The sequence below is a fragment of the Doryrhamphus excisus genome, linkage group LG18, assembly GCF_037039965.1.
Source record: "Doryrhamphus excisus strain RoL-2023G ecotype Guam linkage group LG18, RoL_Dexc_Guam_v1.1, whole genome shotgun sequence".
In the NCBI taxonomy this organism is placed as follows: Eukaryota; Metazoa; Chordata; class Actinopteri; order Syngnathiformes; family Syngnathidae; genus Doryrhamphus; species Doryrhamphus excisus.
The window spans coordinates 2892070-3014995 of NC_136374.1; the positions used below are offsets into that span (position 1 = coordinate 2892070).

The 122926-nt window shown below is 36.9% G+C and overlaps 11 protein-coding genes across 14 annotated transcripts in view; 6 read left to right on the forward strand and 5 right to left on the reverse strand.

Annotated features, from left to right (window-relative positions):
* Positions 1 to 1825, forward strand: part of LOC131106205 (von Willebrand factor A domain-containing protein 1-like) — an 8010-nt gene extending 6185 nt beyond the window's left edge. The window contains exon 5 of one of the 2 annotated variants that reach the window (XM_078798510.1): positions 1201 to 1825. In XM_078798510.1, the coding sequence (XP_078654636.1) occupies positions 1201 to 1478 (278 nt within the window). In that variant the 3' untranslated portion in view covers positions 1479 to 1825. The remainder of the gene's footprint in view (positions 1 to 1200) is intronic. The other variant, XM_058055058.2, reaches the window with a different exon arrangement.
* Positions 1826 to 4250: 2425 nt separating this feature from the next.
* Positions 4251 to 9822, forward strand: ora3.1 (olfactory receptor class A related 3, tandem duplicate 1). Its single transcript, XM_058055000.2, has 4 exons — positions 4251 to 4520; positions 4589 to 4852; positions 7032 to 7277; positions 9197 to 9822. Exons 1-4 carry the CDS (start codon positions 4251 to 4253, stop codon positions 9407 to 9409), a joined length of 993 nt encoding a protein of 330 aa, XP_057910983.2. The 3' UTR covers positions 9410 to 9822.
* A 954-nt stretch (positions 9823 to 10776) lies between these two features.
* Positions 10777 to 12539, reverse strand: ora4 (olfactory receptor class A related 4). Its single transcript, XM_058055824.2, has 2 exons — positions 12108 to 12539; positions 10777 to 12042 (listed from the first exon to the last, which is right to left on the reverse strand). Exons 1-2 carry the CDS (start codon positions 12192 to 12194, stop codon positions 11059 to 11061), a joined length of 1071 nt encoding a protein of 356 aa, XP_057911807.2. The 5' UTR covers positions 12195 to 12539; the 3' UTR covers positions 10777 to 11058.
* A 6845-nt stretch (positions 12540 to 19384) lies between these two features.
* fndc10 (fibronectin type III domain containing 10) lies at positions 19385 to 22460 on the forward strand. Its single transcript, XM_058055041.2, has one exon. The coding sequence runs from the start codon at positions 19505 to 19507 to the stop codon at positions 20300 to 20302; it is 798 nt and encodes a 265-aa protein (XP_057911024.2). The 5' UTR covers positions 19385 to 19504; the 3' UTR covers positions 20303 to 22460.
* A 295-nt stretch (positions 22461 to 22755) lies between these two features.
* Positions 22756 to 28122, forward strand: ssu72 (SSU72 homolog, RNA polymerase II CTD phosphatase). Of its 2 annotated transcripts, none has more exons than XM_058054849.2 (5): positions 22756 to 23036; positions 23656 to 23799; positions 25035 to 25174; positions 25259 to 25377; positions 27369 to 28122. In XM_058054849.2, exons 1-5 carry the CDS (start codon positions 22957 to 22959, stop codon positions 27468 to 27470), a joined length of 585 nt encoding a protein of 194 aa, XP_057910832.1. In that variant the 5' UTR covers positions 22756 to 22956; the 3' UTR covers positions 27471 to 28122. The 2 variants fall into 2 exon arrangements, with proteins under 2 accessions (XP_057910832.1, XP_078654629.1); XM_078798503.1 differs by lacking the exons at positions 22756 to 23036; positions 23656 to 23799 and adding exons at positions 23850 to 24483; positions 24567 to 24962.
* Positions 28123 to 30051: 1929 nt separating this feature from the next.
* On the reverse strand, positions 30052 to 42082 carry atad3 (ATPase family AAA domain containing 3). Its single transcript, XM_058054892.2, has 16 exons — positions 41768 to 42082; positions 40589 to 40665; positions 40238 to 40339; positions 40098 to 40157; positions 39915 to 39984; positions 39683 to 39848; positions 36146 to 36215; positions 35891 to 36046; positions 35777 to 35833; positions 35572 to 35697; positions 35370 to 35494; positions 33835 to 33886; positions 33667 to 33737; positions 33419 to 33586; positions 33226 to 33334; positions 30052 to 30614 (listed from the first exon to the last, which is right to left on the reverse strand). Exons 1-16 carry the CDS (start codon positions 41955 to 41957, stop codon positions 30228 to 30230), a joined length of 1986 nt encoding a protein of 661 aa, XP_057910875.2. The 5' UTR covers positions 41958 to 42082; the 3' UTR covers positions 30052 to 30227.
* A 605-nt stretch (positions 42083 to 42687) lies between these two features.
* Positions 42688 to 47041, reverse strand: mrpl20 (mitochondrial ribosomal protein L20). The gene is made up of 4 exons (XM_058054653.2): positions 46843 to 47041; positions 46597 to 46707; positions 43298 to 43375; positions 42688 to 43194 (listed from the first exon to the last, which is right to left on the reverse strand). Exons 1-4 carry the CDS (start codon positions 46927 to 46929, stop codon positions 43021 to 43023), a joined length of 450 nt encoding a protein of 149 aa, XP_057910636.2. The 5' UTR covers positions 46930 to 47041; the 3' UTR covers positions 42688 to 43020.
* Positions 47042 to 47283: 242 nt separating this feature from the next.
* Positions 47284 to 54179, forward strand: sdhb (succinate dehydrogenase complex, subunit B, iron sulfur (Ip)). The gene is made up of 8 exons (XM_058054649.2): positions 47284 to 47434; positions 47714 to 47847; positions 49293 to 49378; positions 49445 to 49581; positions 51408 to 51524; positions 51624 to 51725; positions 51796 to 51918; positions 53765 to 54179. Exons 1-8 carry the CDS (start codon positions 47363 to 47365, stop codon positions 53843 to 53845), a joined length of 852 nt encoding a protein of 283 aa, XP_057910632.2. The 5' UTR covers positions 47284 to 47362; the 3' UTR covers positions 53846 to 54179.
* A 480-nt stretch (positions 54180 to 54659) lies between these two features.
* Positions 54660 to 65345, forward strand: mfap2 (microfibril associated protein 2). The gene is made up of 10 exons (XM_058054651.2): positions 54660 to 54870; positions 54957 to 55121; positions 57335 to 57398; positions 57584 to 57631; positions 59034 to 59060; positions 60741 to 60818; positions 60899 to 60940; positions 61015 to 61102; positions 64731 to 64804; positions 64892 to 65345. The coding sequence occupies exons 3-10, from the start codon at positions 57368 to 57370 to the stop codon at positions 64996 to 64998; spliced, it is 495 nt and encodes a 164-aa protein (XP_057910634.1). The 5' UTR covers positions 54660 to 54870; positions 54957 to 55121; positions 57335 to 57367; the 3' UTR covers positions 64999 to 65345.
* Positions 65346 to 66310: 965 nt separating this feature from the next.
* On the reverse strand, positions 66311 to 103409 carry crocc (ciliary rootlet coiled-coil, rootletin). Of its 2 annotated transcripts, XM_058054647.2 has the most exons (38): positions 103275 to 103403; positions 99664 to 99972; positions 99406 to 99532; positions 99186 to 99331; positions 93709 to 93900; positions 92465 to 92548; positions 92288 to 92379; positions 92049 to 92214; positions 91872 to 91978; positions 90326 to 90553; positions 90163 to 90253; positions 88545 to 88631; positions 88229 to 88435; positions 87766 to 87965; positions 86594 to 86776; positions 86352 to 86496; positions 86117 to 86263; positions 85829 to 86059; positions 83365 to 83558; positions 83165 to 83292; positions 82133 to 82302; positions 80759 to 80938; positions 80544 to 80678; positions 79238 to 79381; positions 78919 to 79157; positions 78681 to 78840; positions 78446 to 78613; positions 75949 to 76366; positions 75708 to 75877; positions 75520 to 75640; positions 75295 to 75458; positions 72428 to 72643; positions 70796 to 71020; positions 70574 to 70723; positions 70295 to 70495; positions 70093 to 70224; positions 68305 to 68478; positions 66311 to 67921 (listed from the first exon to the last, which is right to left on the reverse strand). In XM_058054647.2, the coding sequence occupies exons 2-38, from the start codon at positions 99730 to 99732 to the stop codon at positions 67835 to 67837; spliced, it is 6078 nt and encodes a 2025-aa protein (XP_057910630.2). In that variant the 5' UTR covers positions 99733 to 99972; positions 103275 to 103403; the 3' UTR covers positions 66311 to 67834. The 2 variants fall into 2 exon arrangements, with proteins under 2 accessions (XP_057910630.2, XP_057910631.2); XM_058054648.2 differs by lacking the exon at positions 99664 to 99972 and having other exon boundaries at positions 103275 to 103409.
* Positions 103410 to 104571: 1162 nt separating this feature from the next.
* necap2 (NECAP endocytosis associated 2) lies at positions 104572 to 118401 on the reverse strand. Its single transcript, XM_058054650.2, has 8 exons — positions 118226 to 118401; positions 115727 to 115827; positions 112802 to 112906; positions 110513 to 110594; positions 108852 to 108960; positions 106764 to 106911; positions 105395 to 105479; positions 104572 to 105317 (listed from the first exon to the last, which is right to left on the reverse strand). The coding sequence occupies exons 1-8, from the start codon at positions 118318 to 118320 to the stop codon at positions 105272 to 105274; spliced, it is 771 nt and encodes a 256-aa protein (XP_057910633.2). The 5' UTR covers positions 118321 to 118401; the 3' UTR covers positions 104572 to 105271.
* Positions 118402 to 122926: the final 4525 nt, after the last annotated feature.

Here is a 122926-nt window from a genome sequence, read left to right on the forward strand (position 1 = left end):
TAATTATACATTCAGATTAATTGCATTTTTAGTTTAAGTTTAAGATTAATTCATTTTTTTCAATGACTTTTTTGGCAGATTATGATGCAAAAATAACAAAGTTGATTTCACTTGATTAAAATTAGTCAATGAATTAATTATACATTCAGATTAATTGCATTTTTAGTTTAAGTTTAAGATTAATTCATTTTTTCAATTACTTTTTGGCAGATTATGATGCAAAAAAACAAAGTTGACTTCACTTGATTAAAATTAGTCAATGAATTAATTATACATTCAGATTAATTGCATTTTTAGTTTAAGTTTAAGATGAATTCATTTTTTTCAATGACTTTTTTGGCAGATTATGATGCAAAAAAAAACAAAGTTGACTTCAATTGATTAAAATTAGTCAATTAATTAATTATACATTCAGATTAATTGCATTTTTAGTTTAAGTTTAAGATTAATTAATTTTTTTCAATGATTTATTTGGCAGATTATGCTGCAAAAATAACAAAGTTGACTTCACTTGATTAAAATTAGTCAATGAATTAATTACACATTCAGATTAATTGCATTTTTAGTTTAAGTTTAAGATGAATTCATTTTTTTCAATTACTTTTTTGGCAGATTATGATGCAAAAAAACCAAAGTTGATTTCACTTGATTAAAATTAGTCAATGAATTAATTATACATTCAGATTAATTGCATTTTTAGTTTAAGTTTAAGATGAATTCATTTTTTTCAATGACTTTTTGGCAGATTATGCTGTAAAAAAACAAAGTTGACTTCACTTGATTAAAATTAGTCAATGAATTAATTATACATTCAGATTAATTGCATTTTTAGTTTAAGTTTAAGATTAATTATTTTTTTCAATGACTTTTTTGGCAGATTATGATGCAAAAAAAACAAAGTTGACTTCACTTGATTAAAATTGGTCAATGAATTAATTATACATTCAGATTAATTGCATTTTTAGATTAAGATTAATTCATTTTTTCAAAGACTTTTTTGGCAGATTATGAATTTAAAAAAAAGTTCAGTTCACATAATTGAAGTGCAAAAAAATCAGTTCCACAAATTCCATGTTTAAAAATTTTTTGCTCGTAAAGAAAGAAATTAATATTCATAGTTCACAGTTGTCCCACGACTTGAGTATCGCCTCTTCAGTCAGCCTTTGCACAGTTTTTGGAATAACTTGTATCATTTGCAAGCAGCAGCAGCAGCTCCTCCTGCCCTCGCCGACCTTCAGCTGACCCCATTGGAGCATGAGGAGGTGCAGGCGGAGTGGAAGGCCCGTCAGCAGGACGTGAGAGGCTACTGGCTGAACTGGGAAAGGGGCGGCGCCATCTCTTCCGCGTACCTGCCCCCGTCCTCTCGTTCCACACGACTGGCACACCTCGCCCCGAGCAGCCGAGTGTGTGTGTCTCCAGTGTACCAGTGGGGTCGAGGAGAGGGCGTATGCTGCAACACAGAAAAGGTACACGGTTAGCAGAACCCCATAGCGTCCTTCTTCTATTGTCGTGGGTTCGGTTGGTCACTTTGACCGGCGGGAAAAGCGTGAACGTAAAAAGAAAAGCACATTTGTTTCACATGTTTGCACATGTTGACATTTGCACAATTCAACATGCCTGAAAAGGAGTAGGAAGAGCATGATCTTATTTCCCTACCTTTTCTCCATGTTTCAGCTATTACCACATTTTTAACAATACTTACAATAATTTATGTGTTTATATATTGTCATTAAAAAGTTATATAGTTTATTTAGGTGTGTTATTGCAGTATATTATATTATGTATAAAATAATATTACACGTTTGTAGTGATGAAGGAAGAGAAAGTCTTGAAAATAATTAAATAAAAATCTGAAGAAATAATGACTATTCATTAATTCATCCCAGCTGTCTTCACATGAGAGGCGGGGTACACCCTGGACTGGCGGCCAGCCAATCACAGGGCACATATAGACAAACAACCATTCACACTCACATTCATACCTATGGACAATTTGGAGTCGCTAATTAACCTAGCATGTTTTTTTTTGGAATGTGGGAGGAAACCGGAGTACCCGGAGAAAACCCACGCATGCACGGGGAGAACATGCAAACTCCACACAGAGATGGCCGAGGGTGGAATTGAACTCGTGTCTCCTAGGTGCAGCCAAAGAATGACTAATGTTTGCTCATTTATTGCTCTGGCGTTTGGTTGATTGTGGCGCCATCTGGTGGCTGCTAAGTGCAACTGGAAGCCTTTTTTTACGAATACTGTATATATGGATGGAAGCCTGGTTATTGAACTGTACTCGGCACCAGTAACTCCATTGGGTCCGAGGATGGTCCCGTGTCTTGACGGACATCCTACGGCTCACATTTTTTAGGGGGTCTGCTACTTGAACAAATATAGCAAATGTATTTTTATATAGGTTTTGTAAATGCATCATATTCTGACTTTAATCCCGTAATATTTTTCCCAACTAATCTTTTTAAAATTAAATTTAGTTTGTTTATCATTTTACAACTTTAAAGTATTTTTTTTATTAATATTTCAACCCTATGTTATTAAAATGACAACTGTTTTCCTAATAATAATATTATAATAATAATAATATAATACAGTTTATTCTCACCAAATTGGAACTTTCCCCCATTACAATAATTTTTTTCTTAATATTTTGACATTGTTTTTGGTTTTCAGCAGTTGTTTTCTGTTTTTTTATTAATTGATTTTTATTATGTATTTATTATAATAATAATAATATTAATATTATATAATAATAATTATTATATAGTAATAATTCTACAATAATTATTATAATAATTATTATTATTTCATAATTATAATAATTTTATATATAATAATATATTATTTTTGTTGATTAATTTATTCTATATCTATATTTTGTTCCCCTAATTATGACTTTATTCCAACAGTATTTTGACTTTATCCTCATAACATTATAACTTTTCTACAACCAAATTTTCCAAAAATTTTTGTTTGTTTTTCATAATATTTCAACATAAAAGAAATATATATATTTTTTTAACATTTCAAAAATGACATTATTTTTCCTCATTGATATCTAAATATTATGACTTTTTCACTTAATATTTTGACTTTATTCTTGTTATATTATTGCTGAGTTTTTTCTTTGTTGCTTTTGTTAGATTTTTTTTTTTTAGGTTTTCTTGTTACATTTTTTCAGAATCTGCCACGTGCTGATACAAAAACGGCTGCAATCCGCACTTTGGATACCCACTACTAAAATGACATAATTTTTCCTCATTAATATCTGAATATTATGACTTTTTCACTTAATAGTTTGACTTTATTCTTGTTATATTATTGCTGAGTTTTGTCTTTGTTGCTTTTGATTTTTTTTTTTAGGTTTTCTTGTTAAATTTTTTCAGAATCTGCCACGTGCCGATATTTTCCTCATTAATATCTGAATATTATGACTTTTTCACTTAATATTTTGACTTTATTCTTGTTATATTATTGCAGAGTTTTTTCTTTGTTGCTTTTGTTAGATTTTTTTTTTTAGGTTTTCTTGTTACAATTTTTTCAGAATCTGCCACGTGCCGATATTTTCCTCATTAATATCTGAATATTATGACTTTTTCACTTAATATTTTGACTTTATTCTTGTTATATTATTGCTGAGTTTTTTTCTTTGTTGCTTTTGTTAGATTTTTTTTTAGCTTTTCTTGTTACATTTTTTCAGAATCTGCCACGTGCCGATATTTTCCTCATTAATATCTGAATATTATGACTTTTTCACTTAATATTTTGACTTTATTCTTGTTATATTATTGCAGAGTTTTTTCTTTGTTGCTTTTGTTAGATTTTTTTTTGTAGTTTTTCTTGTTAAATTTTTTCAGAATCTGCCACGTGCCAAAACAAAAACGGCTTTGTTCGCCCATCATGAAGTGCAAAGTATAAATTATTTTTTTAATTTTTGGTCTTTTATTAATAGTGTGTGCTGCTAAATCTTTTTGCTGACGTGCTTTTTCTTCCAAGTTGCGCATGAAGCATTTCATTGGGAGAAGCTGATTAATCACTTGTGGTTCATGATTAGCATGCAGTTGAGCTCCCTTGAGGAAGAATATACTGTCACCTCCTAAGTAGGATTTTTTTGTTTGTTGGTGCCCTGGTAGCACGACAACTACATCGTTCTTGCAGGAATTACAGGAATATCCGTTTTGAATCCACGTTTTAAACACCATGCAGGGATGAAGCTTTGGTAAAAACGGAATTACTGTAAAACGATGGAAACCTACATGGAGGAGGACATGGAGCTGGTAGGGATGGGGCTTCGTATCTCCGTGTCCCCTGTCCAAATAGCTTTTTATATTCTGCTGGTGATGCTGGGAATCCTGGGTAACGCCATTGTGATCGGAGTGATCGGTAAAAGCGTGTACGTGGAACGCGGCCGAGGCCGTAACTCGGACATCATCATCATCAACATGGCTTTGTCTAATCTGCTGGTGTCGGTGATGAGGAACACGCTACTCGTCATCTCAGACATGGGTCTAGAGGTAAGAGCACTTAGGAGTTTTTCCGTGTTTTGGTTCCATTATGGAAATGTGTGCCGTGTCATTCCCAGTTGTATTCGTCCAAAGAGTGGTGTCAGTTCCTCATGGGCGTGTGGGTGTGGCTGCGCTCGGTCAACGTGTGGTCAACGCTCTTCCTCAGTGCTTTCCACCTTCAGACATTAAGGCGAGTGGCGCCGACTATCGCCGCACTTCGAGGGCCCCGTGGTGCCCCGAGTGTTCTTCTGCTGAACCTGGCTTTCATCTGGCTGCTCAACTTTGTTTACTCCATTCCTGCGTACATCTTCTCCACCAATGGCAACGTCAACAGCACAGAGGTGAGACCTCCGTTCTTATTTGTCTTATTTTAGACAAACAACCATTCACACTCACATTCATACCTATGGACAATTTGGAGTGGCTAATTAACCTAGCATGTTTTTGGAATGTGGGAGGAAACCGGTTTGCAGACTATGGAAGAGAAAGAAAAAACATGATATATGCATATCTAATACAAAAAAATTATTTAAAAAAATACCAATAAAAATTATTAATTAATTTAGCAATACTAATAATAATAATAACATAAATAATACTCAAAATTAAATTAAATTAAATTAAATTAAATTAAATTAAATTAAATTAAATTAAATTAAATTAAATTAAATTAAATTAAATTAAATTAAATTAAATTAAATTAAATTAAATTAAATTAAATGTATTTTATTTTATTTTATTTTATTTTATTTTATTTTATTTTATTTTATTTTATTTTATTTTATTTTATTTTATTTTATTTTATTTTATTTTATTTTATTTTATTTTATTTTATTTTATTTTATTTTATTTTATTTTATTTTATTTTATTTTATTTTATTTTATTTTATTTTATTTTATACAAACAACCATTCACACTCACATTCATACCTATGGACAATTTGGAGTGGCTAATTAACCTAGCATGTTTTTGGAATGTGGGAGGAAACCGGTTTGCAGACTATGGAAGAGAAAGAAAAAACATGATATATGCATATCTAATACAAAAAATTATAAAAAAAATACCAATAAAATTATTAATTAATTTAGCAATACTAATAATAATAATAACATAAATAATACTCAAATGCAATTAAATTGCATTAAATTAAATTAAATTAAATTAAATTAAATTAAATTAAATTAAATTAAATTAAATTAAATTAAATTAAATTAAATTAAATTAAATTAAATTAAATTAAATTAAATTAAATTAAATTAAATTAAATTAAATTAAATGTATTTATTTTATTTTATTTTATTTTATTTTATTTTATTTTATTTTATTTTATTTTATTTTATTTTATTTTATTTTATTTTATTTTATTTTATTTTATTTTATTTTATTTTATTTTATTTTATTTTATTTTATTTTATTTTATTTTATTTTATTTTATTTTATTTTCATTCATTCATTCATTTATTTTCTACCGCTTTTTCCTCACGAGGGTTGCGGGGGTGCTGGAGCCTATCCCAGCTGTCTTTCGGGCGAGAGGCGGGGTACACCCTGGACTGGTGGCCAGCCAATCACAGGGCACATATAGACAAACAACCATTCACACTCACATTCATACCTATGGACAATTTGGAGTCGCTAATTAATTAAGCTAGCATGTTTTTGGAATGTGGGAGGAAACTGGTTTGCAGACTATGGAAGAGAAAGAAAAAACATGATATATGCATATCTTATACAAAACTATTATAAAAAAATACCAATAAAAATTATTAATTAAGAGTAGTAAATACCCCATAGTTGTTTTGAATTGTTTTTTATTAATATTGATGAAAATGAAATGAAATTGATTAATATGTTTTTATTCATAAATAACTTAAATAATAATAATAACATAATAACATAAATAATACTCAAATGCAATATTAAATTTTATTTTATTTTATTTTATTTTATTTTATTTTATTTTATTTTATTTTATTTTATTTTATTTTATTTTATTTTATTTTATTTTATTTTATTTTATTTTATTTTATTTTATTTTATTTTATTTTATTTTATTTTATTTTATTTTATTGTCATTCATTCATTTATTTTCCACCTCTTTTTCCTCACGAGGGTTGCGGGGGTGCTGGAGCTTATCCCAGCTGTCTTTCAGGCAAGAGGCGGTGTACACTCTGAAAAATATAGAAATTAAAAATATTTTTTCTACACACCCTAATGACATTATTTCAATATCAAGGCACAAATGCTGAAAAAATAGTGGCATCTGGTGTATGAATTTAAAAAATAATAATAAAAAATAAGTTGTCAAAATTAATATCTCGACATAAATGGTTATATTTGTTTATGTAAAGATAAAACACGGCTCAAAATTGGCATTTTTTTTAAACAAATGTGTCATTTTAGGCTACAGGAAAATGAACGAAAAATAAAGTTAAAAAGAAAAACAGCACCATCTAGTGGATCCGCAGTGACACTGTCCCACTTTTACCACTGAGCTTCCCGGACTCCGTCTCCAATTCCAGACCTTAATGCTGGTGAGCAGCACGACACGCCCCCTGCTGGGCTGCGTGTGGAACTTCCCGTCTTCCTTCAGCGGCCTGTCCTACGCCACCACCTCCATGGTGATCCACGAGACCATCCCCATCATCCTGATGGCCCTCACCAACCTGGGCTCCCTGTACACACTCTACACACACGGCAGGGTTCGCACGTCGATGCAGGACGCCCCCGTCATCAAGAGAGTGCCGGCTGAGAGACGAGCGGCCAAGGTAACGAATATTATTTTAATAGTTAATAATAGTTACAAAACAGACAATGAAGACATGGCATGTCCCACATGAGGAAAAAGGTCTCCTCCCATTCCATGTGGAAGTGGTACGTTTTTGGCTTCATAAGTTCCATCCACGGACGCTAACTACCGAGCGCAGGCTTCACAGCTAGGAGACCAGGGTTCAATTCCACCCTCGGCCATCTCTGTGTGGAGTTTGCATGGTTTCCTCCCACATTCCAAAAACATGCTAGGTTAATTAGCGACTCCAAATTGTCTATAGGTATGAATGTGAGTGTGAATGGTTGTTTGTCTATATGTGCCCTGTGATTGGCTGGCCACCAGTCCAGGGTGTACCCTGCCTCTCGCCCGAAGACAGCTGGGATAGGCTCCAGCACCCCCCCTCGCGACCCTCATGAGGATAAGCAGTAGAAAATGAATGAAAGTTCCATTCATCCATTTTAAATGCCGCTTATCCTCACTAGTGTCGCGGGTGTATGCTGGAGCCTATCCCAGCTGACTTTGGGGGAGAGGTGGGGTACACCCTGGACTGGTGGCCAGCCAATCACAGGGCACATATAGACGGCATGGCCCCACCCACCTGACATATCCACCCATTTACTGATAGCATGTATAGCATGCATAGCATGCATAGCATGTATAGCATGTTTAGCATGTATAGCATGCATAGCATGCTTAGCATGTATAGCATGTTTAGCATGTATAGCATGTTTAGCATGTATAGCACATATAGCTCGTTTAGCATGTATAGCATGTTTAGCATGTATAGCATGCTTAGCATGTATAGCATGTTTTGCATGTATAGCATGTATAGCATGTATAGCATGTATAGCATATATAGCATGTTTAGCATGTATAGCATGTTTAGCATGTATAGCACATTTAGCACGTATAGCATGTATAGCATGTTTAGCATTTATAGTATATTTAGCATGTTTAGCATTTATAGCATGTATAGCATGTTTAGCATGTATAGCACGTTTAGCACGTATAGCATGTATAGCATGTTTAGCATTTATAGTATATTTAGCATGTTTAGCATTTATAGCATGTATAGCATGTTTAGCATGTATAGCATATATAGCATGTTTAGCACGTATATCATGTATAGCATGTATAGTATGTTTAGCATGTAAAGCATGTATAGCATGTTTAGCATGTATAGCATGTATAGCATGTTAGCATGTATAGCATGTTTAGCATGTATAGCATGTTTAGCATATATAGCATGTATAGCATGTTTTGCATGTATAGCATGTATAGCATGTATAGCACATATAGCATGTATAGCATTTTTAGCAGGTTTAGCATGTATAACATGTTTAGCATGTATAGCATGTATAGCATATTTAGCATGTATAGCATGTATAGCATGTATAGCATGTTTAGCATGTATAGCATGTTTAGCATGTATAGCATGTTTAGCAGGTTTAGCATGTTTAGCATGTATAGCATGTATAGCATGTTTAGCACATAGAGCACATAGAGCACATAGAGCACATAGAGCACATAGAGCACGTATAGCACGTATAGCATGTTTAGCATGTATAGCATGTTTAGCAGGTTTAGCATGTTTAGCATGTATAGCATGTTTAGCATGTATAGCATGTTTAGCATGTATAGCATGTTTAGCAGGTTTAGCATGTATAGCATGTTTAGCATGTATAGCATGTTTAGCAGGTTTAGCATGTTTAGCATGTATAGCATGTATAGCATGTTTAGCATGTATAGCATGTATAGCATGTTTAGCAGGTTTAGCATGTATAGCATGTTTAGCATGTATAGCATGTTTAGCAGGTTTAGCATGTTTAGCATGTATAGCACGTATAGCATGTTTAGCATGTATAGCACGTATAGCCCCATTCTTATAGCTTGAATCCCTGGGATGTTCCTGTGCAGGTGATCCTCGCCCTCATCATGCTCTTCATCGTGTCATGGGGCACCAGCATCATCTCCGTCAACTACTTCAACTACAACCGCGGCTCCTCGGCAGAGTTCCTCCTGGTCATCGCTCGCTTTGCCAACATCATCTTCATCGCCATGTCACCCATGGTGCTGGCGGTGGGCCACCGCCGCCTGCGATCCTTCATTAAGTCCGTGCTCTCTCACTGATGGAGAACCGCAGGTGCGCCCCCGACCCGCATGGTGCCAATCATTGGCCACCAGAGTTGTTTAGATTATTTGACGTAGCTGGAGAGGAATGCCAATACTTGGACGGTACTACGAGTATAAAAATACGATTCATTGATAAATAGAATTCCGCTCAGTACATTTCAGTCCAAACTGAGCTTTTGGAATTTTTGTAGCGCTTGTCTTGGCTCTGGGATTGGGTGTACCTAATATTGTGGCCTCACAACACATATAGTCGGCATAGTGTTTTTTTCTTTGCATTGAAAAGTGCAGCAGCATGTTATTATTATTCATTACCGCTAATTGTTGTGAATATTAATCCTTATTATGATTATTATAGGTTACCTATATTGTACCTATTAATATTAGACATATTTCAGTAGGAACTGTCATTTCTGATGTTTGGCAAAATAAAATAAAGTAAATTAAAATTAAAATTAAAATTAAAATTAAAATTAAAATTAAAATTAAAATTAAAATTAAAATTAAAATTAAAATTAAAATTAAAATTAAAATTAAAATTAAAATTAAAATTAAATTAAATTAAATTAAATTAAATTATCTCATCTCATCTCTGTGTGGAGTTTGCATGTTCTCCCCGTGCATGCGTGGGTTTTCTCCGAGTACTCCGGTTTCCTCCCACATTCCAAAAACATGCTAGGTTAATTAGCCACTCCAAATTGTCCATAGGTATGAATGTGAGTGTGAATGGTTGTTTGTCTATATGTGCCCTGTGATTGGCTGGCCACCAGTCCAGGGTGTACCCCGACTCTCGTCCGAAAGACAGCTGGGATAGGCTAAAATAAAATAAAATAAAATAAAATAAAATAAAATAAAATAAAATAAAATAAAATAAAATAAAATAAAATAAAATAAAATAAAATAAAATAAAATAAAATAAAATAAAATAAAATAAAATAAAATAAAATAAAATAAAATAAAATAAAATAAAATAAAATAAAATAAAATAAAATAAAATAAAATAAAATGGCGGCACGGTGGTCGAGTGGTTAGCATGCAGACCTCACAGCTAGGAGACCAGGGTTAAATTCCACCCTCTGCCATCTCTGTGTGGAGTTTGCATTTTATTTTATTTTATTTTATTTTATTTTATTTTATTTTATTTTATTTTATTTTATTTTATTTTATTTTATTTTATTTTATTTTATTTTATTTTATTTTATTTATATTGCATTTGAGTATTATTTGTTATTATATGTTATTATTATTATTTAAGTTATTTATGAATAAAAAGATATTATTAATCAATTTAATTTCATTTCCATCAATATTAATAAAAAAACAATTCAAAACAACTATAGGGTATTTGACTACCCTTAATTAATAATTTTTATTGGTATTTTTATATATTTTTTAATATTAGAGATGCTTAAATCAGGTTTTTTCTTTCTCTTCCATAGTCTGCAAACCAGTCAAGACTGAAGCAACAGTGCCCCTGCTGGTTGTAGCCAAGTAGCGCACTGCATGTTGCCTCAATTGCTTCCAACAAGCTGGCATAATTGACTCTGAAAACACTCATTTTGACCAATATTTGCTTTTTTGCATGATAATGACTTAAAATCGATGTGTTTAAAAGTGCAATCATACTTGATCCATCAAATGAGAACGCTCTAACTCTTTCTTCCGTGTTTGTGATTCCTCTGCTTGTCAACGACAAAAAACGTTTGTTTGTCCTTCTTCCCTTCAGCCTGCGGTGACTTTGTGTCCGCACGGCGCCGTTGAAGAACTTTGGACCAGCCCATGACCATGCCCACGATCCTCTTCCTCAGTTTGCCGTGCCCCAGGGCCACCACCATGGGACAGAAGCCCACAAACAGCGAGGCGGAGAAGTGGGCCACGGTCAGCAGGCCCTCGGCGTGGTGCCCTCCGTCGTGGTTGTAGTAGGTCACGGCGGCCACCTGCAGCACCCAGCAGACCACAAAGAGCGACACCATGAGCAAGATGACGTGAGCCGCTTTGCGTTCGGTGGACGCGTGCTTGTCCAGCTCGCCGTGTTCCCCGGCCGCCGCCACCGCTCTGATGTGCTTGACCAGGGAACGCAGGGTGGCTAAGTTGGTGCACACCATCAGCACCAGGGGCAGAACCTCGTTGAGAGCCAGCGAAGCCGAGGCGAACGCTGCCCCCTGCTGACTGGAAGGGAACTCCCAAACGCACCCCAGCAGAGGCCGTGTGGTGCAGCTGATGACCATGAGTTCCACTGTGGCGTTACCGTGGACATGGGTGCTGTAGACCAGAGCCGGGGTAGCGAAAGCCAGATTGGCGCCCCACACCACGCCCAAAACCATCCACACTCGACGCCTCTCCCGCTGCTGGGCCTGAGGTCCGGAGTTGACGTGCTGCCGACGGAGCGTGGTGCAGTGGAAGATGCTGAGCGTCAGCGTCACCCAGCAGCCCACCGCTCGCCACCACACCCACAGCAGCATGAAGACCCGACACCAACCCGGGGACAGACTCACATCCAAGCCCAAGTCCGAGACAAATATGGGCACGGTGCGGAACAGCGAGGTGAGAAGGTTAGCCAACGACAGATGCACCAAGATCGTATCCGAGGGGGGGAGTCTCCTCGATGGACTTTGGGTGGAAGCCTGCACCACCTGTGAGCAAGACCAGAATGAGGATCAGGACCAGCACTCACCTCAACATGACTTGTTTGTCTCACCACATAGATGACCAGGATGTTTCCCAGAATGCCACAAAAGACCAGCAACCCAAATAGAATAGCGTCGACGGTGAGGGCGGCCGACATGGCCTCACGTGCATGGCGCCATTGTTGGCTCGCTGTATTCCCTCATGGAGTCCGACGGTGTCCTTTTATACGCACACGCCACCCGTCATCCTCGCTGACGAGCCTCAAGGTTCATTACTTTTGGCAAAGGTAGACATTTTCCATCGTCTCGCTCTGCTTCACTCATCACTTTGAGTTACAGTCGCATCGTTTGTGGCGCCACCTATGGGTTGTGGTTAAGATGTTTTGGAAGACATGCAAGCATACAGTACAGAATGTAGTACAGATATGATGACTGATAGGGATGTCACAAGATCTCCAAAGATTGGTAATGGTAATGGTTTTATTTCATTTGAACGTTGTTTGTTTTTCATAATAATCCAACATTTTTATTTTTATTTTATTTTATTTTATTTTATTTTATTTTATTTTATTTTATTTTATTTTATTTTATTTTATTTTATTTTATTTTATTTTATTTTATTTTTATTTTTATTTTTATTTTTATTTTTATTTTTATTTTTATTTTTATTTTTATTTTTTTATTCAGAATCTGCCATGTGCCAATACAAAAACGGCTGCGATCCGCACTTTGGACACCTGTGACTTATGGTAATGGTAATGGTTTTATTTAATTTGAACATTGTTTGTTTTTCATAATATTCCAACATAAAAGAAATATTTTTTTTAACATTTCAACTTTAAACTGCTAAAATGACATAATTTTTCCTCATTAATATCTGAATATTATGACTTTTTCACTTAATATTTTGACTTTATTCTTGTTATATTATTGCTGAGTTTTGTCTTTGTTGCTTTTGTTAGATTTTTTTTTAGGTTTTCTTGTTTTTAATTTTTTTATTTTTATTTTTATTTTTATTTTTATTTTTATTTTTATTTTTATTTTTATTTTTATTTTTATTTTTATTTTTATTTTTATTTTTATTTTTATTTTTATTTTTATTTTTATTTTTATTTTTATTTTTATTTTTATTTTTATTTATTTTTATTTTTATTTTTATTTTTATTTTTATTTTTTTATTCAGAATCTGCCACGTGCCAATACAAAAACAGCTGTGATCCGCACTTTGGACACCCGTGACTTATGGTAATGGTAATGGTAATGGTTTTATTTCATTTGAACATGCATCAGATTACAATTGAGTGCATCCCATAATCAGTTCACAGTTCCACATGTCCAAAAGGAGTAGGAAGAAGCAAAGCTTTTATTTTTATTTTTATTTTTATTTTTATTTTTATTTTTATTTTTATTTTTATTTTTATTTTTATTTTTATTTTTATTTTTATTTTTATTTTTATTTTTATTTTTATTTTTATTTTTATTTTTATTTTTATTTTTATTTTTATTTTTATTTTTATTTTTATTTTTATTTTTATTTTTATTTTTATTTTTTTATTCAGAATCTGCCATGTGCCAATACAAAAACGGCTGCGATCCGCACTTTGGACACCTGTGACTTATGGTAATGGTAATGGTTTTATTTAATTTGAACATTGTTTGTTTTTCATAATATTCCAACATAAAAGAAATATTTTTTTTTAACATTTCAACTTTAAACTGCTAAAATGACATAATTTTTCTTCATTAATATCTGAATATTATGATTTTTCACTTAATAGTTTGACTTTATTCTTGTTATATTATTGCTGAGTTTTGTCTTTGTTGCTTTTGTTAGATTTTTTTTTTAGGTTTTCTTGTTTTTAATTTTTTCAGAATCTGCCACGTGCCGATACAAAAACAGCTGCGATCCGCACTTTGGACACCCGTGACTTATGGTAATGGTAATGGTTTTATTTCATTTGAACATTGTTTGTTTTTCATAATATTCCAACATAAAAGAAATATATATTTTTTTAACATTTCAACTTTAAACTGCTAAAATGCCATAATTTTTCCTCATTAATATCTGAATATTATGATTTTTCATTTGAACATGCATCAGATTACAATTGAGTGCATCCCACAATCAGTTCCCAGTTCCACATGTCCGAAAGGAGTATGAAGAAGCAAAGCTTTTATTTATTTTTATTTTTATTTTTATTTTTATTTTTATTTTTATTTTTATTTTTATTTTTATTTTTATTTTTATTTTTATTTTTATTTTTATTTTTATTTTTATTTTTATTTTTATTTTTATTTTTATTTTTATTTTTATTTTTATTTTTATTTTTATTTTATTTTTATTTTTATTTTTTTAATAATGCACCTCGTACCGAAGTACGAGGGTGCTGGAGCCTATCCCATCTGTCTTCAGGCGAGAGGCGGGGTACACCCTGCACTGGTCGCCAGCCAATCACAGGGGCACATGCAACAAGCTAGCCTTGAATTTATTTCTTTTCTACTTACAAAGCTAAAACTTACCACTTCCACACAGAATGGCAGAAGTCTATGACTTCACGCAGTGTTAAGGTAATGTCATGGAAGCTAAAGTCTCATTGTTTTGTATCATTACTGCCGCCTAGTGACCAGAATACTACATATTGCTTGTATTTCTACATGTTTTCCACATATTTCTACATATATATTCCTCCTTATTTAGTTGCTTTCGAGTCCAATTAGTTCCTATTTTTTTTTAATGGTTAATATCTCCCTGAAGACGCAGCTCGTGCACATCTCCCATGTGACCCGCCATGTTGCTGAGGAGTAGTTTTCCTTTTATTGGTCAGCAATTCCTCCTGTCGTCTCCTGGTGCTAATTGTTGCTGCCTTTTAACACGTATGTCTCTAGGGATCAGCTTAAAATAATAATAGCCCCTGTGTGTGCTGTACTGGTTAGAGGAGTGGTCTCAAACATGCGGCCCGTGGGCCAAATGTGGCCCGCAGGACACTAGTGTGAGGCCCCCGCCTTGATATGAAAGTTTAATGTTAGTGCGGCCCGCGCAAGTTTGATATGGATGCTGTATGGTATCATGTACCCAGAAAAAATTATTACGTTTGATTAATGTTCATGTTAAAGGTTAAATAACTGTTAATAGTTATCCTCCCTATCCGTGTGGAAGTGGTAAGTTTTTGGCTATTTAAGTTGAAAGGAAATAACTTGAAGGCTACCGTTTAGGTCGCTAGCTCTCTAGTTTGCGAGTTAGCATGTGTCTCAAGACCCTGCAGTTGCGCAATATGTTGTAAATAAAAAGAGTATAAATGTGACTATAGTCGTGTTTTGTCATGTCTACAGGGCTCTAATAATGCTTTGTTCATTTTAATCTGAAAAAAATCATTTGTCTACCCACCAACTATATGTGATTTCTTAAGTTTTTATTATTATTATTATATTTATTTATTACTGATTGATTGATTTTCTTTATTCTTGATTTGTTTATTTATTTTTCATCTTATTTTGTGTAGAAAAATAAAAAGTAAGATATTTGAGAACAGTGGAATGTTTTATCAGAACTTTTCTTGTAGAAAATCGGAACCAAAGCACTGAAAAAGTTTGTATATTTTTCTGTTTTTAATAAATGCGTTTGTTTTTTTTTGGAAAACCTGATGCGGCCCAGCCTTGCCCAGACCCTAGCTCCAGTGGCCCCCCAGGTAAATTGAGTTTGAGACCCCTGGGTTAGAGGTTGGTGACACCACAAAGTTTGGTATCCATCCAATATCAAGAGAATCCAGGGCCTGTATCGTTGATATCGACACTTTTTACTTGGATTTTTTATTCATTCATTCATTTTCTACCGCTTTTTTTCACAAGGGTCGTGGGGGTGCTGGAGCCTATCCCAGTCGTCTTCTGGACTGGTGGCCAGCCAATCACAGGGCACATATAGACAAACAACCATTCACACTCACATTCATACCTATGGACAATTTGGAGTCGCTAATTAACCTAGCATGTTTTTGGAATGTGGGAGGAAACCGGAGTACCCGGAGAAAACCCACACATGCACACATGGAGAACATGTAAACTCTACACAGAGATGACCGAGGGGAAAGACAAAATAAGAAGCCAAAAAGTTACCACTTCCACACAAAATAGGAGGAGAACTCATTCATTCATTCATTTTCTACCGCTTATCCTCACGTGGGTCGCAAGGGGTGTTGGGGCCTATCCCAGCTGTCTTCGGTGCGAGAGGCGGGGTACACCCTGGACTGGTGGCCAGCCAATCACAGGGCACATATAGACAAACAACCATTCACACTCACATTCATACCTATGGACAATTTGGAGTCGCTAATTAACCTAGCATGTTTTTGGAATGTGGGAGGAAACCGGAGTACCCGAAGAAAACCCACACATGCACGGGGAGAACATGCAAACTCCACACAAAGATGGCCGAGGGTGGGGAAAGACAAAATAAGAAGCCAAAAAGTTACCACTTCCACACAAAATAGGAGGAGAACTCATTCATTCATTCATTTTCTACTGCTTATCCTCACAAGGGTCGCGAGGGGTGCTGGAGCCTATCCCAGCTGTCTTCGGTGCGAGAGGCGGGGTACACCCTGGACTTGTGGCCAGCCAATCACAGGGCACATATAGACAAACAACCATTCACACTCACATTCATACCTATGGACAATTTGGAGTGGCTAATAAACCTAGCATGTTTTTGGAATGCGGGAGGAAACCGGAGTACCCGGAGAAAACCCACACATGCACACATGGAGAACATGCAAACTCCACACAGAGATAGCCGAGGGTGGAATCGAACCCTGGTCTCCTAGCTGTGAGGTCTGTGCGCTAACCACTCGACCGCCTACGTGGATTTTTTTTAAAAAAATGATATTTGCCTTAATTGTGATTATACTGTACCAATGGTATACACTGTGGTATCGCTATACCTATGAGTATCAATTCAGTATCCAATTTTTTTGTGTTAAAAATTGACACAAATGAATACATGTGATATTTTATTCATGGGACTGCTCATGTAAAATGTGTTTGACTCATAAGAGAAAAGAATCATTTGCATGTTCACACTTATAAGGCAGCCACCCCCGGCCAGTCTGTGTCTCATTCATCCTCACATTCTAGTATTACACCACACCACACTTCTCCACTGCATCCACACAGGGCTTGGATCGCTTCCGAGGAAAGAATTTGGAGCTGGGAAAGGTGTCGATACGTGACGACTCCTTGCCAAAATGGGCACGTTGCCACTTTTCGTGAAGACCAGTGTTGGCCCAGAACTGGTCTGGGAAACATTAGCATTGCCAGGACGAGTTTGGGGGAGACATCCGCCAAGTAGTGCATCAACAGTGACTTAACCCCCACTTGGGGCCACTTAACCCTTAGATGCATTAGCGGGTCAAAAATGACCCGGTCAGGTTGAAATATCTTAGTAATGAAATTTTTTTATCATTTCATATTCCAGGTATTCCTCAAAAAATGTTGTTGATATCATGCCATTCACATTTTTAACTTATCTTTTATACATTTTAAGAAATTGTAGTTTTTGTGTTACTACCCCAACCTTCCATAAGTGGGTCAAAAATGACCCGGTCAGGTTGTTTTCTTGAAATATCTTTGTAATGAAAAATTGTTATCATTTCATATTCCAGGTATTCCTCAAAAAACATGTTTTTGATATCATGCCATTCAAATTTTAACTTGTGTTTTATAAATTTTAAGAAATTGTAGTTTTTGTGTTACTACCCCAACCTTCCATAAGTGGGTCAAAAATGACCCGGTCAGGTTGTTTTCTTGAAATATCTTCATAATGAAAAAAAATTATCATTTCATATTCCAGGTATTCCTCAAAAAACATGTTTCTGATATCATGCCGTTCACATTTTTAACTTATCTTTTATACATTTTAAGAAATTGTAGTTTTTGTGTTACTACCCCAACCTTCCATAAGTGGGTCAAAAATGACCCGGTCAGGTTGTTTTCTTGAAATATCTTTGTAATTAATTTATTTAATCATTTCATATTCCAGGTATTCCTCAAAAAACATGTTTGTGATATCATGCCATTCACATTTTTAACTTATCTTTTATACATTTTAAGAAATTGTAGTTTTTGTGTTACTACCCCAACCTTCCATAAGTGGGTCAAAAATGACCCGGTCAGGTTGTTTTCTTGAAATATCTTCATAATGAAAATTTTTCATCATTTCATATTCCAGGTATTCCTAAAAAAACATGTTTTTGATATCATGCCATTCACATTTTTAACTTACCTTTATGCAACACACAATGGATCCTCATATTTTCTATTGTTGTACGGGGTCATTTTCTTTTTCAAAGATGTAAAAAAGTGAAAAATTAAGATGTTTCTAACATGAAATCATTCTTGTGTGGTCTTAAATATAATACTAAATATCATATAAGTGATTATTCTTTACCAAAATGGCAAAATTGGCATAAAAAGGCATTGATTCTAGTATGGGTGATTTTTGACCCACTTAGGGAAGAGTGTATGGAGGACCAAAACTGCCAAAATAATAAATAAATAAATAAAAGTGGAAATAAAAACAAAAATGAAAAAAAAATCAAAAAATTAAATACTAAAAAATAAATATAAATGGAAATAAAAACAAAAATATATATACATAAATAAATAAATAAAAGCAAAAATAAATACAAAAATAAAAAACAAGATTCAAAAATTAAAAAAAAATATTTTTGTTTTTATTTCCATTTATATTTATTTTTTTGTATTTAATTTTTTAAATTTTTTATTTTTGTTTTTATTTCCACTTTTATTTCATTAGTTATTTATTATTTTGGCAGTTTTGGTCCTCCATACGAGTGTAGGGTCCAGTCACTCGGGCATCTAAGGGTTAAGAGTTTGGCTTCTCAAAACATTATGTATTGAAAAGAGTCAGGAGAGGAACAACCAAGAAGAATATAAACAATATAATAATATATAAATATAACCATGTATTTGTACAAAACATCAAAAACAGATATGTCTGAAAATAGACACAAATAGAACTGAACATATAGCTATGGTATTGGCAGTTATCGTTATTTGGATCGATCCGCCCACTTCTCGTGCTTGTGTGAGCCCGTGACTCACCTTACGCTGAATGTTTATCAAGCACAACAATTTGCACGCGAGCACAGTGCGGCGCGAGCCCTCTCGTGCGCACGCACGCACGCCCACGTGGGATATCAAAGCTCTTACGTCAAGCCCGACAGGAAGACGACGGCAGACGCCACACTGGCGCCGCTACCGAGGAAGTAAGTGACGATTTCGCGTTAGATGTGTTTTAAAATGATTGATTGTGTCGCTTTTTTCAAAGTGCGGCTTGTGAACGCGCTTGCCTCCTCGTCCTCGTCCTCGTCCTCGTCCTCGTCCTCCTCTTCCGCCAGCATGCTGAAGCTGATGGTATTTATGGCCGCCATCAGCACGCTATAAAGTGGAGGGCAGGATGAGCAGCCGGCTGCAGCGGCCGTCGGTGCTCGCCTTGGCGGCACTCCTGCTCTGCACATCGCAGGATAGGACTCACGGCAGCAGCTCCGGCGGGGAGGATTCTGGGATGCGGGGCACGTGGCGCCATGGCAACAGCAGCCTTGAAGGCGCAACGTCCAGCTTCTTCAACAGCAGCCTAAACGACGAGTCCACTGTGATGTCAGAACAGTCGCCGCCGCTGTGCGCCTACCAGGTGATGGAGGGCGGCATCGGCGGCCCCCTCTGCTTTCGACGTACGCTCCCGGGTTATACGTGTCATAAGGCAGACTGCAGGTCAGCCGTGTCTTCAGGGAGCCTGGCGGCGAACATCCTTCTCAACGGCAGCGTGCTGCTACAGTGGAGCCAAGACGGGTTGTCACGTGGTCGAACGCCATCTAGTCTTTTCGCCGGGCGCCGCCACCGACGTGGAGGCTACGAGTTGAGCTGCTGGTGGAATGGCAGCTACACACAGTTTGAGTGCGCCGGGGTCCATCTGGGCGCCGGGTGCAGGGACTTCCTGTTGAGCGAGCTGCACGAGAACATCCCCTACCGCATCTGCTTGAGGGCGCAGGCCCGGAGAGTCGAACGCGGGGACTGCGTGGAGTTCGTACTGCCGCCGTCCGGGATGCAGGATATCGTCATCGCTATGACAACGGTCGGGGGCGCCATTTGCGTGATGTTGGTCATCATCTGCTTGCTGGTGGCGTACATCACCGAGAACATCATGAGCCCCTCCACGCAGCACCGATACTCCTACCGCACGCACTCGCGACACTGAGGGTCACCTCAAACATTTGCACCGCCGCCACCGGCCGTCCATGCCATACCACCATTGTCCACTTATCACCGCATCAGCTACTGCAGGGGTGTCCAAAATGCGGCTTTGGGTCATTTTTGGCCTGGAGCTCCTTCTTATTGTCCCTTGACATATTTTCCAAATATACTCTATTATTAATTAGATGTATTTGTGGATATTACACTAATAAGTCACCTATAAAGCTAACAGATATTTTGTTCGGCTAGCTTCACTTTAATTGACACAAGCTTTTCTTCCTTGTCACTCACACGCACAGAAGTGGTGTTGCGAGTTCACAAACAACACAGTTACACGTTATGATGCTAATTTTAAGATCATTTTTCAGCAGTTATTTTTCTTTTTGTATATTATTATGAGCCATATTGTACTGAGCAGCCAGGACAGAGGGCGTGGCTCAATTTTTATTCATATGATTTTATTATTACATGATGCTGCATTATTATGCTAATAACTATTTGTTTCGTCTAAGATCATTTTTCAGCAGCTATTATTTTTCTTTTTGTATTTTTTTTAATTATGAGCCATATTGTACTGAGCAGCCAGGACAGAGGGCGTGGCTCAATTTTTATTCATATGATTTTATTATTACATGATGCTGCATTATTATGCTAATAACTATTTTTTTCATCTAAGATCATTTTTCAGCAGCTATTATTTTTCTTTTTGTATCTTTTTTTATTATGAGCCATATTGTACTGAGCAGCCAGGACAGCGGGCGTGGCTCAATTTTTATTCATATGATTTTATTATTACATGATGTCGGATTATCATGCTGATAACTATTTGTTTTGTCTAAGATCATTTTTCAGCAGCTATTATTTTTCTCTTTGTATTTTTTTTATTATGAGCCATATTGTACTGAGCAGCCAGGACAGAGGGCGTGGCTCAATTTTTATTCATATGATTTTATTATTACATGATGCTGCATTATTATGCTAATAACTATTTGTTTCGTCTAAGATCATTTTTCAGCAGCTATTATTTTTCTTTTTGTATTTTTTTTATTATGAGCCATATTGTACTGAGCAGCCAGGACAGAGGGCGTGGCTCAAATTGTTTTCATATGATTTTATGATTACATGATGTTGCATTATCATGCTAATAACTGTTTGTTTCGTCTAAGATAATTTTTCAGCAGCTATTATTTTTCTTTTTGTATTTTTTTTATTATGAGCCATATTGTACTGAGCAGCCAGGACAGAGGGCGTGGCTCAATTTTTATTCATATGATTTTATTATTACATGATGCTGCATTATTATGCTAATAACTATTTTTTTCATCTAAGATCATTTTTCAGCAGCTATTATTTTTCTTTTTGTATCTTTTTTTATTATGAGCCATATTGTACTGAGCAGCCAGGACAGAGGGCGTGGCTCAAATTTTTTTCATATGATTTTATGATTACATGATGTTGCATTATCATGCTAATAACTATTTGTTTCGTCTAAGATCATTTTTCAGCAGCTATTATTTTTCTTTCTGTATTTTTTTTATTATGAGCCATATTGTACTGAGCAGCCAGGACAGAGGGCGTGGCTCAATTTTTATTAATATAATTTTATGATTATATGATGTTGGATTATCATGCTAATAAGTATTTGTTTCAGCTACAAGGTGAAGCTAAGATAGCTTACTACATATTGACCTGCATTGGATTGACTTTTAGCTTCTTTAAAAGTACAAAACGTGTATAAGTGCATTCCTCACCCCTGCTCTATGGTTTTTATCACATTTCTCCTCCTTTTGAGGATGTCTTTCAAGGCATTTCCCCCAAAGAATCTAGCTAACACTATCATTTCCACTCCATCTGTGTTGCATTCAAGTGTCATCCGTAATGGAGTGCGTTCGTTTCTACACCGGCAGCATTATACAGCAATAGAATTAACAAAATGCTTTGGAGTACATCCCCATTAGCTGATGTTTGCTTAGTGTGCTAGCCTTCTAAGTGTCCACATTAATTGTGTCCTCGATGTAAAGACACTCCAGCCAATCACAGACGTCCATGTGACTAATGTACCACTTTGTGAAGGGCAATACAATCTTTAAATACTGTACCAAACACCGTGAACTACAATACCTTTGTGTCCTTCTGTCAGACAATAAAGTATCCTCAGATTATTTCTGTTCTGATGCTTTTTGTGCGCATGAGAGCGTGGCCGTGTGTTTAACTTGACACGTACAAAACAACACAAAAAAATAAATAAATCAGGAAATTTGAAAAAAACATTTCACACCATTACATATAAAGTTTTCAAAAATAATAAAGTACTTAAAAATAATTTTAGGCCCATACCATGTGTATTTAATCTTTTAACTCGTTAATACTTGTATTGCAAATGTATGGCTGACGTCGCATAGGCATTGCACCACGTGACTCCACCCACCTCTGACGTCACGGTGATAAGTACTTTTCTCAGCACGAGCTTCCGCCATTTTAACTTCCTGCTTTTCAAAGGAGGAGAGAAATCACTCGAACAGTACTCGAAGCGCTTGACCGTTTAGTGTAACATAGGGGGTGATTTTGTTTCTATTTTTTTCTGACAGGGGAAACAAACAAACGACTCCGAGTGGTTTCCAACCGTTCGAGTAGTTTACTTTCAGCCGGAGAGTCGCAATGCCGAGCCACCCGCTGCGAGTAGCGGTTGTGTGCTCGAGCAACCAGAACCGCAGTATGGAAGCGCACAATATCCTCAGGTAAAGAGGGGCCAGCCGGGGAAAAGAAGACGACCAAACGACGACGACGACAAGAACGAAAATGTGCCTTTATTGAGTTGCGTTGGTTACCAGTCGCCGACATGGCAGATTTGCCGGGCCTCCGCAGTCCCAACAATGGACTCTTCTTTGAGTGCAGTGTCACGCCGGCTGTTGAGCTCTCCTTTCAGAAGCTTTTTATTTTGAAAGCGCAAAATACCTACACACTTTCATTCTCAATTGAGACGGGTTAAATAGCCGGGCAAATTGTTTTTATTTTTTATTAGCAGCCATTTTGCTAGCGCTCCCCCTAGGTGGAAAAGTTCCGGAAGGAGGTAACTGCAGGCTGGCGGCATTTCATGACGTAACAACACAATGCTGCCCCCTGTGGTCACTCCCATTTTAACACTTTGTAGTCTAGTGTAGTTTTTTTAAATCTTGTTTGTAGGCGTCTCAATAGGGTTGCAGTGACAGGCAGCTGAAATAAAATCAAGATGTAATTATTTTATCTATATGTTGGTATTGGAGACAGGATTTGACAGTTTTGCTATTTCTGTTACTTGCAAACTCTTTGGAGAAATGGTAACTAATTTCCACACTTGTGCTTATTCCTCTCTTGCAGTAAACGTGGATTTGACGTGCGCTCATTTGGGACTGGCACTCATGTGAAGCTTCCTGGACCTGCCCCAGACAAGCCGAATGTGTACGACTTCAAAACAACATATGAACAGATGTACAACGACTTGGTCCGCAAGGACAAGGAACTGTATCCCCATCTCTCACACACACACACACTGACACAAGCGGGATAAGTATAAACATATACATGCATATTATACATATACACAAGCAAGGTGGATGCTGATGGGTAAATGCCATGCCAGGATCCTATTTATTTTTTGGGTATTTAATGACATGTTTCAAAATGCTAGTTGTGTTGAAGTAAGTGGCAGACAATTAAAATAATGGCGATGTTTCAGAAAGGAGTGACCGAGAGTCCAATCTATTCCGTTTCTGACAGCAATCTAAGTGTGATAGTCATTAAAACAGGCAACAAAATGGAGCTAACGGGAACATGTTGCCAGGTGCTAATGAGTTTGCTTAAGGTATTTAATGAGAGAAGGTAAAGCGTAGTTATTTTTTGCCAATAACCAAGATTAATTAATCAAGAAAAATATATCAAATTGCACGTCATAATGCATGTGTAGGAAATAAGATTTTAAATAGAAATGTGTGTGGTTGCACATGGGTGATTTTAATATTTTTAAATTTTGACTTTGTCCATTTCTATCATAGACAATGAGAATTAGCATTTTTCACACATAATTACAAAGCTACATACTTTGTATGCATACTTCAAAATACTAATCAGATGCAACATTGGGTATATATGCATGCTCCAATACATTAATTATTATGATTTATGAATTTGAGACAAAAATGCATGTACCTTCTAAAGTGTCTACTGTATAATTCCCCAAAGTACACTAGAAATTAAATCTATTAATTGAATTTGAGACAAAATGCATGTACCTTCTAAAGTGATTACTGTATAATTCCCCAAAGTACACTAGAAATTAAATCTATTGTCTAAATTTGTGGTTTCACCACAGAGATGGCTTTTAATGCAAAAACTTCTTCATCCCCAAATTTTGAAAGACTTAATAGTCCACATAGAATAGCAGTAACATTGAGAATGCAACCTAGAATTGACTTCATAGTTCTAAAAATACACTTAATTTGTACCTTTTTTGTCAATGGACTTTGCTCATTCATCCTCTACTATTGCATGTTCCCGAGGGCTACCACTAGAGGGTGCTGCAGCTCACTTCACGCTGCCTGCAGAGCTGTGTCTGCTGTCATTTCAGGCCCAAGCATCCAAACATGGAACACAAAACAACACCAGAACGCACCGGTTTTCGTACACCGGTACATTCCTAGTGTGGCTTGGCTTTGCTGTACCACCGTCACATGTTCCTTGACAGCACCCGCCCTCCACAGATACACACAGAATGGAATCCTACACATGCTTGACCGCAACAAGCGAATCAAGTCCAACCCGGAGCGCTTCCAGAAGTGCAAGGAGAAGTTTGACCTGGTCATCACCTGCGAGGAGCGCGTCTATGACCAAGTGCTGGAGGGTGAGCGAGGCCTTCCTGTGTCGTTTTTGTGTATGCGTGTGTCTTTGTGGCTCACTGTTTTTTCTTCCTCCCCCCCCTCGCCAGATCTCAACTCAAGGGAGCAGGAGACCCTTCAACCCGTACACGTCATCAACGTAGACATTCAGGACAACCACGAGGAAGCGACGCTGGGCGCCTTCCTCATCTGTGAGCTGTGTCAATGTGTGAGTGTCAGCTAGACGCAGCGCCCCGCACCGCACAGGTCTCCGCCGCCTGTACTTTTTATTAGGTACACCCGCACCATCAAGCAATCCAAGGGCCGCATGAAGGGATCACAATTTGCAACAATGTCACACAATGACAATTGTTTGTGGTTTGTCAACTGCTGTAGAAAAGCCCAGATCATGTGACCGGAAATGCATTTGTGGCGCCCCCTGTGGCTGCCGCTCCAAATGCTTGGGAAGACGTGCTAGCGGGCATCCTCAAAGGTTTCTAATGATTTGATAATCAGCGTTTTGCTTAATGGCGGCGATGGTGGTCATTTGTTGACATTCAGACACTTCCAAAATATGTATTTATTAGGGGGCGCATTTTCACCGTTAAGGACCCACGCCATGTCGCCATTTTTTCTACGTGAGTGTATCTAACCACTGCTACACGGCCGCCAGTGAAAGTGTTTTGTTAGTAATATATGTTACAGATAATCCATTTGTGACATTTTCATCTATAATAAACATATTGTTAAATTAAGACATTTTTGTCGGTGTCAATCAAACCTGAGCGTTGCGGTCTTGGCGTAAGGCTGGTGCAGGTGTATCTAATGAGGCGTCCGGTTAATATGGCGCTCCAAGGCGGTAAATGAAATGCTGATGTTCGGCGGCGTGTCTAAAGCGGGGGCGTCCAAACTTTTTCCACTGAAAACTCCTGGGATGCAAGGACCGCTTTGATATTAATTATTAATAGAATCATTCATTTTCTACCGCTTATCCTCAATAATAGGGTCGGGGGGGGGGGGGTGCTGGAGCCCAATAGAAATAATTTTTCTTTTTTTTTCTTAATGTTTGTAAATGGTATTTTTGTTTTAGTATATTTGTATAACTTTTCCCCAACTAAATCTTTTACAAAATGCATTTTTCTTTAATATTTACATTTTTTTAATTCTTGTAAAATTACAGGGTTCTTACAACAAAAAATAACTATTTTTTTCTTTTCATATTTTTACTTTATTGTAAAATTACTGCTGAATTTACTATTATATTTTTTTTATTATGTATTTGGATATTTTTAGAATCTGAAGGGGGGGGGGTGCTGGAGCCCAATAGAAATAATTATTCATTTTTTTTCTTAATGTTTGTAAATGGTATTTTTGTTATAGTATAAATATTTTTATGACTTTCCCCAACTAAATCTTTTACAAAATGCATTTTTCTTTAATATTTAAAATTTTTTAATTCTTGTAAAATTACAGGGTTCTTACAACAAAAATAACTATTTTTTTCTCTTCATATTTTTACTTTATTGTAAAATTACTGCTGATTTTACTATTATATTTTTATTATGTATTTGGATATTTTTAGAATCTGAAAGGGGGGGTGCTGGAGCCCAATAGAAATAATTATTCATTTTTTTCTCAATGTTTGTAAATGGTATTTTTGTTATAGTTTAAATATTTTTGTGACTTTTCCCCAACTAAATCTTAAAAAAAAATGCATTTTCTTTAATAATTAAATTTTTTTAAATTCTTGTAAAATTGCAGGGTTCTTACAACAAATAACTTTTTTTCTCTTCATATTTTTACTTTATTGTAAAATTACTGCTGAATTTACTATAATATTTTTATTATGTATTTGGATATTTTTAGAATCTGAAGGGGGGGGTGCTGGAGCCCAATAGAAATAATTATTCATTTTTTTTCTTAATGTTTGTGTATGGTATTTTTGTTATAGTATGACTATTTGTGTAACTTTTCCCCAACAAAATCTTTAAAAAATGCATTTTTCTTTAATATTTACATTTTTTTTAATTCTTGTAAAATTGCAGGGTTCTTACAACATAAAAATTAAAATTTTTTTCGCTTCATATTTTTTCTTTATTGTAAAATTACTGCTGAATTTACCATTATTATGTTTTTATTTGGATATTTTTAGAATCTGAAGTAATTATTTAAAAAATTCCGAACCTAACAATGAGGCTGTTTTTTTTTTAAATTTTGCAGATCCAACACACGGACGACATGGAGAATGAAATAGATGAGCTGCTGCAAGAGTTTGAGGACAAGAGCAACAGGCCTTTCCTTCACACGGTCTGCTTCTACTGACCTGACCTGCAATAAGTACACACACACACACACACACACACACACACACACACACACACACACACAGTCGCTCATGCACGTCCGCATGACGCGCACACGTAGAGCTTTGTGTCAGGACCTGGCTGGGGTGTGAAGCGCCACCAGCGCAGCGGTGCGGCTCACCTCAATGCAGAGCGCCCACTTTGCTGCCGCCCCCCCTTCGCCTTTTACTCCTCCGCCTCCTCAAGGTTAAACCACGCCCCTCTCAGGGAGCGCCGTGACATCACGCCCAGTCCCAACATTTGACGCTCTGATTTGCTCCAGTGCATCGTAATTACGCTCATTTTTTTTGTGATCTCTAGTGGTGATTGCTATTTTTAGTGGGCTCCTGCATTTCTGTAAATGTTTTATTGAGCCATGCAGGATGAACAATGAACTGAAAGAAATGTTTTGTGTTGTGGATTTATGTTTTAAAAAAAAAAAAAAAAGTGGAGCTGATCAATAAGCAAACCTCAACGTCCTCTTGAGTGCATTTTGATATTCAAACATGGATGATGCTGTTTTTTCAGGGCGTACCTTTTTTTTTGTAAATGTCCTTATATAAGAAAATGATGCATTGTCAGCTCAGAGTGCCTGATTTGTACATGGGAATCTACTAAAGGAATCTAACAATTCTTGGTGGCTCCGTTGTTTGCGTAGGATCCTGGTCACGTGACCATGAGCCGTTTGTGCTCATCTAAAATCGAAACCTAGTAAGTCCCATTCGGAAGGGAAAACGCTGAGGTTGTTGGATCATTCCGTCATCATTCCATGTATTTTCATCCCCATCGCGGTGCCTGCATTTCAGCGTTTAATCGTTTATTTCCATTTTATTATTTTGATTTCAGCATAACCGCCACAAACGTTGCTTTCAATGACCAATAAGAGTTCAAAACATCACTATACGGCTCAGGGGTGTCCAAACTTTCCAGATGAATGGAATTTTTGTCTGATATGCCAATATATGCCTATATTAGTGTTTTCTTTTTTTGCTGTTTTTTATTTTCCAACTACTACAAATTTGAGAATATTTGTACTTGTATTTGTTATTTTGGCTATATATTTTTTATTTTATATTTCAACTATATAATGCTAAAACATTTTATTTTACAAGATTATTATCATTATTATTAATTAATATTATTTATATTATAATTATTAATAATTAAATATATTTAGAATAATTATATTATATAAATTATATTATATATTATATGAATTATAATTATTCTTATTATAATATTATTAATAATATAATATTCTTGTAAAACCGCTACTATAAGTTAACTTTAATTCTCATCAAATTACATTTTTTTTGTAAAACTGCTACTTTTTAGGATACTTTTTAGTCAATAAGTTGACTTAAATTCTCATCAAATTACAGCTGTTTTTTTACATTTCTGGAGTTTTTGTTGTAATTCAATAATTTCAACATTTTGACTTTCTCATAACTTTCCGCAACCTCATTTTCCAAAAAAATACAAATTAGTTCTGACATTTAAAAAAAGTCAATTTCAACTATATACTGCTAAAACCTTTTATTTTACAAGATTATTATTAATTTTTTATTAATGATTATTATTTATATTATAATTATTATTATTATATTATTAATTATTCATATATTATTCTTGTAAAACCGCTACTTGTTAGGATACTTTTTAGTAAATAAGTTGACTTTAATTCTCAGGAAATTACATTTTTTTTTTTACATTTCTGGAGTTTTTGTTGTAATTCAATGATTTCAACATTTTGACTTTCTCATAACTTTCCGCAACCTCATTTTCCAAAAAAATACAAATTAGTTCTGACATAAAAAAAATGTCAATTTCAACTATATACTGCTAAAACATTTTATTTTACAAGATTATTAATTTTTTATTAATATTATTTATATTATAATTATTATTAATATATTATTATTCTTTTAAAACCGCTACTTGTTAGGATACTTTTTAGTAAATAAGTTGACTTTAATTCTCATCAAATTACATTTTTTTTTTACATTTCTGGAGTTTTTGTTGTAATTCAATGATTTCAACATTTTGACTCTCATAACTTTCCGCAACCTAATTTTCAACAAATTAATTTTAACAAATTAGTTCTGACATTAAAAAAAAAGTCAATTTCAACTATATACTGCTAAAACATTTTATTTTACAAGATTATTTTTTATGAATATTGTTTATATTATAATATTCATCATTCATTTTCAACCGCTTATATTAATTATTAATATATTATTCTTGTAAAACCGCTACTAGTTAGGATACTTTTTAGTAAATAAGTTGACTTTAATTCTCATCAAATTACATTTTTTTTACATTTCTGGAGTTTTTGTTGTAATTAAATAATCAACATTTTGACTCATAACTTTTGGCAACCTAATTAAAAAAAAAAATACAAATTAATTCTGACATTTAAAAAAAAAAGTCAACAAATTTTGCTTGTAATATTTAGATTTTGTTCTTGGAAAACTTGTAGTTTTCTTGTAAAATGTTTTTCTAATTGGACTACTTTGGCCACCCGTGATGTAGGTGATGAAACACATGAACAGTTCAAGTGCTTATAAAAAAGGTGAGTTTAATCATTCTTCTCTCCATTGTGCATATTTTTTAATGAGGTTACAGACAGGCAGGTTAGACTCCTCCCACAACACAAATTAATTAGCCAGTCAAGAGAGACCCAACATGTCTACGACACATTCAAGATTCTTCATTCACATCTTTCATCTAAGACTCAAACTGGAGTTCCATCTTTTGGAGGAGAGCCGGTCTTGTCTTCTGTGTCCATGAGGCCTTCACTGCCAGGACCAGGCTGGTCTAAACCAGTTGTGACCGGGGAAGAGCTTTGAGGCTGTGCTGTCCTCTGGTCGGGTAGACTTTGACCTTGGAGGAACGGCGTGATCAGATCCCGGGCCTGAGGCGTCCCGCCGAGTGGCAGATTAAATCCCATTTTACCGCCGACGGCGCCCCCCGCTGGCGGGGGCGTGAGGGTCTTGGTCTGAGCCTCCTCTTCGGCACGCAGCCAGTCCATCTTCTGCTGGTGCTGCTTCACGGCGTCGTCCACGCGGGCATCGATCATGGCTTCCGTCAGAACGCCGTCCTCGGAGGAATAAGCCGCTGCCTGTGATGACACGTCGGGGAGGTCATCAGACGGGGTTTGGTTTTTTTTGTTTACTTTCAACTGGATATTGCTAATTTCCCAAGTGCCCTGAACACAGCATGGTTTGTCAGTACCAAGACTTACCGTTCATCAAATCATTGCAAAGAATTAGTGCCACAGAAGAAAAATATTAGGAGAAAAAAGTTTGGATATTAAGGAATAATTTAAAAAAATGTAATTGTCATTAAAATCACAAATGGCTTGCTTATAAAATGAATTCATAGAAACTACTATATTATCTTATATTAAATTAACTTAATTTTTTATTGTGTGATTTATAGTAATTCTTTGTATACATATATCATTTGAAATTATTCAATTGAAAAACCTGACTAGTAAATTTTATTAAATTTTTCACATATATAATTTTAAATTATTCAATTGAAAAAACTGAGTTTTCACATATATAATTTTAAATTATTCAATTGAAAAATCTGACGTAAATTATTTTATTAATTTTTTCACATATATAATTTTGAATTATTCAATTGAAAAACCTGACTTAAATTATTTTATAAAATTTTTCACATATATAATTTAAAATTATTAAATTGAAAAACATGACTAGTAAATTATTTTTACATTTTTCACATATATAATTTAAAATTATTCAATTGAAAAACCTGACTAGTAAATTATTTAATTAAACTTTCACATAAATCAAATATATAATTTTAAATTATTCAATTGAAAAACTGACTGGTAAATTATGTTATTAAATTTTTACATATATAATTTTAAATTATTCAATTGAAAAACTGACTGGTAAATTATGTTATTAAATTTTCACATATATAATTTTAAATTATTCAATTGAAAAAACTGACTGGTAAATTATAAAATTTTTCACATATATAATTTTAAATTATTCAATTGAAAAACCTGACGTAAATTATTTTATTAATTTTTTCACATATATAATTTTGAATTATTCAATTGAAAAACCTGACTTAAATTATTTTATAAAATTTTTCACATATATAATTTAAAATTATTAAATTGAAAAACATGACTAGTAAATTATTTTTACATTTTTCACATATATAATTTTAAATTATTCAATTGAAAAACCTGACTAGTAAATTATTTTATTAAATTTTCACATAAATCACATATATAATTTTAAATTATTCAATTGAAAAACTGACTGGTAAATTATGTTATTAAATTTTTACATATATAATTTTAAATTATTCAATTGAAAAACTGACTGGTAAATTATGTTATTAAATTTTTACATATATAATTTTAAATTATTCAATTGAAAAACTGACTGGTAAATTATGTTATTAAATTTTCACATATATAATTTTAAATTATTCAATTGAAAAAACTGACTGGTAAATTATAAAATTTTTCACATATATAATTTTAAATTATTCAATTGAAAAACCTGACGTAAATTATTTTATTAATTTTTTCACATATATAATTTTGAATTATTCAATTGAAAAACCGGACTTAAATTATTTTATAAAATTTTTCACATATATAATTTAAAATTATTAAATTGAAAAACATGACTAGTAAATTATTTTTACATTTTTCACATATATAATTTAAAATTATTCAATTGAAAAACCTGACTAGTAAATTATTTTATTAAATTTTCACATAAATCACATAAATTTTAAATTATTCAATTGAAAAAACTGACTGGTAAATTATTAAATTTTTCACATATATAATTTTAAATTATTCAATTGAAAAACCTGGTAAATTATTAAATTTTTCACATGTATAATTTGAAATTATTCAATTGAAAAACCTGACTGGTAAATTATTGTATAAAAATTTTCACATATATAATTTTAAATTGTTCAATTGAAAAACCTGACTGGTAAATTATTTCATTAAATTTTTCACATATATAATTTTAAATTATTCAATTGAAAAAACTGACTAGTAAATTATAAAATTTTTCAAATATATAATTTTAAGTTATTCATTTGAAAAACCTGGTAAATTATTAAATTTTTCACATATATAATTTTAAATTATTCAATTGAAAAAACTGACTGGTAAATTATTAATTTTTTCACATATATAATTTTAAATTATTCAATTGAAAAACATGACTGGTAAATTATTTTATAAAATTTTTCACATATATTCAAATTATTCAATTGAAAAACCTGGTAAATTATTAAATGTCTCACATATATAATTTTAAATTATTCAATTGAAAAACCTAACTGGTAAATGATTTTATTAAATTTTTCTCATATAATTTTAAATTATTCAATTGAAAAACCTGACTGGTAAATTATTTTATTACATTTTTCACATATATAATTTTAAATTATTCAATTGAAAAACCTAACTGGTAAATTATTTTATTAAATTTTTCTCATATAATTTTAAATTATTCAATTGAAAAACCTGACTGGTAAATTATTTTATTACATTTTTCACTGTGAAAAATTAATTTAATTACAGTGAGAAAATGTTTTCTAAAAGTACAAAATGTCTTAGACTACCTAATAAAAACAAAACTTGCGTCCTTTCATTTTTCTGTACCACAAGTGAAAACTAAATAAGCACGGTGCCATCTTTGAAGGACATACTGTACCTGCCAGGCCACCCCCAATTTGGAGATCTCTCTGCCGGACATGCCTTCCGCCCGCTTGGCTATCTCGGAGCACTTTTTACCGTAATCGAACTGTGCTAGCTTCATCCTCCTGCGACAAGACAACACATTTTGAGGTTTAACGGTTTGGAAAATGGCCGCAGTCGTTCCTTTTCAAATGAGAGTTTGTACTCACTGTCTCCCTCCGGTGGCGGGCTCCAGCACATATCTGTCAAAGTACAAGCGCACCAGCCTCTCTCTTTCCTCCAGCCCTGGCAGAGCAAAGTTGACTATTTCATCGATGCGGTCGTTGATGGCCCAGTCAAACTGCTCGGGTTGGTTGCTGGCCAACACCAGCATGAACCTTCAAGGAGCAACCAAGTAATGAATAGAGATGTGATGGAGAGTAGAAGGTAGAAGGTGGAAGGTAGAAGAGAAGGTCACCTGTTGCTCTGTTCTCCGGTACGATACAAGAAGGCGTTCAAAGTGGCTCGGAGATCTTCGCTGATCTTCTCCTGCAAACAGCACCCATAAAGGACTCCGGGTTACAGCGTGCCAGGTGGGGGGCCAGTTGGGGGCGTGCATAACGTAACTTAAAGGATGACAACTCACAGTGGATCTCTTGCGAAGGAATGCATCAGCTTCATCTACAAACAGCAGCAGCCTGGAACGCAGTACACACATGAATACATTACTACTGTAGTAATTCCTGCTAAGGAAAAGTATTGGAACAAGTATTTCACTCCATGGAACTTTGTTTGACACATTTGTGCAGCTTTGGAGTGTCTCACAAACACATTATTATTTTTGGCTATTTTTCCAATACAATTTATTATTTTTTTATTATTACATAAAGTATTTATATTAAATATTTAAAATTAATATTGTATTTAAAAAGAAAAAAAATACAGAATTCATAATAAAATACTTGATTTATTTTTTTAAAAGCTAAGTAATAATTATTAATTATTTCATTATATATTATATATATAATTATTAATAAAGATATACAAATATATATGATATATAATACATATACCTATATACATATATACACGCATATATACATACACACATATACATACATACATGAACATCTTTATTATTAATAATTATAAATTATAATAAAGATTATAATAATAAAGATGTTCATATATATATATACACAGACATATATGAACATCTTTATTAATAATTCTAAATTATAATAACGATTATAATAATAAATATGTTCATATATATACATATATATGAGCATCTTTATTATTAATAATTATATATATATATATAAATTATAATAAAGATTATAATAATAATAAAGATGTTCATATATATATATACACACAGACATATATATGAACATCTTTATTAATAATTCTAAATTATAATAAAGATTATAATAATAATAAAGATGTTCATATATATACATATATATATATGAGCATCTTTATTATTAATAATTGTATATAATTCTAAATTATAATAAAGATAATAATAATAATAAAGATGTTCATATATATATATACACACAGACATATATATGAACATCTTTATTAATAATTCTAAATTATAATAAAGATTATAATAATAAAGATGTTCATATATATACATATATACATTCATATATATGAGCATCTTTATTATTAATAATTATAAATTATAATAAATATATATATATAAACATCTTTACGTAAACAAAATTGTTACATTTTGATTTTTTATACATAATAAATGTATAATTGCTACATATTGTATAATTATATATTATGTAATTTATATATTATACCAATTGTTTTTTATTAAAAATGAAAACATTAAAATTAATCCATGATATAAATAATAAAAATACTTTACTTTTTTTTTATTCAAAGCCATTTATAAAGGCCACTTAACCTTATTAATTTTAAAAATAAATGTATGTGATTTAAAATACATATGTAATACATGTAGTTTATTTTAAAAAAATTAGAAATGACAATTTATATAATTTGAATTATTTTCTTTTTTAATTTAAAAGGTTAAGTCTAATTTATTTTCTATAATTTGTCAAATTAAAATGAATTATTTGACATGAATTAATTATATAGTTATTCAGTATTCCATTTTCTTTTGCATTACATTTATGTATTTTGAATGAAATGAAATACCCGCGTCGGCTGGTGTTGGCCCAGTCGAAGACTTTGTGCATGGCGGTCACGCCGTCGCGGCCCATGGGAGCAACATCGCCGCCCGTCATGATGGCGTAGTCCATCCCAGAATGCATCGCCAGCTTCTGCTCCAAACAGACAAGCGTTTGGCGGTCTTAGCTGAGGGTCTTGGCGGCGTCTTGCTAGCCGAGAGAGCGGGTACCTTAGCAAACAGGGTCTTGCCGGTGCCAGGGGGGCCGTACATCAGGATGTTCCTGTACAAGCCGTTGTTCTGTCTGGTGTTTCTGGTTGCTATGGCAACGTCACGTACACGCTCCTCCAGGGTAGGCTGGAGGGTTTATAAAATCGATAATAAATAAAACCGTGATGCAACGTTGATCGTGTGCTTGCTGTGTTGGCGTGCTTACGTTGAGAACGACTCCTTCGAGGGCGTCTTGAGGTTTGCTCTTCAGCCGCTTGGCCGTCTAAAACGAAGATCTTTGAATACAACAAAAACACGTCTTTGGGAACAAAAATACTACCTTGAGCGGGTGTTTTATGGCCTCCCCCACGGTGAATCTGGACGTCTCTCGCACCAAAGACGGCTTCCCCAGCCTGGCCTCGATGTAGCGACCCGCCACTCCCGTGGCGTTGCGGGCCGAATACACGCCCACCGCTAAAAGTGTCAGTCCAGCTACCTGGGTCAAGGACACGTGATCCCTTGTCAGGCGTCGTCTCCCGTATTTCCATGTCACGGGTCAACGAGTCCGCGAGGCGGAAAGAAGCAGATGACTTACGGTGGCGGTGACTTTATCCCAGTCGGACACGAAGGCTCGGAATCCTTCTCCAAACACGGCGCCTGCCGTCCTACAAGCGGGAGGCATGCACGTTAACGTCCGCATGATAACACCAGGCATCAATTTGCGAGGGGGGGGGGGCAGACTTCTCCCATCATTTTTATTCTTGTGACGTAAAAAGCATCAGTCATCACCAAATGACCAATATGATCATCATTACGCTACCCAAAGATCCTCTATAAACAGAGGAGCCCTCGTTATAGAGTTTTTAGGGACCTACTGCAAAGATCCTTTACATGACAGGAGCACCATGCTGCGTTATTAAATTAAATGGTCTTCGCTAATCAAAGATCCTCTATATAACAGAAGCGGCTCGTACTGCAAAAAAAAGCTAGTCAGTCAGAGATCCTCTATATTACAGAAGAGCACTGCTCTTTTTACTGCAAAAGCACTAGTCCTCTTTAGGACAGCAGCGCCCCTACAACAACCTTAATCAAAGATCCTCTATGAAAAAAACAGCTCTGCTGCCTTTCAGGACCTCATGCCAAACGCTTGTCAAAGATCCTCTATAACAGAGGAGCCCTTGTTATAGAGTTTTTAGGGACCTCCTGCAAAAACACTACTCAAAGATCCTTTACATGACAGGAGCACCATGCTGCTTTTAGGACGCACTGTGCAAAAAAAATTTCAATGAAGGGTCTTCGCTAATCAAAGATCCTCTATATGACAGAAGCAGCTCGTACTGCAAAAAAAGCTAGTCAGTCAGAGATCCTCTATATTACTGAAGAGCACTGCTCCCTCTTTAGGACAGCAGCGCTCCTACAACAAGCCTAATCAAAGATCCTCTATATAACAGAAGCGGCTCGTACTGCAAAAAAAAGCTAGTCAGTCAGAGATCCTCTATATTACTGAAGAGCACTGCTCTTTTTACTGCAAAAGCACTAGTCCTCTTTAGGACAGCAGCGCACCTACAACAATCTTAATCAAAGATCCTCTATGAAAAAAACAGCTCTGCTGCCTTTCAGTACCTAATGCCAAACGCTTGTCAAAGATCCTCTATAACAGAGGAGCCCTCGTTATAGAGTTTTTAGGGACCTCCTGCAAAAACACTACTCAAAGATCCTTTACATGACAGGAGCACCATGCTGCTTTTAGGACGCACTGTGCAAAAAAAATTTCAATGAAGGGTCTTCGCTAATCAAAGATCCTCTATATGACAGAAGCAGCTCGTACTGCAAAAAAAGCTAGTCAGTCAGAGATCCTCTATATTACTGAAGAGCACTGCTCCCTCTTTAGGACAGCAGCGCTCCTACAACAACCCTAATCAAAGATCCTCTATATAACAGAAGCGGCTCGTACTGCAAAAAAAAAGCTAGTCAGTCAGAGATCCTCTATATTACAGAAGAGCACTGCTCTTTTTACTGCAAAAGCACTGCAAACCTACAACACTAGTCAAAGATCCTTTACATGAAAGGAGCACCATGCTGCGTTTAGGACGCACTGTGCAAAAAAAATTAAATGAAGGGTCTTCGCTAATCAAAGATCCTCTATATAACAGAAGCGGCTCGTACTGCAAAAAAAAGCTAGTCAGTCAGAGATCCTCTATATTACAGAAGAGCACTGCTCTTTTTACTGCAAAAGCACTAGTCCTCTTTAGGACAGCAGCACCCCTACAACAACCTTAATCAAAGATCCTCTATGAAAAAAACAGCTCTGCTGCCTTTCAGGACCTAATGCCAAACGCTTGTCAAAGATCCTCTATAACAGAGGAGCCCTCGTTATAGAGTTTTTAGGGACCTCCTGCAAAAACACTACTCAAAGATCCTTTACATGACAGGAGCACCATGCTGCTTTTAGGACGCACTGTGCAAAAAAAATTTCAATGAAGGGTCTTCGCTAATCAAAGATCCTCTATATGACAGAAGCAGCTCGTACTGCAAAAAAAGCTAGTCAGTCAAAGATCCTCTATATTACTGAAGAGCACTGCTCCCTCTTTAGGACAGCAGCGCTCCTACAACAACCCTAATCAAAGATCCTCTATATAACAGAAGCGGCTCGTACTGCAAAAAAAAAGCTAGTCAGTCAGAGATCCTCTATATTACAGAAGAGCACTGCTCTTTTTACTGCAAAAGCACTGCAAACCTACAACACTAGTCAAAGATCCTTTACATGAAAGGAGCACCATGCTGCGTTTAGGACGCACTGTGCAAAAAAAATTAAATGAAGGGTCTTCGCTAATCAAAGATCCTCTATATAACAGAAGCGGCTCGTACTGCAAAAAAAGCTAGTCAGTCAGAGATCCTCTATATGACAGAAGAGCACTGCTCTTTTTACTGCAAAAGCACTAGTCCTCTTTACGACAGCAGCGCTCCTCCAACAACCCTAATCAAAGATCCTCTATAAAACAGAAGTGCTCTGCTGCCTTTCAGGACCTAATGCCAAATGCTTGTCAAAGATCCTCTATATGATCCTCTGTGTGCTTCTGTTTTCCTTGGCAAACAAAGCTAATCAAAGTGTGACAAAAGCGCTCTGCTGGTATTGGGGACCTCCTGCAAAAACGCTTGTCAAAGATCCTCTATAACAGACGAGCCCTCGTTACAGTTTGTAGGGACCTCCTGCAAAAACACTAGTCAAAGATCCCTTACATGACAGGAGCACCATGCTGCGTTTAGGACGCACTGTGCAAAATGAAGGGTCTTCGCTAATCAAAGATCCTCTATATACCAGAAGCGGCTCGTACTGCAGAAAAAGCTAGTCAGTCAGAGATCCTCTATATTACAGACGAGCACTTCTCTTTACTGCAAAAGCACTAGTCCTCTTTAGGACAGCGGCGATCTGCTGTTTGCAAACCTACAACAACCCTAATCAAAGATCCTCTATAAAAAAAAGTGAACAAGTGCTCTGCTGCCTTTCAGGACCTAATGCCAAATGCTTGTCAAAGATCCTCTATATGCCAGGAGTGTGCTTCTGTTTTGCTTGGCAAACAACGCTAATCAAAGCTCCTAAGTGTGACAAAAGCGCTCTGCTGTTATTGGGGACCTCCTGCAAAAACGCTTGTCAAAGATCCTCTATATATCAGGAGCGCAGTAGATCTTCTATTTACAGAAGAGCACCGCTGTTTTTAAGGATCCAATGCAACAACACTAACCAAAGATCCTCTATACGACAGTGGTGCTCTGCTGACTTTGAGGGCCTACTGCAGAAACACCAGACAGTCAAAGATCTTCTATGACAGGAGCAAACTGCTGTGTAGGGACCTACAGCTAATGCTGAACAAAGATCCTCTATTTGACAGAAGTGTTCTGCTTGCTTTTGAGGACCTGCTGTAAAAACACAAGCCAGTCAAAGATCTTCTATAAGATCTTCTGCAAGGTCAAAAGCGCCTCTACACAATGGGAGTGCTCTGCTGTTTTTAGGGACCTACTGCAAAAACACCTGCCAAAGATCCTCTATTTAACCAGAGTAGACTGGTGGTCTGATGACATTTAGGTGCTGGATTTGGTTGAAAACCCCCACAGTCTAAACCGCCAGTCTTACTTGATGGACTCCAAGACCGTCTGCCGGTGCTCCGCTGCCTTCAGGCGGATTTGCTCGCGTATGATGTCGGCGTTCTCTCTCTCCACGCGAGCTCGCGCCTTGGACTCCGCCTCGATACGCAGCATCTCGTTCTTGTGCCTCAGCTCCATCTCGTGCTCGATGGTGGCTGCCGTGCGAGGAAAACGTGCGGTCAGCCTTCAAAAGCCACGCCTATCATCAATGACGCTCGTACCTTTTCTCATGGCTTCCTGTTTCTGGACGGACTCTTCCTGCTTGCGAAGGTTGTCCTCGTTCAGCATTTGCTGAGGGAAGAAACACATTAACATAACCACCACTTGCCACAGATAGATCGCAGTCCTGTGGGAAAGACTGCAAGGATGTTGTTGCTTTAACGCCAAATACGATACGGACTCACCTGTTGTCTCAGTTGGTCCTCATAGCGCTGCCTGGCTAGCTTGTCCTGGTACTGAGCTCTCTAGCGACACAGGAAGTATAGGCATTATTTCACAATAAAAGTCTTGAACAAATGTGGCAATAACTAAACAAAAATGTTACAGCTTGATGCTGTTTGGTCTCCTCGTTCAGAGTTTTCCTCCTCTCTTCTGCCTGCACTCGGATCTGGTCGCCTTTCAGCTGCTCCACCGCTGCTTCGTACTCCTGTCGTGGCAGAAAATATTTATTTCAAATTTCTTCCTGTGTGGGCTTAGGCGCTGATAGATTACATGTAAAGTAACTCTCACATTTATGCTGATATTTTCCAAACAGGTGCCCGTTTTAAGCGGACAAAAAAATACCCGTGAACACACCCTTACTTTGAAAGAACTCTTTACATATAACAACTTTTGGTGTGATATTCTAATTTATTGAAGTGGACCACTACACTTCAAACCATTCATTTTAGCATACCTTCATTTTGCTCTGATGCTCCATCTGGGTGGTTTGCTCCTGCATGCGAGCCAAGTCCAGAGCTTCTTTGGCATGTCCTGCATGGATGCGGCAGAAACGGACATCAGCGTCATACTGAAATACAGCCTAGCTTAGCAACTGCAACATGTAACATGTTAATGCAGGGGTCTCAAACACGTGGCCCGCAGGACACTAGTTTGAGGCCCCCGCCTTCATATGAAAGTTTAATGTTAGTGCGGTCCGTGCTAGTTTGATATGGATGCTGTATGGTATCATGTACCCAGGAAAAAATATTACGTTTGATTCATGTTCATGTTAAAGGTTAAATAACTGTTAATAGTTATCCTCCCTATCCGTGTGGAAGTGGTAAGTTTTTGGCTATTTAAGTTTAAAGGAAATAACTTGAAGGCTACCGTTTAGGTCGCTAGCTCTCTAGTTTGCGAGTTAGCATGTGTCTCAAGACTCTGCAGTTGCGCAATATGTTGTAAATAAAAAGAGTATAAATGTGACTATAGTCGTGTTTTGTCATGTCTACAGGGCTCTAATAATGCTTTGTTCATTTTAATCTGAAAAAAATCATTTGTCTACCCACCAACTATATGTGGTTTTTATTATTTGCCGTTTTATTATTATTATTATATTTATTTATTTATTACTGATTGATTGATTTTGTTTATTCTTGATTTGTTTATTTATTTTTCATCTTATTTTGTGTAGAAAAATAAAAAGTAAGATATTTGAGAACAGTGGAATGTTTTATCGGAGCTTTTCTTGTAGAAAATCGGAACCAAAGCAAAGTTTATTCATTTTTCTGTTTTTAATAAATGCGTTGTTTTTTTTTTGTAAAAATTGATGCGGCCCAGTCTCACCCAGACCCTAGCTCCAGTGGCCCCCAGGTAAATTGAGTTTGAGACCCCTGTGTTAATGCTTAACAGCAGCAGTGACCTTTATTTTGAAGGGATGCCCTTTAACCCTGCCTGTCAATTTGAACGAGCATAGTGAAATGACTTGCTAGTAGCAGTTAGCATGGAATAATAATGCACATTTGTGGGAGAACTAGTAGGTTTCCATTGGGGTAGTTATGAAAATATGATACAAAAAGGTGGTTGTGTGTTATCGCCTCGTCGTTCTAATAAAAGCGCATACATTCACCACCCTTTTCTCTGTCTGAACACTTACTGGACTTGTCGAGCTCTTTGGCCGCCTGAGCAGCCCTCTCCAGCCCGGTGGGGTCGAAGTTGCTCCATTTGTCCTTGGGTTTATCGCCACTGCCACTGGACCCTCCGGCAGGCGGCGGAGGCGGCGGCGGAACCGGTAAGCCAGGAGGAGGCTCCGGTTGTCCCTTGTTCAGGCCGAAGAGCCACGACATTTTCGGCACTAAAAAGATTGTAATTTAGGCAGTTGTGGAGGAGGTGGAGCAGATGGAGGAGGCTGCCGAGGAGTTGTCACTGCACTTCCTGCACGCGCGTGCCACTCCACAGAGCTCTGCGCATGTGCAGCACAAAGGACCGGTATACTTGAGGGACAGCAACGATGATTGGCTCTGAGTGAGTATTCTTCTATTTCATTGGCTAATGTGACTGCAGAGGTCATTATAAGAACACCGCCCAGACAGGATACGGTAGCCGTGAAGGGACAAAACTTGTACTATTCTTTTTAAAGGACATGTCGGTTTATTGCGTCAGGCTGTCTTGTTCTCAAAGTCAAACACCGAAACCATTACTGGATGTCATTAGTTAACTCTGAACTGGGAAAAAACATAGTTTATGTATCTCGTTTATAAAAATGAATCACAAATCATCCAGCTGACTTTTGAATGAGAAGCAGAGTACATCCTGGTCTGGTCACCTGTCACTCACAGGAGGCACATTAGACAAACAAGTATTAACACATGTAGACAATTTAAGTCTCTAATTAACCGAAAATGCATGTTTTTGAGATGTAGAACATATTGACATGCTAACTACAAGTACATAAATAGTAACTGATGCAGCACATGACTAATTATGTATTTAATACAGTATAAAAGTGTAGACAGATGCACACATGGAAACAACCTTAGATCAGTTTGTCTGTGATAATAGAAAACAACACTCAGATACTTATGCATGTAATGTGTATCAAAATGTTTAATTGCGTAAACATTTAGAGGATAAGCACACAATAAGAAATAAATATTTACAAGGATGTGGGAGATATGACCATTTACTGCATATCAGAAAACATGATAAATGATCAATTTAAATGGCAGCAGTAGAGTTTCTGACACATTTGTAAGGTCACAATCAAAAAGGGTCAGAAGAGTGAAGAAAATCCGCCCTGCCAAGTCATATTTTCATTTCTAAGTCACAAATCACATGACAAAATGGTTTAAAAAAAAAAAATATGTATGTGTCCACTGTATTTAATGAACATTTCCACCATCTCAGCCACTACTGCTGCACAACCACACGCGAGAAGACACCAGGAGGTTCTTTGCCGTCACCCAACGCCGTGCAGAAGCCTTCTTGCTGCCGGGCCCTGGCCAGCTTAGCGAGGGAGAGGAACGAGCGAGGTTCTGTGATGGCCAGGTCGCTGATAACCTTTCGATTGAGCTGCACGCTGCTCTGTTGGTTGAAATGAAATGACAGACGTAACCATTAGCGCATAATCTAATAATAAAAATGCAATTTAAGAGGGAAACGACAGCACAATGTGGAATGGACTAACCTTTGTTAGGTTGCTCATGAGCGCAGGATACTTCATGCCGTGCTCTCGGGATGCTGCAGCTATACGTGTGATCCAAAGCTGGAATGTATGTGATATGAGACCAATCAATGTTTTACCCTTGCAATACAGTTACAATACAAATGGGACAGTTTGTGTAACTCTGCTTGTTCACACACTTCATACACAACCAGTCTTCCAGAGAATATTTTGATGTATGAAGAGAGATTAGCGTATAGTGACAATATATATACAGTAAAGTCTCGTTATATCGATATCGGTTATATCGAAGTACTGCTTATTACGATACTATTTTCATTTCCCGGCAAATTTCTAGTCTTTTATGATATAATTAGTTCCGTTAGTACGATACCCGGTTATTATGATAATTTGTGTGTATAGATTCTATACACACGAGAGAAACCACAAACGCAGTTGGTTCTTCTGTTGCAGGCATGTGTTTGGCCAGCTATGTGGGGCGGGTTGAGCATGACCTGTGAACCAGGAAGTACGGGAATCGGTGTGTGTGCTGCACTCTGGTGGTGGAAGTGTGAAAAATAAATTTGACTGGAAGCAGCCGTTGGCCGTGTTCTTTTTTGGTATTGAAATCCTTAAGCAAAGATTGATTTAAGCTGCTCGACATTGTTCTAGACCAGGGGTGGGCAAACTTTTTGACTCGCGGGCCGCATTGATATGACAAAATTTACGGTGGGGGGGCAGACTATATATTTTACACGTAACAGTCCACCTGGTATTATTGTATCTGTAAAATTGTCATGCAATCTGCTATTATTATTTATTATTTTATATTTATATTTAAATATTTTAAAAATAATAAAATATTATAATAATTACAATGAAATTAAAATAATAATTATTATATTATTATTATGTAAAATATGCAAATATAACAATAATATTACATATAATTAATATAATAATTAGCATTAATATAATTATAATAATCATAATAGTTCTAATAATTATAATAATAATCTAATAATAATAATAATTATTATTATTATTATTATGTGCTTGTGTCCCTTTTTTCAGGAGCACTTTGTAAACAACAGACCATGTCAAAAAACAAAATTGATAAAACCATCAAAAGGTTGGCTCAGGCCATGATGCCAGGTTGTATGTTGAGTTTAAATGAAATACTTTGGAAAGATTGGGGCGGGCCGTATTCAAACACTTGGCGGGCCCTCGTGGCCCCCGGGCCGTAGTTTACCCACCCCTGTTCTATACAATAGAACAATGTCGAGTGCATTATTGCCCACTTTTAATGCAGTTCGGCGCAGGATCGGATATATCGACAGTCCGGTTATATTGATATTTTTTCCGACTCCCGACAATATCGATATAACGAGACTTTACTGTAAAGGAATGTGCGAGGGATACTGCTTGAAAATAAGAACAACAAAATAAAAATAGAAAACATGTCACTTGAGCTTGTTCTTCGTATGAATTGTTTTTAGAACGTTCTCCAGTGTATGAAAGCTTTTCAGTGCTTTCCTGTTTTTGAATATCAGCTTCATATAATATTTTCAGTTCCGAAGAAAACCGGTGAATATTTGGCTTGCATAACATGACTCTGGATTTGTGAATATGGAATTTTCCTAATGAACAAAGACATTTCACAGCATTCTGCAGATCCTTACAAAGGTTGGAAGGTTACGATGGTTAAAATAGAAAATTTGGTCCAAAATGTTAAAGAAATGGGACATTCGTAGAATAAGTGCCTTATTGATTCCTCTTCTAATTTGCATAATGAGCATTGTGACGAGACCCCCTCCATGAATTTGGCTAGACGTGAGTTGCAAGGGTAAAAATTGTGGATTGTTTTAATGTGAAGTTCTTTCACTTTGTTTGGAATAAAAAACTGATTGTGTTCATTCCGTATCCTTTCAAAGTGGATGTTTGGGAAGGAGTTCCTCCAAAATACAAGAGCCGTAGGAGGGCAACCTCTAGCTAAACCAGGGGTCTCAAACACGCGGCCCATGGGCCAACTGTGGCCCGCAGGACACTAGTTTGAGGCCCCCGCCTTGATATGAAAGTTTAATGTTAGTGCGGCCCGCGCAAGTTTGATATGGATGCTGTATGGTATCATGTACCCAGAAAAAATTATTACGTTTGATTAATGTTCATGTTAAAGGTTAAATAACTGTTAGTAGTTATCCTCCCTATCCGTGTGGAAGTGGTACGTTTTTGGCTATTTAAGTTGAAAGGAAATAACTTGAAGGCTACCGTTTAGGTGGCTAGCTCTCTAGTTTGCGAGTTAGCATGTGTCTCAAGACCCTGCAGTTGCGCAATATGTTGTAAATAAAAAGAGTATAAATGTGACTATAGTCGTGTTTTGTCATGTCTACAGGGCTCTAATAATGCTTTGTTCATTTTAATATGAAAAAAATCCTTTGTCTACCCACCAACTATATGTGCTTTCTTAAGTTTTTATTATTATATTTATTTATTACTGATTGATTGATTTTCTTTATTCTTGATTTGTTTGTTTATTTTTCATCTTATTTTGTGTAGAAAAATAAAAATTAAGATATTTGAGAACAGTGGAATGTTTTATCAGAGCTTTTCTTGTAGAAAATTGGAACCAAAGCGACGTTTTTTTTAATTTTTTTGTTTTTAATAAATGCGTTTGTTTTTTTTTGGTTTTTTTTGGGAAAACCTGATGTGGCCCAGTCTCACCCAGACCCGAGCTCCAGTGGCCCCCCAAGTAAATTGAGTTTGAGACCCCTGACTTAAACAGTTGCTAAAGCTGGGCTGGGATTCCCTTAATTACTCGTTCATAATCAACAGGATCCATGTCGTTATTATGTTTTTGAACAAACAGGTTATAGTTTTATGATGTTCCATTTCTATCAAAGAAATCAGAGAAAAAATGATGTTTCTTTCCAGGCTTTGTTTGTGGAACTGGACTTGTTTCTGTGAAAAATGTATTGGTTATTCCACATTATCCATTTGTGAGGAGAGAAGTTGTGTTTGAAGGCCAACTTCCATGAATCCAGCGCTTGCTTGTGATATAGTGAGAATATATTTTTGTTGCCATATTTTGAGAGTAATAAAATGAGACTAGTGAAAAATCTAGTGAAAAGACTTTGAGGCCAAAATGGAGAGACTGAAATAGAGAAGATGACACATGGGATTTAACTGCATGCTTTGTAGTGGCAAAGGGCACAAATGCAGTGCAATCATCACTAGTTTTTTCCAGGTCATACAGATTCTGCACTTGTATAATAATAATATAATATTATTATAATGATATAATAATAATAATAATAATATCTCACCGTTCGAATGTTGCGTTTCTTCAGCTTGCGACCTTTTGTGGCGTAGACGAAAGCCCTCCTCACCGCCCGCACAGCCAGACTGTAGCAGCGGTTCTTTCTCCCTCTAAAATGCTGAAACACGTCAAAAAAAATGATAATCATATCGTCATTGGAAATCCACTTTGTTCATTCCTCAACAAAATATCACGACATTTCAGAGTACAGGAAAGTATGTCGTCAAGCTCCAGTTAATAGCCTGGTCCTTACCCGTGCATGCTTGAGGAGTTCTTGGACCTTCCAGTATCGGTCAGGTCCGCGGCATCTGATCCAAAGAGGGACGGTCAAGAACACCATTTCGGAGCTTTACGGCAAAAAGAGTGCAGTGTTCTGTGTGACCTTACACCGGCTCCACATGAGCCACACGCTCAGTCTGTTATGGACGTCAAGTTGCACAGCCGCAGAGTCACGCTTGGGTTTGCTTGATTCCTAATGCCGGGAATCCGATTTCTGAACGCTTGTGTTAAAGGGTTTACTCAAGAAGGAACAGAATAAATGTAAAAAATCAAGTTATGGTGTATATAAAACAGTATTTTCGTTCAAAGTGTCGTTATAACATAATTGCAAACCACATACTTATATCAACAGCCCTAGTTTTATTCAGTGACTTTGTGCCATCCGGACAATACTGGTACTCAAAACAAGCGCTTCTTATATGTAGCGACACAGCCGAGGTGGATGCTGGGACAGAGAGGGCGGAAGTGAAGGTCAGTAGAGGAACGGCAACAACATGTCTGTTGCTAGCTTGACGTCCTTGAGCCGCTCCGGTGTTTTGGCGCTGCGCTCCTCAGCCGGCCTGGTGGTATGTGAATATTTATCATATTTATCATATTTATCATCAGGTTTTAAAACATGTTCGTATCATGTTGCGGTGTGTTTGTGCAGCTCAGCTTGACAACAGAGGGTCCCGTCTATATCACGAACCCCCATTACGTAATCAGCTAGTTAGGCTAGCAGTCAGCTAACTAGCATGGTGTTGTTGTTTTAGTTCTATAAGTCGCTTTAGTGATATACACAAGGCGTGATTTGAACACTATATCGTATGTGAGTTGATTGGACTGGCTGTTTTATGTTATGGCAGGCAGCGCGCTATGTGCAGACAGCAGCCGCTCCAGCAGCACAGCCCAGGATTAAGAAGTTCCAGGTCTACAGATGGGACCCAGACACTCCAGGAGACAAACCTCGCATGCAGACCTTCGAGATCGACCTAAACACGTAGGTGACAGCTGCTCGGCATTAAGTGCTGGCCTAAATACTGTGGGGCTCCAGAAAGCCTCAAATTTAATAACACAACCCTGAAGAGAAGACGACCCATATTTTTCTATTATAAGACAGTGTTTCTATTATGTACTGTGGGGAATATTGTTTCTAAATGCAGTATGAACAAGGTTGGCCCCACTTGCATAAACTTACAGACACCGAATATAAGACAACCCTTTTTTCAGACTTTTTCCAATACTGACTTTTATTCAGGTCATTATGTTGTTTCTGTTATATCCCATAGTGAAAATTGTTTCTCAATATACTATGAGCGAAGTTGGTGCGATTTGCATAAAACTCTAGCAGATATAAGACAACTTGTTGTATTCAGACTATTTTCTGTGGGTAAAATAATGTCTTATATTTTGCTGGGGGTTGCTGTTATTTGCTATAGAAAAAATGGTTTTTAAATATGAACAATTTTGGCGCCACCTTCTGGTTTGCATGTATAATCCTGTAGACCCCAAATTTTTAACAACCCAAATGTTTTAAGACTTTTCAGGGGGGAAAATATTGTCTTACATTCGGGTCAATACTGTATACCTGTTATTTTCTATAGGGAAAATTGTTTGTAATGGATAAATCGCTCAACCCAGAATATAAGATGGTCTTTTTCTGACTTTTTCCTGAGGGTGAAAAATACCGTCTTATATTCGGATCATTGCAGTGTTTCTATTATATCCTATGTGGAAAATAGTTTCTAAATACACTGGCTTAAAAGTGTAGACTCTGAATATAAGACAATCCATTTTTTTCAATCCGTCCTATATTCGGGTCGGTAGGATGTAGCTGTTATTTGCTATTGGGAAAATTGTTAATAAATATGAAACGGCGCGTATAGATCTCTCAACACAGAATGTAAGACGACTCATCTTTTCAGGCGTTTTCATGCCGTCTTATATACAGGTCAATACAGTATTTTTGTATTGTATGGGATAACATTTTTAAGATTGCATTTAGAAATTCTCTACACACAGAATATAAGACAACTAATCTTTTTCAGACTTTTTTTGTTTGGGCCAATGCAGTATTTCTATTATTGCCTATTTGGAAAGCTGTTTCTAAATATGAACGAGTCTAAGGTAGAATCCATCACGGCGCACATGAAATTATGGCTAAAATATTGCAGGTAAATCATTAACAGTCTTATGGTGAACACTTGGCGTGTCTTCTTGTTTACTGCTCATAGCTTTTATATCTAGTTTGCTATGTAAACACATGTTCACTTTAATGGGCTTAGAGCGGCCTTGATGTGGTTTGAGTACAGGATGCTCCGACTGTGTGTCTTTCCGATCCATCATCTGCTCCTTAAATCCTCTTGAGGTCTTGCCAGCGGAGGATAAATACCCGAGTCCAGTCTGGTAAAATAAGCCCCATATATTGCCATATCCTTCCTGCAGGTGTGGTCCAATGGTCCTGGATGCCCTCATCAAGATCAAAAACGAGATGGACCCTACGCTGACGTTCCGCCGCTCCTGCAGAGAAGGTAAACTGAAAGTGCGAGTTTGACGCCAGAAAACAACATTGACTCACGTCCTCCCGCAAACCGCAGGGATTTGCGGATCCTGCGCGATGAACATCAACGGTGGGAACACGTTGGCCTGCCTCAACAAGATTGACACAAACACCAGCAAAGCCACCAAGATTTACCCCCTCCCGCATATGTATGTGGTCAAAGACCTCGTGCCGGTGAGTGACCTCTGACCTCCACGTTATTATTATCTTTAGTGGGAGTCGTATGTGGTTGCTCTGCTTGATGCTGCCGGGAAACAAAAAGCAGAAGTAAAACACGCACCTCATTTTTAACCTTATTTACTGTCATACAAGTGTAAAAATAAGTCAACCACTGTTTAAGTTTGATTATAAAACCAATTTAAAAAAAAACTGAACTTAATACCTAATTTTTAACATTAATTGTCATACAAGTGTAAAAAAAAAAGTTTTAGCCACCGTAAAATGTAAAAAATAATCCACTCCAATGGGAATGTTGACAACAGGTGACAACTTCCTGTTCCGCTTTGATGGCCCTTGTTGACGCAATGCTAATGGTTTGATTTCATTTCAACATGCATCAGATTACAATTGAGTGCATCCCATAATCAGTTCCCAGTTCCACATGTCCAAAAGGAGTAGGAAGAAGCAAAACTTATTAAATCCTACCCCTCCATCTGGTACTTTTACAATCACTAACTGTTATATTTGTTCACTTCCTGCTTTCCATAATACAGTTTAAGGTTTTTTTTGTTGTTTTTTTTTATAATGTACCTCGTACCGAAGTACAAGATGATATGAGCATCCAATTACATAATGGTTACCATAGTAACCGTCAATATAGTGATATATATAGCACATCATGACTGGTTCAAGACTCTTCATCCTTGTATTTAGCAAACATCAACTGCTTGTATTGTTTCTTGAATTGGCTCATCGTTGTGCATTGTTTGATTTCCTTACTCAATCCATTCCATAGTTTGATTCCACATACTGAAATGCTATGGCTAGCATAACGTAGTCCTAGCATAGAAGTGTTTCAAATGTACTTCTTCCCTGAGATCATATTTCTCCTCTCTTGTAGAGAAGTATTGGATGACATTTTTAGCTAATTGGTTATTTTTAGCCTTATGCATTATTTTAGCTGTTTGAAGATGAACTATATCAGCAAGTTGAAGTATTTGCGGTTTTAGAAATAAGGAGTTAGTACAGGGGTGGGCAAACTTTTTGACTCGCGGGCCGCATTGATATGACAAAATTTACGGGGGGGGGGGGCAGACTATATATTTTACACGTAACAGTCCACCTGGTATTATTGTATCTGTAAAATTGTCATGCAATCTGCTATTATTATTTATTATTTTATATTTATATTTAAATATTTTAAAAATAATAAAATATTATAATAATTACAATAAAATTAACATAATTATTATTATATTATTATTATGTAAAATATGCAAATATAACAATAATATTATATATAATTAATATAAGGATTAGCATTAATATAATAATAATAATAATAATAATAATAATAATAATAATAATAATAATATTTATAATAATTGTTATTATTATTATTATTATGTGCTTGTGTCCCTTTTTTCAGGAGCACTTTGTAAACAACAGACCATGTCAAAAAAGGAAATTGATAAAACCATCAAAAGGTTGGCTCAGGCCATGATGCCAGGTTGTATGTTGAGTTTAAAGGAAATACTTTGGAAAGATTGGGCGGGCCGTATTCAAACACTTGGCGGGCTGGATGTGGCCCCCGGGCCATAGTTTGCCCACCCCTGAGTTAGTATGTTCTCTGTAGGCGGCATTATGAATTATCCTTACTGACCTTTTTTTGCAGTACAACAAAAGAGGTCAATGTCATGCATGCGTGTACTTAAGATGAAGGTTTTGTTAGACGTCCTTATTTTACGCCGTTCTCCGACACGGTAATACATCACAGCATATCATAGCAATCCCCAGATCCCGAAGCAAATCAGCAGAAAGGTTGTGCTTGTGCTCCACAGGACATGAGCAACTTCTACGCCCAGTACAAGTCCATCGAGCCCTACCTGAAGAAGAAGGACGAGTCCCAGGAGGGCAAGGAGCAGTACCTGCAGTCTGTGGACGACAGACAGAAACTGGCACGTCTCTCACCACACACACACACACACACACACACACACGGCCTTTCCACGCTCACAAGTCACATGACCGTCTGCATGTCCTCACTTCCTCTTCAGGACGGCCTGTACGAGTGCATCCTGTGCGCCTGCTGCAGCACCAGCTGCCCCAGCTACTGGTGGAACGGAGACAAATACCTGGGACCCGCCGTGCTCATGCAGGTGCGTGCTGGAAGAAGAAAACAAATGAAAGACGGGAAAAGGGCGTGACTACTTCCTGTCGTCCTTTCAGGCGTACCGCTGGATGATCGACTCGCGAGACGACTTCACAGAGGAGCGTCTGTCCAAACTGCAGGACCCTTTCTCTCTGTACCGCTGCCACACCATCATGAACTGCACCAAGACCTGCCCCAAGGTAAAAACCAGCCGCCCCAAAATAACAGCGAGCCACTCTCAAATAGAGGATCTTTGACTGGCATTTTTTTTTTTGGAGGGAGGCAACAAGTCCTCACTAAGAGCAGCACGCTTCTGCCACATTGAGGATCTTTGACTGTCGTTTTTAACATAAACCTTAAACATAAAAGTTTGCTCCTGTCAGATAGAGGATCTTTGAGAAGCATTTCTAGCAAGAGGTCCTCAAAAACAGCAGCAGGCTTCAGCCATATTGAGGATCTTTGGCTGTTTTTGCAGCGGACCCTTAAACATTAGAGTCGGGCGCCTGTCATATAGAGGATCTTTGACAAGCATTGTTTTTATAGGGTCTCAAAAAGAACAGAACCCTCTTGTCATTTTTTGCAGTAGGTTCTTTAAAACAGCAGAGCCCTCTTCTCATTTGGAGCATCTTTGACGAGTGTTTTACAGCAGATTCCTGAAAACAACAAAGCACTAATGTCATATAGATGATCTTTGTGTTTTTGCAGTGGATGCTACAGAAAGATAGGTGTGCCCCTGTCATATAGAGCATCTTTGACTCGTGTTTTTGCAGTAGATTCTTAAAAACAGGAAGGCACTCTTGACACAGAGGATCTTTGACAGGGTTTTTGCCATGCATTGTTAAAAATATAGATGTGCTTCTGTCATATAGAGGATATTTGACTAGTGTTTTTTGCGGTAGATTCTTAAAAACAGAAGAGGGACCAATATATAGAGGTTCTTTGACTAGGTTTTTTTGCGGTTGATTCTTAAAAACAGAAGAGGGACCAATATATAGAGGCTCTTTGACTAGGTTTCTATGTGGTAGATTCTTAAAAACAGAAGAGGGGCAAATATATAGAAGCTCTTTGACTAGGTTTTTTTGCGGTAGATTCTTAAAAACAGAAGAGGGACCAATATATAGAGGCTCTTTGACTAGGTTTTTTTGTGGTAGATTCTTAAAAACAGAAGAGGGACCAATATATAGAGGCTCTTTGACTAGGTTTTTTTGCGGTAGATTCTTAAAAACAGAAGAGGGACCAATATATAGAGGCTCTTTGACTAGGTTTTTTTGTGGTAGATTCTTAAAAACAGAAGAGGGACCAATATATAGAGGCTCTTTGACTAGGTTTTTTTGCGGTAGATTCTTAAAAACAGAAGAGGGACCAATATATAGAGGCTCTTTGACTAGGTTTTTTTGCGGTAGATTCTTAAAAACAGAAGAGGGACCAATATATAGAGGCTCTTTGACTAGGTTTTTTTGCGGTAGATTCTTAAAAACAGAAGAGGGGCCAATATATAGAGGCTCTTTGACTAGTTTTTTTTGCGGTAGATTCTTAAAATCAGAAGGGGGACCAATATATAGAGGCTCTTTGACTAGGTTTTTTGTGGTAGATTCTTAAAAACAGAAGAGGGGCCAATATATAGAGGCTCTTTGACTAGTTTTTTTTGCGGTAGATTCTTAAAATCAGAGGGGGGACCAATATATAGAGGCTCTTTGACTAGGTTTTTTTTGCGGTAGATTCTTTAAAACAGTAAAACATTCTGTCATATAGATGACATTTGACTAGCATGTTTTCAGTGGAGCCTAAAAAAAATGCAAAACCCTCCTGTTGTTATATACAGGATCTTTGACCAGGGTGTGTTTGCAGTGGATCCTGGAAATAGCGAGCCCCTCCTGTCATTTATAGGATCTCTAATTGCTGTTTTTGCAATAGATCCTTAAAAACAGCACAGCACTCTTGTCATATAGAAGATCTTTGACTAGCATAATCAAGTTATTTGACGGGTGTAGAACAAGGCGGCTGTGTTTGAATTGACGACTTGAACATGACGCTTCCCCCTTCCAGGGTCTGAACCCCGGAAAAGCCATCGCAGAGATCAAGAAGATGATGGCCACCTATAAGGACAAGAAGGCAGCTGCTGTTTGAGTGACCAGTCGCAGTCTCGTCTTACAAACTATAATAAATTATCTTTTCTTTCTAAATGATGCTTCTTCAGCTCTGATGGACTTTTACACCACAAATACACACACCATCAAATACAGGTGTGTACATGTAACACATCTAAGGACTTGGGCATGTACATACATGACATGTTTTATTTTTTTTTGCCATGGTACATGTTTTGATGTGTGTTCAAAACCATTGTGTGTATTTATTTGCACTTGGTATTTTCTGTAATGTTTTTATCTCAGTCTTTAGTGCAGCTGACTCCTGTGCTTGCCTGCCTTGCTGAGAATAAATCATTAACTGTTAATCCCCATTATGTCCTTTAGAGGGCGCACATGCGCACTCTGTCTTTTTCCACCAACAAACGATAGCTGTTTAAGTGCACTTGTGTGTGTTTAACCTTCTAATGTATATGTCTGTGAATAACCAAACCATCGGGAACAGCTCTCAGCAACCACAATAATAAATATTATTCGATTAGGTGAAGGCGTATCTAATGTTACGGCGGCTGTAGGTCAGTCTTCTCTCATTTATAGCGGTTAATTGCTTCCAGACCTGGCGATATAGGAGTATGTCAATACATTAGTTATTTTAGAACTGTTACATTCTAAATACGGTTTTAACAAGATTAATGGCACTCATATTCCAACACTTTATTCACAACACATTGCGGTACTCTTATATTGCTGGAACTCCAGATAGCCGCTAGCTAACGAGGTAAGCTAGCTAACGGGGTAAACTAGCTAACGAGGTAAGCTAGCTCACGGGGTAAGCTAGCTCACGGGGTAAGCTAGCTCACGGGGTAAGCTAGCTAACGTGATTCAGCATTAAGATTGCGGGTGTGTGCTGGAGCCTATCCCAGCTGACTTAGGAAGAGAGGTGGGGGTACATAACCTACATGCAACCCCACACGGAGATTCGAACCCAGGTCTTCCTGACTGTGTGGCCAACATTCAGCTCAACCGTTATATCCTCGAATGTACTACTAGCAATACTTCCGCCAGGTGACCACAAACTGCATTGTTTCTTTTGGCTATTTTATCAATATATAATATTAATGTATCATTTATCAACTAATTTCTGGAAATAGCGCAACATGGCGAGGGAGCAACAATCACAATCACGGTTCTGGAAGCTGGAGTGGGTGGAGACTAAAGCCGTGATGGGTGGTGCAAAGCGGGGCCGTGGAGTCCTCCTGCACTCACTGGGCGCATGAAGGCTGGAGGACAGTCGCAGCGCTTTCATCCAAACTTCGGTAAGTTCCAGCTTCCGCTCTTTGTTTAGCGCCGAATGTCCATATATATTGCATATGAACTTCATTTCAACATACTTGATTGTGTGCATGGACTTGCACGGGAGAGTGTGAAGTCTCGGCGTGAACAATCTATGGAAGTTGACGTGTGGTCATGTGTTTTCATTGGGGAGGGGGCTACAGTTAATCTCTTGCGAGAATGGGCTGCGGGTGGGGTGGGGTGGGGGGTAGCAGACAAATGGGGGTCGAGGGGGGCAAAAAGATGAAATCATCGCTCGATTAAAAAAAACAACGAAACCGATACGTCTGATTATGCCTTGTTAAAGTACTTAATAAATACAGTATATATACATGTATGTGTGTGTGTGTGTTGGATGGAAAGGGGGGTGGGGGGGGGTGATGGCTCCCAGATGTGCTGTGAAAACATATGGCCTTTGATGCCACTGTGATGCACACTGGAATGTGTGTGTGTGCGTGTGTGCGTGTCCAAATGATTTGACTTGACGCGTGGGAACACAGAAAAAAAAAACTTGCCGTCACCGCATAATAAGTAGTATAAAAATGCAAAAATACTGCATTACACGTGATATAGAGGATCTTTGACAGGCGTTTTAAACAGTAGAACTCCTGTTACATTGAGGATATTTGACTATTCAGACTATTCATAACACATGATACACAGCAGCTCTCCTGTCGTATAGAGGATCTTTGACTCCCATTTTGAAATAGGTCCGGAAAATAGAAGAGTACTATGCTCCTAGAATATATATTTTTGCCGTAGGTTAGGGTTCCTGCCAAATAGAGGATCTTTGACTAGTGTTTTGTCTGTCATTATAAACAGCAGATCTCTCCTGTCACATAGAGGATCTTTGAGTAGCATTTTTTTTGCAGTAGGTCATCAAAAGCAGCAGTGCTCTCATAAAATTGAGGATCTTTGACAGGCATTTTGGCAGGAGGTTCTCAGAAAGAGCAGCGTACCTCTGTCATATAGAGGATCTTTGAAGTTTTTTTTTTACTTTAGGTTCCTAAAAAAGCAGCATGCTCTTGTCACATAGACAATCCTTTGCATGTTTTTTTTTTTGCAGTAGGTTCCTAGAAACAGTAGAGTGCTCCTGTCGTATATAGGATCTTTGACAAGCATTTGTTTTCAGTCTGTTATTATAATCAGCAGCACTCCTGTCATATAAAAGAGAGGACTTTTCAAGTACTTTTTTTGCAGTAGATTAAAAAAAACAGCAGCAGAGTGCTCCTGTCAAATAGAGGATCTTTGAGTAGCTCTTTGTTTTGCAGTAGGTTCCAAAAAACAGCCAATTGCTTCTGTCATGTAGAGGATCTTTGAGTCACTTTTTTAAAACCAACATAGTGCTCCTGTCAAATAGAGGATCTTTGAAAAGCGTTTTTGGCAGAAGGTCCTCAAAAAGAGCACCACGCCTCTATCATATAGAGGATCTTTCACTCGTGTTTTTTTTTCAGTGTGTCATTATAAACAGCAGAGCTCATCAATTGTATAGAGGATCTTTGAGTAGCTCTTTGTTTGCAGGAGGTTCTAAAAACAACAGAATGCTCCTGTCAAGTAGAGGATCTTTGGGCATTTTTAGAGCATTTTTGGCAGGACATCCTCAAAAAAAAAAAAAAAACAGCACGCCTCTGCTATATAGAGGATCTTTGACAAGTCTGTCATTATAAACAGCAGAGCTCTCCTGTCATGTTGTGGATCTTTGACTAGCATTTTTGTAGGACGTTAAAAACAACAGAGTGCTCCTGTCACATAGAGGATCTTTGAAAAAAAACAGATGGTCATTTAGATGGAAAAAAACGGTCTGGTGTTTTTTCTCTCTCTTTTATCCCAACCCGAGTGGACGGTTTAGAAGAAAAATTGGGGGTGGGGTTAGAAGGGAAATGAGGGATGTGGAAGAAAGAGGGATGAAGGAGAGAAAAAGAGAGAGAGAGAGTGCTGCGCTCTCCGCCATTTGTTTTCCTGGAATGCAGCGTGAGACGGCAAAAAGAGAAGAAGGAAAAGAAGAAGTGATTGTTCTTAGCAAGGACAAACTTTCCGCATTCTTGCTGTCACACTTTTCATGTTTGGCCCCCCCCCCCCTTTATTGGTGGGGGCCAGTGAGGGAGCGTGGGTGTCGGTGGGGGTGGGATTTGAGAGGGGGAGAGAAAAGCACAGCGGAGAATTCCACTCACCTTACCTTCCTGATCTTTGTTCCCAGTGAGAGTCACAATACCCCCCCCCCTCGGACACCATGAGAGTCCTCCTCTTCATCTGCATGCCAGGTAACAATACTGTTCCACAAATCTGCCTTTACAAAGATCATAATGCAAACGAACTCTTTGCTAAGGTCACTCAAATATCAGAAACAGCTGTCAGTGAGAGGATGTTTACTTGCTACTCGGCTGCAAACAACAACGTTAGCGTTAGCATCTTCTTAAAGGCACATTTCCACTTTTGTCATCAACAGTGGTGCTGCTCGCCCAGGCTCAGTACCAGGAACCTTTTCCTTTCCTGGGTGAGTTCGACCGGCTGAGAATTCTACACATCATATTTCTATGCAGTATTAGTTACGCTGGTGTGAAAAAGTGTATTCATAAAATATTTCACATCATCAAGCACATTTAAATATCAGTCAATGACAACACAACTCAACACAAAATGAAGTGAAAAAAAAAGTTATTGCCTCCAATGTTAAAACATAAGATCTATTAGTGTGCAAAAGGTTCTAAAGCCATTTCTAAAGGGACTCTAGCAAACCTCAGCGAGAGCCGTGGGGGGGCAAACCTACACGGGCCAAAAAGTTATTGCCTCCAATGTTAAAACATTACATAAGATATATTAGTGTGCAAAAGGTTATAAAGCAATTTCTAAAGGGACTCTAGCAAACCACAGCGAGAGGCGCGGGGGTGGGGGGGCTACACGGCCCAAAAAGTTATTGCCTCCAATGTTAAAACATAACATAAGATCTATTAGTGTGCAAAAGGTTATAAAGCCATTTCTAAAGGGACGGGACTCTAGCAAACCACAGCGAGAGCCGAGGGGGGGGGCAAACCTACACGGGCCAAAAAGTTATTGCCTCCAATGTTAAAACATAACATAAGATCTATTAGTGTGCAAAAGGTTATAAAGCCATTTCTAAAGGGACGGGACTCTAGCAAACCACAGCGAGAGCCGTGGGGGGGGCAAACCTACATGGGCCAAAAAGTTATTGCCTCCAATGTTAAAACATTACATAAGATCTATTAGTGTGCAAAAGGTTCTAAAGCCATTTCTAAAGGGACGGGACTCTAGCAAACCACAGCGCGAGGCGGGGGCGGGGGGGTGGGGGGCAAACCTACACGGGCCAAAAAGTTATTGCCTCCAATGTTAAAACATAACATAAGATCTATTAGTGTGCAAAAGGTTATAAAGCCATTTCTAAAGGGACGGGACTCTAGCAAACCACAGCAAGAGCCGTGGGGGGGGGCAAACCTACATGGGCCAAAAAGTTATTGCCTCCAATGTTAAAACATTACATAAGATCTATTAGTGTGCAAAAGGTTCTAAAGCCATTTCTAAAGGGACGGGACTCTAGCAAACCACAGCGAGAGGCGGGGGCGGGGGGGTGGGGGGCAAACCTACACGGGCCAAAAAGTTATTGCCTCCAATGTTAAAACATAACATAAGATCTATTAGTGTGCAAAAGGTTATAAAGCCATTTCTAAAGGGACTCTAGCAAACCACAGCGAGAGCCAGGAAGACCTGGAAGACTTGCTGTGATAAATGGAACCATGAATTCTGTCATTTTGTGTTGAGTTGTGTTGTCAATACTAAGACTAATATTAATATTTTGTGATGATCTGAAAATGATGACAAACACTTTTTCCCACCACTGTAAGTCATGTGACTCTTAACAATATGTTGTTGTTCTTCTCCAGGGGACTACGGACCCGATTATTTCCCAGGTACTTTTTATTAGCTCGATCAATATGCTACTTTTTCCATAGCCAATAGTGAAAGAATGTGGTCGGCCATTTTCATATTTGAAACTATATCCATATATATATATTTTTTAAATCCCTCATTTATCACAGTTAATTAGGAAAATCATTTCACATTTTCACATCTCATCATTAGCTCATAATTTAGATTCATCTCATGATTTTAACTTTTTTTAAAACTATTTATCTCATAATTTTGACTTTTCAGCTCATCATTTTGACTTTTTTTTTTTTGTCTTATAATTTCAATTTTCCTACCTGGTAATATTGACTATTTATGTCATAATGTAAAATTTTTATCTCATAATTTAGACTTTTCAGCTCATAATTTTGATTTTTTATTATCATAATTCAGACTTTTTCTCATGTCACATTTTTATCTCATCATTCTGACTAATCTCATGATTTTAACTTTTTCTAACTACATCATAATGTACATTTTTATCTCATAATTTTGACTTTTCAGCTCATAATTTTGACTTTTTAATCACATAATATAGATTTTTTAAAATCTCATAATTTCAATTTTCCTACCTGGTAATATTGACTATGTCATAATGTAAAATTTTTATCTCATAATTTTGACTTTTCAGCTCATAATTTTGATTTTTTATCACATAATTCAGACTTTTTCTCATGTCACATTTTTATCTCATCATTCTGACTAATCTCATGATTTTAACTTTTTTTTTAACTACATCATAATGTACATTTTTTATCTCATAATTTTGACTTTTCAGCTCATAATTTTGACTTTTTAATCACATAATGTAGATTTTTTTTAATCTTATAATTTCAACTTTCCTACCTGGTAATATTGACTATTTATGTCATAATGTAAAATTTTTATCTCATAATTTTGATTTTTTTATCATAATTCAGACTTTTTCTCATGTCACATTTTTATCTCATCATTCTGACTAATCTCATGATTTTAACTTTTTTTAAAACTATATCATAATGTACATTTTTTATCTCATAATTTTGACTTTTCAGCTCATAATTTTGATTTTTATTACCATAATTTTGAGTTTTTTTCATAATGTCACATTTTTATCTCATCATTCTGACTAATCTCGGAATTTTGACTTTTCAGCTCATAATTTCTACTTTTTAATCACATAATTTCTACTTTCCTATCTGATAATATTGACTATTTATCTCATAATGTAAAATTATTATCTCAGAATTTTGACTTTTTATCTCATAATTCAGACTTTTTCTCATAATGTCACATTTTTATCTCATTATTCTGACTAATAATTTTGACTTTTTATCTCATAATTTCAACTTTCCTATCTGGTAATATTGACTATTTGTCTCATAATGTAAAATTTTTATCTCAGAATTGTGACTTTTTTTTATCACATAATTTAGACTTTTTCTCATAATTTCACATTTTTATCTCATCATTCTGACTAATGTCATAATTTTGACTTTTTATCTCATAATATTAACTTTCCTATCTGGCATCCTATCTGACTCCAAATTGTCCATAGGTATGAATGTGAGTGTGAATGGTTGTTTGTCTATATGTGCCCTGTGATTGGCTGGCCACCAGTCCAGGGTGTACCCCGCCTCTCGCCCGAAGACAGCTGGGATAGGCTCCAGCATATGGTTAATATGAAATTGTACGTTTTCCAGAGGAAACTGCTGGTTCTCTTGCTGAAAGGTTCGTGCAGCAGCTTGCAATCGAACCTGTGGTTCATCCACACAAACCAGGTACGTTCGCTTAACTTTTCCTCTTTTGTCGTTTTTTCCATCTGGAAAATTCATGCAAGTTTTCCTTTCTTTGACGTCAGACACCGACTTGGAGACGGAGCCCACGGAGCCCGGCCCCCTCGGTAAGCGACGTAATGTCTGGAGATGAGAGCACGGAGCCGATTCAGTGGTTGAGTGGGTTACGTGTGCTTTGCAGATTGCAGAGAGGAGCAGTACCCGTGCACCAGACTCTATTCTGTGCACAAGCCGTGCAAGCAGTGCCTCAACACGCTCTGCTTTTACAGGTAAGATGCACCTGCAAGCACTTAGATGACGTAGTGGTTGATGCCGCGTTTATTAGCCTCAAAGCCCACCTGGGCGCCATCAACCACGCCGCCTCAGGGACTCCACTAAGTCGTGACACATCGGACTTAACGTACTGACCACACACGCTCCAGCTGAGATGGGAAAAAGATGGGAATTTATACGGGAAAAAAACACTTCTACCCGAGCGGTGCTTTTCTTCCTGGCACTCACATACACCGGTACCCCGGTCACACAGAGGCCTGTGGGGGGTTTGGGGGTGTCTGAAAGGTTTTTAGGACGCCCCAAAATACCTCAATTGTAAGCCATAATTAGGAGATATATATAATTAATAATATATATATAATATATAATATCATAATTATTGATATAAAAAGTCAACATTATGAGATCAAATATGGAAATTATTAAACGAGAAGTCAACCTTATCAAATAAAACATGGAAATTATGACATAAAAGTCATAATTATGAGATAAATATGAGAAAAGGTCATAAATGTGAGATTATAAAGTCAAAATTCTGACATCAAAAGTCATACTTATGAGATAAAAAGCCAAACTTAATGAGATAAAATGGGAAAATTATGATCTATAGAGGACAAATTATGACATAAAATGTGAGAATTATGAAATAAAAAATACTAATGATATAAAAAATAAACATTGAGATAAAATATGGAAATTATGACATAAAAGTCATAATTATGAGATAATAAAAATACAAAATTATGAGAAAAGGTCATAATTGTGAGATTATAAAGTCAAAATTCTGACATCAAAAGTCATAATTATGAGATAAAAAGCCAAACTTAATGAGATAAAATGGGAAAATTATGATCTATAGAGGACAAATTATGACATAAAATGTGAGAATTATGAAATAAAAAATACAAATGATATAAAAAATAAACATTGAGATAAAATATGGAAATTATGACATAAAAAGTCATAATTATGAGATAATAAAATACAAAATTATGAGAAAAGGTCATAATTGTGAGATTATAAAGTCAAAATTCTGACATCAAAAGTCATAATTATGAGATAAAATAGGAAAATTATGATCTATAGAGGCCAAATTATGAGATAAAATGTGAGAATTATGAAATAAAAAATACTAATGATATAAAAAAGTCAACATTGGGATAAAATGTGGAAATTATGACATAAAAGTCATCATAATTATGAGATAAAAATACAAAATTATGAGAAAAGGTCATAATTGTGAGATTATAAAGTCAAAATTCTGACATCAAAAGTCATAATTATGAGATAAAAAGCCAAACTTATGAGATAAAATTATGATCTATGGAGGCCAAATTATGAGATAAAATGTGAGAATTATGAAATAAAAAATACTAATGATATAAAAAATAAACATTGAGATAAAATATGGAAATTATGACATAAAAAGTAATAATCATGAGATAATAAAAATACAAAATTATGAGAAAAGGTCATAATTGTGAGATTATAAAGACAAAATTCTGACGAATTCTGACAATGTCATAATTAGAGGTAAAAACTCATGAGAGTCCAAATTATGAGATAAACTGTGAGAATTATGAAATAAAAAATACTAATGATGATTTAAAAAGTCAACATTATGAGATGAAATATGGAAATTATGAAAGAAGTCAACATTATGAGATAAAATACAGAAATTATGATATAAAAAGTCATAATTATGAGATAAAAATAAAAAAATATGAGAAAAGGTAGTAATTGTGAGATTATAAAGTCAAAATTCTGGCATAAAAAGTCATAATTATGAGATAAAATGGGAAAATTATGATGTAAAGTCATAATTATGAGATAAAATGTGATAATTATGAAATAAAAAATACTACTGATGATTTTAAAGTCAACATTATGAGATAAAATATGGAAATTATGAAAGGAGAAGTCAACATTATGAGATAAAATACAGAAATTATGATATAAAAAGTCATAATTATGAGATAAAAATAAAAAATTATGAGAAAAGGTAATAATTGTGAGATTATAAAGTCAAAATTCTGGCATAAAAAGTCATAATTATGAGATAAAATGGGAAAATTATGATCTAAAGTCATAATTATGAGATAAAATGTGATGATTATGAAATAAAAAAATACTACTGATGATTTTAAAAAGTCAACATTATGAGATGAAATATGGAAATTATGAAAGGAGAAGTCAACATTATAAGATAAAATACGGAAATATGATATAAAAAATCATAATTCTGGCATAAAAAGTCATAATTATGAGATAAAATGGGAAAATTATGATCTAAAGTCATAATTATGAGATAAAATGTGATGATTATGAAATAAAAAATACTACTGATGATTTTAAAAAGTCAACATTATGAGATGAAATATGGAAATTATGAAAGGAGAAGTCAACATTATAAGATAAAATACGGAAATATGATATAAAAAATCATAATTATGACATAAAAATAAAAAATTATGAGAAAATGTCATAATTGTGAGATTATAAAGTCAAAATTCTGCCATAAAAAGTCATAATTATTAGATAAATTTGGAAAATTATGATCTAAAGTCATAATTATGAGATAAAATGTGATGATTATGAAATAAAAAATACTACTGATGATTTTAAAAAGTCAACATTATGAGATGAAATATGGAAATTATGAAAGGAGAAGTCAACATTATGAGATGAAATACGGAAATTATGATATAAAAAAATCATAATTATGAGATAAAAATAAAAAAATATTAGAAAAGGTCATAATTGTGAGATTATAAAGTCAAAATTCTGGCATAAAAAATCATAATTATGAGATAAATTTGGAAAATTATGATCTGAAGTCATAATCATTAGATAAAATGTGTGAATTATGAAATAAAAAATACTAATGATGATTTTAAAAAGTCAACATTATGACATAAAATATGGAAATTATGAAAGGAGAAGTCAACATTATGAGATTAAATATGGAAATTATGATATAAAAAGTCATAATTATGAGATAAAAATAAAAAATTATGAGAAAAGGTCATAATTATTATAAAGTCAAGATTCTGGCATAAAAAGTCATAATTGAGATAAAATGTGAGAATTATGAAATTAAAAATACTAATAATGAGATTAAAAAGTCCAAATTACAAAATAAAACATTTAAGGTTGAAATTATGAGATAAAATGTTGAAATTGTGAAATAAGAAATCATAATTTATTTAGATTTAGACTCCGATTTAAAAAATATATATAATTATGAGATAAAAAGTGACAATTATGAGATTCAAACTTCTTATCTCATCCTTTTTTTGTTGTTTTTTAGCATAATTTTGAGTCTATTTATCTGACTTTCTACAATTTAGACATTTAATCTCATGATGCTTTAACTCGTAATTGTGAGTTTTTAATCTTGTCATGTAAACTTTTAATCTCGTGATTATAACTTTGCTATCTCGTAACCATGAAATATAAACCATAATTCTGATTTATATTTATATTATATTTATATATATAGTGAGTGAGCTTTGTTTAAGTGTTCGATTCCCAGGAAAACTCCACTTGAGGCAAACCGTTGTTTTGTTTTGACGGATCTCGGAGACGAGTTGTGCTCGATGGCCTTTCCGTGTTGTCTTGCAGTCTGAGGCGGGTCTACGTGGTCAACAGGGAGGTGTGCGTGAGGACCGTGTGCGCGCACGAGGAGCTGCTCAGAGGTGGGTTGTTCACGGCCGCGGCCCCGGATCCCGCGGTTGCATTCCAAGCCCTCCCAAACGACTTCTCTGCGCTTTGACCGTTTTCAGCCGACCTCTGTCGGGACCAGTTCTCCCGCTGCGGCGTGGCGGCGGTGAGCGGCCACTGCGGGTCGGTGGGAGGAAGCTGCGGGAAGAGCTGCGGGGGCGGGTGCTGATGAGGATGATGGCGGCGTTCCCGCCCACCCGCCCACCCGCGGGCCGGCCAGCCGTGTATCGTGTATGTTTGCCTATACTCCAAAGAAGCTTGATGATTGTATCAATGACTGGTGCTATCCGACGTCACACTGGTGCTGCCCATCCCAACACGCCACGAGCTGTTTGCGTACCGTCACCGTATTAACCGCTTTGTATTTGTACTGTACTTCTTCTACTGTGGGGGTACTTTTCCAAAAAGAAGATGACCTCAGCTTTTTCCACCAAAATGCTTTGAGAAGACGCTTTGTTAAAGTCTCACTATTAAGACCGACGTCGTAATAAAGTTAATAAAGCTGGTTTTTTTTAAAATACAGATTTTTGTGACGTCTCTTTATTGTTTAAGTCCAATTTATCAGATAAATAGTGGAAAAAAACTTTTCATTAGTTCGATCAATATGCTACTTTTTCCATAGCCGATAGTGAAAGAATATGTCGGCCATTTTCATATTTCAAACTATATCCGTAGATATATTTTTTAAATCCCTCATTTATCACTGTTAATTAGGAAAATCATTTCACATTTTCACATCTCATCATTAGCTCATAATTTAGATTCTTCTCATGATTTTAACTTTTTTTTAACTATTTATCTCATAATGTACATTTTTATCTCAATTTTGACTTTTTAGCTCATAATTTTGACTTTTTAATCACATAATATAGATTTTTTTATCTTATAATTTCAACTTTCCATCATTCTGACTAATTTCATAATTTTGACTTATCTCATAATATAGATTTTTTTTATCTCATAATTTCAACTTTCCTATCTGGTAATTTGTCTCATAATGTAAAATTTTTATCTCAGAATTGTGACTTTTTTATCACATAATTCAGACTTTTTCTCATAATTTCATATTTTTATCTCATCATTCTGACTCATTTCATAATTTTGACTTTTTATCTCATAATATAGATTTTTAAATCTCATAATTTCCACTATTTGTCTCATAATGTAACATTTTTATCTCATAATTTTGACGTTTTTATCACATAATTCAGACTTTTTCCTCAATTTCACATTTTTATCTCGTCATTCTGACTCATTTCATCATTTTGACTTTTTATCTCATAATACAGATTTTTTAAATTTCATAATTTCAACTTTCCTATCTGGTAATATTGACTATTTATCTTATAATGTACATTTTTATCTCATAATTTTGACTTTTTAATCACATAATATAGATTTTTTTATCTTATAATTTCAACTTTACATTATTCTGACTAATTTCATAATTTTGACTTTTTATCTCATAATATAGATTTTTTTATCTCATAATTTCAACTTTCCTATCTGGTAATATTGACTTTGTTTCATAATGTAAAATTTTTATCTCAGAATTGTGACTTTTTTAATCACATAATTCAGACTTTTTCTCATAATTTCATACTTTTATCTCATCATTCTGACTCATTTCATAATTTTGACTTTTTATCTCATAATATAGATTTTTTAAATCTCATAATTTCCACTATTTGTCTCATAATGTAACATTTTTGTCTCATAATTTTGACGTTTTTATCACATAATTCAGACATTTTCCTCAATTTCACATTTTTATCTCGTCATTCTGACTCATTTCATCATTTTGACTTTTTATCTCATAATACAGATTTTTTAAATCTCATAATTTCAACTTTCCTATCTGGTAATATTGACTATTTATCTCATAATGTAAAATTATTATCTCAGAATTGTGACTTTTTTTTATCACATAATTCAGACTTTTTCTCAGAATTTCACATTTTTATCTCATCAGTCTGACTAATTTCATAATTTTGACTTTTCATCTCATAATTTTGAGTTTTTATCTCATAATATTAACTTTCCTATCTGGTAATATTGACTATTTATCTCATAATGTAAAATTATTATCTCAGAATTGTGACTTTTTTTTATCACATAATTCAGACTTTTTCTCAGAATTTCACATTTTTATCTCATCAGTCTGACTAATTTCATAATTTTGACTTTTTATCTCATAATTTTGACTTTTTGACTTTAAATCCCTCATTTATCACAGTTAATCAGGAAAATGATTTTCACATTTTCATGTCATCATTAGCTCATAATTCTGGCATAAAAAGTCATAATTATGAGATAAATTTGGAAAATTATGATCTAAAGTCATAATTATGAGATAAAATGTGAGAATTATGAAATAAAAAATACTAATGATGAGATAAAAAGTCCAAATTACAAAATAAAACATTTAAAGTCAAAATTATCAGATTAAATGTTGAAATTGTGAAATAAGTCATAAAAAAATCATATAATTATGAAATAAAAAGTATTTAATTAAATTATGAGATTCAAACTTCTTATCAAATCATTTTTTCTTTTTGTTTTTTTAAGCATATTTTTTTTTATTTTTTTCAGCTCATAATTTCTCAAAAAAGTACTTTTCTTTAAAATTTCAACTAAACTAAATTACAAAAATATATATTTATCCTCACAATGTTAGTTTGTTCTTGTAAAAGTTAAGCTGTTTATTTTTTCCTCAACTATTTCAACTTCCTTCTTGTGAATTTTCTTCTCATAACTCATAATTACCACTTAAAAAAAGTTAAAATAATAATAATAAATACTAATTAAAAAATATCTTTAGTCCTTAATATTTCATGCTACTAAAGTGAGGTTATTTTTTCCATTTTTCCACATAATATTACAAAATTTTTCTCATAAAAATTAGCTTTTAATGTGTTCACTTTAATCATTGTTGGTTTTTTTTAGTAAGTAGTTTTCTACATTTATTTTGAAAAAATGCGATTGGCCGTCTTGGTGGTCACCTCTCAGCTGGCTGCGGACAGGAAAGAGGAGGAAAGTGAAGGCTGTCGTCGTTTCATCTCCTGTTGGAGTTGCTCCTTCAAGGTGGACACCTACACCAAGGACACCAGGATCAAAATGGAGGCCATGACACAATATTGGATGTACAATATATGTACATGGTTCAATACTAGTAGATACTGCGGTGTATACGCTGGGTGTATTTTTTTAAAATTTTGAATCCTGTGACAAAATTCTTAACACTAAATTCATCACACAGCTACTTAACACTCAAAGAGGGTACCTGCGGAATATACAAACACAAGCAATATGATTTAGATTTTAAATTAAAAAAAATATGAATTGGGGCGCTGCAGTGACGTCAGCTTCCCACTTTTTGCTTTGGGCTACGGTTCTTCGGACTCCTTGTGGATGTATGTAGCCAAGCAGTGCACTGCATTTTGGGTCAATCACGGCACGGCAACCACGGGTATACCTGCTCCTCCAGTCCTTTGACCCTCTGCCTGTGAGTGCGCTCCCTGGAGCCCAGAGTCCTCTCCAGGTCCCTGAAGCTGGCTCTCAGCCTCTCGGCATCCTGCTGAGCGTCATCACGCTGCCTGGCCAAACTCTCGCACACGCTGTGGGACTGCTCCATGTCAGCCATCTGCATCTATTCAAGACACGCACACGTTCATAATAATAAACTAAACATTGTTTTATTTAGCAAAATGCTATTTATTTAAAGCCCTGTGATTGGCTGGCCACCAGTCCAGGGTGTACCCCGCCTCTGGCCCGAAGACAGCTGGGATAGGCTCCAGCACCCTTCGCGACCCTCGTGAGGATAAGCGGTAGAAAATGAATGAATTTATTAAAACAAATATTTATGACTTTTACATTTTTTGGGTAATACTTCAACTCTACGCTACTAAAATAACATTATATTTCCTCACAGTACTAAGAGTTTATTCTCATGAAATTGCAGCTGTTTTTTTGGCATTTCTGATATATATATTTTTTATTTTTTACTTTTTCATCTTCTTAAATAATGATCAGAAATGTTCTAATATTGTGACTTTATTCCCTTACTATTTTCACTTTTTCCTCATAAAATTGTAACAACCTAAGATTCCAAAAATTACAACCTTATTTTTGGTTTATTTAAAAAAAAAATAGTTCAACTCTATGCTACTAAAATAAAATTCCTCAATATTACAAGTTTATTGTAATAAAATTTCAGCCAATTAATACTATGTACTAAGCCATTTATACTATTATTGAGCCATTTAATACAATGTATTAAGCCATTTAATACAATGTATTAAGCCATTTAATACTATGTATTAAGCCATTTAATACAATGTATTAAGCCATTTAATACAATGTATTAAGCCATTTAATACGATATATTAAGCCATTTAATACTATGTATTAAGCCATATAATACAATGTATTAATCCATATAATACAATGTATTAAGCCATTTAATACAATGTATTAAGCCATATAATACAATGTATTAAGCCATTTAATACTATGTATTAAACCATTAATACAATGTATTAAGCCATTTAATACAATATATTAAGCCATTTAATACAATGTAATAATCCATTTAATACAATGTATTAAGCCATTTAATACAATGTATTAAGCCATTTAATACAATGTATTAAGCCATATAATACAATGTATTAAGCCATTTAATACAATGTATTAAGCCATATAATACAATGTATTAAGCCATTTAATACTATGTATTAAGCCATTTATACTATATATTAATACTATTATACTATTTATTACCTAATGAACAGCAGGTCAACAAAAAAAGAAAAAAAGGGTTCCCGTCTGCAGTAAACGTGTTTGTGAAATTTGCGAGACATTTAACGCCTGTAAACTTTATTAGTCTGGACAAAGTTGACTGACAAATGGTTGACGGCCCCCTAAGACACCTGCTACGTGTTATTCTTCACCTCATGTCACACTGTGGTTCTTTCAGATAACGAGGTTTGCGCATTTGGAAGTGAGCCCTAAAAAAAAGTTTGTGATGGCTCAAAACGCTGTGTTTCAGGGGGCGTGGTAAAACGGACCCTTTGTGATGTCACAGAGGGGCAGACTTCTTTGGTCGTGTCTGTAAGCCAGATAAGCGCTCCTTCTCTGTTGACGTAGCTAGCAATGGCTCGTATGATGATGCCACCATCAGGTACAAGTGGTTGGCGTTCCTTATTCGCGAGGGAGAAGCATGTAGCGAGCTAGCATCAACATGCGCTAGCACGTAGCTTACCTGCAGCATGAGTATCTGCTGCTGGGCTTCCTGCAGCTCCTGCTCGGCCGTGTTCAGCGAGCAATCCAAACGCTTTCTTTCGGCGGAAAGACGCATGCTGCCTTCTTCGCTCTTCAGCTTCTGACGCTCAACCTGCCATTGAAGACATTGAATTCGGGTGTGATTAGCCGTTTAGCTCGTGCATGGAAATGGTGCCTGTCACCTTATCCAGCGTGTTCCTCAGGGCATTTTTATCCTTCTCCAACCTCACAGCCTGTCTCTCCGCATCTTTCTTCTCCGTCTCCAGCAGGGCCACCGCCCTCTGCAACGCCCGCAGACGCTCCTCCACGGTGGCGCGCTCTGTCTGAGACGTCTGGGCGCCACGCTGGGCCTCGGCCAGGCTGGCCGTACGCTGACGCAGGGCCTGCCGTGGGAGAAGAAGGGAGAAGATTACATACAAACAGGAGGCCATGTATAAAGTGTGTTTTGATGCTATCACCACCTCTTGGGTCTTGGTGACCTCGGTTAGCAGTTCTTCACGTTGCAGCTCACTGTGATGCAGCTCGCTCTGCAGGCCGTGCATGCGCTCGCTGAGTGCGGCCATGTTGCGCCTCGCTTCGGCTAAAGACGCCCGTGACTCGTCGATTCTTTCCTGATGGAACGAGCACACATCAGGACATTTTTCCTTTTGCACTTGCATTGCCTTTTTTTCTTCATCTCCTACTTGGAGGTGTTGCTTCTCCTGCTCCGTCATGCTCAAAGTGTTCTGCAGGGAAGTCAGGCGACTCTGAGTGTTGCCGTGAGCGGCCGCCACCTCCTGCAGGGTCTGGTTGAGGGAGATGGTCTTCTCTCGCAGAAGAGCTTCGTTTTCTTCGGCTTTAAGGAGAGCCTGACTCAGACGCTCCACCTCCCGCTGAAGCAGAGACACTCGGGCTTCTCCGTCGGCTACCTGCAGATATATATATATATATATATATATATAGATTTGTCATCATTTCATATTCCAGGTATTCCTAAAAAAACATGTTTTTAATATCATACCATTCACATTTTTAAGTTACCTTTTATAAAATTTAAGAAATTGTAGTTTTTGTGTTACTACCCCAACCTTCCATAAGTGGGTCAAAAATGACCCGGTCAGGTTGTTTTCTTGAAATATCTTTGTAATGAAAATTTTTCATCATTTCATATTCCACATATTCCTAAAAAACATGTTTTTGATATCATGCCATTCACATTTTTAACTTACCTTTTATACATTTTAAGAAATTGTAGTTTTTGTGTTACTACCCCAACCTTCCATAAGTGGGTCAAAAATGACCCGGTCAGGTTGTTTTCTTGAAATATCTTCGTAATGAAAAATTTTTATCATTTCATATTCCAGGTATTCCTCAAAAAACATGTTTTTGATATCATGCCGTTCACATTTTTAACTTACTTTTTATACATTTTAAGAAATTGTAGTTTTTGTGTTACTACCCCAACCTTCCATAAGTGGGTCAAAAATGACCCGGTCAGGTTGTTTTCTTGAAATATCTTCATAAGGAAAATTTTTCATCATTTCATATTCCAGGTATTCCTCAATAAACATGTTTTTGATATCATGCCATTCAAATTTTTAACTTACCTTTTATACATTTTAAGAAATTGTAGTTTTTGTGTTACTACCCCAACCTTCCATAAGTGGGTCAAAAATGACCCGGTCAGGTTGTTTTCTTGAAATATCTTCGTAATGAAAATTTTTCATCATTTCATATTCCAGGTATTCCTAAAAAACATATTTTTAATATCATGCTATTCACATTTTTAACTTGCCTTTTATACATTTTAAGAAATTGTAGTTTTTGTGTTACTACCCCAACCTTCCATAAGTGGGTCAAAAATGACCCGGTCAGGTTGTTTTCTTGAAATATCTTCATAATGAAAATTTTTCATCATTTCATATTCCAGGTATTCCTCCAGTTTTCCTGACCTGTATAGCAGGTCACCGGCTGCTCGGAGCATGTGCCCGAATACAGTACACCTTGCTGGGCCATGCCAGCTGGCTCCTCCCGCTCTATACTCTGGTTCTCCTGATAGTACTGATGAGGTATGTCCATAGGTATGAATGTGAGTGTGAATGGTTGTTTGTCTATATGTGCCCTGTGATTGGCTGGCCACCAGTCCAGGGTGTACCCCACCTCTCGCCCCAAGACAGCTGGAATAGGCTCCAGCAGTAGAAAATGAATGAATGAATATTATGAATCAATCAATACTTATTCCTTCATTCCTTCATCTCTTTGAATTAAGCATGTCCGAAACAAATAAACCATGGCGTCCCGTACCGTACCGTACCATGATGGCTGCGTGATGGTACCTGTTTGAACAGAGTGTCATGGCGGTCGTGTGAGGCCTGGCTCTCCGCCTCCCTGTCTCCAAGGGTCAGTCTGACTCTCTGCAGCTCCCCCTCCAGACTCCGCCTGCCCACCTCCACCCTGGTGGCCCGTGCTTCGGCCACCTCCAGCGCCTCCCGCAGGCGCCTTCTCTCAGCCTCCAGACGCACTTCGGTGGCTCGCTGCTTGTCCAGTTGTTCCTACAGACGGCGATGAGACGAATCATAAGACAAAACGCGAGATGAAACATGAGACAAGACCTGAGACGAATCATTAGAAAAAAACATGAAATGACACATGATAGGAGTCATGGGGTGAAACATGAGACAAATCATGAAAGTGAAATAAGACGAAACATAAGAATCATGAGACAAATTATGAGACAAGACATAAGACAAATCATGAGACAAGACATGAGATGAATCATAAGACAAAACACGAGATGAAACATGAGACAAAACATGAAAACAATGTGACAATTGTGAAATGAAACATGAGGAATCATGAGACGAATCATGAGACAAGACCTGAGACGAATCATAAGACAAAACATGAAATGACACATGATAGGAGTCATGAGGTGAAACATGAGACAAATCATGAAAGTGAAATAAGACGAAACATAAGAATCATGAGACAAATTATGAGACAAGACATAAGACAAATCATGAAACAAGACCTGAGACGAATCATTAGAAAAAACATGAAATGACACATGATAGGAGTCATGGGGTGAAACATGAGACAAATCATGAAAGTGAAATAAGACGAAACATAAGAATCATGAGACAAATTATGAGACAAGACATAAGACAAATCATGAGACAAGACATGAGACGAATCATAAGACAAAACACGAGATGAAACATGAGACAAAACATGAAAACAATGTGATAATTGTGAAATGAAACATGAGGAATCATGAGACGAATCATGAGACAAGACCTGAGACGAATCATAAGACAAAACATGAAATGACACATGATAGGAGTCATGGGGTGAAACATGAGACAAATCATGAAAGTGAAACATAAGACGAAACACAAGAGTCATGAGACAAATTATGAGACAAGACATAAGACAAATTATGAGACAAGACATAAGACAAATCATGAGACAAGACATAAGACAAATCATGAGACAAGACATAAGACAAATCATGAGACAAGACATAAGACAAATCATGAGACAAGACATGAGACAAATCATGAGACAAGACATGAGACAAATCATAAGACAAAACACGAGATGAAACATGAGACAAAACATGAAAACAATGTGATAATTGTGAGATGAAACATGAGGAATCATGAGACAAATCATGAGACAAGACCTGAGACCAATCATAAGGTGTCATTTCAAAACATGAAATGACACATGATAGGAGTCATGGGGGGAAACATGAGATAAATCATGAAAGTGAAACATAAGACGAAACACAAGAGTCATGAGACAAATTATGAGACAAGACATAAGACAAATCATGAGACAAGACATGAGACAAATTATGAGACAACACATAAGACAAATCATGAGACAAGACATAAGACAAATCATGAGACAAGACATAAGACAAATCATGAGACAAGACATAAGACAAATCATGAGACAAGACATGAGACAAATTATGAGACAACACATAAGACAAATCATGAGACAAGACATGAGACGAAACATGAGACAAAACATGAAAACAATGGGATAATTGTGAGATGAAACATGAGGAATCATGAGACGAATCATGAGATAAGACCTGAGACGAATCATAAGACAAAACATGAAATGACACGATAGGAGTCATGGGGTGAAACATGAGACAAATCATGAAAATGAAACATAAGACGAAACACAAGAGTCATGAGACAAATTATGAGACAAGACATAAGACAAATCATGAGACAAGACATGAGACGAATCATAAGACAAAACACGAGATGAAACATGAGACAAAACATGAAAACAATGTGATAATTGTGAGATGAAACATGAGGAATCATGAGACGAATCATGAGACAAGACCTGAGACGAATCATAAGACAAAACATGAAATGACACATGATAGGAGTCATGGGGTGAAACATGAGACAAATCATGAAAGTGAAACATAAGACGAAACACAAGAGTCATGAGACAAATTATGAGACAAGACATAAGACAAATCATGAGACAAGACATGAGGCAAATTATGAGACAAGACATAGGACAAATCATGAGACAAGACATGAGACGAATCGTAAGACAAAACATGAGATGAAACATGAGACAAAACATGAAAACAATGTGATAATTGTGAGATGAAACATGAGGAATCATGAGACAAGACCTGAGACGAATCATAAGACAAAACATGAAATGAAACATGAGACAAAACATGAAGACATGAAACAAATTATGAGACAAGACATAAGACAAATCATGAGACAAGACATAAGACAAATCATGAGACAAGACATGAGACAAATTATGAGACAAGACATAAGACAAATCATGAGACAAGACATAAGACAAATCATGAGACAAGACATGAGACGAATCATAAGACAAAACACGAGATGAAACATGAGACAAAACATGAGACAAATTATGAGACAAGACATAAGACAAATCATGAGACAAGACATGAGACAAATCATTTTGAAGTAAAAAACATTGAAGTATTATCGAAGATGCTTCATGCCTATCTGGAAATAAATCCATAATATTCTATCAGCGCCTACCATGCAGAAAGATTACGAAAAGTTGGAACATAAGGCGTCCTGGCATGGGACACCACAAGCAGTGACATCCCATCTGCTGCGATTTTATCAGCCTCCTCTGTTATTGTCACACAGTTGAATGTCTCTGTGCGTACCTGAATGTGTTGCTTCTCCGTCTCACAGGCTTGCAGCACACGCTCTAGCTCCTTTACCCGTTCGGCGAGGCCCCGCCTCTCTCTGTCGCCTCTCCTGGCCGCCTCCTCGTGCTGGTGGAGCTGAAGCTGAGACTGCGTCAGGCGCTCGTCAAGGCCCCGTTTCCCTGCCAACGCGCATGTGACACGTTTGCTCGAGTTCGGCGGACATGAAAAAAAGATGCACACCTTCTTGGGAATCTTGTAAGGTCTTCTGCAGCTGAGTGAGGCGGCTTTGCGACAAATCTCCATCCACCCTCAGCTGGTCCACTTCACGTTGCAGAGCCCCCAACTGGCACAGGGCGTCGTCCTTCGTAGGACACATGTTGTGTTTCAACATCCTCCTCAATGTTGCAAGATGTTGTTCTTCGTGTTACCCGCTCTCTGTGCGCGTCACGGAGCTCCTGGAGGAAGTCCTTGAGACCACTTCGTAGAGTGTCAGTGTCCAGCTCTGGCTGTGGGGGCGAGAGAGGCAGGGGCGTGTCCCCTCTCTCTGGAGACACAGCTCTGGAGCCCAAAGTGTTGTCAGGGGTGCTGGTGTGGAATTCTGCAAAAGGTAGGCAGCTCTTCTAAACGTCGTCAAAAAATTGTCCTTCCTACGCAATAATAAGCAGTTACCTTTAGGGGGCGACAAAGAGGAACGCAGGGGTGAGATGCTGTGATGGCGTGACACGGCGCCAGGAGATGCAGAACTCCCTCCGGGGCTCCGCCCCCTAACCGCTCTCGCTCCAATACCCAGCGTCCTGGTCAGTGTGGACTGGAGGCCGCTCAGACGAAACTCCAGGTCCCTCCTGCAGGCCTCGGCTCGCACGAGCTCGGCCTCCGTGGCTGCCAGGCGCCCCTGCGCTTCACTCAGCTGTAGGCTGTACAAGCCGGCTGAGTCCTGGGCGGCCTGAGCGCGCAGCGCCAGGTTCTTGGCTTCGTCTAGCAGCTTCTTCTCGCAGCCTCGTGCCTCCTGAAGCTGAGCAGTCAGTTCTCTCTCGCAGAGACGCCAGCCGGACTCGGACTCGGTCAGGCGCTTCTGAACCAGGGAGAGCTACAGCAAAGGAAGGTAGACGTCAACGGTCACCTTTTGGTTCCAGACATCACCGCAATAAGCGAATTTCCATGAAGTAGGAGTAAATATGAATAAGTGGCATAGAAAACCTGTTTACAATCTTCTAAATGCGTTTTAAAAATATTATTAGAGCCTTCATGGCATGAAGGAACACCCACCTAACACCCTTAAATTTGTATTTCACAATATAAGACATATTAATGAGCCATTTCAGACATAAATGAAACTCAGTGTTCCCTAAGGAAACATTGTAATGAGTCTAATGGGTGCCTCAGCAAACAATTACTGACACCTTGTGGCCAATGTAAATACTACATTCACAATAAGATTGCTACTTCTTTTATTCATTCATTCATTTTCTACCGCTTATCCTCACAAGGGTCGCAGGGGGTGCTGGAGCCTATCCCAGCTGTCTTGGTGCGAGAGGCGGGGTACACCCTGGACTGGTGGCCAGCCAATCACAGGGCACATATAGACAAACAACCATTCACACTCACATTCATACCTATGGACAATTTGGAGTCGCTAATTAACCTAGCATGTTTTTTGGAATGTGGGAGGAAACCGGAGTACCCGGAGAAAACCCACGCATGAACGGGGAGAACATGCAAACTCCACACAGAGATGGCCGAGGATGGAATTAAACTCGGGTCTCCTAGCTGTGAGGCCTGCGTGCTAACCACTTGTACACCGTGCTGCCACCACATGATGTTGTAAAATGCTGTATTCCGCTTTAGAGCCGATGAAGAGTAAATAGTGCAAGACATTTAATTAAACATTTAATTAAATATGAAATAAATTATTCATTAAAATAACTTATTAATTATTAAATTAAAAAAGTTAATTACATTTATTTATTTTGAACTGTGAGGTATTTTGAGGAAGTATAATACTTCAATAACATATAGACAAACAACCATTCACACTCACATTCATACCTATGGACAATTTGGAGTCGCTAATTAACCTAGCATGTTTTTGGAATGTGGGAGGAAACCGGAGTACCCGGAGAAAACCCACGCATGAACGGGGAGAACATGCAAACTCCACACAGAGATGGCCGAGGGTGGAATTGAACTCGGGTCTCGTAGCTGTAAATACATAACATACATACATTTACATAAATTCATGTATTGGGGGTTAAAAAAAATTCTAACAGCTTGTCAAATGTAAAAAAAAAAAATGGTAGAAATAAAGATGTTTGATATAAGGACAAAACAAAGTTAAATTGTGAGAATAAATAAAATTAATTATGAGGAATACATGAATAATATGAATAAATACATATTAAGTGGATAAGCAGTTTACTTAGTGAAGGAAGAAAGAAAAGAATGGAAATGTGTTGAAAAAATTTAATATTAATAAGCAAATATGAGTTGAAAAAGCTGACAGTATATAGCTTTGAAATTGAGCTTAAATAATAGAGATGCACAATATTTTTTTTTTACTTTTTTTTTAGCTTTTCGAGACCCTTATGATAACTTTTTTATATCTACTTTTTCAAAAAAATAGATCTAACTGTAGTTTGTGCACACTTGGAGGTAAGAAGGACTGAAAAAAATTTGACGTGTTTATTTGTCAGGATGTTTTTGGAATGTGGGAGGAAACCGGAGTACCCGGAGAAAAGCCACGCATGCACGGGGAGAACATGCAACACGTGTCACCATCTTTTAGTTCCTACTTTGCCTCAGTTCCTAGTTCATACCCTTATTTTGTAACTTCCTGTGTTGCTCTGTTCTGTTTTCAATGATTTCCATTATTATTCCCGCACTTGTTTCCCGTTATTTGGGATTCCTGTTTAGGAAGTCGGAACATGATAGGTGGAATCGACCTCGGGTTTTTGACAAAAACGCAATAGAGTGTGGGAGTGATGTAGCGAGGGGCGACTATACGCGTTGTTGTACAGTTAAATTCGCTTGTAAGCGTCGCTGTTCTCCAAGTACTCACGCTGTTGCATTCAATTTGTGTCAGGCTTAAATTATGTAGTGCGCTTGAACGCACCATCGCCGGAAAACAATGGCACTCATTGATTTCTTCAAACGTCTCTCGCATCCTCACCTCCCTTTTGAATGTGTCTCTAGCTGTCTCAGCTTCGGTGAACTTCTGCTTGAAGGTAAAAAGCTCCTTCCCTCGCTCCTCCTCTCTTTGCTCCTCCAGGGACAAGCGAGTCTGCAGCTCTGCAACCTCCCTCCCTTTCTGCTCCTTCTCTCCATCCAGAACCTTCAGCTGGAAACATGAAGACTCGTTTGTTTTTTTTCATGGTTATATTAGAAAAAAAGCGAAGTTGTCTCACCTGTCTACGCAGCTCCTGGAGCTCTCGCCGTGCTTCCAGTCGTGACCTTTCTACTTCCCTCAGACAGCTCCGCAACTCCGCCACCTCCTTCTGAGTGGAGGAAAAATTCTCCTGGAGCACAGTCAGCCTCTGCTCCTTCTCCTCGCACTGTCGCTTCACGCTGACCAACACACAAATCCTGAGTGAGGACATCCTGATCCTGATCCTGCACCTGCGTTTCAATCATTACACCGCTCACCTGATTCTCTGCGTCTCCGCCCCTCGGAGACTCTCCCTGAGTTGGGAGTTGGACAGGCTGAGGGCGTCTCTCTCCTTGGAGACGTCAATCAGGCTGCGCCGCAGTTCCGTCCCTTCCCTCCGGAAGTTCTCGACCTCGTCCTGAGCTTGGTTGAGGCGGCGCTCGGCCTCCAGGATGTCTCGTCTGAGCTGATCTCGGCTCTCGGCGCTGACGGCAAGAGAAGATCTGCACTTGTCCAGCTGAAGAAACGGCACACACAAGTTACTGTATGTACTTAAACAAACGCACCGTTTGGTGGCATTCAGCCATTTTGACGCACCTCTTTGACGGCGCCGTCAGCGCGTGACTCAAAGTCGGTAAGAGTCTCTCGCAGACTCTGAAGTTCTCTTTCTCGAAGAGAGGACGTGTCCTCAAGTTGAGAGCGAAGCTCCTGCAGCTCGCTGGTTAGAGCTCCAACTCTGGCCTGCAAGAAGTCAACACAATCTTGTAAACATCCATGAAAAGAGAAACCTTCTTTGTGCTCATTAATTCGTTCCCGACGAGGGACGAGGGTCGCGGGGGCATGCTGGAGCTGACTTTAGGCGAGAGGCAGGGTACACCCTATAATTATGTGCGTATTAGTAAATAGAGGTGTTAATAATTATGTGTGTATTAGTGAATAGAGGTGTTAATAATTACGTGCGTATTAGTAAACAGAGGTGTTAATAATTATGTGCGTATTAGTGAATAGAGGTGTTAATAATTATGTGTGTATTAGTGAATAGAGGTGTTAATAATTATGTGTGTATTAGTGAATAGAGGTGTTAATAATTATGTGTGTATTAGTGAATAGAGGTGTTAATAATTATGTGTGTATTAGTAAACAGAGGTGTTAATAATTATGTGTGTATTAGTGAATAGAGGTGTTAATAATTATGTGCGTATTAGTGAATAGAGGTGTTAATAATTATGTGTGTATTAGTGAATAAAGGTGTTAATAATTATGTGCGTATTAGTGAATAGAGGTGTTAATAATTATGTGCATATTAGTGAATAGAGGTGTTAATAATTATGTGTGTATTAGTGAATAAAGGTGTTAATAATTATGTGTGTATTAGTGAATAGAGGTGTTAATAATTATGTGCGTATTAGTGAATAGAGGTGTTAATAATTATGTGTGTATTAGTGAATAGAGGTGTTAATAATTATGTGCGTATTAGTGAATAAAGGTGTTAATAATTATGTGCGTATTAGTGAATAGAGGTGTTAATAATTATGTGTGTATTAGTGAATAGAGGTGTTAATAATTATGTGTGTATTAGTAAATAGAGGTGTTAATAATTATGTGCGTATTAGTGAATAAAGGTGTTAATAATTATGTGCGTATTAGTGAATAGAGGTGTTAATAATTATGTGCGTATTAGTGAATAGAGGTGTTAATAATTATGTGCGTATTAGTGAATAGAGGTGTTAATAATTATGTGTGTATTAGTGAATAGAGGTGTTAATAATTATGTGCGTATTAGTGAATAGAGGTGTTAATAATAATTATGTGTGTATTAGTGAATAGAGGTGTTAATAATTATGTGTGTATTAGTGAATAGAGGTGTTAATAATAATAATAATAATAATGTCTTTTGTTTCACCTGCTCCTGCTCTTTGCAAAGAGCCGCCGCTCGGGCTTTGCGCTCGGCCTCGAGGGCTGCAGCTGACAGCTCGGCCTGCAGACTGGACACTCTGTCGCACAGCGCCGCTTTCTCCGCCTCCTTCAGGGACAAAGCCTGGAAACATGGAAAACGTAGCAGAGGGCAATTCCCACGGACACACGCCAACACCTTATTGGGAGTCTTGTGTCTCTAACCTGTTGCTTCTCCGTTTCGGCCTGAAGCAGACTCTGATCTCGGTCGTGCTGCAGCGCCCTCAGTTCAATCTGTATGTCCTCCCTTTCTGTCTGTGCTTTGTGAAGCTCAGCCTCGACCTCCTGCCTCAGCTTCTTCATAGTGCCGCTGTGGGACGCCGTGAGACTCTGCCGCAGCACCTCCTGTGGACAAATCCGGTTGGAAAACCCCAAAATGTAAAATCAACTGTTGAAATTTAGCACATTGGGTAGCATCATCTAAAGCAGTGGTCTCAAACATGCGTCCCGCGGGCCAAATGTGGCCCGCAGGACACTAGTTTGAGGCCCCCGCCTTGATATGAAAGTTTAATGTTAGTGCGGCCCGCGCAAGTTTGATATGGATGCTGTATGGAAAAAATTATTACGTTTGATTAATGTTCATGTTAAAGGTTAAATAACTGTTAATAGTTATCCTCCCTATCCGTGTGGAAGTGGTAAGTTTTTGGCTATTTATGTTAAAAGGAAATAACTTGAAGGCTGCTGTTTAGGTCGCTAGCTCTCTAGTTTGCGAGTTAGCATGTGTCTCAAGACCAGGGGTCTCAAGACACTAGTTTGAGGCCCCCGCCTTGATATGAAAGTTTAATGTTAGTGCGGCCCGTGCAAGTTTGATAAGGATGCTGTATGGTATCATGTACCCAGAAAAAATTATTACGTTTGATTAATGTTCATGTTAAAGGTTAAATAACTGTTAATAGTTATCCTCCCTATCCGTGTGGAAGTGGTAAGTTTTTGGCCATTTAAGTTGAAAGGAAATAACTTGAAGGCTACCGTTTAGGTCGCTAGCTCTCTAGTTTGCGATTTAGCATGTCTCAAGACCCTGCAGTTGCGCAATATGTTGTAAATAAAAAGAGTATAAATGTGACTATAGTCGTGTTTTGTCATGTCTACAGGGCTCTAATAATGCTTTGTTCATTTTAATATGAAAAAAATCATTTGTCTACACACCAACTATATGTGCTTTCTTATGTTTTAATTATTATTATTATATTTATTTATTACTGATTGATTGATTTTCTTTATTCTTGATTTGTTTATTTATCTTTCATCTTATTTTGTGCAGAAAAATAAAAATTAAGATATTTGAGAACAGTGGAATGTTTTATCAGAGCTTTTCTTGTAGAAAATTGGAACCAAAGCACTGAAAAAATTTGTATATTTTTCTGTTTTTAATAAACGCGTTTTTTTTTGGGTTTTTTTTTTGGAAAACCTGATGCGGCCCAGTCTCACCCAGACCCTAGCTCCAGTGTCCCCCAAGTAAATTGAGTTTGAGACCCCTGATCTAAAGGCTTGCCAGTAGAATAAATGGATAATGCACAGGAAGTATTGTTCCCGCCTCACCTTTTCCGAGACAAGCTTCTCCACCTCCTCCTGATGTTCGCAGGTGGCCTTGCGCAAAGCCTGCTGGGCCTCCAGCTGTGCTGCATTCAGGGTCTGACTCAGAGCTTGTTTCTCCTTATCAGCCTGGGCCAACACGCTCTCCACTTCAGCGCGAGCACGCCGCAGGTCCGCTGAAAATCACATTCAAGGAAAGAAAAATTTGTTCACTTCCTGCTTTCCATTTTTTTTTTTTAATAATGTACCTCGTAGCGAAGTACAAGGTGATATGAGCATCCAATGCCATAATGTGTACCATAGTAAGTGTCAATATAGTGATATATATAGCACATCATGACTGGTTCAAGACTCTTCATCCTTGTATTTAGCAAACATCAACTGCTTGTATTGTTTCTTGAATTGGCTCATCGTTGTGCATTGTTTGATTTCCTTACTCAATCCATTCCATAGTTTGATTCCACATACTGAAATGCTATGGCTAGCATAACGTAGTCCTAGCATAGAAGTGTTTCAAATGTACTTCTTCCCTGAGATCATATTTCTCCTCTCTTGTAGAGAAGTATTTAATGACATTTTTAGCTAATTGGTTGTTTTTAGCCTTATGCATTATTTTAGCTGTTTGAAGATGAACTATATCAGCAAGTTGAAGTATTTGTGATTTTAGAAATAAGGAGTTAGTATGTTCTAACTCCTAGTATGTAGTATGTTAGTATGTAGACGGCATTATGAATTATCCTTACTGACCTTTTTTTGCAGTACATTTAGTGAGTGAAGATTGCTTTTATAGTTATTAGCCCATATTTCCACACAATAAGTAAAAAGAGTTATTCAAATTCAGCTGTTTGAAGATGAACTATATCACCAAGTTGAAGTATTTGTGATTTTACGCACAAAAACATAAAATATATAAACAGGAAATACGTACATTGTTGGGGTTTATAAAAACATTTAAACACGTCTTTGTATAAAAACGCCACAGGGAACGACCAAAGTTTATATTCTAAATATTCCCAGCATCCCTTTCCCATTATTCACCTGTTGCCGTGTCATAGCGCACTATCAGTTTTTGGTTGTCTGACTCCAGCTGCTCCCTGCGGGACTCCACCTGAGCGAGTTGATGCTGCGCCTCAAACAAGCTGCTCTCCAGAGACTCGCGTTCAGACCTGCAGCAGTTTAAACCCAAACACGTAAAAAAAAAAGTCAAAATTAAGGGAAAATTATTCGTAAAGACGCGCCTGTAAGCGGCCAGTTCCTCCGACAGCGTGCTGTTGTCTCTCTCGGACGCCGTCAGCTGAACGAGAAGTGATGCTTTGTCTCTCGCCAGCTCCGCGCGTCCGCGGCCGACCTCCTCCAAGGCCGCTTCGTTGCGCTGACCCTCTCCTCTGGCGAGACTTAACTCGGAACCCAAGGAGGACACCTCGGCACACAGCTGCCAAGCAGAGGAAACATGTCATTTTCTGTACTGCAAAAAAGGTCAGTAAGGATAATTCATAATGCCGCCTACAGAGAACATACTAACTCATTCATTCATTCATTTTCTACCACTTTTCCTCACAAGGGTTGCGGGGGGTGCTGGAGCCTATCCCAGCTGTCTTCGGTCGAGAGCTGGGTTACACCCTGGACTGGTGGCCAGCCAATCACAGGGCACATATAGACAAACAACCATTCACACTCACATTCATACCTATGGACAATTTGGAGTCGCTAATTAACCTAGCATGTTTTTGGAATGTGGGTGGAAACCGGAAAAAACCCACGCATGCACGGGGACAACATGCAAACTCCACACAGAAATGTCCGAGGGTGGAATTGAACTCGGGTCTCCTAGCTGTGAGGCCTGCGTGCTAACCACTCTGCACCATACAGCCTAGGTCAAAATATACAACAGAAAAAAGTTAGAATGTAATGAGAATAAAGTCAAAATATTATCGGAATAAAGAGAAAAAAAAAGTTGTAATCTAACCAGACAAAAGTAGTTTTATGAGAATATATTTGTAAAATAATGAGAAAAAATAAAGTAATTTTAGCATATTGAAGAAAAAGAACCGCAAAAACAAAAGAATTTGCAGTAATTTTGCAAGTATAAAGACAAAATTTAAAGTAAAAAAGTCAGAAATTTTTATATTATGAGGAAAAATACTGTAGAGTAGAAATCTAAAAGAAAGACCAAAAAAAATAAAGTTTTGCTTTATGGAAAATAATTTTTGCCCTGATATCAGCATAAAAATGCAATATCAGTTGATATCAGTATATGATTTTTTTCCTGATACTGATATAAAAAAATGCTGAATACAACACATGCTATGAATGCAACACAGATATGTCATGTTACACATATCGATATCAGCTGATATCGGTATCGGAAATTGAGAGTTGGTCAATATCGGCATAACGGCAAAATCGGACATCCCTAGTTACAATGTTACACGAAAAAAATCCTAATTAATTACAAAATAAAAATTAAAACAAAAAACACTGTGGGACACTTTTATGGGAATAATGTAAAAATAATAAGAGAAAAAAGTTGCCTCTAACAAGAAAAAAGGGTGCAATTTTATGACAATAAACTAGTAATATTATGAAGAAAAATAATGTAATTTTAATACCATAGTGTTGAATATTATGGAAAAAATATGTTATTTTATTTAATTCATATTATCATGAGAATGTAGGTTAGGTCAGGTTTATTAGCCACTCCAAATTGTCCGTAGGTATGAATGTGAGTGTGAATGGTTGTTTGTCTATATGTGCCCTGTGATTGGCTGGCCACCAGTCCAGGGTGTAGTCCGCCTCTCGCCCGCAGACAGCTGGGATAGGCTCCAGCACCCCCGCGACCCTCGTGAGAAAAAACGGTAGAAAATGAATGAATGAATGAACAGTTTTAGGAATTTTTTTATTTAACTAGTATGTTACTCGGCGGCACGGCAGTCTAGTGGTTAGCGCGCAGACCTCACAGCTAGGAGACCAGGGTTTAATTCCAATCTCCGTGTTCCATTTCTGTGTGGAGTTTGCATGTTCTCCCTGTGCATGCGTGGGTTTTCTCCGGTTTCCTCCCACATTCCAAAAACATGCTAGGTTAATTAGCGACTCCAAATTGTCCATAGGTATGAATGTGAGTGTGAATGGTTGTTTGTCTATATGTGCCCTGTGATTGGCTGGCCACCAGTCCAGGGTGTACCCCGCCTTTTGCCCGAAGGCAGCTGGGATAGGCTCCAGCATACCCGCTGAGGATAAGTGGCATAGAACATGGATGGAGAAGAACAATACGAATAAAGCCAAAATATTATAGTCATAATCATATTAAGTTATAGTTACTTGAAGAAAGCTGAAAATTGTTTTTAAAAAATCCCCCAAGAACAGGGGAAAAACACTTTATGAGAATAAAGTCAAAATATTAAGAGAAAAACAATTTTAGATTATAATTATAAGCAGCTGGTGGCAAACCTCCTGAAGACCTACAAACTGAATGCCACTGAGGATTCTACCAGGACATTGCAGCTATGGAGGTAAGGGAAAGTGGAATCCATCCATCCATTTTCCTCCGCTTATCCGGGTCCGGGTCGCGGGGGCAGCCCAGACTTCCCGGTCCCCGGCCAAGTGGAACCCATCTAGTGATATTACGTTCCAGTATGTGGCCCTCAGTAGAAAACTTTAGGACACCCCTGACCCGGATGAAGGTGATCAAGCCAGAACTGGTACCTGCGTGACTCGCTCTTGCAGCTTCAGCCTCTCTGTCCGAAGACTCTGAAGCTCCGCCTCCATCCCAACGCGGCTCAGCTCCGTGTCCTGCAGGGCCTGGTGCAGCGTGATGCGGGCCGAGTCCAGCTCCAGCCGGTCCTGCTCCAAGCGCACCAGCTCGTCCCTGATGGTCAGCTTCTCCTGCTCGGCTTCGCGTTTCTGCGTGTGCAGCAGGGCCTTCTCCTCCTCCAGCTTTCAAAGAGCGGAATCATGACGTTCCCAGACAGGACAGGAAAGATCCAGATTTACCTGCAGGATGTAGCTGTTGAGGTCAACTTTGTCTTGGGACAGCGCCTCATTCATGCTCGCCATTTTGGCCAGAGTGTCCCTGAGAGCCGCATCCTCGGACTGGAGCTTGTTGACCAGTAGAGAGAGTTCTGCGTTACTGTTCTCAGTCTGGGGGGGGGTAGCGGGGGCAAAGAATGAGGGTCAAAATAAAGCTCACAATGAAGTTCACGGTAACTTCACTGACTCATCTTCTTACCCGAGTGAGTGCTTCAGAGAGTTGGGATTTTTCCCTCTCCAGCAGCTGCCTCTCAATCTCCCCCTGCTGGTGAGTCTCCCTCACTGCAGACAGCTCGCCGCGCTGGGCTGAGGCTCGGCTCTCGCTCTGGTCCCACTGCTTCTGACTACCACACATAACGCGGAGTTGAGCGTTTTCATGCATGGGACCTTCTTTATGTGTCACGCACCTCACCAGGTGACCAGGTGACCCAGCCTACTTACATCCTCTGAACTTCAGCCTTGGCTCGGTCCTTCTCCTGAATGGCGGCCTCCTTCTCCTCCCTCTGGTGGTCCTTCTCCCGCTGCATAGACGTCAGGGCCAGCTGTAGCTTCTCACAGTCCATGCGAAGGGTCTGCTTGCTGCTCTGTGCCGCCTGCACGCTCTTCTCCAGGCTCACTTTGTCACTGTGGCAGCAATGAGAACTTAGTAAAAGATTTAGTAAAATAAATGGAAATTAAATGAAATTAAATATTTTCAAAATGAAATATATATGAATTAAGTAAAATACAAAAATATAAAAGAAATACACTTAAATAACATAAAATACTTAAAATATTGTAAAATACTAATACATTTATTTAAATAAAAAATATATATTTTTAATGAAATAAATAAACATTTTACAAATTAGAAAATATAATAAAATACATTTTAATAAAATGCAATTAAATAAATACATTTTTATAAATGGAAATAAAATAGTAAAAGACGTGAAAATTAATTAATTAATTTACATTAATTTTACAAAATATAAACATAATAAAACAAATACATATCAATGAAAAAAAATGAAAATCTAATGAAATAAATACATTTTAATCAAATCAACGTCAATAAAATGTAAATAAATACAAATAAAATAATGCAAATAAATGTATATCAAATACATTTAAATGAGGAAAATTAATATACATTATATATATATATATATATATATATATATATATATATTATGTATATATACTTATATATAAATGATAAATGTATATCAAATACATTTAAATGAAGAAACTTAATATACATTATGTATATATACACGTATATATATATATGTGTGTGTATATATATATATATATATATATATATATTGAAATTAAATGAATTAATGGTGCAGATGCACGGCAAATTTTTGCACAAATCAGGACTACAATTTTTAGAGCTCACTATATATATATTTTTTGTCCAATAAAAAAAACTGTTAAATACAAATAAAAGCACTGATTCTCATCTACATGTCACAGGAACAACATTGGGATATAAAATAATCAACTGATGAAACAAAAGGTAAAACTCCCACTATTAAAGAGAAACATTTACGGTGACACGAATAAGGAAGTGTGCACCAGCGAGTTCAATTCCAACCGAACGGAGGTAAGAAACAAAATGTGTCAACCTGGCCAGCGTGTCTCTCTCCTGCCGCAAGCGATCTCTTTCTCGCTGCGTGGTTTCTCTGTCCCGCTGGGCGGCATCCCGCTCTCTCTGCAGCGTCTCATTGCGTTGGTCTGCTTCTCTTTTGGCTGAATCGGCCTCGGCGAGCTGCTTTCGTAACTGCTGAATGGAGGACTGAGCGGACAGCAGACGCCCCCGAGCGTCCTGTAACAAGACACACGTCACAACATGATATATGAGCCAATGAAATCTTTTCTGCGTGTATACAGTATGTCCGTACAACATTAGGTACATTATGTCAATGTTGCTTTTGCAGAGCACTTCAACACAATATACATTTTTTTTAGTAATAATAAGCGTTCAAAAAAATACTCAAAATACTGATTGTTTTGAATACAGCTCTTACATTAAATTGTGCCACATGTGTACCTAATGTTGCGGCCAGTGAGTGTATGCCGCCACGTCACCTGCAGCTGGAGTGTCTTGTTTGTGACTGCCGACCGCAGCGCTGAGAGGGTTGCCTCAGGGAGAGCAGACAATGAGGTGGGCCTCGAGGGGGAGGATGACCTCCTCGGAGCAGCGCTAGGGGATGAGCTGTGGATGAAGGTCAGCAGCGGAGCCGCAGAGTTGTCCTGGTCGGCCTCGGACGACGACTCTGCGTCTGACAATACCGTCTTAAACAGAAACAGCATAGATAGGCTTTATTATAATAGTGTCGTCGTGTTTGGGCCTTGGCTAATACGTTGATGTTTTGCTGGACAAAATGTATCCGTGTGGGTTCACCTGCGCTATGTCCCGCAGTGTGTCCAATAGCGTCTCAGTGTGAGCTCTCATCAGCTGCATTTCGCTCCCGTCATTGCTGCTCTGCTCCTGATGGCAAAAAAAAAAAAAAAACACACACTGAGACAAAAAGACAAAAGGGCTCACTCTGCGCAAGTTTGATATGGATGCTGTATGGTATCATGTACCCAGAAAAAATTATTACGTTTGATTCATGTTCATGTTAAAGGTTAAATAACTGTTAATAGTTATCCTCCCTATCCATGTGGAAGTGGTAAGTTTTTGGCTATTTAAGTTGAAAGGAAATAACTTGAAGGCTACCGTTTAGGTCGCGAGCTCTCTAGTTTGCGAGTTAGCATGTGTCTTAAGACCAGGGGTCCCAAACATGCGGCCCGCGGGCCAAATGTGGCCCGAAGGACACTAGTTTGAGGCCCCCGCCTCGATATGAAAGTTTAATGTTAGTGCGGCCCGCGCAAGTTTGATATGGATGCTGTATGGTATCATGTACCCAGAAAAAATTATTACGTTTGATTCATGTTCATGTTAAAGGTTAAATAACTGTTAATAGTTATCCTCCCTATCCGTGTGGAAGTGGTAAGTTTTTGGCTATTTAAGTTGAAAGGAAATAACTTGAAGGCTACCGTTTAGGTCGCGAGTGCTCTAGTTTGCGAGTTAGCATGTGTCTTAAGACCAGGGGTCCCAAACATGCGGCCCGCGGGCCAAATGTGGCCCGCAGGACACTAGTTTGAGGCCCCCGCCTCGATATGAAAGTTTAATGTTAGTGCAGCCCGCGCAAGTTTGATATGGATGCTGTATGGTATCATGTACCCAGAAAAAATTATTACGTTTGATTCATGTTCATGTTAAAGGTTAAATAACTGTTAATAGTTATCCTCCCTATCCGTGTGGAAGTGGTAAGTTTTGGGCCATTTAAGTTGAAAGGAAATAACATGAAGGCTACCGTTTAGGTGGCTAGCTCTCTAGTTTGCGAGTTAGCATGTGTCTCAAGACCCTGCAGTTGCGCAATATGTTGTAAATAAAAAGAGTATAAATGTGACTATAGTCGTGTTTTGTCATGTCTACAGGGCTCTAATAATGCTTTGTTCATTTTAATCTGAAAAAAATCATTTGTCTACCCACCAACTATATGTGCTTTCTTGAGTTTTTTATTATTATATATAGTATATATTTATTTATTACTGATTGATTTTCTTTATTCTTGATTTGTTTATTTATTTTTCATCTTATTTTGTGTAGAAAAATAAAAAGTAAGATATTTGAGAACAGTGGAATGTTTTATCAGAGCTTTTATTGTAGAAAATTGGAACCAAAGCAAAGTTTTTTACATTTTTTTGTTTTTAATAAATGCGTTTTTTGTTTTTTTTTTGGAAAACCTGATGCGGCCCAGTCTCACCCAGACCCTAGCTCCAGTGGCCCCCAAGTAAATTGAGTTTGAGACCCCTGATCTAAATGAACCAATATCAGCAACCATGATTCATAATACGAATCGAATCATTAGGAATCCTACTTTGTGGAAATTCACTGACGAATCTGGAACCAGTTAACTGTGATGAACAACAGATTACTGTATATATAATTAGATGTGTGATTGACCTCTCACCTCCAGTCTCCTGGTCAGGACCACAAGTCCTCGTTCTTTCTCCTCAATTTTGTCCTTGAGTCTTTCTGCCTCCCGGACCGAGTCAGACAGCCTGTTGGTGTGGACCTATTAGATGAATGACTAGTCCTCCACCTTTGGGGATGCTGCAGAGCAGGCGTCTCACCTGACGTTGAGCTCGCTTCTCTCTGCGTCAGTTCTGGCCTGAAAGCTCATCATCTCAGCCACGCGTTCTCTGAGTTGCTGCTCCAGTTGGACGCGCAGAGCCTTCTCGCGCTCCAGGGCCAGCGTAGCTCCTCCGTCTCGATTGTGCAGCGTCGCGCACAGAGACGTGCATGACACCTGAGCGGAGTGCGACGCTCGGGCCAGGTCGTTGCGCATGTCTGACAAGTCTCTGTAGGTGGAAAGGACGTGACGTGATTGGAGAGTCATTTACACAACATGAGCTAATGAACTATCCATACTTCAGGTGATGCATTCTATTAACTTGTATCCATCTACTCATGCATTCATCCATCAACACATATGTTCGACCATCTAGCAACACATGTCCATTCATCCATCTACCCATCTGTCCATTCAGTCATCCATCCATTCATCTATAGTCCACTCATCCATCAGCGGATATGTCTGACCATCCATTACCGCATACATCCATCCATCCGTCCGTCCATGCATTAGCTCCATCCATCCACTCATCAATCCCCCGTAATGTTTGTACGGCCCGCGCAAGTTTGATATGGATGCTGTATGGTATCATGTACCCAGAAAAAATTATTACGTTTGATTCATGTTCATGTTAAAGGTTAAGTAACTGTTAATAGTTATCCTCCCTATTCGTGTGGAAGTGGTAAGTTTTTGGCTATTTAAGTTTAAAGGAAATAACTTGAAGGCCACCGTTTAGGTAGCTTGCTCTCTAGTTTGCGAGTTAGCATGTGTCTCAAGACCAGGGGTCTCAAGACACTAGTTTGAGGCCCCCGCCTCGATATGAAAGTTTAAAGTTAGTGTGGCCCGCGCAAGTTTGATATGGATGCTGTATGGTATCATGTACCCAGAAAAAATGATTACGTTTGATTCATGTTCATGTTAAAGGTTAAATAACTGTTAATAGTTATCCTCCCTATCCGTGTGGAAGTGGTAAGTTTTTGGCTATTTAAGTTGAAAGGAAATAACTTGAAGGCTACCGTTTAGGTTGCTAGCTCTCTAGTTTGCGAGTTAGCATGTGTCTCAAGACCCTGCAGTTGCGCAATATGTTGTAAATAAAAAGAGTATAAATGTGACTATAGTCGTGTTTTGTCATGTCTACAGGGCTCTAATAATGCTTTGTTCATTTTAATCTGAAAAAAAATAATTTGTCTACCCACCAACTATATGTGCTTTCTGAAGTTTTTATTATTATATTTATTTATTTATTACTGATTGATTGATTTTCTTTATTCTTTATTTGTTTATTTATTTTTCATCTTATTTTGTGCAGAAAAAAAGTAAGATATTTGAGAACAGTGGAATGTTTTATCAGAGCTTTTCTTGTAGAAAATCGGAACCAAAGCACTGAAAAAGTTTGGATATTTTTCTGTTTTTAATAAATGCGTTTTTTGTTTTTTTTTGGAAAACCTGATGCGGCCCAGTCTCACCCAGACCCTAGCTCCAGTGGCCCCCAGGTAAATTGAGTTTGAGACCCCTGCTTTAGTGCATCCAAAGTTCTGCAGTACCTTTCAGTGGCACTCTTAAGCTCACAGATGTGCCGACGGAAGCCAACCACTTGTCGCCACAGAGTGAGCAGGCGGCTGTGCTCGCTGCTAAAGTAGCTATGGAAAGACTGAGAGGACAATCACAGATGAATCCATGGCTAATCTGTTGCTTTTTGATAAGCATCCATTGTGTGGCACCTCTTCCTCTCTCCTCCAGTCCGACTCCTTCTGCTCCAGCTCTTCTCGGGCTCTGGTCCAGTCAGCAGTGAGCCTGCGGATGTCCTGGCTCAGGGCCTCGTTAGCCAAACCGGCCTGCTCCAGCTGCTCCCTCAGCATGGAGTTCACCGCAGACAAACTGCTACTCCTGAAAACAGAAGAACATAACAATACATGAGATAAATGTATTTTTATTGAAGTGGGTTTCAAATCAACACTACCTTTGTTGCTCTTCTTCTAGACGGATTAAAGCATCCTCCAGGTTGCTGCTCGATTCGTCTGCATGGCGACCATTTGATGCTTCGCTGGAATCCTGATAGGGAAACATGATTCAACTTGTACTTCTTCTCTCATCTTGTACTCTTGTTGATGGCTACTGTTTGGGTTCCGCTGCTTACACTCAGCCTGGGTTTCTCAAACTCTGCCGACTTCTGCTGCAGCATCTGCTCCAGATCTCCACACCGCTTTTTGTACTGCAGCACCTAAAGAAATACTCAGCTTAATATACAGCAGGGGTCTCAAACACGCGGCCCGCGGGCCAAATGTGGCCCGCAGGACACTAGTTTGAGGCCCCCGCCTTGATATGAAAGTTTAATGTTTGATATGGATGCTGTATGGTATCATGTACCCAGAAAAAATTATTACGTTTGATTCATGTTCATGTTAAAGGTTAAATAACTGTTAATAGTTATCCTCCCTATCTGTGTGGAAGTGGTAAGTTTTTGGCCATTTAAGTTTAAAGGGAATAACTTGAAGGCTACCATTTATGTCGCTAGCACTCTAGTTTGCGAGTTAGCATGTGTCTCAAGACCAGGGGTCTCAAACACGCGGCCCGTGGGCCAAATGTGGCCCGCAGGACACTAGTTTGAGGCCCCCCGCCTCGATATGAAAGTTTAATGTTAGTGCGGCCCGCGCAAGTTTGGTATGGATGCTGTATGGTATCATGTACGCAGAAAAAATTATTACGTTTGATTCATGTTCATGTTAAAGGTTAAATAACTGTTAATAGTTATCCTCCCTATCCGTGTGGAAGTGGTAAGTTTTTGGCTATTTAAGTTGAAAGGAAATAACTTGAAGGCTATTGTTTAGGTCGCTAGCTCTCTAGTTTGCGAGTTAGCATGTGTCTCAAGACCCTGCAGTTGCGCAATATGTTGTAAATAAAAAGAGTATAAATGTGACTATAGTCGTGTTTTGTCATGTCTACAGGGCTCTAATAATGCTTTGTTCATTTTAATCTGAAAAAAATCATTTGTCTACCCACCAACTATATGTGCTTTCTTAAGTTTTTATTATTTGCCCTTTTATTATTATTATTATATTTATTTATTAATGATTGATTTTCTTTATTCTTGATTTGTTTATTTATGTTATATTATTTTGTGTAGAAAAATAAAAAGTAAGATATTTGAGAACAGTGGAATGTTTTATCAGAGCTTTTATTGTAGAAAATTGGAACCAAAGCAAAGTTTTTTAAATTTTTTAGTTTTTAATAAATGCGTTTTTTTTGGGTTTTTTTTGGAAAACCTGATGCGGCCCAGTCTCACCCAGACCCTAGCTCCAGTGGCCCCCAAGTAAATTGAGTTTGAGACCCCTGCTATACAGCATCACCCCAAAAAACGAAATAACAGGTTTTTATACAAACCTTAGCCTGCAACTTCTGCACTAGTTGCGCCTGCCTCTGCTGGCCTTCCTGATAGGCAGTCAGCTTCCTCTTGTAGGCCGCCTGCTCCTCATCCAGCCGCCTGCGGAGATCCACGTTCTGCTGAGCCAGGCTACGAGACTCCGGGGAATCACGGTCGCCATCTCCCGAGTCGAAACGTAGGGTCTGCTCCAACTGTATACAGTATCATAAGGAGGCTTTAGCGTCAAAATGGTATTTCCTGTAATGTCTGGTGTTAGCTAGCTCATACTAACTCATTTTCTCGTGCGAGAATGCACAGAAAAGGAAAAAAAATACAGTATTTTTCCTCATAATATTACAATTTCTGACTTTTTTGACTTTATACTTGCAAAATTACTGCAAATTATTTCGTTTTTACGTTTTTTTTTCTTGAATATGCTAAAATTACTTTATTTTTTCTCATTATTTTACAAATATATTCTCATAAAACTACTTTTCTGTACCCCGCCTCTCGCCCAAAGACAGCTGGGATAGGCTCCAGCACCCTCCGCGACCCTTGTAGGAAAAGCGGTATAAAAAAAATTGAATGAATGAATGAATGAAAGCAAAACTTTATTAATTGTTTTTTTGTCTCTCTTTTAGATTTCTACTTAATGACATTAAAATTACAGTATTTTTCCTCATAATATTACAATTTCTGACTTTTTTGACTTCATACTTGCAAAATTACTGCAAATTATTTCGTTTTTAGGTTTTTTTTTCTTGAATATGCTAAAATTACTTTATTTTTTCTCATTATTTTACAAATATATTCTCATAAAACTACTTTTCTGTACCCCGCCTCTCACCCAAAGACAGCTGGGATAGGCTCCAGCACCCTCCGCGACCTTCGTGAGGAAAAGCGGTAGAAAATGAATGAATGAATGAATGAATGAAAGCAAAACTTTATTAATTGTTTTTTTGTTTTTCTTTTAGGTTTCTACTTTACGACATTAAAATTACAGTATTTTTCCTCATAATATTACAATTTCTGACTTTTTTGACTTTATACTTGCAAAATTACTGCAAATTATTTCGTTTTTACATTTTTTTTTCTTGAATATGCTAAAATTACTTTATTTTTTCTCATTATTTTACAAATATATTCTCATAAAACTACTTTTCTGTACCCCGCCTCTCACCCAAAGACAGCTGGGATAGGCTCCAGCACCCTCCGCGACACTCGCGAGAAAAAGCGGTAGAAAATGAATGAATGAATGAATGAATGAAAGCAAAACCTTTTGGTTTTTTTGTCTTTCTTTTAGGTTTCTACTTTATGACATTAAAATTACAGTATTTTTCCTCATAATATTACAATTTCTGACTTTTTTGACTTTATACTTGCAAAATTACTGCAAATTATTTCGTTTTTACGTTTTTTTTTCTTGAATATGCTAAAATTACTTTATTTTTTCTCATTATTTTACAAATATATTCTCATAAAACTACTTTTTTGTACCCTGCCTCTCGCCCAAAAACAGCTGGGATAGGCTCCAGCACCCTCCGCGACCTTCGTGAGGAAAAGCGGTAGAAAATGAATGAATGAATGAATGAAAGCAAAACTTTATTAATTGTTTTTTTGTCTTTCTTTTAGGTTTCTACTTTATGACATTAAAATTACAGTATTTTTCCTCATAATATTACAATTTCTGACTTTTTTGACTTTATACTTGCAAAATTACTGCAAATTATTTCTTTTTTTTACGTTTTTTTTTCTTGAATATGCTAAAATTACTTTATTTTTTGTCATTATTTTACAAATATATTCTCATAAAACTACTTTTCTGTACCCCGCCTCTCGCCCAAAGACAGCTGGGATAGGCTCCAGCACCCTCCGCGACCTTCGTGAGGAAAAGCGGTAGAAAATGAATGAATGAATGAATGAAAGCAAAACTTTTTGTTTTTTTTGTCTTTCTTTTACATTTCTACTTTATGACATTAAAATTACAGTATTTTTCCTCATAATATTACAATTTCTGACTTTTTTACTTTAAATTTTGACTTTATACTTGCAAAATTACTGCAAATTATTTCGTTTTTACGGTTCTTTTTCTTGAATATGCTAAAATTACTTTATTTTTTCTCATTATTTTACAAATATATTCTCATAAAACTACTTTTCTGTACCCCGCCTCTCGCCCAAAGACAGCTGGGATAGGCTCCAGCACCCCCCGCGACCCTCGTGAGGAAAAGCGGTAGAAAATGAATGAATGAATGAATGAAAGCAAAACTTTATTCATTGTTTTTTTGTCTTTCTTTTAGGTTTCTACTTTATGACATTAAAATTATAGTATTTTTCCTCATAATATTACAATTTCTGACTTTTTTACTTTAAATTTTGACTTTATACTTGCAAAATTACTGCAAATTCTTTCGTTTTTACGGTTCTTTTTCTTGAATATGCTAAAATTACTTTATTTTTTCTCATTATTTTACAAATATATTCTCATAAAACTACTTTTCTGTACCCCGCCTCTCGCCCAAAGACAGCTGGGATAGGCTCCAGCACCCTCCGCGACCTTCGTGAGGCAAAGCGGTAGAAAATGAATGAATGAATGAAAGCAAAACTTTTTGTTTTTTTGTCTTTCTTTTAGATTTCTACTTCATGACATTAAAATTACAGTATTTTTCCTCATAATATTACAATTTCTGACTTTTTTGACTTTATACTTGCAAAATTACTGCAAATTATTTCTTTTTTTTACGTTTTTTTTTCTTGAATATGCTAAAATTACTTTATTTTTTCTCCTTATTTTACAAATATATTCTCATAAAACTACTTTTTTGTATCCTGCCCCTCGCCCAAAGACAGCTGGGATAGGCTCCAGCACCCTCCGCGACCTTCGTGAGGCAAAGCGGTAGAAAATGAATGAATGAATGAATGAAAGCAAAACTTTTTGTTTTTTTTGTCTTTCTTTTAGATTTCTACTTCATGACATTAAAATTACAGTATTTTTCCTCATAATATTACAATTTCTGACTTTTTTACTTGAAATTTTGACTTTATACTTGCAAAATTACTGCAAATTATTTCGTTTTTACGTTTTTTTTTCTTGAATATGCTAAAATTACTTTATTTTTTTTCATTATTTTACAAATATATTCTCATAAAACTACTTTTCTGTAGCCCGCCTCTCGCCCAAAGACAGCTGGGATAGGCTCCAGCACCCTCCGCGACCCTCGTGAGGAAAAGCGGTAGAAAATGAATGAATGAATGAATGACAGCAAAACTTTTTGTTTTTTTGTCTTTCTTTTAGGTTTCTACTTTACGACATTAAAATTACAGTATTTTTCCTCATATTACAATTTCTGACTTTTTTGACTTTATACTTGCAAAATTACTGCAAATTATTTCGTTTTTACGTTTTTTTTTGAATATGCTAAAATTACTTTATTTTTTCTCATTATTTTACAAATATATTCTCATAAAACTACTTTTCTGTACCCCGCCTCTTGCCCAAAAACAGCTGGGATAGGCTCCAGCACCCTCCGGGACCTTCGTGAGGCAAAGTGGTAGAAAATGAATGAATGAATGAAAGCAAAACTTTTTGTTTTTTTGTCTTTCTTTTAGGTTTCTACTTTATGACATTAAAATTACAGTATTTTTCCTCATAATATTACAATTTCTGACTTTTACTTTAAATTTTGACTTTATACTTGCAAAATTACTGCAAATTATTTAATTTTTACGGTTCTTTTTCTTTAATATGCTAAAATTACTTCATTTTTTCTCATTATTTTACAAATATATTCTTATAAAACTACTTTTTTGTACCCCGCCTCTCGCCCAAAGACAGCTGGGATAGGCTCCAGCACCCTCCGCGACCTTCGTGAGGAAAAGCGGTAGAAAATGAATGAATGAATGAATGAATGAATGACAGCAAAACTTTTTGTTTTTTTGTCTTTCTTTTAGGTTTCTACTTTACGACATTAAAATTACAGTATTTTTCCTCATAATATTACAATTTCTGACTTTTTTGACTTTATACTTGCAAAATTACTGCAAATTATTTCGTTTTTACGTTTTTTTTTCTTGAATATGCTAAAATTACTTTATTTTTTCTCATTATTTTACAAATATATTCTCATAAAACTACTTTTTTGTACCCTGCCTCTCGCCCAAAGACAGCTGGGATAGGCTCCAGCACCCTCCGCGACCTTCGTGAGGAAAAGCGGTAGAAAATGAATGAATGAATGAATGAAAGCAAAACTTTATTAATTGTTTTTTTGTCATTCTTTTAGGTTTCTACTTTATGACATTAAAATTACAGTATTTTTCCTCATAATATTACAATTTCTGACTTTTTTACTTTAAATTTTGACTTTATACTTGCAAAATTACTGCAAATTATTTCGTTTTTACATTTTTTTTTCTTGAATATGCTAAAATTACTTTATTTTTTCTCATTATTTTACAAATATATTCTCATAAAACTACTTTTCTGTACCCCGCCTCTCGCCCAAAGACAGCTGGGATAGGCTCCAGCACCCTCCGCGACCTTCGTGAGGAAAAGCGGTAGAAAATGAATGAATGAATGAAAGCAAAACTTTTTGTTTTTTTTTGTCTTTCTTTTACATTTCTACTTTATGACATTAAAATTACAGTATTTTTCCTCATAATATTACAATTTCTGACTTTTTTACTTTAAATTTTGACTTTATACTTGCAAAATTACTGCAAATTATTTCGTTTTTACGGTTCTTTTTCTTGAATATGCTAAAATTACTTTATTTTTTCTCATTATTTTACAAATATATTCTCATAAAACTACTTTTCTGTACCCCGCCTCTTGCCCAAAGACAGCTGGGATAGGCTCCAGCACCCCCCACGACCCTCATGAGGAAAAAAACGGTAGAAAATGAATGAATTAATTTTCTTGAAATAATGTCGACAATAATATTGTTTATTTGGAATAGTTTGTAGGACAATTACCGTCCAGCAAAATGTGTTATTGCTATTGATTGACACGGTCACATTTGGTTTGTTATTGTAGTTTGCAGTTATGTTGAATTTTACAGCCATTTGTAATATTTTGGCCGTTTGGTGCACTTAAATAAGGAGTCCAAGATACGGCAAATTAAACTAAGAGTAAAGTGATTGTTGGATTAATACCTCTGTGACAATGTCAACAAAAACATCTTTGCAAAAGCGCATGTGGAATGACTTGATTAGCATATTCCTAAAGACATGTTTTGTGTTTGGAAATATAGCCGGAATTCTCCCTATGGTGATGTTTAACTCCACACTGGATGTCGTGGCCCCTCCTACCAAGAGACCCTCATCTAAATGACTTGAAGCCCCTGTTTGGAGTCGCCTGGGGCAACAGATGCCATGGCAACATTCCACTTCAGATCATTCCAGCCCAATCACCTGGGAGACCAGTAAATCTCAGACAAAGAGCCAAAAATACCCAATGTCACGTTTATATTTTCACATCATGGACCTTTTTGGGTCTTACCCGCTCGCTGATTGCGCCGTACTTGATGGCTAGCTCATCTCGATCTGCTCTGCTATGCGCCAGCAGGTCCTCCAGCTTGGCAAGCTCTCCCTGCAGAACTCGGTTCTCCTCCTGAAGGGACATGAGTGAAGACATTGCTTCCGGAGCTGAAAAAGACACGACGACAAAGAGCGTTTAAAAAAAAAATATTTTAGTTATTTAACAATTTAAGCGTACTCACGGCTTTCCTTGAGGTTCTTTGTAACAATCTCCCGAACTCTCGCTGGGAGACACGTAGGGGGAGCATCCGGTGAGGGTCCCCGCACGGTTAGCTTCTTCTCCTCAGATAGAACACTCTCCTCCAGCCTCTGATGAACACAACCGGACATTATATATGCAGACATGGTGTTGTGCAGCTCGGGGCAACACAAACATGATGATGACAGTGGAAAGCAAACAAATGCCACGCACACACACACGGGAAGCAGGTGGAGCTCACCTGTATCACAGATTCCAGTTTATTGGAGTCGCTATCCTGGTGTTCAGCGGAACTGGTTGTAGCAGACATATTTAAACCATCAGAAAAAAAAAACAAATCTTCCGGAGCCGATATACTAATAATAGTGTCGGAGTGAACTTGCAGAGTATGCGTCCTTGCTCACCTCCTCCTCTCGGAGATTGAGGGCAGCAGCAGGATTAGCAGGTTTAAAAAGAAAAGAAGCACAGCCCTCCTCCGACAACGACGACGACGACTCAGCCACCTCCCACTTCCACCCCACTACGACGCACCGGCCAGCCCACAGACCCACTAAAGAAAAACACAAGACACTGAAATCACTGTATTAAATTAACCTCATTCCAAAACATAATTTTATCATTTTCAACATTTAACATACGTACACTCCTTATTGAAATGTGAAGACCTGTTGAACAAGAATTAACATTTTACTCAAAGGTTCCGATTCGATTCCATAGAAAATACATGCAGGTCATTTTTGACCCACTTATGGAAGGTTGGGGTAGTAACACAAAAACTACAATTTCTTAAAATTTATAAAAGGTAAGTTAAAAATGTGAATGGCATGATATCAAAAACATGTTTTTTTTAGGAATACCTGGAATATGAAATGATATTTTTTTTTTCATTATAAAGATATTTCAAGAAAACAACCTGACCGGGTCATTTTTGACCCACTTATGGAAGGTTGGGGTAGTAACACAAAAACTACAATTTCTTAAAATGTATAAAAGATAAGTTAAAAATGTGAATGGCATGATATCAAAAACATGTTTTTTAGGAATACCTGGAATATGAAATGATATTTTTTTTTCATTATGAAGATATTTCAAGAAAACAACCTGACCGGGTCATTTTTGACCCACTTATGGAAGGTTGGGGTAGTAACACAAAAACTAACATTTCTTAAAATGTATAAAAGGTAAGTTAAAAATGTGAATGGCATGATATCAAAAACATGTTTTTTGAGGAATACCTGGAATATGAAATGATGAAAAATTTTCATTACAAAGATATTTCAAGAAAACAACCCGAAAACAACCTGACCAGATAATTATCGTCCCAACATACATAGGCATAAAAATGCAATATCGGTTGATATCGCTATTGGATTTTTTCCTGATCATGAAAAACAATATTTAAAAAAAATGCTGTATACAAAACATACTGTAGGCTGCATGGCGACTGAGTGGTTAGCGCACAGGCCTCACAGCTAGGAGACCCGAATTCAATTCCACCATTGGCCATCTGTTTGGAGTTTGAAGTATGTTCTACCATACAGTACTACGGTATCGAAAATTGAGAGTTGGACAATATTGGTCATATCATTTTTTGACATCCCTAGTTCTTAACACTTTGATCAGGGATGTACGACAATTATAACGTGAATACATACATATACATATAGATACATTTGAAAAAATGTCCGTAAATAAGAATAGTAAGAATCATTTTGTAGTCGTGAGAACAACAAGCAATGTAATACGTATATTCAATGTGAGCATATCTGTGTTGCCATTGCCATAGTTACCAACAGTGGGTCATTGTGTCAATACCACAGAGCCCCCCCCCCTACCCCCAACACCACCAAGCCAGGCCCCTCCTGACCTTATAGTATGCATACATTTGCCTTACTCTGGTTGTGAGGGACCCCTTGTTACATCCCTGTGTAAAAAGGGACACCCTTCACATTACAGCAGGGGTCTCAAACTTGGGGGCCACTGGAGCTAGGGTCTGGGCGAGATTAGGCCGCATCAGGTTTTCCAAAAAAAAAAAAAAAAAAATGCATTTATTAAAAACATAAAAATGAATAAACTTTGCTTTGGTTTCGATTTTCTACAATAAAAGCTCTGATAAAACATTCCACTGTTCTCAAATATCTTAATTTTTATTTTTCTACACAAAATAAGATGAAAAATAAATAAACAAATCAAGAATAAAGAAAATCAATCAATCAGTAATAAATAAATATAATAATAATAATAAAAACTTAAGAAAGCACATATAGTTGGTGGGTAGACAAATGATTTTTTTCAGATTAAAATGAACAAAGCATTATTAGAGCCCTGTAGACATGACAAAACACGACTATAGTCACATTTATACTCTTTTTATTTACAACATATTGCGCAACTGCAGGGTCTTGAGACACATGCTAACTCGCAAACTAGAGAGCTAGCGACCCAAACGGTAGCCTTCAAGTTATTTCCTTTAAACTTAAATAGCCAAAAACTTACCACTTCCACATGGATAGGGAGGATAACTATTAACAGTTATTTAACCTTTAACATGAACATGAATCAAACGTAATAATTTTTTCTGGGTACATGATACCATACAGCATCCATATCAAACTTGCGCGGGCCGCACTAACATTAAACTTTTATATCAAGGCGGGGGCCTCAAACTAGTGTCCTGCGGGCCACATTTGGCCCGCGGGCTGCATGTTTGAGACCCTTGCATTACAGTATATTATATCTTTTCAAGGGACAATATTACAATATAAATTTCACTTGTATATCCTTTGGAGTAGTCAGTGTACAACCTGTAAAGAAGTACTGCTATTTCTACACAGTCATCCCTCGCTATATTGCAGTTCGAACACTGCACCCTCACTCTATTTTGTTTTTTTTTTTCCAGAATTTGTGAATAAATGATTCACGGTTTAAAACTGCCTATTATTGGTAAAACAATATACATATGGAAGTAAATTGTACTTGTTATCGACCTAAATTCAGCATTGTCAAGCAAAAAAAATGGCTAAATGAAATAAAGTACAAATATAAGGCAGAAGAAGCAATGCAATTGTGAATGTAGTATGCTACATTGGCCACTGGGTGTCAGTATTTGTTGGCTAAATCTAATACAGTGTATGGTGAGTGATTCATTTTCTTTTTTTATTGTTTAAAAATTCCATATTTTATGTGACTTTGCTGGCTGTGCATGCGTGGGTTTTCTCCGGGTACTCCGGTTTCCTCCCACTCCAAATTGTCCATAGGTATGAATGTGAGTGTGAATGGTTGTTTGTCTATATGTGCCCTGTGATTGGCTGGCCACCAGTCCAGGGTGTACCCCGCCTCTCGCCTGAACTGAAGACAGCTGGGATAGGCTCCAGCACCCAGTGACCCTCGTGAGGATAAGTGGTAGAAAATGAATGAATGAACATCATATGCAAATGACGACGACGTAATGTTTCCACTTCGCGCGACTTTCCGGCCAATAGCGACATCTCTTACTGAAACGTTGGTAACATTGCCTATAATGCCTAAGTTGCTCGACTATTTGCAGTCAGTCTCCCACCTGTTGATGTCCACACACGTCCAGTTTAAATACAATCACTTCTCTACAAATGCAGACTTATAAATGCCTTCGTACATTAAAGAAGGGTCACACTGTGTATTTAATCATATTACGTACTTGAATCTTATTCAGTAAGTCAGTCCAACAAGTAAAGTATCCACCCAGGCTAAAGTGATGACGAATTAAGAAACTTGTTTGCTAACAGCGGCACGTAAGCGCGGGCTATTCATACTCACCAATGCGCATGTGCGTACGGTATAGCCATTGTCATTATTATTATTATTATTACTCACCTCTGAGGATAGCTGGAGTTTTAACGTCGTTCGAGCTGAGCTTCTTCGGGCGGCAAATCACACCCAGTTAGCATCGCGACATATTAGCCACTGCAGCATCACCGCCTTCTTCCGAATTTACCCCCACGCTTTTTCTTCCGGGGAGGGACTTCCAGCATGCACGCGCACACACAATGGTCCATAGTCATGGGACACTGTCATCACAAGCCTGCACAGGGAATATGTCCGGAACATTAGTAAAATAGACATAAACAAAGTCAATGCAGTGGAAATTTGTATAATTTTTTTTATTTAACGTACATACACACATGTATGCCTTCTTTTGTTGCAAAATGTGTTCAATTAAAATGTGCTAATTTACTATCACTTAACACCTTCTTCTTCTTCGTGTGCACTAAGATGTTGACCCAATGGAGGCAAACCCGTTAGATCAGGGGTCTCAAACACGCGACCCGCGGGCCAAATGTGGCCCGCAAGACACTAGTTTGAGGCCCCCACCTTGATATTAAAGTTTAATTTTAGTGCGGCCCACGTTTGATTAATGTTCATGTTCAAGGTTAAATAACTGTTAATAGTTATCCTCCCTATCCGTGTGGAAGTGGTAAGTTTTTGGCTATTTAAGTTTAAAGGAAATAACTTGGAGGCTACCGTTTAGGTCGCTATCTGTCTAGTTTGCGAGTTAGCATGTGTCTCAAGACCCTGCAGTTGCGCAATATGTTGTAAATAAAAAGAGTATAAATGTGACTATAGTCGTGTTTTGTCATGTCTACAGGGCTCTAATAATGCTTTGTTCATTTTAATCTGAAAAAAATCATTTGTCTACCCACCAACTATATGTGGTTTCTTAAGTTTTTATTATTTGCCGTTTTATTATTATTATATTTATTTTATTATAAATATTATTTTATTTAATTGTAATTTATTTTATTTTATTTATTACTGATTGATTTTCTTTATTCTTGATTAGTTTATTTATTTTTTATCTTATTTCACGTAGAAAAATAAAAAGTAAGATATTTGAGAACAGTGGAATGTTTTACCAGAGCTTTTTGTGTAGAAAATTGGAACCAAAGCAAAGTTTTTAATTTTTTTTTTTGTTTTTAATAAATGCGTTTTTTTGGGGGGGAAAACCTGATGCGTCCCAGTCTCACCCAGACCCAAGCTCCAGTGGCCCCCCAAGTAAATTGAGTTTGAGACCCCTGCGTTAGATGGATGGAGCCATGACTAACCCTGTACATCCCTTGACCTAAGCTTGTGTCAACCTATTATTGATATTACTAAACAGATTTAAACAAAATAAAAAGTAAAAGGAAATGTAATACATTGTTTATTTACATAGAATTTTGTACAATTAGTTTTTTTTCTTCTACTGAGAGGCACTTATTCAAATACTCAGTGCAACTTTTGAATAAGATTAAAGGAAATTCCTTTTTGGTAAAAGGCACGTGAAAAGCATTGTAATAGATTTCAAAGAAATAAACGACATATATGAATTCATCCAGTACATCTGAGACCAAAAGCTCTTTCAATAAAATTTTAAAATCTTTAAATGTAAAAAAAAAACACACCAGCACTACCAAACTCAGTATTGCAGGACCTCCTAAAAGAAAAGAATGGGAATAGTTATTGAACACAAACTTCAATAGGACAACTTTGAGAAGACTGGAGAAAGAAAAGGAAGACAACGAAATGCTTTCATTTGATTCTGTACAGGATCCCGATCAGGGATGCAGTGTGACTATCCCAGAAATAAAAGGAGATGTTTGATTTAAGGCCAGAGAGGGAAGCGGTCCTCCTGCATAGAGTGTAAAGGTGTAATGTATGCACCATGTATATACATGTGACCATGTGGTTCCCCCTAAAGAGCAAGCTAGGGTTCATGTGATCCTTTGCTGGCTGGGTGCTGTGAGGGAGTCCAACCAGTTTTTTTTCTTCCCAAACCATCATCTCCGTCCGCGGAATGTATGCAACCAGCACGAGCCCCCTCTGGCCGCCACTCAACTAAACTGCACCCATCCTGATTTGACGGCATCTGTACTGGAGCTGGAGGAGAGGCAAACGGGACTGTGACAGGAAGTGGATATGGTGCTGTGCTGATCCAGTGGTGCTGGGATACTTACCTGGAGCCGGCCGACGTGAAATCTCCCCACAAGTCAGAGTTGGGCGGCGTTTCGGAGCTGGGAGACCCAAAGTCTAAAAGAGGGGCTGCATTTGGGAGGAATGAGGATGGGTCATATGAGTGGGGTGGCTGTATGAGGACCTTCCTTTTTTAAAAAAAAAACTTTTACACTCATTTTCCCAGCATAGACTGTGTCCTTTTGGTATATGTGTGTGTGTGTGTGTGTGTGTGTTCTGATGGCAGCCACTGCAATACGACATCTTCAACAAACATCATGCCATGCTTGTAGTTAACCCTTAGATGCATAAGTGGGTCAAAAATGACCCAGTCAGGTTGTTTTCTTGAAATATCTTTATAATGAAAAATACATATATATATATATTCAAATATAATATATTCATATTCCAGGTATTCCTCAAAAAACATGTTTTTGATATAATGCCATTCACATTTTTAACTTGCCTTTTATAAATGTTAAGAAATTGTAGTTTTTGTGTTACTACCCCAACCTTCCATAAGTGGGTCAAAAATGACCCGCATGTATTTTCTATGGAATTGAATAGGAACCTTTGATTCTTATCAACTTTGTCTGTCAGGAATAAATTAACTGTAGACCACACAGACTATATCAGAAGTGTCACCCCTCGGGAAGATTATTTTACACATAAAGTGCTAATACAATAAGTATTATCTTCATATAATATTGTGTATGTGTCTTTCATGACTACAAATGAGCCTACTTTATAGCGAGCTGACACTAGCTGGCTAACATGACTATATGTATTGTTGGGCATACTTTATAAATAGCTAACACTAGCACAGTTTTTGTAAAATAGAATATGCAGTACAGGTATTACACCTGTCTGAGATACTGTCAATCTGGAATACTATAGCATTGGCATAGTCAAGTATGCTATAGCATTATTCCTAACCAAAATGGCAAAAATGGCTTAAAAACACATTAATTCTAATATGGGTGATTTTTGACCCACTTATGGAAGAGTTTAAGGTCCAGTCACTCATGCATCTAAGGGTTAAGGAAGACAGTCACAGATGCAATTCCAATTGTCATGTAAGACATGTTTTATGACACCCTTATTTTGTTTGCATGATTAGACAGGATGTTGCGCTCTTATTTTGAAGGCCAGAAGCATAACCCAACTAGTTTCCATTCACGCTCCATAAGAGGAGCCAGTGATTAATGCTGTCGTATCAACATGTTTCCTAATTCAGGAGACGGGGTTAGTGTTAGTGCAATGTGTGACATCATTATTGGAACAATAAATAGAGGCCGCCGTGCAGCCCGCAACTATTTCATATTCTGTCAAATTTTTTGTCAAGTCCTTTGTCAAGAACAGAAAGTGAATCACCCGTGTTTGTCTGCGCTGGTGTGGCCGTGTGCTGCTGGCTGCCAGGTGGTGGGATGACGCCTCCAGCCTTGACTGCTGGTGGTGGTGGGAGCAAACCTCCAGCTGCCTGCCGGGGCTTAGCACTTGATGCATCCTTCTTCTTGATGTTCTGCAACAAAGAATTGGAACATTTCACTCAGATTATTCATTCATTCATTTTCTACCGCTTGCTGGAGCCTATCACAGCTGTTTTTGGGCGAGAGGCGGGGTGCACCCTGGACTGGTGGCCAGCCAATCACAGGGCACATATAGACAAACAACCATTCACACTCATATTCATACCTATGGACAATTTGGAGTTGCTAATTAACCTAGCATTTTTTTGAGAGTGGGATTGAACTAGGGTCTCCTAGCTGTGAGGTCTGCACGCTAACCACTCGTCCACCATGCAGCCCTATATATTCTTTTATTATTTACTCATTCATTCATTTTCTACCGCTTTTCCTCACGAGGGTCGCAGGGGTGCTGGAGCCTATCCCAGCTGTTTTTGGGCGAGAGGCGGGGTACACCCTGGACTGGTGGCCAGCCAATCACAGGGCACATATAGACAAACAACCATTCACACTCACATTCATACCTATGGACAATTTGGAGTAGTTAATTAACCTAGCATTTTTTTGAGAGTGGGATTGAACTAGGGTCTCCTAGATGTGAGGTCTGCGCGCTAACCACTCGTCCACCATGCAGCCCTAAATATTCTTTTATTATTTACTCATTCATTCATTTTCTACCGCTTATCCTCACGAGGGTCGTGGGTATGCTGGAGCCTATCCCAGCTGTCTTTGGCGAGAGGCAGGGTACACCCTGGACTGGTGGCCAGCCAATCACAGGGTACATATAGACAAACAACCATTCACACTCACATTCATACCTATGGACAATTTGGAGTAGTTAATTAACCTAGCATTTTTTTGAGAGTGGGATTGAACTAGGGTCTCCTAGCTGTGAGGTCTGCGTGCTAACCACTCGACCACCGTGCAGCCCTATATATTCTTTTATTATTTACTCATTCATTCATTCATTTTCTTCCGCTTTTACTCACGAGGGTCGCAGGGGTGCTGGAGCCTATCCCAGCTGTTTTTGGGTGAGAGGCGAGGTACACCCTGGACTGGTGGCCAGCCAATCACAGGGCACATATAGACAAACAACCATTCACACTCACATTCATACCTATGGACAATTTGGAGTCACCAATTAACCTAGCATTTTTTTGAGAGTGGGATTGAACTAGGGTCTCCTAGCTGTGAGGTCTGCGCACTAACCACTCGTCCACCATGCAGCCCTAAATATTCTTTTATTATTTACTCATTCATTCATTTTCTACCGCTTATCCTCACGAGGGTCGTGGGTATGCTGGAGACTATCCCAGCTGTCTTTGGCGAGAGGCAGGGTACACCCTGGACTGGTGGCCAGCCAATCACAGGGCACATATAGACAAACAACCATTCACACTCACATTCATACCTATGGACAATTTGGAGTAGTTAATTAACCTAGCATTTTTTTGAGAGTGGGACTGAACTAGGGTCTCCTAGCTGTGAGGTCTGCGTGCTAACCACTCGACCACCGTGCAGCCCTATATATTCTTTTATTATTTACTCATTCATTCATTCATTTTCTTCCGCTTTTCCTCACGAGGGTCGCAGGGGTGCTGGAGCCTATCCCAGCTGTTTTTGGGTGAGAGGCGGGGTACACCCTGGACTGGTGGCCAGCCAATCACAGGGCACATATAGACAAACAACCATTCACACTCACATTCATACCTATGGACAAGTTGGAGTCGCTAATTAGAATTAGCCTAGCATGTTTTTGGAATGTGGGAGGAAACCGGAGTACCCGGAGAAAACCCACGCATGCACGGGGAGAACATGCAAACTCCACACAGAGATGTCCGAGGGTGGAATTGATGTGATATTTTTCCACCTTGAAAGTTTTTAGTGTGGTCAAAACATTCAGTATTTTTTATAATGTACTTCGAACATCCAAGAATAAGCCAAAAACTTTCATACCGACATCATACTGGCTCATTCTACTAACTAACACACGAACCCCAATGCTGATCTTGATGGTCTGCCCCTCCTTGAAGCTGAGGTCCAGCTTCGGTTCAGTACTCTGGGATGCCTCCATTTTGGCCAGCTCACCTTCTTGCTTTACCCACCTTTAGAAAGAAGAGCGTGACGATATCAGTACAGTGAAAATACTAGTAGGGAGTAGTGGTTCCCAAACTTTTTCCAGTCACGTACTCCTTCAGACATTTGACCTGAAACCATGTACCCCCGACTTGTGCACACATAAACCTTATTGTGTTAATTAACTTGAAATATATCATTTGTTCGTTCATTTTATAGTAATTTTGGGTGGGAAATGTGTATTTTGTATGAGACATGAGCACTAATAAATACATATCTTTAATTCCACCTTCCATCCTTCCCTTTCAATGGATTTTTTTTAATGGACTTCATTTAGGCCAGGGGTCTCAAACTCAATTTACTTGGGGGCCACTGGAGCTCGGGTCTGGGTGAGACTGGGCCGCATCAGGTTTTCCAAAAAAAAAACAAAAAAAACGCATTTATTAAAAACAAAAAAAAATTAAAAACTTTGCTTTGGTTCCAATTTTCTACAATAAAAGCTCTGATAAAACATTCCACTGTTCTTAAATATCTTACTTTTTATTTTTCTACTCAAAATAAGATGAAAAATAAACAAACAAATCAAGAATAAAGAAAATCAATCAGTAATAAATAAATAAATATAACAATAATAATAAAAACTTAAGAAAGCACATATAGTTGGTGGGTAGACAAATGATTTTTTTTCAGATTAAAATGAACAAAGCATTATTAGAGCCCTGTAGACATGACAAAACACGACTATAGTCGCCGTTCGCCGTGTTCTTTTTTGGTATTGAAATCCTTAAGCAAAGATTGATTTAAGCTGCTTTTGTATCGATATAAGCAGACCAAATTGGCTGGCGGGAGATGAAAAGGGCATCGTAGTAACCGGATTATCATAATAACAGGGTATCGTACTAACGGAGCTAATTATATCATAAAAGACTAGAAATTTGCCGGGAAATGAAAATAGTATCGTAATAAGTAGTAATTTGTTTTAACCGATATCGATATAACGAGACTTTACTGTAATAACAATAATAAAACGGCAAATAATAAAAACTTAAGAAATCACATATAGTTGGTGGGTAGACAAATGATTTTTTTCAGATTAAAATGAACAAAGCATTATTAGAGCCCTGTAGACATGACAAAACACGACTATAGTCACATTTATACTCTTTTTATTTACGACATATTGCGCAACTGTAGGGTCTTGAGACACATGCCAACTCGCAAACTAGAGAGCTAGCGACCTAAACGGTAGCCTTCAAGTTATTTCCTTTCAACTTAAATAGCCAAAAACGTACCACTTCCACACGGATAGGGAGGATAACTATTAACAGTTATTTAACCTTTAACATGAACATGAATCAAACGTAATAATTTTTTCTGGGTACATGATACCATACAGCATCCATATCAAACTTGCGCGGGCCGCACTAACATTATTGAATCGATTAATTCTAAGAACTTATGGCTGATTCTTATCAATCCAGAAGTTGGAATATTTAGTTTAAAACCCTCTTACAGTGCAAAAAAAACATCCCACAACCATTACACAACACACTGACTGGTAACAACATGTTAAAGACTTACTTAAAATGGTCTTGTAAAGCTACGTTGAAGTCAAAGGAGTCTCCACGATCAGCGAATCCAAGTCCGATAAAAGCATGGCGGCCTTTTAAAAAAGATGGGAGATAGAGCCGTAATTTTTACATGACATATTTGACAAGCCATACATGTATTTTTATGTAACATTACTCGTTCATTTATACTATGGCGCCGTCTTGTGATTTAGAATGTGCAGTCTCAGAGGTGTCCAAAGGTTTTCCAGCAGGGGCCACGTAGAGAAACAAAGGATGCAAACTTTGGCCCATCTTGATATTTATTAAGGCCACACAAGTAGATTTATATGTGAAAAAGTTATAAGTTATAGTCCAAGAAAAAAAAATCTCAGCTGTGTGATATAGGTGAAAAAGCCTATTCGTAAAAATTTTGCTTTTTTTTTTTCTCTATTTCCCCCCCAATATTTCATATATTTTTTTAAATAACGTTCAGAAATGTTCTTGTAGTATTCTTACTTTATTCTAATAATAACGATAATAATAATACATTTTATTTGTATAGCGCTTTCCAAAATACTCAGACACAAAAGCAACAGAGTAAAAGATACATTCTAATCATATTTTGAATGTATTCTCGCCTTCTCACTTTACCCCAAGCTATGTTTTTATTTTCTCATATTTTGACTTAAAACATTAGATATTTTTTCATTAATATTGCAACGCTACATTATTTTTCAGCAAAATTTTCTTGCTACTTTTTCACCTTTAGGAATAACAACCAAAAAACAGTCTTTGTACATATATTTATACTGTTTATTCTGTATATTTTGTATTTTCATTTTTTTTAATAGATGTGTCTGCACCTACTTCACCAAAACAAATTCCTGGTATGTGTTTGATCATACCTGGCAATAAACCATTTCTGATTCTGATTCATATTTTGACTTTATTATTGTAAAACTAATGATTGATTTTTTTCATTTGTTTGTTTTTAGAGTTTATTTTTAGAATATGTGCCAGTAAAAAAAACAAACAAACAAACAAACAACAAACAACATAAAACAGCTAGGGACTATACCAGGGGTGGGCAAACTTTTTCACTGGTGGGCCGCATTGATTTAACAAAATTGACGGGGGGGGGGGGGGGGCAGACTCGATATTTTACACGAAACAGTCCAGCTGGAATTATTGTATCTGTAAAAGTGTTATGCAATCTGCTTTATGGGCACTTTGAGATCATTTATTTAATGTAAAGTGCGTTATAAATTTATAATAATACATTTATTATTATTTATATTATTATTATTTGTTATTATTATTATTTGTAATATTATTATTATATGCTTGTGTCCCTTTTTTCAGGAGCACTTTGTAAACAACAGACCACATCAAATAACGAAATTATTAAATCTGTAAAAGTGTCATGCAATCTGCTATATGTGCACTTTAAGATCATTTATTTGATGTAAAGGGCGTTATAAATTCATAACAATAAATTGATGATGATGATGATTATTATTATTATTATTATTATATGCCCGTGTCCCTTTTTTCAGGAGCACTTTGTAAACAACAGACCGCATAAAGTGTTATGCAATCTGCTATATGTGCACTTTAAGATAATTTATTTGATGTAAAGTGCGTTATAAATTTATAATAATAAGAATAAATTATTATTATTTGTTATTATTTGTTATTATTTTATATTATTATTATTTTTATTATTATTACTATTATGTAAATTTATAATAAGAAGAATAAACTGAGTATTATTTTATATTATTTGTTATTATTATTTTATATTATTATTATTATTATTATTATGTGCCTGTGTCCCTTTTTTCAGGAGCACTTTGTAAACAACAGACCGCATCAAATAACGAAATTATTGTATCTGTAAAAGTGTCATGCAATCTGCTATATGTGCACTTTGAGATCATTTATTTGATGTAGTGCGTTATAAATTTATAATAATAAGAATACATTTATTATTTAATATTATTATTATTATGTGCTTGTGTCCCTTTTTTCACTTTGTAAACAACAGACCGCATCAAATAACGAAATTGATAAAACCTCCAAACCATGAAAATATCGGCTCACGCCATGATGCCAGCTTGTATGTTGACTTTAAATGAAATACTTTGGAAAGAACGGGCGGGCCGTATTCAAACACTTGGCGGGCCGGATGTGGCCCCCGGGCCGTAGTTTGCCCACCCCTGGACTATACAGTAGTTGGACACCCCTTCCCTAAATTCTACTTGAAAAAAAGTGCACCATTATAAAAGTTTGTAATATGGTCAATATGAAAGTGTCTTACCATTTCCATCCTCTATCCGGATGACAAAATACCTGCTGGAGTCTGTGACAGCTTCAACTGCACTCCCCGGATACTGATCAACAGGAGCTTGGGCAAAAAGCTCTCCTGCAAATACAGACAGACAGTAGTACAGTGGTACAGTAGTACAGAGTAAGCACAATTTGGAACATTCTCTGGAAAAAAAAAATTAAATATGCATGATTTTAAGAGAGAAACTAAACATAATAAGTCACGATCCCATGCATGTTATGTTAAATGAAGACTTCAGATTATCCATAGGTGTGAATGCTTCTATGGCTATGCAGTAGTGTGACAAGTAGTATTTGTAACTCGTTGGGCCACCCAGCAATAAACTGCAATGAAGTGTTTGCAATAACTTGCAATGAGTCTTTATTTTGTTTTTCTTCAGCCATTCAGAGGTGCTGTTTTTGCATCATTGTCGTGCTGCAGAACCCAAGTTAGTTTCAGATGGCCGGATATTCTGCTTCAGCTTCCTCTGGCATCTCTGTGTGGAGTTTGCATGTTCTCCCTGTGCATGCGTGGGTTTTCTCCGGGTACTCCAGTTTCCTCCCACATTCCCAAAACATGCTAGGTTAATTCTAATTAGCGACTCCAAATTGTCCATAGGTATGAATGTGAGTGTGAATGGTTGTTTGTCTATATGTGCCCTGTGATTGGCTGGCCACCAGTCCAGGGTGTACCCCGCCTCACGCCCGAAGACAGCTGGGTTGCCCTTTTTGGAAAATATGATAAAATATTATGGGAATAAAGTCATGATATTACACAAAGTAAAGATTATGTAAGAAGAAAGTATATAAGAAATATTTAGCCAAATAAATAGACAAAATGGGGCATACTTTTTAAAAAAAATGGTGTCCACACAACGTTGCATTTAAAAAAATGCATCTACACGTAAACGTATAAATGCTAATAACCCTGGCAACGACAATAGCAAGGGCCGTGCCATTGACTTTGGTAATGGTTTTATTTCATTTGAACATGCATCAGATTACAATTGAGTGCATCCCATAATTAGTTCCCAGTTCCACATGTCCAAAAGGAGTAGGAAGAAGCAAAGCTTATTAAATCCTACCCCTCCATCTGGTACTTTTATAATCAGTAACTGTTACATTTGTTCACTTCCTGCTTTCCATAATACAGTTTAAGGTTGTTGTTTTTTTTTAATAATGCACCTCGTACCAAAGTACAAGGTGATATGAGCATCCAATGCCATAATGGGTACCATAGTAAGTGTCAATATTTAGAGGTTATCACATGGTTTGTCTGGTATCAGGCCCCGTATCATGCCCCCAAGTGTCAGTATCTTTTTCAGTATCTGTCAGATTCTAGCACGTGGGGGCATGATACTGGGCCTGATACCAGACAAACCATGTGATGATCTTATTATCACATACTATTTAATCATGAGCTTATTATCACGTACTTTAGTTTTTCCATCATGTAACGTGCCAGAGAGTTGAATTTTGATTTGAGAGATTGCACCAGGGGTGGGGGCGTGTCGTGTTGAGGAAGCACTGTTGCGTTGCTGGCGGTGGTTGCAACGGCGTGGTTACGGCCGACAGTAGCCAGTATTGTTGTGTAATAAAAGCTTGTTAGCGATCACAGTCGTGTCCTTTCCATAGCGTCGGCAACAACGTTACAATAAACATAGACACGTATTTGTCTAACTCAGGTGGGGGAATACTTTCTACCAGTCTTCATTCGTTCTTGCAGTTGCAGTCGCCCTTGGTTTTCCGACTTGTATTTGCATTTTTAGTTTTTTCCATCATTTCAAGAGTGTCCTCCTCATTAATGGTGATAAAACGTTCCATTTCTAATATTCTGTTTGCTATTTTCCTTATTTGTCTTTCGCCGGGAGTGTCAACCGCTGACATGTTGACAGAGCACAGACGGCAGCAAAACAAACCCTCGTGCACTGTTCTCTGATTGGTTGTTTCACGGGCACGATACCAGAGTAGCGCGCTCTGAGTGGACAGCTACGGGGGCTGATACTGACATGGTTAAACTCTATATTTTATCAGTATCACTGCCCTGGGCTTTGACACAGTATCATTTCGGCCTTTTCCCGTATCATTCATGGGCGGTTTCTAGGGTACAGGGTACAATTAATACTGTAGTATGTGATAAAGTGATATATATAGCACATCATGACTGGTTCAAGACCCTTCATCCTTGTATTTAGCAAACATCAACTGCTTGTATTGTTTCTTGAATTGGCTCATCGTTGTGCATTGTTTGATTTCCTTACTCAATCCATTCCATAGTTTGATTCCACTTACTGAAATGCTATGGCTAGCATAACGTAGTCCTAGCATAGAAGTGTTCCAAATGTACTTCTTCCCTGAGATCATATTTCTCCTCTCTTGTAGAGAAGTATTGGATGACATTTTTAGCTAATTGGTTATTTTTAGCCTTATGCATTATTTTAGCTGTTTGAAGATGAACTATATCAGCAAGTTGAAGTATTTGTGATTTTAGAAATAAGGAGTTAGTATGTTCTCTGTAGGCGGCATTATGAATTATCCTTACTGACCTTTTTTGCAGTACATTTAGTGTGAAGATTGCTTTTATAGTTATTAGTCCATATTTCCACACAATAAGTAAGATATGGTAGAACCAGAGAGCAATAAAGAGTATGGAGTGATTTCTGATTGAGAACTATTTTTTGTACTGACCCAATGACCCTAAACACAGCTCCAATTCTACTAAAGCATTCATGCAGAGGAACAAGTACAACATTCTGGAACGGCCATCTTAGTCCCCAGACCTAAATATTATTGAAAATGTGTGGTGTGATTTAAAGCGGGCTGTCCATGCTCGGTAACCATCAAACCTGACTCAATTAGAGATATTTTGTAAGGAGGGGTGCCCAGACTTTTTCATACCACTGTTTACTTTGTTTACCTGTGTTTTTGTCCTCCAACTTGATGAAGGCCATCTTGCCCTTTGCCGTGATTTTCAATCTCCCACTCCACGCAGGCTCGTCCAGCTTCCAGTCGGCTGCACTACAAAGGACAAATATCAGCATTAAAGTGCTGTCCATTATATAATACCACCCACGCATTTCCATAAACCACAGAGTTATCATTTTTAATTATCCTGTGACAGTTAGTAAATTATATCTGGGTTCCGCACTGATAACACTTGTACGGCCACTAGTGGGTGCGTGTCTCTTGCCAACTGATAAAATAGCATACACGCATGAGGAGTCATTCTACATCAGGGGTCTCAAACACGCGACCCGCGGGCCAAATGTGGCCCGCACGACACTAGTTTGAGGCCCCCGCCTTGATATGAAAGTTTAATGTTAGTGCGGCCCGCGCAAGTTTGATATGGATGCTGTATGGTATCATGTACCCAGAAAAAATTATTACGTTTGATTCATGTTCATGTTAAAGGTTAAATAACTGTTAATAGTTATCCTCCCTATCCGTGTGGAAGTGGTAAGTTTTTGGCTATTTAAGTTGAAAGGAAGTAACTTGAAGGCTACCGTGTAGGTCGCTAGCTCTCTAGTTTGTGAATTAGCATGTGTCTCAAGACCAGGGGTCTCAAACACGCGGCCTGCGGGACACTAGTTTGAGGCCCCCGCCTTGATATGAAAGTTTAATGTTAGTGCGGGCCGCGCAAGTTTGATATGGAGGCTGTATGGTATCATGTACCCAGAAAAAATTATTATGTTTGATTAATGTTCATGTTAAAGGTTAAATAACTGTTAATAGTTATCCTCCCTATCCGTGTGGAAGTGGTAAGTTTTTGGCTATTTAAGTTGAAAGGAAATAACTTGAAGGCTACCGTTTAGGTCGCTAGCTGTCTAGTTTGCGAGTTAGCATGTGTCTCAAGACCCTGCAGTTACGCAATATGTTGTAAATAAAAAGAGTATAAATGTGACTATAGTCGTGTTTTGTCATGTCTACAGGGCTCTAATAATGCTTTGTTCATTTTAATCTGAAAATAATTATTTGTCTACCCACCAACTATATGTGCTTTCTTAAGTTTTTATTATTTGCCGTTTTATTATTGTTATTACAGTAAAGTCTCGTTATATCGATATTGGTTAAAACAAATTACTACTTATTACGATACTATTTTCATTTCCCGGCAAATTTCTAGTCTTTTATGATATAATTAGTTCCGTTAGTACGATACCCGGTTATTATGATAATCCGATTACTACGATGCCCTTTTCATCTCCCGCCAGCCAATTTGGTCTGCTTATATCGATACAAAAGCAGCTTAAATCAATCTTTGCTTAAGGATTTCAATACCAAAAAAGAACACGGCGAACGGCTGCTTCCAGTCAACTTTATTTTTCACACTTCCACCACCAGAGTGCAGCACACACAGCGGAAAACACCCGTCCCTCGCGCCTACCCCTCCGGGTGGCAACACCTTCCCTATCGATAGTTCCGGGGTGAATTATGTCCCGGTAACCGGTAATCACTACAGCGTAAGTTTATTTTTATTTACTGTAGTACAAAATGTATTGTAGTACAAAAGCATGCTAGATACGCAATCCATGAACTCAAGGAGAAAATTACATGCCATATCAAAGATCCGCCCACTTTTAATGCAGTTCGGCGCAGGATCGGATATATGGATAGTCCGGTTATATCAGTATTTTTTCCGACTCCCGAGAATATCGATATAACGAGACTTTACTGTATATTTATTTATTACTGATTGATTGATTTTCTTTATGACATTTACGAAAGTTAAAAATATGACATAAAAAGTGGAATTTAATTTCATATTTCATATTATTTTGCAAAAAAAGTTAAAAAATCTCAAAATAATATGAAATATGAAATGAAATTCCACTTATAATGTCATGTTTTTAACTTTCGTATGTTGTTATTTAGACTTTTTTTTAAGTTTGAGACCCCTGTTCTACATGCATAGAAAGCACCCAAGGGCAGTTTATTTAGCATACTGGAATTTAGCACACTCGTTCGTACAAACAGACGACCTCAATGTCAACTGTCCAGCTTCACAACAAGAGGAAGTCAAATTCGCAAAAAGTCAGAACAGACCAAGTATTCTTGTACTTTGGTGCTAAGCGTAGAAAATGTTATAAAAAGGTAAGCTTTATCAACCGACTAGGAAATGCACCAACTCATCACTTAGCGCTTAGGACCTGATATAAATAGTCATAAAGTTGCCATAATGTGTAAGATGACGAGTTTGAGAGGGAAAAAAAAGTAATGTGCTATTTGATACAGTTTGGCGTTATGAATAAATGCTAATAATCTTTCAGAACGCTGTGAGTGAAAAGTCGGACAAAAAAACTAAAATAAATAATAAACAGTCGACGCCAACTAAGTGTCCGATAATGGGTCTACTAGCAACTTCAAGCTAGCAACTTGACAGTTGCGGACCTAGTCGTGAAAGCAAGCAATTTCTTACCGATATCCGCGGTTCGACGCCCGTGGGGGGATACGATAGACGTGGACCTCCGGTTTAACACACAGCATGGATTCGTAACTATTATCTTCTGCCATTTTGTCAAGTGTCACTTGGCGAAACTCCCAACTTCCGACTTTCACTGAACGCCTCGGCCGCCGTTGAAGCCACAAAGGAAACGAAACTCCAAAGAGATGCTGCGTGTTTAGTACAGCGCCCTCTCTGGTCAGGAGACAAATTGCACCCATGGACTGTCAGTGTTCTCTGCTTCATGAAAATTATGGAAAAGTCGTAATTATTAGATAAAAAGTCTAAATAATGACATACGAAAGTTACAAATATGACATAAAAAGTGGAATTTAATTTCATATTTCATATTATTTTGCAAAAAATCGAGATTGATATAAAAAGTCAAAATAATTCATAATAAGTCATAATTATGAGACCACATAATTTTGACTTTTTATCTCACAGTTATGACTTAATTTCATAATCTTGACTTTTGAGCTCATAATTATGACTTTTGAGCTCATAATTATGACTTTTTATATCATAATTTGGAGATTTCAGCTCATAATTGTAACTTTTTAATGCCATAATTTATACTTTTTTATCTCACAATTATGATTTTTCTATCTAATCATGTCATTTAATGCACCTATGGACTGTCAATGTTCTCTGCTTCATGAAAATTATGGAAAAGTCATAATTATTAGATAAAAAGTCTAAATAACGACATACAAAAGTTAAAAATATGACATAAAAAGTGGAATTTCATTTCATATTTCATATTATTTTGCAAAAAAATCGAGCTTGAGATAAAAAGTCATAATTATGAGACTATATAATTTGGACTTTTTATCTCATATTTATGACTTTATTTCATAATCGTGACTTTTGAGCTCATAAAAAGACTTTTTATATCATAATTTGGAGATTTCAGCTCATAATTGTAACTTTTTAAAACCATAATTTATACTTTTTTTATCTCACAATTATGATTTTTCTATCTAATCATGTCATTTAAAAAAATGTAAAAAAAATAAAAAGTCATAATTATTATTATGACTTTTTATCTCAAAATAATATGAAATATGAAATGAAATTCCACTTTTTATGTCATATTTTAAACTTTTGTATGTCTTTATTTAGACTTTTTATCTAATAATTACGACTTTTCCATAATTTTCATGAAGCAAAGAACATTGACAGTCCATAGGTGCATTAAATGACATGATTAGATACAAAAATCATAATTCTGAGATAAAAAAAATATAAATTATGGGATTAAAAAGTTACTATTATGAGCTGAAATGTCCAAATTATGATATAAAAAGTCATAATTATGAGCTCAAAAGTCAAGATTATGAAATTAAGTCATAAATATGAGATAAAAAGTCTATATATGAGACTCATATATGAGACTATATAATTTGGATGATATAGTCTCATATATGATTAGATAGAAAAATCATAATTGTGAGATAAAAAAAGTATAAATTATGGGATTAAAAAGTTACTATTATGATCTGAAATATCCAAATTATGATATAAAAAGTCATAATTATGAGCTCAAAAGTTAAGATTATGAAATTAAGTCATAAATATGAGATAAAAAGTCCAAATTATATACTCTCATATATATGAGTCTCATATAGTCTCATATATGAGACTATATCGTCCAAATTATATAGTCTCATATATGAGACTCATATATGAGACTATATAGTCCAAATTATATAGTCTCATATATATGAGTCTCATATATGAGACTATATCGTCCAAATTATATACTCTCATATATATGAGTCTCATATAGTCTCATATATGAGACTCATATATGAGACTATATAGTCCAAATTATATAGTCTCATATATGACAATCATATATGAGACTATATAATTTGGACTCATATATGAGACTATATAGTCCAAATTATATAGTCTCATAAATGAGTCTCATATATGAGACTATATAATTTGGACTTTTTATCTCATATTTATGACTTAATTTCATAATCTTAACTTTTGAGCTCATAATTATGACTTTTTATATCATAATTAGGACATTTCAGCTCATAATTGTAACTTTTTAAAACCATAATTTATGCTTTTTTATCTCACAATTATGATTTTTGTATTTAATCATGTAATTAAAACTTTTTATCTCATAATTATGACTTTCCATTGGGATTTTTTTTGTTCTTTCAGTGGCAGAACAGACTCCCTTTGAATTATGCGAACAGCAATATATACATATAAAATACACTGGAATAAACCAAATCAAAGCAGGTCTAATTTTTAAAGATGCAAAACAACAAAAATGAAACAACAAAATGAAAAACACAAATCACAAATTATTTCATGGTAGTTTTATTAAAGGGATTTTTTTTCCATCTGCTTCTCCATGATTCTAAATATGACATCAACAAAGCCCCAAACTGGAATAAAAGTGAGCGTTATGAGCAGATGAAATAGTTACACAGTATTTATGCATGTGGTCGATACTCTTAATTGAAGTTCATTGATTGGATTCCGTGTCATTGCATGGCGTCATCTGTGCCCCTACGCAAAGTTGAATGTTTACATGCAAGTAATAGTAGTCATGAATATACGACCCTGAGTATTTTTTTTAATAGCAACAGAGCCTCAGTAGCATATGCTATATAACCTTTCCCAGGTGTGTGTGTGTGTGTGTGTGTGTTGCTATATAGCTACAACCATGCATACATGAATATGTTCCATGTACACACGGTGCAGAATCTTAATTAAAATACAAATTACACTGAAATACTCATTTACCAGGTGATTCTACAACCCAAACATTTCTTTTATTGTGACATTAATGTCATGATTCGTTTGTGTAAAAGAACCAAATAAAGCATAAAGTGATTTGGACTGACAAATTCAATGTTTTATTCCAACGACTAGATCAGGGGTGGGCAAGCTACGGCCCGGGGGCCACATCCGGCCCGCCAAGTGTTTGAATACGGCCCGCCCAATCTTTCCAAAGTATTTCATTTAAACTCAACATACAACCTGGCATCATGGCCTGAGCCAACCTTTTGATGGTTTTATCAATTTTGTTTTTTGACATGGTCTGTTGTTTACAAAGTGCTCCTGAAAAAAGGGACACAAGCACATAATAATAATAATAATAATAATAATAATAATAATAATAATAATAATTATTATTATTATTATTATTATTATTAGATTATTAGGGGTGGCACGGCGGTCTAGTGGTTAGCGCGCAGACCTCACAGCTAGGGGACCAGGGTTCAATTCCCACCCTCGGCCATCTCTGTGTGGAGTTTGCATGTTCTCCCCGTGCATGCGTGGGTTTTCTCCGGGTACTCCGGTTTCCTCCCACATTCCAAAAACATGCTAGGTTAATTAGCGACTCCAAATTGTCCATAGGTATGAATGTGAGTGTGAATGGTTGTTTGTCTATATGTGCCCTGTGATTGGCTGGCCACCAGTCCAGGGTGTACCCCGCCTCTCGCCCAAAAACAGCTGGGATAGGCTCCAGCACCCCCGCGACCCTCGTGAGGAAAAAGCGGTAGAAAATGAATGAATGAATTAGATTATTAGATTATTATTATTAGAACTATTATGATTATTATAATTATTATATTAATGCTAATTATTATATTAATTATATATATATATTTGCATATTTTACATAATAATAATATAATAATTATTATTTGAATTTTATTGTAATTATTATAATATTTTATTATTTTTTAAATATTTAAATATAAATATAAAATAATAAATAATAATAGCAGATTGCATGACAATTTTACAGATACAATAATACCAGGTGGAGTGTTACGTGTAAAATATATAGTCTGCCCCCCCCACCCCCCCGTAGATTTTGTCATATCAATGCAGCCCGTGAGTCAAAATGTTTGCCCACCCCTGTACTAGATTCTCTAAGTGTTGTAGCAATGATTTATTTTTTTAGTAATGTTTCCAAGACAAGCGTTATCACTACATGCTTCTTAAAAAAAAACAACACACGTCTTTGTGGTTTAAAGATTTAAGGCAAAAGTGTGTGAAAAGTAAAATTTAAATAAAATTATGGGGGTAAAAAAATGCTGCATTATGTCATTTTAATGCTCTGAATGACAAGCTGATTAGAATACCGTAAGTGTAAAGTTGCGTAATAGTGTAAAAAAAAAAAAGCAGAGTTAAATTTGACTATATTCCTAAAGAATCCTCATAATGAAAATCATTTTTTTCAGTTCTCAGGTTGCTTAGGCAACAAAAAGTCACTTTTCAGAATAATGGCGTACGATCATTGGGGTTGGCCATCGAGAATTTGAACGATTCCGGTTCCTAACGACTTTCGAATCCGATCCTTTTAAGAGGCAGTCATAAAAGTTAGTATGAATTAAGTGATGGCAAAAAAACAGAATTTTCGTATGAAATGTCTGAACTTCTACATGAATTTATTAATTTTTTACCGCATCTATTTTCACGGGACGACACTTTGTTTACTTGATGTCTACTTTTGAAAAGCTCATACAGTGCAGGCACTTAAAGGGTCCCGTTGACATGATTTATCAACTTTGCTTAAATATGTTATCCATCATTTGCTAATTTTTTTTTTGCAGATTTTGAAAGCGAATGGTAAATTTGAAAAATGACATTTGTCGTTTATGACTGAAATAATTTTGGACATTTCAGCTCATA

What these genes read in the sequence shown, in the direction of transcription:
- necap2 (XM_058054650.2), bottom strand. Translation starts at nt 118,320, where the DNA reads ATGGCAGAAGATAATAGTTACGAATCCATGCTGTGTGTTAAACCGGAG. An exon ending in GTTGGAGGACAAAAACACAG is followed by an intron (nt 112,907 to 115,726) that starts GTAAACAAAGTA and finishes CTGTATTTGCAG; the next exon opens with GAGAGCTTTTTGCCCAAGCT. An exon ending in ACCAGCGCAGACAAACACGG is followed by an intron (nt 105,480 to 106,763) that starts GTGATTCACTTT and finishes TCCCAAATGCAG; the next exon opens with CCCCTCTTTTAGACTTTGGG.
- sdhb (XM_058054649.2), top strand. Translation starts at nt 47,363, where the DNA reads ATGTCTGTTGCTAGCTTGACGTCCTTGAGCCGCTCCGGTGTTTTGGCG. An exon ending in TGGTCAAAGACCTCGTGCCG is followed by an intron (nt 49,582 to 51,407) that starts GTGAGTGACCTC and finishes TGTGCTCCACAG; the next exon opens with GACATGAGCAACTTCTACGC. An exon ending in GACCCGCCGTGCTCATGCAG is followed by an intron (nt 51,726 to 51,795) that starts GTGCGTGCTGGA and finishes TCGTCCTTTCAG; the next exon opens with GCGTACCGCTGGATGATCGA.
- crocc (XM_058054647.2), bottom strand. Translation starts at nt 99,732, where the DNA reads ATGTCTGCTACAACCAGTTCCGCTGAACACCAGGATAGCGACTCCAAT. An exon ending in TCCAGGAGCTGCGTAGACAG is followed by an intron (nt 78,614 to 78,680) that starts GTGAGACAACTT and finishes TCATGTTTCCAG; the next exon opens with CTGAAGGTTCTGGATGGAGA. An exon ending in CTCTTTGTCGCCCCCTAAAG is followed by an intron (nt 75,878 to 75,948) that starts GTAACTGCTTAT and finishes TACCTTTTGCAG; the next exon opens with AATTCCACACCAGCACCCCT.
- atad3 (XM_058054892.2), bottom strand. Translation starts at nt 41,957, where the DNA reads ATGTCGTGGCTCTTCGGCCTGAACAAGGGACAACCGGAGCCTCCTCCT. An exon ending in AGGACCAACTGAGACAACAG is followed by an intron (nt 39,985 to 40,097) that starts GTGAGTCCGTAT and finishes TTCTTCCCTCAG; the next exon opens with CAAATGCTGAACGAGGACAA. An exon ending in ACCGGAGAACAGAGCAACAG is followed by an intron (nt 33,587 to 33,666) that starts GTGACCTTCTCT and finishes TGCTCCTTGAAG; the next exon opens with GTTCATGCTGGTGTTGGCCA.
- ora3.1 (XM_058055000.2), top strand. Translation starts at nt 4,251, where the DNA reads ATGGAAACCTACATGGAGGAGGACATGGAGCTGGTAGGGATGGGGCTT. An exon ending in TCTCAGACATGGGTCTAGAG is followed by an intron (nt 4,521 to 4,588) that starts GTAAGAGCACTT and finishes TGTCATTCCCAG; the next exon opens with TTGTATTCGTCCAAAGAGTG. An exon ending in GCAACGTCAACAGCACAGAG is followed by an intron (nt 4,853 to 7,031) that starts GTGAGACCTCCG and finishes CTCCAATTCCAG; the next exon opens with ACCTTAATGCTGGTGAGCAG.
- ora4 (XM_058055824.2), bottom strand. Translation starts at nt 12,194, where the DNA reads ATGTCGGCCGCCCTCACCGTCGACGCTATTCTATTTGGGTTGCTGGTC. An exon ending in ACATCCTGGTCATCTATGTG is followed by an intron (nt 12,043 to 12,107) that starts GTGAGACAAACA and finishes TCTTGCTCACAG; the next exon opens with GTGGTGCAGGCTTCCACCCA.
- mfap2 (XM_058054651.2), top strand. Translation starts at nt 57,368, where the DNA reads ATGAGAGTCCTCCTCTTCATCTGCATGCCAG. An exon ending in CGGACCCGATTATTTCCCAG is followed by an intron (nt 59,061 to 60,740) that starts GTACTTTTTATT and finishes TACGTTTTCCAG; the next exon opens with AGGAAACTGCTGGTTCTCTT. An exon ending in GCACGAGGAGCTGCTCAGAG is followed by an intron (nt 64,805 to 64,891) that starts GTGGGTTGTTCA and finishes GACCGTTTTCAG; the next exon opens with CCGACCTCTGTCGGGACCAG.
- fndc10 (XM_058055041.2), top strand. Translation starts at nt 19,505, where the DNA reads ATGAGCAGCCGGCTGCAGCGGCCGTCGGTGCTCGCCTTGGCGGCACTC.
- mrpl20 (XM_058054653.2), bottom strand. Translation starts at nt 46,929, where the DNA reads ATGGTGTTCTTGACCGTCCCTCTTTGGATCAGATGCCGCGGACCTGAC. An exon ending in AACTCCTCAAGCATGCACGG is followed by an intron (nt 46,708 to 46,842) that starts GTAAGGACCAGG and finishes GACGTGTTTCAG; the next exon opens with CATTTTAGAGGGAGAAAGAA. An exon ending in TCATGAGCAACCTAACAAAG is followed by an intron (nt 43,195 to 43,297) that starts GTTAGTCCATTC and finishes TTCAACCAACAG; the next exon opens with AGCAGCGTGCAGCTCAATCG.
- ssu72 (XM_078798503.1), top strand. Translation starts at nt 24,649, where the DNA reads ATGGCTTTTAATGCAAAAACTTCTTCATCCCCAAATTTTGAAAGACTT. An exon ending in CTATGACCAAGTGCTGGAGG is followed by an intron (nt 25,175 to 25,258) that starts GTGAGCGAGGCC and finishes CCCCCTCGCCAG; the next exon opens with ATCTCAACTCAAGGGAGCAG. An exon ending in TCTGTGAGCTGTGTCAATGT is followed by an intron (nt 25,378 to 27,368) that starts GTGAGTGTCAGC and finishes TAAATTTTGCAG; the next exon opens with ATCCAACACACGGACGACAT.